At 34.6% G+C, this 129,716-nt stretch overlaps 8 protein-coding genes across 20 annotated transcripts; 4 read left to right on the top strand and 4 right to left on the bottom strand.

Annotated features, from left to right (window-relative positions):
* Positions 1 to 575: 575 nt before the first annotated feature.
* Ringer (tubulin polymerization-promoting protein ringmaker) lies at positions 576 to 14,366 on the bottom strand. Of its 2 annotated transcripts, none has more exons than XM_076386120.1 (4): positions 14,225 to 14,366; positions 5,452 to 5,836; positions 5,097 to 5,232; positions 576 to 2,606 (listed from the first exon to the last, which is right to left on the bottom strand). In XM_076386120.1, the coding sequence occupies exons 2-4, from the start codon at positions 5,826 to 5,828 to the stop codon at positions 2,424 to 2,426; spliced, it is 696 nt and encodes a 231-aa protein (XP_076242235.1). In that variant the 5' UTR covers positions 5,829 to 5,836; positions 14,225 to 14,366; the 3' UTR covers positions 576 to 2,423. The 2 variants fall into 2 exon arrangements, with proteins under 2 accessions (XP_076242235.1, XP_076242236.1); XM_076386121.1 differs by lacking the exon at positions 14,225 to 14,366 and adding an exon at positions 11,970 to 12,516.
* Positions 14,367 to 19,947: 5,581 nt separating this feature from the next.
* LOC143182853 (vesicular integral-membrane protein VIP36) lies at positions 19,948 to 23,451 on the top strand. Its single transcript, XM_076384142.1, has 7 exons — positions 19,948 to 20,187; positions 20,498 to 20,613; positions 20,708 to 20,905; positions 20,986 to 21,148; positions 21,804 to 21,970; positions 22,071 to 22,134; positions 22,213 to 23,451. The coding sequence occupies exons 1-7, from the start codon at positions 20,076 to 20,078 to the stop codon at positions 22,362 to 22,364; spliced, it is 972 nt and encodes a 323-aa protein (XP_076240257.1). The 5' UTR covers positions 19,948 to 20,075; the 3' UTR covers positions 22,365 to 23,451.
* Wfs1 (wolframin ER transmembrane glycoprotein wfs1) lies at positions 23,438 to 28,171 on the bottom strand. Of its 2 annotated transcripts, XM_076384124.1 has the most exons (6): positions 27,868 to 28,171; positions 27,407 to 27,511; positions 27,083 to 27,299; positions 26,779 to 27,002; positions 25,498 to 26,702; positions 23,438 to 25,410 (listed from the first exon to the last, which is right to left on the bottom strand). In XM_076384124.1, exons 1-6 carry the CDS (start codon positions 27,923 to 27,925, stop codon positions 24,625 to 24,627), a joined length of 2,595 nt encoding a protein of 864 aa, XP_076240239.1. In that variant the 5' UTR covers positions 27,926 to 28,171; the 3' UTR covers positions 23,438 to 24,624. The 2 variants fall into 2 exon arrangements, with proteins under 2 accessions (XP_076240239.1, XP_076240240.1); XM_076384125.1 differs by lacking the exons at positions 27,407 to 27,511; positions 27,868 to 28,171 and having other exon boundaries at positions 27,083 to 27,117; positions 27,180 to 27,272.
* Positions 28,172 to 28,473: 302 nt separating this feature from the next.
* Scgalpha (sarcoglycan alpha) lies at positions 28,474 to 59,651 on the bottom strand. Of its 4 annotated transcripts, XR_013002523.1 has the most exons (13): positions 59,456 to 59,651; positions 52,737 to 52,873; positions 52,068 to 52,207; positions 45,514 to 45,689; positions 45,321 to 45,422; positions 36,442 to 36,616; positions 35,774 to 36,021; positions 30,505 to 30,582; positions 29,980 to 30,123; positions 29,832 to 29,900; positions 29,493 to 29,765; positions 29,135 to 29,233; positions 28,474 to 28,902 (listed from the first exon to the last, which is right to left on the bottom strand). XR_013002523.1 is itself a non-coding variant. In XM_076384137.1 (11 exons), the coding sequence occupies exons 1-11, from the start codon at positions 59,464 to 59,466 to the stop codon at positions 29,741 to 29,743; spliced, it is 1,305 nt and encodes a 434-aa protein (XP_076240252.1). In that variant the 5' UTR covers positions 59,467 to 59,651; the 3' UTR covers positions 29,325 to 29,740. The 4 variants fall into 4 exon arrangements, 3 of the variants coding, with proteins under 3 accessions (XP_076240252.1, XP_076240253.1, XP_076240254.1); XM_076384137.1 differs by lacking the exons at positions 28,474 to 28,902; positions 29,135 to 29,233 and having other exon boundaries at positions 29,325 to 29,765; XM_076384138.1 differs by lacking the exons at positions 28,474 to 28,902; positions 29,135 to 29,233; positions 59,456 to 59,651 and adding an exon at positions 55,412 to 57,885 and having other exon boundaries at positions 29,325 to 29,765.
* An 81-nt stretch (positions 59,652 to 59,732) lies between these two features.
* Positions 59,733 to 72,470, top strand: LOC143182849 (inositol polyphosphate-5-phosphatase A-like). Of its 8 annotated transcripts, none has more exons than XR_013002522.1 (13): positions 60,285 to 60,548; positions 61,199 to 61,240; positions 61,321 to 61,421; positions 62,049 to 62,136; positions 62,205 to 62,268; positions 62,343 to 62,563; positions 62,635 to 62,775; positions 62,865 to 63,026; positions 63,127 to 63,312; positions 63,400 to 63,465; positions 63,596 to 63,636; positions 64,157 to 64,240; positions 68,234 to 68,254. XR_013002522.1 is itself a non-coding variant. In XM_076384132.1 (13 exons), the coding sequence occupies exons 1-11, from the start codon at positions 60,486 to 60,488 to the stop codon at positions 63,626 to 63,628; spliced, it is 1,167 nt and encodes a 388-aa protein (XP_076240247.1). In that variant the 5' UTR covers positions 60,285 to 60,485; the 3' UTR covers positions 63,629 to 63,636; positions 64,204 to 64,240; positions 68,234 to 68,336. The 8 variants fall into 8 exon arrangements, 7 of the variants coding, with proteins under 7 accessions (XP_076240245.1, XP_076240247.1, XP_076240246.1 ...); XM_076384132.1 differs by having other exon boundaries at positions 64,204 to 64,240; positions 68,234 to 68,336; XM_076384130.1 differs by lacking the exon at positions 63,596 to 63,636 and having other exon boundaries at positions 59,733 to 60,548; positions 64,204 to 64,240; positions 68,234 to 72,470.
* LOC143182848 (uncharacterized) lies at positions 64,251 to 67,156 on the top strand. Its single transcript, XM_076384129.1, has one exon. It carries the CDS (start codon positions 64,321 to 64,323, stop codon positions 65,680 to 65,682), a length of 1,362 nt encoding a protein of 453 aa, XP_076240244.1. The 5' UTR covers positions 64,251 to 64,320; the 3' UTR covers positions 65,683 to 67,156.
* Positions 72,471 to 74,653: 2,183 nt separating the features above from the next.
* On the top strand, positions 74,654 to 79,667 carry LOC143183698 (uncharacterized). Its single transcript, XM_076385374.1, has 3 exons — positions 74,654 to 75,489; positions 76,035 to 76,098; positions 76,360 to 79,667. Exons 1-3 carry the CDS (start codon positions 75,344 to 75,346, stop codon positions 77,620 to 77,622), a joined length of 1,473 nt encoding a protein of 490 aa, XP_076241489.1. The 5' UTR covers positions 74,654 to 75,343; the 3' UTR covers positions 77,623 to 79,667.
* Positions 79,668 to 84,233: 4,566 nt separating this feature from the next.
* Positions 84,234 to 124,366, bottom strand: LOC143183101 (uncharacterized). The gene is made up of 5 exons (XM_076384526.1): positions 124,194 to 124,366; positions 122,566 to 123,110; positions 119,192 to 119,508; positions 105,350 to 105,658; positions 84,234 to 87,676 (listed from the first exon to the last, which is right to left on the bottom strand). Exons 1-5 carry the CDS (start codon positions 124,364 to 124,366, stop codon positions 87,215 to 87,217), a joined length of 1,806 nt encoding a protein of 601 aa, XP_076240641.1. The 3' UTR covers positions 84,234 to 87,214.
* Positions 124,367 to 129,716: the final 5,350 nt, after the last annotated feature.

Here is a 129,716-nt window from a genome sequence, read left to right as displayed (position 1 = left end):
TATGTCTAGCATGTTTGTGAACAATGTTTTACGATTACTGGTATGCTATTCGAATCGTCCGTTTATCGTGAACACTTAGTTTTCATTAATTTGCTACCACAATGGCTTGCACGAATCGGGTATACGTTGACATGATTCGAGTTTCGGGAGTCTGTAATGGAAATTCGTCTGCTACCATTCGTTATTATAGAGAGCAAAATAGTTAACAAAATCCTTTTTTTCTGGAATGCAGTAACTTATAAATATCCTATAAATATTATTTACAAACATTGTAGACATTATATATCTCTGAGTGAATCGTATCTTAGTCGTAAATACGTATAATACAGAGCGAATCTTCAAACTCGATTATCTCGAAAAGTAAGTCGAAAACAAAAAATGTTATTCTTTATATTTTTATTTTTTCATAAGGAATCACCTCCTGTCCGCTTGTACATGTTATTCAGAAATACCCTGTATGAAGAGAATTTTAGTCTCCTTTTATAATCACTTGACAAAATAGGCGTCGCATCGACTGCACAAATCTACAGCTCTGAAGAATCGATAGCATTGATCGCATAATTAGTATACATTAATTAGAGAGAATTTGTAAAGTGCGTTTATTAACATTGAAATATTGAATATTGAAAACGTACGTTTAAATGTGAAAAGTTTCGTTACAAAGAAAAGTTCATAAACGAAAACAACGTAAATTGATCATCCTTCAGCAACAGAACGAGAATTCTTTCGCCGCTGTCGCAGTCGTATCTTCTTGGTTGCAAAACGATAAATAGTACGGTTTCCCAAATACAGTTATCATCTCTAATAATAAATACTCGTAAAGATTAGTACCGACTTACAGATTTTGGTCTCGAACCCGCCACTATTTTACCTGGCAGCCACAATTAAGTACACTTTCATCGATTACGTACAGAGATGTAAATATCGTAAGAATAATCACAAATATCCTCGAGCTTCGAGCAGTTATAAATTTCAGGAAAACAATTTCAGTACTATTCAACGATATCATCGATTATGCATTTCCACGAAAATCCTTGAAGCTATATATTATATTACGATGGACCTAGATTGCTAAATTTCATAATAGAAGATATTTAGTACAAAGATGTTATCGAATGTGTAAACTTATCTTGTCGAGGATCAACTGCGTAAAAAGATATAACACAAAATTCTGTTTTATTCGCTCATCACAATTTTCTTCTTCCCGTATACCATTCGAAACATAAATTCGCGGAATATGATGTCTACAAGAATATCAAAGTTTATCTTTTAATGCTTTAAATATTATCCATTTCAGATATTCCAAAAGACTCTAACTAGCATGTATTACGTTTCATAATAGGATAGAACTGAATAGAAAACGCAATACATACATATCACACACGCAATCAGTTAGAGTCACAAATGCAGTGTTTACAAAGAGATAAGTGGCTTTGAAATATACTCTTGTTTGTACTTGTAAACCTGTTCAATTGCTTATAGAACAAATAAAAAGTAAATTAACCAATCTTGTACTCGCTTCACGTGACACATATCGAGGAAGAGGAAGCAGGAGGTTGCAATCTAACGAAGACAGTACAACACATTTATCATTGGCCAACCGTCCACGGAATTGCATTCACCTATTCCCTGTTCTCGTGCCACACTTTCAACACAACAAAATCAATAATGCCACGCCATCTTTTCTTCACATACAGACAACAGATGCAACAAGTGCAGCTTGACCTCGTTCAAACTGCGCCACGCACGAAATCGATCGCTCAACGAGAAGCTTCGCGTGCTCCATCATCGAGCTTCTGTCGACAATTCAGGTGTTGAACAGTACATAAAAAAGAAGCTGACCCGAAAGTTTTAGAAACTGATTGCGTCGAATTGAACTAGAAAACATATTCAAAGTGTTAGGAACCGAGGGAGACGATCGTACTCGAGCGAAACAATCTCAATTCTTGGTTAACGCTCTCCTGAAACAAGATTAATCGCGACAGAACAATCTCCGCCATTCGAACGCACCAATTATTGAATACAAGATCTCACGACGATACACAAATATTTTGTGAGTAGAGATTGACGCGCTTGCGAAGTAGCAACAACCGTCCAAAGAATGTCGGACCCACGAATCGCGTCCTGGAGCCATCGCAAGCCTTCAAGTAACTGTTTATAGAGAATCAGCTTTGAACCAAGCTCTCAGCATCCACCTCGCGTCTTCGTCTCGAGCGGGACAAATGATCGAGGTGTCCAGACAATCTCGTCATTCCTCGTCGTCCTGTCTTGATTGTCAGCGGTACGATTCAGCGAGCTGCGACGCCAGGAAGAACGCCAGCGGCGGAGATGAGGCAAGGGCGCGACGACGCTTTCGTTTCGCGTGAAGCGCATGGACGGGACAACAGAGTGTCGAAGGCATCGCAGGAGCACGCGATTTCAGGCTAATGAGCTTTGTTGTAGGTGTCCTTGTTCTGGTAACCCTGCACGTAACCAGACTGGTCGGGCAGATCCTTTCGGCCAGCGATTCCCTTGCCTTTTCCAGTCTCATCGAAGCGCTGCTTGTGGGAACCGGTGTACTTGCTGACGTCTGTCAGTCTGTCCACGGTGGAGGCCGCTTTTCCTGCCTGTAAGTTAGAGAATATTGTTAGATAAACAGTTAGAGAAGACTAATGCTTGTAAACACGCCTTGAACGTGCAAGGAAAATTTATATGCCAGAGTATACCACCTTAAAAAGTAGGAAAGTAGGTGAATTTTAAGTTGTTCTATGGTAATTATTGGGATTTATTTTTGTACATATTTGATGGCTTAAAGTTACAAAATGATGAAGTGATATAAGATTATCTGCCATCATGTTTGGCATGATTTTGTCAACTGACATTCAATAGATCTTTGAAATTATTTATCCGATTAACTTCAAATTTAAATATACTAGTTCTTATAAATATTGTAAATGTTAAATTTAAAATTAAAGTGATTTCTTAATCGTTTCGAAAGACAAAGAGACAACAACTTTTTAAAGAAAAGATTTTGTTTTATCACTGAGAGATATCAACTTTGGTAGTCCATAATATTTGAAGTAGGTAATTATAAGATATCAAAAATATAATTTCAGAAGGAATCATAAAATAGCAAAAAAAAATTATTCATATTTTTAAACCGACAGAGTGACATAACCCATCGATTCTACCAAACCTCTCTATCTGTGTAATGTATAAACACCTATTATTTTGTTGTACCTACTATCATTTTAACACATGCACTGTGACACAATTTTGTCTAAAAATAATTTTCTAAATACTTTCTTTATAATTATAATATTCATATGTACCTTTTAACTTGGAAACAAATTTTCGTATGATATAATTTTCATTTTATACCAGATATTTGATAACGGGTGTCAAAAATTCTAAGAGGTGATTCTATAATTTAAAATTGGATAAAAATTGAGAAGCTTTGGAGCTTTATTTCAGCTTTTGAAACTTTATTTTAGAAATAGCAATTGTTACAAAAATGTCTAAAGTTCGTGTGAAATGTGTCTGACTTATGACTTATTCTACTGCGAGCGTGCATTAATCAGCTCAGACACAGGGAATTTAATAGAATAAGTTCCGAGTCAGACGCAATTCACATGTATTTTAGCTGTTTTGTTGGCAATTAATAACTCGATAACGAAGCTTGACATACGATTTCGTCTATCTTCATTTTCATTTTACATTAATGTGTAGAATCACCTGTCATCGAACATTCTGTATATTTTACATTAATGTTGTAATGTAACTTCAATAAGATGTTTTTTGTTATAAACTCATCACTATTTACTCATCTTTTCGTAGCGATTACCCCATTAATTATGTTCATACATATTTGATAAGATAATAATGGAGTAGTGACACATAAGTTAACTTCAAAAATGTTTTTTTAATTTTTGTGAGTTCATTGCTTGTTTCGAATATTTATCATACTATTCTGAAAAGAAAATAGCTACTGTTCTAAAATTTATATATTATTAATTATTTATTTTCTACTTCCATTACTTATTTATTTATACACTCATGCTTGCGAAAGAACTATTATAAATCGAGAATACGACAGAAAAAAATGTTTGGAAAATTAATTACGGCTACAATTTTCTCACAAAACGAAATGTACATTAACAATTACTTGTGACAGTTTTCTTAGGTGTAATATATTATACTTCTTTATTTTGCATTTTCTATTGATGTTTAGTTTTTAGATTTTCATGTTCCTACCACTATGTGTTTATCTTACAGGGCTTTCTGCAAATATCCCCTTGAACATGTTCTTGAATTATTTATTGTAACCTACTTATTAGAGAAAAAAATTTCGCGAATAAAATTTGTATAACGTGAAAGGGATTCCTCATAAAGTGTATACTACCATAAGATAGTTCCACGGCCACGTTTAAATATCGAGGAGAAGGTACTTAAATGATGGAAAGAAAAAAAGGAATCTTGCAACCTTCCAGAGAATTTATAGCTTAATTGATATGAAAATCTCAATGTTTATTACGTGTGGGCGACATTAATCGACAATTTAAGATCTATCGCGGTCAAATATCTTTATAAGGTGAGGTTTAACGCCATCGTAAATCTTCTGAATCGATATGCTCTAGCAAACAAGGTCAGTACTAAATGGGCAGTCTACTTGCTTGGATTAATTTATAAAATTGTAGGACAGCCTCATGGATATCGATTGGCATTTATATAAAACAAAGTTAGCCACAATGCCATATGTACATTGAAACTTTGTTGCTTGTAAATTACTTATTATAATACATGACAGAGGCTTACTTTATCAGAAATCTTTCTTGTTATTGGAATTATAGTAAAACCTCGAATGTGTAACTTAATACGAGTTATAAATCTGAAGGACTCTCCTGGTGACTAATATCATTATTTTTGATAGACCATTAGTAGATAAATCATAGTTCAAGTCTCAATCTTCAAATATGTTCTCGGTATTACCTCAAAGAGATATGTATACATAATTTCGAATAAAAACTAAGAATAATTGAAATTTGGTCACTTGAGATTCTACTGTATTAATTTCAGCCTATTTAATACAAATTTGAAAGGTAGTTTAAAATACTCACTGCTGAGGAGCCACTCGTAACTCCAGGTGGCCCACAGGACGCCATCTTCTTCTTCATTTCCGCCAAGTCGACCTTCTTGCTCTTAGCCAACTCTTCCAAGAACGCTTTGTATTGATCGATTCCTAGTTTCGTAGATCTATCGATCGAAACAACTCCATAAGAATTCTTCTTTTTAATTTTTCTCTAATATGGAGGAGAACAGATTGAAACGTGTGAAATTTTAGACAGCAGCGAAATACAGGAAATGTAACAAAAGAAAAGAGGGTAAAGAAAGGGGCCCAATTTAAAATGAACAATTTGAGTAAATTTAGTTTGTGATGATTTTCCCCTATCACGAATGAAATATCAAACTTACTTATGTTTTTTAAAGTAAATCCCTGTATCTGTGGTGGTGATCTTCTTTCCGTCGATCACCTTCGCCTGTTTCATCCATTTATCGCTCTGACTCAAGGTGATATGTTTTCCATCACTCTTTGAGTCACCGAATTTTGAGAACGCTTTGAAGCTGGCCAAAAAGCTGCCTGGCTGCGTGGCGCTGGGACTGCTGGGCGTTGAACTTCCGGTATTTTCCTCAAGTTTCAGATTCGCAACCTTATTCGCCACTGTCTCCTCCCCTGATTCTTTAGCATCATTTTTCTCCACCTTGGCCTCGTTCTTCTCCGCCTCGGCGTCATTTTCCTCTACCTTCGTGCCGTTCTTCTCGGTCTCAGTGTCGGTCTTTTCAGCCTGCATCTTTATATCTAAATATTTACATATAAGAGAACAGTGATCATTTGACCTTTTGTATTTTATTAGTTGAACATGAAGAAAACGACTCCTTATACAATTTAAAATTGCTTGTAATAAATGAGCTGTTCACATACCAAGGTCGTTAACTCCACTTGATTTATACTTAGCTTTTTATACTTAAAATAAATGTAAGTAGTTTCGTTTTGTGGAGTTAATTGGTTTGGGAAATGAGCGGTTCAAATATCATAAACGAGACAATGCCATACAATGACTCGCGAATTTATTTACGTATTATAAATTAAATCTACGCGCTCAAATTTGTAGGATAATCTATTTTAAGATATTCTGTATTAAAATTAGGAAAACCAGGGGAAAATTAAATGCAGAAGTTGAAAACGAACCAAACAAAAAAAATACACCACAATAGTCTCTGCAATTAATTATTCAATATTCTTAATGTTTGTATTTGTTTTTTTTCTTTTTTAAATCGATAAAGAAGTTATCTTCGAATAAAACAGAATTTAAACGAAGTTATCTTGCTGTAAAAATACAGTGAAGAACTTGTATGTGAATAGAAAATAGAGTGTACGTATAAGTTTAGGCCAAACTGCGCTAACGATTGAACGGAGTGTCGTGAATGAAATTTCTCGCGTCGAAGATGTTGAAAACGAGCTGGCAAATATAAGGTGACATATCAGGGTCAAGTGTAAACGACGATATTACTATGAGAATCGTGTAAGTATACTGTTCACTACATTAGCGTTCCGCAGACAACGTCGATGACGTTTTGAGGTCAACTAACGTGAGTTATCGATTTAACATAGTTCCTGTAGGCGGTGCCCCGTAATTGACACTAAAGTTGTAATGATCAGTCATTAACGCTCCCCTCTGATCGACACAGATCACATGACGTTAATTAAACGTATAATCGAATCGTAAGATAATTCTATGAGTACGAACTGATTAATGTGTGAGAGGTCAAAACTGAAACGCAGTTCAATATTATTTTTTTAATTACACAAGTCTTTGATTCTGAGAGATAAACACGTAAAACAGATAATCGAATTAGGAGTATATGCAAAAATTGTAGTTCTGTATTAATTCTCTCTAAGTACAACGTTATGTTATAACTAAGTAATCCTTGGCTGGCCAAATCATTACTAAATACGTAGACGACCATGTATACAATTGAACTAGAAGTATAGCATGGTATATTAAAGTATCGAGTGAAAGTGTCACCGAATATAAACAGACACTATCAACAAATCGTGGTCCCGCAAGAAGTTGAATCTCCTCATCTTCCAATATTCATGTCAATTCACCTGTCTTGTGTCCCAACATGTTCATTTTATCCTTTGATTTATTTTACCACTGTGTCATATTTTTAGTACAACTATAGGTAACAATTAATTTATTACTACTTGCCTTTGAAACATTGAACCCTTACTGGTCATTAATAAGAACCTACACAATCTTATTCTATCTGGTATTCGCCTTTGTCAAGACTAATTTAAATTGCTAATTAATAAGTAAACTCCTAACTGATTCCAAGTCATAAGCTTGCATGGAAACAGTACGATAGCTTCAAGGAAAAATGAGTGTTCTACCGAGCTTTTATCGAGACAACATTGTAATTACATTGCATTAATAATTAGTTCTAACTTAATTTCCAGGTGTTATGAATATGTTGATCTTTCGATCGCTTTAATTAGTTTTATTATAATTCTCACATATTAGAGATACCCATAATTTATCAGTTATTTTAAAATTAAATACATACCTACATAATATCGATTTCCATTAATCAAGACTAATACAATTATAAATTACAATGTTGCATAATGTAAAAATATTTTTTAATTTATTCAAATGGAATTCATTAAATATTTCGAAACAAGAAATATATGACAGACAACTTTCATAATTATGGGCACATATACGAGTCCGAATTTTTTTATTATTTATCTAATCAATTATATCATCCCCATCGTTATGCACAGCCTCTTTGATCAATTTTCAATTCTTCCTTTATAAAAATATGCTGATTTTATTTACTTATCAAAAAAAGATTGATGACTTATGAGTATACCTAATAAATTGAGGTGAACATGAGTGACAGTATTACAATTTTCACAGAATTTAACTAAAGTACTTTTCTCATTGGCATTAATATTGTGTTGCGCGTGTTACAACTTCTGTTATAAAAAGGTTCAAATACTCAAAAATTAATAGTGAGAAATATAAGCCCAATATATAATGCCCAAATAAACAAAAGGCATACTTTGCTATCTTTGTCGAAAATGGCAGAAATTATTAATGCGAATCGTCAATTGTATAAAAAAGAATGTTTCATAAAACATTCTGTATTATTTCCGCAACTGTATTATTTCCCCAGAGGATAGCAACTAAATTTTACACATACTGTTTCACTGTTTCAATAATCAAGTCTATTGGTTTCGTGTAGACAGAAATGCTTGAAATACTAAAGCACGCAATAGCCTCCCCTGCTAGTAAAGAAAATTCCATTGTGCCTATGAATTCTCTATCTGGGACAATGGTCCTGAGTGAAACAATGCTCTACACGAGAATGGAGCAACCAGAATAGAAGACCTTTATACTGATAACATCCACTCAATTTCTTTATATTTTTCTATGGATAATAATCGAGCAAATTGCAAAACTTCATAGCATTCCGAGATGCTTCAATTTTAAAACTAGATTACCATGTATGGAAACAATACCCATAAGAAGATAGGAAAGTATTATAAAAATAATTAAGGGATCATAACCGTCTGAACCACCACGCCATAGAATACATGCACTTTCTTCTGCATTGCTATTACAGTTAAACAATTTGATGTATTTTTTCTCTTTTTACTTCGTTTTGAATGTGTGAAGAAACTTCTTCTGGAGGGTGGCATTGAAAACTCTTGTACATCATATACGTATAATTATACACTTTAAATGAAAAAATTAAACGGTGCAGTATCAAACATATTAATAGTTATCTGATACCCAAGGAGATTTTTAGAATTTTAAAAAATAAATGAGTGGTAGCATATTAAAGAAAAAATTGGGTTGTTTTAGAAGAAGAATTAACTTTCTTCTTCATCACTAAAAACGAAGAATTACATCGAGAGAAGCCTTCGTTCCCAAATTCTGTTTATCCATTTTTTGAATGTTTTCACGGAACCTATTTCGAAATACTTCTAAAATATCAATCTATGTAAATATGTAAGAAAAAACTTTCCAATGAGCTAATCGCAACTTTAATAATTTCACTTCAACTACCGCTACAAATTTTTCAAATCAACTAGTATACTTCTCTTTCTCCATTCAATCGAAGCAAAAAGCGTCAAAAATTCTCATAAACAGTAAAATAAATCTCATTCGATACAACTCGATTCATATCTACCTGAAAACTAAATAAAAAGTAACAATAAATCCTCTCTTTATTCCTCGCCTATCATTAATGATAGTTCCTCCACGCGTATCAATGACTTCCGTGACTCATAACTCGCGCGATTTCCCGAACAAAGAAGAGGAACACGCGATAATGCCATCAAATCAATCTCGTTTGTTTTTCGCTCGTCGAAGGACGTCAACCAATGATATAATTTCACGAACGGTGAATACGATACGTCTGGAAGGGACCAGCTTCCGATCTGACTCGCGGTCGAGGTTACAGGTGTTATCTTACACACGTGGTGACATTGAAATTCCGCGAGAGCGCGAATGCATCGATTTACACACATGACAGCCCACAGGAAAATCGACTTGGTGCGATTGCGGCCTCAGGTGAAACTGTACTCCGATCTGAGGCAGTCGGAAACGCGACGATCTGTGGAAGACCGCAGTAGACGTGTTATTTCATGACTATAAATAGAGATTACGACGACAACCTGTTAACGTAATTAGCGAGGAGTCGGAAGAGGCGATTGAGTAATACTAATCAGGTGTATGACTGAGAACCGTGTTTTTACCTTTTTTTCTGCTCTTCAGAATGAAGATGGTTCCTGAAAAAGATGGAGAAAAATAAACTAAGCCAAACACAGCTACCTCTCTCTATGAAGGACCCCCGATTTACATATTTCGTTAAATATATGTTGCACTAATGTGGTGAACCGCGTAACTACTTCAAAATAATGTTATAAAATAATGAAGTCGCGTGCATCCATTTGTTCTTCAGTATTAGTAAATGACACTTTAATTTCAGTTTTTGTGATTCGTGAAATTGTTTCACTATATCTTCTCTTTAAGATAATTTGATTTCTAAATGGGCTTCACACTTTTAATTTGTTTAAGTAGGATAGATGTAACAGTTATGTAAGTTTAGTAAATGATATGTTTGTAAAACAATTTTCATTTCCTATATCGGATCCCTAGGCATCTTTAAATTACTAAATTCCTAATGACCGTCAATAACGTTATCTGCATATTTTGTGAGAGGTTTCGGTAGTCAGATTGTCATGTAAAGCTGATAAGATATCGATTAAGTATCTACGATGCAATGATTGGATTCATGTAGATTGTTCATGACCAGAAAAGAATAAATACATTTGCGATTCTTGTAAACAAATTAGTAAAGAAAGTTTTGATATTTATCGTAAATAAATTATTATACTACACAACCAAAGCCTATTTTTATTTTTTCCAGAAAAAGAATTTATATTTGGTAGTTTTAATATGCGAGAAATAGGTTCGACTTTGGGACACTTTTTTTAACCATTACTTTTCATACTTCTTCATAAATTCGAAAATACTCCACACTATAATTTTTTTACATGAATTTTGTAAAAATAGATTTTTACATAACTAATCAAATAATCTTTTGTCATTAGAATTTTTATTTTAACATCAACATAAAGAAAGTTATATAAGAAAAATATATAACTGGAGTTGGGACTACAACTACAACTATATTGATATATAACTTAAGAAAGTTATATAACTGGAGGTCCTATTTTGGTCATTTTCCTCTACTTAGTGGTTTTAAAAATTAAATCCAAAGATTTGTGAAAACTATGATTCCATATATGTACTGTACAAAGCTGGTAAGATTACATCTGAAAAAATACAAATCTACATGGTTACTGTAGATAGAACCGCCTGATTTCACATGCATTTTTGGACGTAGCATATTATTAGCCAAAGCGGTCATAAACTATTAATTGAATTGACGTATCCCCTATATATGGGGAATTACTACTATGTTAACATGTGTCTTAGTGCAACCATACCAGCTCTGCACAGTGGGTGTTATGTACGATCAGAAGAGCATAAATTTTATATTAAGGAGTGCCATGGGGTAAAGTGTCAAGGAGCAGGTGAAGGAGTGTCACTCCCCATAGCTTTAATTATAGAAGGTTTCTGTTTAGATAACAGAGTGATCGATAGACAAGACTGTTTCTGAGATTTTACAGTTTCGCTAGTCAAAACTAGGTGACCTCAAATATCCCGAAATACAGTAACTCACGGATTCATCTACAAAGAACTATTAAACTGATATGTCCAAACTCGAAATATATTTTATTTTTTAAATCAAAAACGAAAATGAAAATGACATCATTAGGAAATATATGTATTTTAAATTAAATTATACATTTGTATTTTATAATTATTGAAAAATTGTTTAGAAAAATTCTCCTAGATGAAATTATTATCGAAAATGTTCTATTTCTTAAAATATAGAAGCATAGATCGGAGTTAGATCTAGAATGCAATTACAATTGTATAGCATGTATGTATGTCTCTCCGTAGCCTGAATGATATCGAGTTTAATTAATACTTTAAAAGACAGCTTTAATATTTGTTATTCATCCATAATATTTTTAGATTTACAGTAAACCCATTTACCCACATTATGAAATCAATTTGTGTCTATAGATTTACTCACCATGTGATATCATTACGAGTTGACAGATATAGAACTCATCTAGAGCACGTTTACCAATTACACCCTACGTCATTTCTATATTTTCTCCTCAATCGATCGATAGTTGTATCGTTTTTGTAACGTCTTGATAAAACGTTTTTAATTTTCTACTATTGTATATCTTCAAATACTTTTAAATTAAAAAATACTTTTATAACAACAAGAAACTAATTTTCTGTATCAACAAATATTGCACAATTATCACTTACCAAATTAAAAATCAAGATGAAGAATCCTAATTACGTTTAATGACGTCGATTTATGACAACGCAACGAGCAAAGAATCACTAAAAAATTCTAAAAACCAAATAAATTCACCACGATCGATTTGATTTCTCTCAGCGCGGCAATTGTTAATAATTTTAGGTAATTTGTCGCCAAGAAAAGAGAACCGAGCGCCGTAGTCCGTCACGAGAGAAGGATGAAGAGAACACTGCACCGCGTTTTGTGTACAAGCCGGAAAGCTGTTGAACGTGCGTTTCAGGAAGGAATCTGCGCCATGGCGCATGTGTTATATCGATCTCCTCGTTCGGGGGAGCACGCAGTTACCCCTTCAATATATCTTTAGGACTGCGTTTCACCCTTGGCTGCAGCCGAAATGAGAGCTGCGGGGGTTCTCTCAACCGTCTGCTTCCTCGTCAATGAAAATATTCAAATTCATCGATCAAAACCCCCCTGTACCTTCCTGCAAGGAGTTTACCCTTATAAACTTTCTCTGCTACTGACTCTGAAAGTAGATTCGAAGAGACACTAATGAAATCCTAGCAGCCTTAATTATAATCGGTTTAGTAAAGTGATCCGAACTCTGAAAGGAACCTTGTTAATGATCCTCGCTAAAAGTTTAATTAGAAATTCGCTCGATTTACCGGAAGCAGTGGTGGCATACAAAATTATTCGTTTTAATTAGGAAATGTTTTAATGCAGTTCTTACTGTTGTTACTTTCAGGTATAAGCCGTGTCCTTTTGGAAGAATTTTCTCAACGTTTAACAAGCGTTATAGGTCACCAGGAGGTTAAGTGACACACTGACGTTCTACAAACTATAATAATTGCGTAACAATGGATATTTCTTACAAAGGGACACAGCTTATACCAGAACCACAGTAGTGGGAACTGTATATCGTTAAGCCATAAAATCCTCAAATCTCTGACTAGAACATTTTTTAATGGTTCATCGCCACAAGCTCATTAAAAAGGAATTTACACTAGGAGGTCAAGCTATCCACCTATTGATGGCTCGCTTTTGTCTTACTACATAAACGTGTTAAAGAAAAATATACTTAAAAGCAAAATTCAAAATTGTAGACGACAAAAAGAGAAGGGGAAATATTGATTGCAGCCACGAGTTTATAACGAAGGAGCACCTAATAATATATTTACGTGGAAATTATTTCTTGACTCTGCTTGCAACTTACAGTATCCAAACCAGTAGGTATCAGAAAAAACTGATTCTGTTTATCATACAGTGTCTGTCGTATCTGATAAAACAAGACTACTACAGTACACGATTTGACCTCAAGAACAAGTTCTTCGCTATTAAGTCGTCAGAAAACCAGCCTATAATGAGGAAGCACAGTCTTCTATTAATCTCTATGACAGTTCAAGATTAACTGGAGTAATAACTTTTTATTGGCAACTAATTATCGTATTAGTAACTAATTAGTAATTACAAAAAGTGGAAAAATCCTAGACGCCATTACGAAATTCAGTAAATCACCTTTAAACAGTTCCTTAAAACTCGCAAATCTGTTCAGCCTACTCAATTTTTCAAGTTACAAATAAATTCAAGATGAGAAAGCTGGAGAGGTGCAAGAAGGTACAAAATGAGAAGATTGTACATTATTAGCAAAGGCGGAGCCTGAAATTGCAGCAGAGAGTATCGGTAGGGACACATTTCATCCTGATCGATAGAAGGGAAACTCGTGCAAATCCCAGGACTCGTTTACACGGCTCATTTAGCGCAGTCCCGATTCCAGGCACGGCATTTTCGCGTGCGGCTGCATCGTTAGATTTGATAACGTACGCAGCACGCGAGCCTGGTTTCTCCCTTATCTCCGACCAAAGACCTCTCGTCCACAAATCCTCGGCTGCTGGAAATTTACGCGACTCGTGACACTCGTTGCCTCGATCGCGATGCTTCTATTCAGTTTTATTTGGATATTACGTCAACGGCGTTACGACGTGGTTCGAAATAGCTACGTTTCATCACGAGTCGGCGGAATCGACTGAATGAAGACTGCCACGATATTAATGCTGCAGGACGTTGACATTTAGCCAAGCTGTATATCGAAACGAGAGAGAAAAAGCCTAGGCACGCCTTAAAATAAATATTAACTGCGGCTGAAATCGTGGAAATATCTCCACCTTCGATTGTTTCAACATTTTTTATAATTAAGCGACACGGTAAGATTTATTTGAGAGTTGGGAGTAAGAATTTAACGTATTTTGTTATTATGAATGATCACCTTTTAATTAATTTTTGCTCGTCGTACGAAATGAGTCCCGCCTCGTGTTTCCACTCACTCTATCGATTTTTTGGAGTTTTTGACGTCAAACACGGATTTCAATGTATTTCGAACGCGTTCATCACCGCGATTCCAGCCTGGATGAGAGCGAGAGCGAAACTGAGCTTCCTCTGCTCCACCACCGCCATCATCATCCCCACCTACGCTGGCAACACCTTCAACTATGTTCGTCCTAGTTATCACCTACTTTCTTCCTTCGCTAGAAAAATCGTTACTTTTCTCATTTAGCTCACCCGCCAACTATTTCCTTCGATGATTGCATTTATTTTTTCCAGTTGACGTAACGAACTCGTTTGATTCTAATCTCTACACTTTGACCTTGAATGACGCGCGAATGATAAGTTTCTTGATTTATCTGGGAATCGGAATGTTGATATCAAAGTGTATGATTTTAGTAGAAACGTTTCGCTACTATACAGAGTATCTCGTAATATGGATTAATTCAAAATTCAGCATCTAAAAACAGTGAGAAAATTCATATAAATGTATTTCGTATCTGCCCTTGTTTACAAGATATGTGTGGATTGTGAATATTTGAAATCTCTGTATAGTGTACTCAAGGCTCGCTGAAAGTGTTGAAATGCTCTCATACAAAATTGAACAAGAGTTTCAACAAATTCGAGGAACATTGAAAGTGTAATAACATCAATGACAAGATGTATCTAGGCATGCTTTGAAGTGCAAAGTATTCGTTTTGATTATCTCCTGTGAAGATAATCAAACACGAAATTCGTTATACACATAAATACGACATATGTCTACCTACAAGGTGTTCCATTTGAAGTTTTGCGTTTTTCTCGACAATCTTCTAAAATCTTGGAAGCACGTCCACCTAGAGAAAATTGATGACCATCATAAAATATTCTCCTTCTCTCTCCCTAAAATAAAGTAAGTTTTATTTGAAACATTTCTTAAAATGATCTACTTTAGAAAATAATTACGTACGAAACCTCAAATGGAACACCCCGTATATGAACTATTTCTAATTGTTTTTAAAGAACACTATACATCACACGCTCGTAAGTAAGCTGTTACCAATTGAAACCATACGATTCTTGAAAAGTTCACACAATCACAGCATTATGAAATATATGTTAGGTAAAATTTACTCAAAAATCTATTGTTTAAAATGAAAAATAACAATAAGTCCATGTATTAGAGAATATCGTGTATAATTAAATAAAAATAGAAAATTATTTACATGTGACAGTTTTCTCACGAGCATGTAGTGTGTACAAAGATATATTAAAGATAGTGAGCTGCAATTAGTCTGATAAAAATTGGGTGTTAATTGTAACAAATGTTTGAAACGTAATTATGTATTCTTATTTCATAGAAAGTTTTATGCCCTTACTGTCATTTCATCCAATATTCTCCGTTATCTTGAGTCATTCTATACAGTCGTAAAACTTTTCTAACAAATGATGAATGCTCGTAAATTTTGAATGTATGTTTGAATTTACACTGAATCTAAATTTTTAATTAATTTCTGTACACAATTTGTATTATCATAATTTATACCATTACTAAAAGGAAGCCGAAAAGAAGTTCGATTTAGGACCGTTGATGTACAAACAGAATCGGTCTCTACGGACACCCTTGACCCCGTTTCCAAAGAGGAGTCTAAAGTTGACTTTTCTACGAGCAAGTAGTATGACTTGACAATACGTCGTACGAGCCAAGTGGTTACCTTCACCACTGCCGCAACCCGTTAAGTTGGACTCGAAAGTAAGGTACACGCGTATCAATATTTGATCACGTAATAACAGACCAGTGGTTATTCCGCGTCGACAACCTATAAAGTCCTGTAAAAGTTACAGTAACCTATATATCTCTAATTACCTATATACCTACTTATCATCGTTGACATATTAATAAACCATGGCAATGCTGGTAAAAAAGATACACGTGCAATTACGCTAATACTTTTCACAACATAATTTATTAAATGCATCTCTATTAATAGCGCATGATGAATGACATCAGAATCCTAAAATAAATGTTACGTAAGTTCACGATAAATAATATGAAGATTTTGTTAATAGAATTCATGATAAACTCTTATCGATAGTGGAGAACTTGTTGCACAATACTTATAAATGATACAGCTTGTTGTTCGTCATGCAATATTTACAATTGATTGAAATATTTATTGGAGCGCGAAAGGTAATTAATGCCAAGTACTGTATCAAGTAATTTGCTTTAGCCGAGTAATAACGAAATACTTTGCAATTACATTAACCAAATGTAATTGATGAAGTAAAGTAGATGACCACAGTTTCTTTTTTTTTTTATTTATTTATTTATCGTCGCATCGACTAATGTCATTAGCGACCACTATAAATTTACATATTGTTACATATTATTTGTACTTGAAGTATTATATGTGTATGTGTGTGTATGTATTGTAAAAAAAATATTATATATTATCTAAAACATTGTATATTATCTATTTTACTCGAATGAATTTATATGTTATTCCTAAGTTTCTATTCCTGAGTCGCTAGGCAGATTTTAATGTCATTGGTTAGTCTGTTTTTACCTCAGGGCTTGGTATTTTTCACATTCTACGAGTATATGTCTAATTGTTATTTGTGCATTGCATGTCGAACATTTTGGTGGGTCAGTTTTCTCGAATATGTGTTTGTGTGTTGCTGTTGTGTGTCCTATTCGTAATCTGTTAATGATGATTTGTTGGATCACAATTTCAGTTAAAGCGTTATACAATGTTTCTGGATATACACTTACAGAAATTATCAAATATCTCATAAAATCCAGCGTCTTATCTGACACCTAGAACACAAATGTCATTTTGTGATATCAATTATTAGTTTATAAATTTTTTATGAAAACGATTTTGAAAACACTGCGTAATTGTAATTCCCTATCTTTAGCCTAAGCACACGCCGACTAATAATAATAATCGGTGACCAAAAATTTTGTCGGTCTAAAAAACGATTACAGACTGAACAATCTTCTTTTTCCTGTCTAATGAATAAGAAGACGATGTTGCATGTCGGTCGTGTTCACCCAGGCTATATCAGAAAAATAAAAGATTGAATAAGTGTCACTTGGTAAATTAAGATGAATGTAATTATACAAATTAGATATCTGAATAGAAATCACAGATAACATTTTGAAATTTAGAAGGCAGATAGAATTTTGAAAATTTTCAAAGCCCTTCTTTCAGCCGCGAATATTATCACAAATCGAAATTTTCGATTTGCATTTAATTGTGTGGACTATGGTCTAATAGACTACCTTTTTGCAGAATTTTATAAAGAATAATTGTTTTTAATCCTTAGTCTAAAATAAACTGAATTTTGTATAAAATGTTTTAAATTAAACATGCCTTTTGAAAGAAAACACGAATAAATCGAAAATAATTCTTTTCTTAAATATTTTAACGAAAATTTATTTTAGTAGATAGATATATAACAAATGTGACCCTTTATAGGTTCATTTATATAACCGATGAGCCGAGCAAATATTATATACACTAGCGAAAAATCACAAATACACCATTACAACTGATAAAACTATCAATACGTGATTCGTCGATGTAATCGTTCGACTCGCTTCGTACTTGTCTCGTTAGTAGTATAAATTGGACTTAAAGCGTGAGACCCACTCGCGATTAAAGAGTTACCCCCTTAATCCTGGCCTGAATTTTAGTTAATGTTTTTTTCGCACTATTATAATTAAGTAATTTTGCAAATAGAGATTTTCTTTTCGCTCTTTTCAAGAATTTTATATTTTCGACTTGTAACACTTTTCTTATGCGGGTGGGGCATATGTATTTACCTTACTGAATTATTGCAAGCTCCAATATGTTACTATTATTGGTCTATCAGTCAGAAAATAAAATGTCTTGACTTTAAAAAATTTTTCATTGTGCAACAAATAAACATACGCAAAATTAATTATAAATTTGCAATTTATACAAGTATAAATAGTTTTTTTCATTTATATCCTATTTTTCTATCTAAAAAGTGGCTATGAAATGAGCGCAAGATGACTCAGGGCACGATTAACATACTGAAGTTATGCGTGATTAGGATAACAAGAAAAGCGCAAAACTAGCTGGCGTTTATGTCACGTCAATATGCAGTGTCATATCGCTCATTTGGTGCACATAACTAAAAAATCATCATTTTTTGAGAAGTAACGATATAACTTCGTTTTTATATACTAATAACTTAAAAATAGTTATTTGTTGAATTATGTAATTATTACAGCTTGTAAGCAGCATTGTTTTACATTATTCACAACAAAAATTGCGCTGCGCTACGTCACTTTACACTCAATTCGCGCCTAGCTTCAACATTTGTTTATAATAACTTATCTAACCACACCAAACAAACAAATTATTTATTTGTTATAAAATATACATGAAGATTTCATGTTCCATGAAGCCTAAAAAATATATTCTAGACTAATATTCTTTAATGTGTATTATAATTTATACATTCATTATTAATAAATATGTTTTAATATATATTAATTTATTATTAAGTTCTTTCTTGCAGTTTAATAGACTAGAGTTGCTATAAATTTACGACGCAGTTTAGTATGCAACTATGAATCCGTTACTTGTCTTTAAATGAGCGTTTTAAAAATTATATTAAATGATTGAAAAATAGAATATTATAAACATTTATTTCTATCTTATGTTACTTAAAATTCAGAAACCTGAAAGTTTTTTAAGATCAGTAGTATTCATTATGTAATGCTAGCATGTAATAAAATTGTTTATTTGTTGTAATTGTATATTTATTGTAAATAAACTGATGTATATTAAAAAAAATTATTTATTTGTTAATACATTCGCCATTTGTGGGCATTACATTATTATAGGGACTCCAGAATTTAATATGCATCGTTATCGTGCACCAAAATTGTTTATCTATTGCTACAAACTTCTTTAAACGCTTATTTAATAAATAATCACAAATCTTGTTTATTAATTTATTTATAATCTGAGAATTCAGAACGCTTGTCAAAGTATTATAATTCATTATGTAATATGCTCCTCATCCGCAAGAGCAAAAAATAGTTTTTATTTTGTAATCTGCATGCCGAATAATGATGTAGGCGCGCAGATTCAAACTCTTCGAACATCCTCAAAATGTTAGTTCCAAATGAAATGTTTCACTTTTATGGTGAAATTAATCTTGAAATCATAGATACAAGTATGCATTAAACATGCAAAGTTTCACTTCAACATGTATATTTTAGTCTTACAATCGGTCTTAATAAAATCAAAGATAACTATTTTTTAGTCTACACAGACTCGCTCATGCACAACCTTGCTTTTTTGGCGCGTCTGTTAATTGCTCTCGCCTTCACTGATGGCGCTGACATCACTTCACATGTGAATTCGCCACACTTTCGTAGAAATTTTACGTAAGAAATTAATCATTGAAATTAATTACATTTTTCAATTAATTTATACAATTTTAATTACTTTAATTAATTTAATTAACTTAATATATGTATGATGAATTCTAAATCTTTAATGAAAATTTATACTAAAAATACATAGATGTCTTTCAATTAAATTTCTAGATACGCTTTCAAGGAACATTTTGCTTTTGCTGCTGGCTAAATTGTTCAATTTTAGTAACTAGCTAAGTTCGATGTCGAGAGTCGAGAGTCGAGAGTCGAGAGCGATGTCATGATCGTGATGATTCCGACAGTGCGTTTTGTGAATTACGCGTTGTAATGATCTAGGTGCAAACCAAGATATTTAGTGTTGTTAGTCGTATTCTAGTAATTGAAGGACATAAAAATGAAGGCATTTATATATCTGGTAATTGTTAGTGTACTAGAATTAGTGTGCGCAGAATGGAACACAAAAGATTATATGAAACGAGAACATTCTTTGATCAGACCATATCAAGGTAAGTGAATTTTCGAAGGTTTCTTAGATATTACATTGGATAACGTGGAATGTCGTGACGTGTAATCTTTCGGGGTTCAAATTAAACACCTACAACTTAAATTTTTCTGCTAAAATACAAAACTCTATTATAATGAAAAGATTATAAGGTTACTTTGTTATCTTGCCTCCCTTTTTTGTAATAATAAGGCAATTTAACGATAATAAAGTTCGAACCTGGTCTTAGGATATCAATGAATTCTTTAACATAAATTTACTATAAAAATAACTGACTCTTGCATTTAATAAAAGTAATATATACATATATTTAGGATCTGGAATGACAATACCCAATTGGGATTTTTTGGGCAGTACAATGGTAACAAATAACTACATAAGATTAACACCAGATCAGCAAAGTAAACAAGGTGCCATATGGAATGCAGTTGTAAGTTTCATCTTGTTATTGCATCGTCAAAATATATTATGCACATAAATACAATTTAGCGACATTTTTCTTTTTTATTATTTTATTAACTCAGCCCTGCCATGTAAGAAATTGGGAACTACAAATTCACTTTAAAGTCCATGGAAAAGGAAGAGATTTGTTTGGCGATGGTCTTGCTATTTGGTATGCAAAAGAGAGAATGAAACCAGGTCCTGTATTTGGAAATCAAGATTATTTCCAAGGATTGGCTGTAATTTTAGATACCTATAGTAACCATAATGGTCCTCATAATGTATGTACAATATTAAAAAATCTGTTGTTTGAATCCTAAGGTGATACAGTTCAATTATATTATTTGTTTAAATTTAACAGCATCAACATCCTTACATTTCTGCTATGGTCAATAACGGTTCTTTGCATTATGATCATGATCGTGATGGAACACATACACAATTAGCAGGCTGTGAAGCAAAATTTAGGAATTTAGAACATGATACACACATTGCTATACTATATCAAAAAGATACATTAACTGGTAAGCAAATGTAAATGTGAAGCACAAAAAGTTACGAGCATGACAAACAGCATTATATAACTGCATACAGTATTAATAAAAACCAAGCCTGTTAACCAATAACTATTTTAATTTTGTTTGTTTTAATACTTGTTGTTTCACATTACCATAAAAATTATATATTCAACATGTTACTAGATATGTATTCAACTTATCTGTATGTAATACTTTAAAGTAGATAACAAATATTTATAGTTGTGATGTTCATGCATCTATACTATTCTGTGTGGTGTCGTATACATTAACATTACAGTGAGGTCTTACCCTGAGGCCTCCTGGCTTACATCATGGAGTACTTCTACTTCAACAAGTGGTATTTTTTCATCTCTTCATGCACTATTCACTATCAATCTCATTTTGTTTTATTTTCATATCATTATAGATTGCTTTTTTTTTCTTCATAACTTATATTATCTGTGTTTCCAAATTATCTGCCAAATTTGCATGAAAATTAATAAAAAAAAAGATATTTGTTCTTAGTTGTGAAAATTACTCTACAGCTTCTTATTTAAAGCAAGCATGGGATAAAACTGTATGACAGATATTAATCTAATTTATAATATAAAGAACTGAGTTTATTATAAGCTTTTTTTCAACAATATTCTCTTTAATATAGTATCAATAGATGTCGCAAATAAAGCTGCATGGACGGAATGCTTCTCTGTCAAGAATGTAAAACTACCTACGGGTTATTACTTTGGAGTCTCTGCAACAACAGGAGACTTATCTGACAATCATGATATATTGTCAATTCGTTTGTTTGAATTGGACTTACCAGATGATGTAAGTATTCATATTAGTATTCATATAGTATTTCATGTGTCATGAAAATTAATGATAGTACATAGTAATATCCTTAATAATACATTATATTCAATTTTAGCCTAAAGATCAAGAAGATAGATCCAATATTCTACCATCAGCTGCATATTTTGAAGCTCCACGAGGTACGATAACAGAAAATATACATATTTGACTTACTTGGAACTTAATTTCATGAAATGTTTCTTTTTTTTTTTTTGCAGAACACATAGATGATCCAAAGCAATCTGCGTTAAGCAGAATAATGTTCTTCCTGTTAATGTTGGTGGGTGCGCTTGCAATAATCGCCTGTATTGTAATAGCAATTATGTGGTACCAAAAGCATCAAGAAAATAGTAGGAAACGTTTTTATTAAAATCCCGATATATCAAATGCTGTTCTGCTTTAAACTTCTCGTTTACATCGGATGTTCTTTCTGTAAAATACGAACTAGTTGTAAAGTGTTCATAAGACTGTTTCTTTGGATATTAATATAACAAGCGATTGTTAACGTATCAGCCATTATTTCCGTTTCAGGAAAAATAACACTGGAAAAATATTTTAACAGGAGAAATATATATACGATTAAACGATAATAATAATGTAGAAATTGTTGCAGCAGTTATGAAGCATGTCGGGTTAGGCTAATTATTGCTCTGGTCCTAAAAAGATAATCGTGCGTAGTACAGAGTTCCTTTACCAAAGTTTTCATGCTCTTAATTTGCTGCAATGACTCTTTCTAGACTTAAGTTCAGTAAATGTTTATTATTGGATTATTGTAAGAGATAAATTTTACACAGTCGGGTGTCCATATTTTTGCAATAGATAGGTCATATAAATGAGAATTACATTACACATGCAGCTTGAATTTTAACATTTTTCTATGAATTTGTTGCGAGCAATAATGATGAATGTGTTCCAAAAGTGAAGGATAGAAGACTAAGTAATTTATAGTAAGTCTGGAACTTGCAGTATTTTAATGAAGCATCATATACGCGGGTGGGACATCCGATTAGAGAAACCAATTTCCAATTTCCAATTTCCAATTTGGAATGACAATGGATTTCGATAAAAGCGTTTTTCTCACCTTGACTTATCTTTAATATACATGGATTATAATCGAAAAGACTTTATGAATGCAAATTTTATATTTGTATATAAATGAACGGAACATTATCGATATATGGAATAGTTGTAGAGTGATTTCGTACTGTACAACTCTTTTTTATACAATAACTAAAATAAAGGGAACCAAAATCTCTAAATAAACGATTGTCTTGTTAAAAAGTGTAATGTTATCATTCATTGAAATAATGTATGTACGTGGTTTGTTGCCAAATACGAAATAAATATGTACTAAATTGTATAAAAAAGGATTCATTATTTTAAGGAAACATAAACAATTGTAAAAAAAAAAATAAATTTGTGTATATCCTGTAAATTTGTAAGATATCTCAACAAAACATTTAGTGTAACAATATATTTACTTTAAAATATATTTTATTATAAATAAGAAAATCATTTACTCGAACAGAAAACATCAAGGCACATCTATATTTGTCTTTTGTCTCATAGAACTTTTTTCTATTGTCCTGATATGACGTGTAAAATAACTATCGTCAATACTTTAGATACTTATGAGATATTTTATACTTTAATTGTTTATGCTTTCAAACTCTAAACACATAACATGGATTTTCCTTAACAATGATCTTTAACGCCTAAACATATATATCAATTTTACTAGTTCTTCAAATACATATAATACTTATGACATTCACAAGAGCAAAGATATTTCAATACTATATTATAGTTTTGAGATTCCATCGTAATTCGTATAGGTGTCAATGTCAAAATATTTTGAAAATATAATGACTCCTAACTAAGAAACTGATATAATATTAGGTACACACATCACATTCGTTGTAGATAGTAGATACGTCGTTCTTAAACGTGTAAATTAAGTTTTTTATATTTAGATGCGAATGATGTTCCTCGATAAAATTTAATATACAAAAACTGATGTAATATTTGTTCACTATTGCATTAAAATAAGACCAAGGAGATTATGCCCCTTTTTCTTACGAGTTTCCGTAAACGGAATAGAAAAATATTAAGCGCATTTGTCTCTATTACTGGCAGTAATACGAAAATATGTCAATCTTAAAATATACATATGTATATCATATAAGTGTACTCTTTGACGTAGGTACATTTTATGAGTTTCTACTGAATTTCTAATGCCTGAGGCGTTGGTAACATCAAAATATGCTTGTACATTCCTATTAAACTTACATACACGTATGCAACGATTAAAAAAACTACGTTTTCTTTTTACATGGTCTAAATTCTAAATAATAATTCTCAATTTAATAAACAAACTAAACAACAAGTTTGTTTTGAAAGACATTAATATCTAAAAATCCAGAAGAATTCAAGAATACTGAGCTGACATTTAATAATCTCTTTCCCTAATTTTTCTTTTGTTCTGTTGTATACTGAGTTCTCTCCTTTCCTGCATTCCAACTCTTACAAAGATCTAAAGAATCTCAATGCAATATATATCTTAATTTTCACAAAAGAAATAACGCCATGATTCAATATACATTTTACATTTTTTATATCGCCGGAGGTAATTATTTGAACATCACGATGGGATTAAACAAAAAATTCAAGACAGTCTTTAGACCTAGCCAAAGGTCGCTGAAGATTGAACTCAGCGTTATGTGATATTTATAGCGTTTACAAGATTTTAAGTCGATGGAATGACAGGCGAGACAACCAATTTCTTCCAACTCAATTTGCGGTTTGGCACCACCGAGCAATGATTCTCCCGTCAAATCATCGTTCAAAAGCATGCCAGAAAACCAAATTTTATCCCCTGGATATATGTTCAAACTAAAGTTAGTGAATGAATGATCTGCTACAAGTGAAATTTCCGCGTTATTCCCCCACATACCACTCTTCATCTTAACCGAAATTTCAAACTCGTGTCGATTCCAAGAGGGAAAATGGCATTTGTTTCTTCGTCTTTGAATGCTTGCAAAATGTTTGCAATTCTTTTGCCGTAATTCATCGCCTAAATCGCAGTTATTTACATATGGTTCGCCGTACATACAACTAATTGCATTTCTCATACTGTCAGGTAACTTATTGAATATCGAGGCGATGCTATTTTTTATTGATTTCACTTTGACATTAGTTACGTATCCCTCCCATGAGACCAATATTCCTTCCAAATCGGCGCACTGAATTTGTACTTGAGCTTTGGATGACAATTCTTCCCACGCAGGCTGATGACAATGATTTTGGTATTGCTCCCAAGATAACGTGGAAATACCTTCGTATGTTTCTGCTTCTTGTTTGTATTCCATGATGATTGGCCAAGACAAGAACATGCCAGCACCGATACCCATAATCAACTGCAAGTTCATGTAACAATTAAAATTCTATAAATGCAAGTTTGGAAATACGGATTTACTGAATTAATGTAGTAGTAATAGATTTACCTGGATAACTGTAATGATCCAGTTAAATCTGGGGGTTCTCGTTTTTCTCAAATACCACGAAGCAAGGAATGGCATTCCTCCAAGTAAAGCGGTGATAGCTATCCTCATGGCTAGGTCGCTTTCTGATAAGTATTTAGCAGTAGCCACGATGGGTAAAATGATAGAAGCTAGGCCAGCAAGTGGTAAAAAGAGAACCATGCCGACTAATGCTAGAGCACCTCTGATTAGACCGTACCAAGTCGCACCCTGTGAGCTGAAGATTGCTATTTGCCACCAGCTCAGAGTGACACAATGGGGTATTAAAGTTTGATAAGTGCCTCGCCAATTATCTCTAGCAGCCATTTTTGCGAATACCGCTGGGATCAAGAGATAGAAAACAGCTCGAAAATTTAAACAAAATTCGATGCCATTCCCAACTACATAGGAGGCGAAAGTTGGCACCTTCATGTCCAGAAACCTCCATCCTTGTGCTACTACAATGTCCGTTTCGTACGGATATTTAGCAAGAACGTGAACACCAAAACTAAAGAGTGCTAAGAAGTCTGGAAATCTGGACGAATCTTTCCACATAAAATTTAACAAAGTTATTAACGTTAAAGCGATTGCTATAATGGTGAATTCAGACTGAGGTGTCCACTGATGAGCTATGACAGGATAGATCATCAGATTCATTAATAAAGCTAGAAAAAAGTGACCATAAGGTTTGAGATTGTTGCAGCAAAACTGATATTCTGCTTCTTCTGGATTTAAGTTACCGCCTGAATAACTTAGAAATAACCCCGACCAAACACGGAAGTTGTTGAATTCGCGTTTTCGTTGTAGCATTTGAAAAGTAGCAATAACCATCACCACAAAAGATAAATAATACAGAGCCATTGGTATGAAGAGTATGAGACTTTCTGTTCCAAGCAATGAATACAGTAGAAGCAACAATAATATATGAATATTCGATGTAAAAAGTACTTTTTTAATTGACATTGCCCTTTGGCCTAATGTTTCTATCAACCAAATATAGAGCCGTTTCAAAGAAGCTAAAGGATGAATGAGAGGTCTTTGAAACAATGGTATGGTATCCAGTGCTATCTGCGATGGATCTACCATACATAAAGCATGAGAAACAATTGGAAGCATCCCACGAGCATAACTGGCTGCGGCAGAAACCAGTGCCGCTTCTGTGATCTTTTCTCCTTGATGATCTGACCAGTCTATAATTTAAAAGATAACAACAGATAAATGGATATTTTTACGTACAAAAAAGCTAAATTGTAAATACTGATTTACCATGTACATCATTTTCTTTTTCTTCATCTTTTTTTGGTACTGATTCTTCAGGAAGCCCATTTTTTGGAAAGTTATCGGTTGATATATCATTTAGATTCTTCTGCAAGTTATTGTGCAAGACATTATTTGTATAAGAACAACTTGCTTTATTAGAAGATTTTGTTAAATCTCTCATACATCTTTGTAGCTGCTCTGTTGTGATAAAATCTTCACCATTTGAGAGACTATGAAATATATAATAATTATAGATATGCATGTATTCAAATATTGCACTATTAATTCTTTGTTATCTAAATTCTTGTACCTAGTAAACATTTCTCTTGCAGCTCTTCTAGCCAACTTTTCATCTTGAGTCATATCAAGACAACTTTTTACATCATAATAATTGTGCTCCGTAATACCTCTGCCAGTTGCTAAGCACTTCCTAAGAATATTTGTTGCTTCTAAATTTCCTTGCTCTGAAGCTTTCGTAAGCCAATACACACCTAATTTTGCATTCTCCTCCTTATCCACATCCAGATCTAAATTCATATTTTGTACACAGACGGAGTAAAATATTAGATAAATAAATTAAACTGCTATTACAATATTATGTTTATGTATAATTATATAAAAATTGTTATTGTACCACATCTTTCTTCCAAAAGTTGTTTAGCTAAAACCACTTGAGATTCTGGACAACCATCCTCAGCTAGCTGAGATCGCAATCTTCTGAGAGATCCTCTTGGTCCATCTAAAATTATGTAAACTTTAATCTTTTGAAAATTGATTGATACTCTTAACTATCATTATTAATCATTTCAATTACAAATTCTCTTTCAAATATGTAACTCAGAATTCACTTCTTTTTAAATACAAATCAACACTTTAATGTGAAGTTACGTCAAAATGATATTATTAAGCATTCTTTATATCGATTTGCCAACTGTCAAACACTTGTTTCTTCACGGAACAGAACAACGGTTGACTGACACTTCTCAATATCCGCGATATTCGTGCGAAAATAACACGAATCGTTCGTAGTTGTTTCTCGCGATACGTAATTGAAAGTTTTTAGACAAAGCTGACAGCGAAATTGTTTTACGTTACCGTGCAGTGTCCATTGTTTTCTACCAGATCTGCCAGACAGTGGTACAATGCCAGCCATAACTTGAAAAATCTTGAAGAGGATTGATCAAGTGATCACACTTTAGGTATTAGCCCTGTCCCCGGTAACGAATTATCCGCTGTCGAAAAATTTCGCCCCAATACACATTCGAGATCGTTTGACAAGGCAACTGTTAAAAAATTGGCGTGCAAAGCATGGTTCTTTGAGACGCACGCGCGACCGCCGTGAAGGTTAGGTTTTCGAATAAACATCAGGTTACGGTGAGTGACAAGATTATAAGCAGAGGTAGACATTTAAAGGTAAAAAAAATTAGGTCGCTTCTGTTTGGAAGAAGAAAGTGAAAAGAATTGAAATTATAATTGGAGAATGTTAGGATAAACAAAAGGTGGCATAGAAATTTGCTGTTCCGCAAATTCCTCAAATTTAAAATCATTTTTTCTGAGTTTCACGAATTAAGACATCGCATCTTTCATAGTTTCTTTATATGGTAGCAGGACTTTTAAAATGTCCTTGCTTTTATTTACAGTCTTCATTCGTTATAATCTTAGGATAGGTTATCAGTACTGGTCATTGTGAGTTTGAGCAGTGTGCTTCTGAAGTTAAGTTTTTAATTCGTATTTGTATTATCAGAGATTGAAAAGTAAAAAAAAAAAAAACGTAAAAGAAAAGATGGAAGTGTGGAGTTAATCATATTCTCGAAACTCGGAATAAGGGGAGATTCCCGCGTAGAAGGCTACAAATAAGGTCATTTTTAGAATTTTTTCTATAACAAATTGAATAAAATGATAATCTGTGATGTCTGACATTTCATTGTGTATTTTTTGAACATATAAAAAGTTGTATACTTTTTATTTTATGCGAGTATTAAGAGCGTCCGTGTCATGTTTCATAGCCTAGTCTAAGTCTTCGAAAAATTCTCTTTGAACGGTGGCACGGGAAGTATTTCGACCGTAAATTTGAATAATAAAAACATGGAATATTTTTATAAACCACATGAAATTTTCGAGACAATGAACCTACGAAAGAGAAAAAAAATTATTTTATCATTTTCTGACACTTTAAAGTCAAACATCATTTTTTACCAATTTCTTCACAATTCTATACTCCTTAAAGATGGGGAGTAAATTTATAAAAAAAAAGAATACATTTAGATTGATCGATTAATTTCTGAAATATTTGTCTTACCAGTTTGAAAAATGATGTTTGAAAAAAACGTGTTTAAAGTTGAGCCGCTAATATCAAACTTACGTGGGAGCTATTACTTAAAGCTTATGACTTTAGTCATTTTTAGAATTTTGAAATTTCCTTGTAACTGCGTATTCTCGAAAAATCGTAGAAAAGGAATGTCTAAAAAAAATCAAATTTTTTAAAGCTTTAAACCGGAAACTCCCTATAAGGTAATAATGAGAAAATAAAAACTTCGTTTCAGTGATTTAAGTGGAAGAATATTTTTCACATCTTTTGTATTGAAACTGTAATACAGTAGTGGTAAGTATTATACTAGTAGTAGTAAATACTTTTTAGACATAATTTATTGCTACATTTTCAATAGATTTCTAAGTGATATGTACACTGATTTGTAATAAATAAGCTACACAATACTAACTCACTGCATCTATATATCATGAGATCCTTTCAGTGATGCACGACACGGGAAAAAAAGATGGTTTATGCACGTTCCATGCAACGTCAAGCGTCACATTCCTGCCATCAAAATATGACGTTGATCCTGAAGCACTGAGTAGAAGTAATAATGGAGCCAGTCTTGACGAGTTTGCGATTTGTCTCACTATCGTGATAGCAAAGCAGCCTATTTGTTTAGCAAAACCACGTCTTCGCTGGCTCCTCGTGTAGTCAGAAATCGGCTCGAATCCCAGGTCTGAGAAATGAATGATTAATACTAAGAATAATCACCATTTAAGGATAACAAGAGTATCAGACTTACAGATTGGTTGGTCCCATGTACGGTGGAGGATTTGGTCGAACGTATGGATTACAACGTTCATTGGCGATTCTGAGGAAACATTATTCGCTTAAAATTTGTGTTCATCTATAACAAATATTGCTAGTATTGAATATTTGAAATAAAGTACCTGGGACTTCGGAGTAAGGAATCGCTGGGACTGGAAGGCTGAGCCGACAGTGACTTCAAAGTGCCTCTTTCAGTGGCGGCATATTGAACCATTTGTATGTTATTGTTGCTAACTCCTTCCCTCGGTGAAAGTTCTCTTTTCTCCCTGTCAGCACAGGAACAGAAACGCTTAATTAGAAAACTATACACTCCAATCTTCTAATACGTTCAACCCAAGAAAGTAAGCGTTCAATAAAACTGTTAGAGAAGTCACGCTGGACTTAAACGTCAAGTTGTGTTGCTGCAGATTTTTGAATACCTCTTAAGCGCGTTAGTGAAAAACTGTCGGGACGATTAGTACATACGAGTTAACACATTGGAGACCGATGACCCATTCTTTGGGTTAGTGGATAACTCTTCTCGTCAGCCGTGGGCACAGCATTTGAATGATATTTTATACTTAGAAACTGTTGTCGGCTACTGACAACAGTTTTGACAATACACTAGTCTCGAATGTGTTAATCTAGCTTTCATGTCGCTAGTATACCTGACTGCTGGTCTTCCCGGCTTATCGAGGAAGACGTTAAACAATTGATCGAAGTACACGTCGGATTCGGGATCGTTCCTATGAAGACAAAGAAACTGTGTAAAGTCGAAGTAATGGAAGGGAGAACAAAAGAAGCATTGTGAAGTAGAAAAGTAGCGAGGGAAGAGGCGGAAGGACGCTGAAAAAAACGTTTTCACGGAGACTGCGGTTGATCATTCAAATGAATTCCACGCGCACTATCAGCTATCAATTTTTCCTTATTTTTTTGTCCCTTTTACGAGTCATATCGCCCGATGACGTGAGTCTCCTGTTCCTGTTTTCGCGTTTACCCGCATTATCTGCGGTCTGATGGCGATTACCTTGATCGTGCGCACAGATCGCGAGCCCCAACACCCTTGAATGACAAGGTAACCATGTACATTTCAGACATGGAAGTATTTTTGTAGGCCAAGATCTGACAAAAGATATCCTCGCTTCAGATAATTTACATTCCTTGCCCGAAAAAATGATTTAGAGATGAAACGTATTTACGATTTTGAGCTTGAACAGTCCAGAATTTCGGCACAAATATCACAAAGAGAGCTTAGAGCAACTATATGCATGGGGAAAATCCTTGCTGGCAGTGGATTAAAGCGGCTGATGGTAACCTCGGGTAGTATTTCAATAGCCGTTTTGTGAAGAGGAAAACACGGCTATTAGGTGTTCTGTTCGCAGAATAGAGGCAACATTTACGGATCATATTGCAACTGGTTCCGCGAAGAACATAATCACCTTCTCCGACGCAATCATGCGGATAATTGTGAATCGAATTATCGTATTACGTAGCCGCGGGTGCCAGGTACGAGGCAAAAAGTCCTGACGATGACCGTTTGACAATTATGCGCAACAACTTGTCAGCTAATCGCACCTACGCGTCAGATTCATCCTTCTTTTTACATCGAAACGCATTTGCATTCGAAGTGGGAGCAGAATCTGTTACAAATAGCACTGGTTCTCAAACCGTTTCTCTTGATACTCCATCTTTCTGACTTCTAAGAATATTATGACTCGCAGCAGTTGTTAAATAAATTACTCCTCTTTCATATCTTGAAAATTTAAGATGTGAAATTCAATTTAATTTATATCTTTAAATTTTCTAATTTAAGAACTAGGGATTTATAATAATAACTGTTTCGCTAATGTCCATTAAAGCTGTCACTAAATGTTACAGAATTTATTGTACTATACTAAACTCTTAAGTATAGAGAATAGGTTAATAACACTATCTTGACTTTACAAAGTACAGAAATGTAAAGTATTAAATTACAGTTACACATTTTACTCTGAATCACTGTTGCGTAGAAGATCCTACTGCCTTTGTATTCCCTCGCAATCGCAATCAATGAAAGCGAAAACCACTGTTCTATTTCACTTGTCTTCGACACAATCTGTTCACTCCCACTTTCATCCAATTCCTGGAACAAAATTGCTTCGTACTATTATAATAGAATAGTTTAGTGCGCCGAAGTTGTATTTTTCTTCGTATTTCTTCCAGTATACATTGCTATAATTGTGATTCGCTTTCAGAGAAGGATAATACAGAAAATTCTATTTAGAAGCTATGCATCGAAGAGTTGGACGACAATAAAGATTCGCATAACTTATCTTTTTTGACAACCGCCATTGTAGGTAAAGGCGAAGTCAATATTTTGGACTTCATCCGTGATTTCTTGTGAGTAGAAAATCCGGACCAGCGCTGATACACTTCGACATTAAGTGGACTGTGCATTAATCAATGCCACCGGAGAACGGGTCGCGAAATGCCGAAGCTCCTCTTCTATTTATACCTGCGACTGGACTACACGTGTACGCCTGAAGGAAAAATCGCTTACTTGTTTCTGTTTATAAATATCATTACGTTCGCTTACGTAGCTCGTATTTACCGTGTCAGTTGTACAAACATCTTCCCGTAATGCCATTAAAACCGGTCGTTCCTTCCTCTACCTATACATGGTGTTTCAGAATTGTTGGTTAAGGTTTAATTTGCTTAACTTGACCGTACAAAAACGGAGAGAAAAAGTCTTGGTAGAGTAAAACATAAATCTACAAACTAATCATTTCTTATATTCAATTTTTTTATATTGTAAAGCAAGTTCTTTGCCTGCTTGCACATAAGGCAATAGGTTGATGTCGTGATAGATCAATGTAACGAAATTAAAAAGTGAATATTTAAAATTAGGTATATAAGATGATTTGAATTGAGAATCTACTTAGTTCAAAGGTGAACAATACTATCAATTTTTAACCATACAGTGTTGATCAAAAGAAAAATTCAATTTACAAGAGGAACATGTATCGCCCATTTGCTATCAGAGTTAGAAGATTTCACAAGAAAAACCAGTGAATCAACTTGACGAATAAAATATAAAATGAGAATTATTGTATGTGAATAAAACAATAATCAGTGGTTTAAATCCTTTTTCGACATCCCCATATGCGTACTCAAACTTGCATTTATTTTTAAACAATATCCTACTGTCTAAACCCAATATATTCACGTGTACAATCCTCCAACTCGATTACTCCAAAATAGTATTCATCTTGTAAAATGTAAACTATGACAAAACGTTTGACTCAAAAGCTCTCCTTTTAGATTTATGAACTTTATTGTACCTACCGAAATATAACAAGTTAATGGAGTTTGCAAGGGTCTCTAATTGCGAGTCACGTTTCATTGTTAACTATAGACGAAGCGTGATTACGTGTTACATATCGCCTTTTAACCGATCCAATCGACTCTGGTCGTTTCAAGTGCCAAGACTACGTCCCCCTAATTAACCAAGCGTGCGTTGATTGCGCTTATCCAGCCAGCACGGTTCGCTACGATCGTATTTTCGTTTCGACCGTGCCATTCGGCGTGTCGGCATTGCTACTTGACCAGATATCGTTTGCTATTTATGAATGAAACCAGCCGTGCGTAGTAGTCCCCTCTATCTCGTGTCTTAGCGCCCCTACTACTCGCATGTAGGTTGGTTGCCTGACTGTACGCACAAGCCGCATGTTGGAATTCATTCCTCGAACACGTGGTTCGTGTAGAATGACAAATATTTCGGTCGCCGTTCTACGCTGCACGTATCAAGAGAAATTTATGTTGGCTAGCCATGCACCTGGCACTCTTTTCGCGCGAAACACGTCGCCTCTCTTGTCACCGCTTTACGGAGGGACCCAACTACATCGCTTTAATTACGGTACGTTTTCGCGTGACTGTAAATCGTGATTTTTATTGTCATGACATTGCACGATAATGCAATTCATGCGATTTTCTCATATCCTAGGAAGACTTAAAAGTGTCCTCTAGTTTAGGCTGCTTAGAAACAATGTTGTTTAATAATTTTTTTTCTCAAAACTATGAAGTCTTACGTTTGTAAAGTTTATATTTTTATTTGTATAAGTTTGAGAAAATCATGCAAATCTTTTTGTGATAACAATGAAGTTATTATGTTATAAAAGTTCTATAATAAGTTAAAAAAGACGATAAAAGAAAGTATTGGCACTTCAGATTTGTGCTAATCAGTTGAAAGTATCGATATGATGGTGATTATACAGAAAAAATATATTGAAAATTGGTAAAACGAAGACACTTTAACGAAAAAGTAGTAAAATGGAAGTTAAAAAATAAGTGACTGTAAATATTGCTTTAATTTTAGTTCCAACTATTATGGAATATTTAAGGTACATTTTTACGTGACATTAAATGTCATGACTTTTGCCGTCATGACACGGTACAACAATGTAATAGCATTAAGTTTCACTGTTTCTTCTAGTTTTCACGAGGAGAGAAGTCACGACACCCGCTGTTACGACCGTAAAAGTCACGATTTAGTGTCACGTGAAAATGTTCTTTTAGTATTTGAAAGGAATGGTTTGAAGGCCTAATGTTACGAAAAGTTGAACAATTTTTTTAAATAGTTGAGATAACACGTTCATTAATGTCAGTAACTTTGAATTTCAAACTGGAAATATAAATGTAGGACCTCAAAATAAAAAAAATTCTGAACAAAGGATGTTTGAAAATTGACTTCGAAAGTTATAAGATTGTAGGAGCGCAAAATATCGCAATAACTGAAGTTTATCCCCTCTATTGCTCTACAAAAATAAAAATGGAATTTTTATATATTTCGTTCAAAATAATGGCTTCCAACTAGGTGACAAGCCACTCAGAGAACGAGTGGCTGGCTGACATTGTGTGTTAAATGTTATTAACAGACACTTTATTTATTTTTTTCCTCAACAATACTCTAAGTAAGAAAATTGAATGATGATTAGTACTATTTTCAAAATAAACAATATATTTTGAAGTTGTTCGAAATTCCTATAGTCTTATGAGTTCAGAAGCTGACATCTCTTGAATGATGCATTTGTGAAGATATTATCAGAGGAAAATTTTGTTTGTTTTAAAGTTATTGTTTGTTTTAAAATTTGCCAAATTTGATAATTTTACTCGGAAGCAACCTTGGAAATTTATCAAAGATGAAATGTCGATATTCAAAATTGAGCGAATTTAGCAAAAAAGGCTGAGAAGAAGAAAAAGGACATTTTCATAAAGAAGCTCGGCGTATAAAAACATGTTGATTTGCATGATCTCTCAAAATCACAATTATAATTTAAAAAGTTGTTATACATAAAGTATTTAAAGAAAACTGTATGTGAATATAGTGTTACGTGAAAGTTCTGTTTTATTTAAATTTCAACTTAGTATCTATTTCTTTTGTTAATCTTCTGACTGTATAAGAGAAAACAGAGAAAGTACCTATGTATTGCACAAATTGTCTAAGTCCATTAACTTAGATGCGATAAAGAGGTTAAAGTATTCTATTATCTTTCGTTGAGATAACCAAATTATAAGCATAATTAATAGACACTTAAAACGTGTTATCTAAAATTCTCTAATATCCAATTTTTTTATAGAATCTCCAGCATTAAAAACGACGTTTATCAAATGCGGTAATTTAGTAGTTGACCGCGTTATAGCATGACCTTTGCGTTTCATAACACAATAATTATGTAGCGTTCTTTTTATTCTGTTTTCCTCGCTGAAAGAATGCTGTTATAATAGATATGTATAATTGGCTATTGGACGCTATGGTAATCATAGTTCACCGATTTTTATTAAAAAGAAAAAATGATTATTCTTAAAAATGGTTGCGATTATCACCACAGTACTATATATAAGTGTTCGAATAGCCTTCGAAGGCACTTAAAACAGATCCTGTGTAATACACATACTCACATTTTCTCGTGATTTAAGCACAGTATGGTACTGAGTAAGGCAGCCAAAATGAGAAACAACGTGGTTGGCACGAAGATCGTGGCCGCGATTTCTTTGAAGTAACTCCTCGTGGGAATACTAGCTTTCGTTGACCTGGCCCATCGCCATTCCGTGTGCTCCGAAATGCCGGAAGCAGGCAAACCGACCACGTTCATGCTCGATCCCCGCCTTGCGCTTTCTTGTTGTAGACTCTGCTGTTCTTGTTCTACCTACTCAAACAAGTAATAAATATACAATGTGTCTTGCAAAGTGCAATAAAAGTCAAGCAGGGACTGATTCTCCGTGGACAAATCGAAAATTCATTAAATTCTTTCAACTAATTTATGGTTGACAAAAGTGCAAAAACTTTTTATTTATAATATAAGTACAGACGGATGAATAAATAATAAAACGAAAGAATAGCTCGATTTTGTTACAAAAATATTTGGATATTTTATAAACATATACGTAAATAAATCTAATGTTAAAACTGTAAAATAGGTAAATATCATACATGAGACAATAGTAATTATTTTAAAAATACGTTCCTTGCGATCTCTTTTGCAGAGATCAATTTATATAAAATATACATTGAATAAATCTATAACAAAAAGACAAATAAAACGACTGAAACGATGAAAAATACATACCAATCGGAAGGAACACCAATCTAAAATAAATTCCGCCATCCTGAATAATCTCTCCACGCTAGTACGCTTGAAATCCCGCGGGCAAGATTTCAATTTCGACAGCGACTTCACTTCCTCTTGTAGTTTATTCAGTTCTTGCGAAAACGGTACAGAACTGCCCAGCCTCATGACGACTCTGTCGCAAAAAAGGTTTACACAGCTTGAATCTTTTCATACATAATATGTAATATGTAATATCGTAACAAAACGATTTGCTCGACACGATCGACAATGACAAATATTTGTATCAAATCACAGTTCTCTGTGACCTACGTTTGTAGGCGTTCACGGTCGTGTACCTACAGAACTGATCTACGTGCGATACGTCACGTTGATGAATTCCACTTTCGAATTGCGTCACCGCTTTCCTGCCCATGCATCATTTTCCGTTATCTCGGATGAAGGTTACGGATAGTCCCACACATGTTTTCCGCATTTTCTTTTTCCTGAACGTTTAAAGTCCCCTCATGATATGTATATGTAAGTACATATATACAGGGTGGAAATTATAAAGCGTTACAGGCGAATATCTCCAAAAATATTGATTATATGCAAAAATGTTCCAGATGAAAGTTGTTCAGCACTAAATTCGTCTTAAAATAAACTATAATATCAGCAAAAAATAAAATGGTTCCATTTGAAAAAATGGTCGTGATCTTCACCTCACCTTTGCGCGTCCACTGGGAAAAATAAACTGTCTCCCACCACACAATATTCCTCTCGGTGCTGAATAACTTTCATTTGAAACACATTTTTGCGTATAATCAATATTTTTGGAGATATTCGTCTGTAACGCTTTATAATTTCCACCCTATATATATTCTTAATGCTTTGCCTGCGATAATGTGTTACTCACATATGGTTGATAATTTTTAGAGGTGGGCGGGTACCAGAGATTCTGGGTTCGAGTCGGGTTGGATATTTTTCTCGATTTAGGGTGGGCACCCGAAAGTTTGTAATACTCGGGTACCCGAAAACTTCGGGTCAATTAAGCTTAGGGAAAATACTTCTTAAATATTTAGATAAACTATTTAAGTTTAGGTAAAAATGATTAACAACAATTCCAAAGATTGAATTCGGGTCAAGTAATGCTTAATTGTATAAGTAAATGTTTACATATTCTGTGTACGTGAAATCAGATTGTAAAAATCCGCAAACAAAGAAAAAAATTCATAATATGTTAGATGAAAACTATTTTATTTTAAATTACTGTGAAGAAAACATAATTGCTCAATTTTTTCAGGTATTAATTTTGTTTGCGGGACTGTTACAACATGATAAGAACAGTAAGGTATTTTCTAACTATTGCTGCCAGTATTGGGAAACACTTGCAATTATGTTTTCCCAATCAGTTATAGATAACGCAAGATTCGGGTACTTGAATGTTACAAATTTTCAAATACCAGCCCCGACTTCGATTTCGGGTACCCACCCACCCTAACAATTTTTACATCATTGTGTATAACACTAACGTACCCAATTATGAATAGTGTTAACAAAAAAAACAACGATAGATAACTAAAAGAAGGAGGGCATTGTAGAATATATATAAAAATGGTTTAAACTTTTTTTTTCTTCAAATTGGAATCACTGCCAAAGTAATAACATTTTTGGTGAATTTAGTCATTATTATCGATATTTTATTGATATTCAACGAAGCATCAATAATAATCATTTAATTAGAAATGCCTGAGGTGGAATGCAACGCATTAACTCTGAATAGCTGACCTTTCGTAAAGATGACGATTATAACATTAAAATCTCAGATATCTTACAATTAGTTACCTAAAATTAAGAACCATTTATGTATCAACGTGTTGGGCTCGGTACGATTACACAGTCGAAGCACAAGTCAGTAGAATTTTGTCTTATATTCGATAGTAAAACATAAAATAAATAAAATCATTTGTTTTACATAATAGTCCTCATTTCCTTTAATTTATAAAGTGACTCAAAACTTTTCAATAGTAGTAGGTAGAATGTTTATAAAAACGGTTAAGCTTCAAATTATCCGTAAAAATTCTTCTTAATATTCTAAGTAATAAGATTGTCGCTCTCATTGATTCAGTTTACGATTGCTTAGAAAATCATAGATGCGTCAATGAGAACAGAAAATACCTCGACGAGTCGATTCTTCCTTCGTTGGGATGACTATCTACTTAAATCATCAGGAGATTCATTACTTTGTCTCTGCGTCATACACGACGAAGATTCGCTCATAAATTTTACAGGAACGTTGACGCGTGTCTACACAATCATCGATAATGTATTTTCTTGATATTGGTCGGCACGTGTCCAAAAAAGCTAATATACACTAGAAAATATATGTAACACGAATATCTATAGACGATAGCTCGCAATATTATGAATAAGAGCACAAGAGAACTCCCTCGAGCGCTACTCTCAGTTACTCGAATCGTGACGTTTAAGTTACCGTATTACTGCATTTTTTATTTACACGAACGAGAACTCCTTTAGGACTGACACACACAAGTGATTTTTCAGAGTAAAAGAAGTTGTATCATGTACGTATTCATGTTTCACGAGAAGTCCCATGGAAAGCATTATGGGCAATGCTTTTCAGAGAACTTCCTGTGGGACGCGAATAGTACTGCTCACGCATAAAGATTAATTTGATTTCATTTATCTCGTTTGATGTGATAACAATCATGAAAGAAATGCAGCTAGTTGTTTTTTTAGCTACTCTAGTACTATAACTACATCATTGGTTGCTTGGACGAGTGCAAGTTTTGTAAGGCTCCATAGTAAGCTGTACAGTAAATCAAAAATTGTGTTTGAAAATATTACAATAGTTTTGAAAGGATTTACTGTAGTTGTAGAGAAAAATCTATCTTACTACTGCTTATAAAAATTCTTTGAAATTATGTTTCATAGATAATATAAGGAACAATCGCAATGATTGTAGATATCGACTAGCGGATATCGACTATTATAATTTTAGAGGTACTACAATTCTCAAAAAACTTCATACTAAATAATTTATTATCTTCATTGATACCTTGTTTTTAAAACAATAAATATACCTACTGTGCCTGTAAACTGATTTATACATATAGTTCAACACACTTCTGAAGTTAGCTACTGTACTGGTAGCACGTGGAATGTGATCTTGCCAAACATGTGCACGATAATGCACAATCAACAAAATTTCTATCCTTGGAATAACTTTCGAAACAATGAATTCATTAATGAACTTCTAATGAGAGAATATTCTACATACTCAAATATGTTTCTGTCTCTCTACAGGCTCTATACCTCTACTCCATTTACACGATAACAAAATAAGATGAAGTTAAGCCAACTAATAATATCCAATCAATAGATATTAACTATATTTTAATCAATAATTAATTCCTTACTTTATAATAACGATTCACTGTCATAATACAAAGTATACGGTATTCGACAAGAGGTATCAGAAATTTTAAGGAATGATTTTACATATCAAAATAGGGTGAAAATCAAGAATGACGAAATTGTGTTTGGCGTTTTAGAGTTATTACCTTTTGCAAAAAAGGCTAAAATTCGTGTAAAACCTGTTTCACTTGGGGCTTATTTTGTACATATACTGTCAGCGTGCATTAATCAGGTTAACTGCAGCGATATCAGTAGAATGGATCTTCAAAACAGACACATTTCTCGCATATTTTAAATATTTTCTCAGAAAACTCAAACGCGTTTCGTCTATCTTGATTTTCTTTTTAATTTAGCATATAGAATCATCATTTAAAACTTCTGATACCTGTTGTCAAACATCCTATATACAGGGTGTCCCATATTTAGTGCTACAAGCTGAAAGAGGGTAATTCTACACGATAAAATAAGATAAAAATATCGAATAAAAAATTTTGATATCAAGCTTCATTTTTGGGAAAATTGACTTTGAATTTGGACCAAGTGTAAGTGTACCGAACTACAGTTTTAGGTATTTGAGGGGTAAACGGGAAAGGGGGAATGCTTTTAGCATACTGTGAAAACAGTCAGTGGTCAGTGTTCCTTTATGCTGTGCACTTTTCAAGCATCCAAAGCTGTACTTCCGTGTGCTTGCTCTCGATCATAATTCAAACTCCATTTCCTCGAAAACGAAGCACAATATCAAAAAAATGTATTCTATATTTTTACGACTATTTTTTAAGTAGAATTACTGACTTTCCGCTTATATCACCAGGTTTGAGATATCTTGTATTTATATTTCAAATTTTTCAGCAGGCTCTGTTAAAGCATCGAATTTAGCAAAAAAGAAGAAATTGAAAAAAGAAGAAAATACTTTCTTCGTTTATTTGTAATGATCATTTAGTAATAATCAACCAATTGATTAATTTAATCCATTCGAGCAGAATAACGACCTAAATTCATAGTATATGATTAAAACCAAAATGCCTGTCTACAAGTAAATGTTAACCTTTATTAATCTTTCACGTTTAACCCTGTTTCCTAACTGGACGTACGACATGCGACAAATCCGAACGACCGACAAACACCGACAGTACGCAAACAAATAACATTTATACGTGTTACATTCTAAATACCACTGCTTTCACATAGGTCATTATTCATCGACATCGGTAGGATTTGTCGTAACTAGTTCATCGTTGTCCGATATTTCATTAGGACAAAGCCTTGTTGAAGACTGTTCAATGACAAGTGTCAGAAATTTTAAGACATAATTCTACATGCTAAAATAAGACAAACATAAAGGCAGACGAAATTGCATGTGAGGCTTCGTTTCCATATTACTAATTGTTGAGGAAATGCCTAACATACGCGTGAAATTTGTCCGACTCAGAACTTATTCTATTGATTTCGCTGTGTCTGATCTAATGCACGCCGACAGGGAAATAAGTCCCAAACAGAGATATTTCACACGATCTTTAGACGCTTTTGCAACAATTAATAACTCTAAAATGAAACTGCAAGCGCAATTTCGTCATTCTTGATTTCCGTTCTATTTTTATATGTAGAATCATTCCTTATAATTACTGACACCTGTTGTCGAACGCCCTGTATATAATTTATAGCTTGGTTGAAGTTTTATTCGGTAAAGTTTCCGTGTCATTTTAGATGCGACATACGACCGATACGGTAAAGTTACAATATTCCGTTGTAGATGACATACAACCGATTAGAGAACAGAACAGTTTCCAATTTGTTCTTTAATATTATATTTCTTAATAAAAGTCTTTATTAATTTATTTCCACGTTGCATTAGTATGGCGAAAAATGACCTATACATGTATAACGCATTTTGTTTAAAGTGGACACGAAATAAGTACTATACAACTAAATAAACCATAACGTATGCAACTTTAAAAAATTTCTATGACAATGGATTAAGTATAATTCTTCTAATAAGATGAGTCCTGACAACAATATAGATCTATTGGTTTTAAGCCTCATCTCGTTAGCGGAGAACGGTACATTTTGACAAATCTAGTTTTGCAGGTGATTAATGTCAATTATTAATACCTTATCAATTGTTTTAATTCTATACCCTCGCAGATATTCAACTGTGCGGCGGATACTTCATCTTTGAGAATGTAGAAATAAAACAGTTAGTTGTCAGAACAATTAACAACAATTGACAAAGATGACGAGTAAAACGATTTGTCAAACTGTAGTCATAGACATGTTCCTCATAAAGGTCTCCCAAAGCACCCCATCGCGATTCATGGTCACTAAACTCGCAATGTATATCGTGCACCAAATAATAGTTCTCTAGTGACGCGTCTACAGTGAACGATGTCACAACGAACTTTCACCGCGGTGCATCGTCGCGTGATGCGTTGGGACGCGGTGACGTCTAAGGCCGAGAGTGCGAGATATGCGAGCAGCGACAGACCAGCCGGAAGCCATTCAGTCGTTTAACTGGTACGAGCACGCCGACAATGTCGCACTTACGTTGCCAGTCGACTTATATGTATACACGCAGTTAATACGTTAAGCTCGCGCGATTGATCTACGCCGTGGTTCCTCCACGCGTTCATTCTCGTTCGTTCCCTGGTCGTTAAGCTCAAGCGTTGACACTGCAGATAGAACAGTGTGCGACAGTGGATCACGAGAGGATTCGCACGTGTCCAGCCAACGTTGGACCCTTCGCGTGACTCCATATCGGCGAGCCAGTTTCTTTTTCGTCGACGACGTAGCTCGCGTTTGCTGTCGCGGTCTCGGTTTCCGGATTCTAGCGTGCTAGAGCAGCGGTTTCGTAACGCGCGATGAATAGAGTGCTCTTCCTGCGGTCGATTCGCAGGACGGAAGCCTTCCTACGCGTGGCTGCGTTCCAATGACGCCTCGCGATCCCGGCCCGAAGGTTGCCTATGCTCGGAGCTTCGAGAGGGAACGACTGTCCCAGAGTAAACTGAAAAAACGTCGACGCTCGTGTACGAACAGCGGAGCATTGTGCATCGAGATCGGGTGATAGGAAGCGCGTGCGAATTCTTTCACAGCTAGAAATACTTTCTTGCCGATGGCGAGTGTGTTGGCATTACTCATGGGTGGACCCTGGTGCCAGTGATAGTGCATGAAATGAACCCGACCTGACGGGGCTAATCGCTGACGCGAAACTTCGTGAAATTGGAATCTTCGTGCTGTAACGACACGTGCTTCGTGAGAATTAAGCTTCGAGGCTTTGTTAGTGCGTCAATCGGGCGATAGATTGGCAGCCTCTGCGGACACGAGCTGGGTAAGTGTAGCGAAGGTCCAAACTCGAAGGGACTGGGCCTCGGTCTCGAGTCACTGGGAAACGGCAGAGCGAAACGAAACTTGCTGCGATTTGAAGGAGTTACATAATAAACTACTGAAAATGCGAATAACTGCTCGGGACGACGGTCTTTTTAGCGTTACCGCAGATAGCTATCTCTAATGACGTACACGCATACGTACATTCTTTGACGCGGAGCAAGAATGTCTACTGGCAGAGTGGAGCTAGAGCGTCTATAGCGGTTAGCGGTTGCGTTTGCACGATGTGACGCGCCGACTAATCGTTTTTGCGCTGTCGTGTGATCTGTCGGGAATGTAATTTTGGCGCCTTGGGCAATTAGACGGTTTGAACGTTTCGACTAATCCAGACAGACAGCTTAAGACTAGGCGCGTATTAGAAACATTGGCTGGCTAACTTTTTAGTGATTCAAGAAACAGATACATTACATGGTTTCCTATGAAAGATGCCCCTGTAAAAGTTGATAACACACGCTTCTCTAAAACAGACAATGTAATCGGTTCCAGGTAAATCGTCTAACCGAAGTTGTTAGTAGGCGCCTAATTTAAAAGAATCTAGTCTAAAATCTCCATGAAATCAATTCTCACATTTTCTTAAAATTTAGGGCAAATACTGAAGTTTTAAAAACTAAAACATTCGAAAGCTTATGTTAGGAAGCTCGTTATCATTTCGTTAGAATGCCTCGACTTTGTTCATTTTCAATTTGTCTCCTGTAAGGCCCTGGCTATACTTATACTCGTACGTAACAAGAATAATCTTCATAATGTCAGTAACAATGATCTTCTTCTATTATCTCCTTCTCTTTGCCATTAATGATTATTTCAATTTGGTTACATATTAAAAAATTTGCACGATTTCTTCAAATACATGTATGTATATAAATGAATATGTAAACCTTGAGAAAACTGTACCTAATAGTTGCTGAGATAAACATTCCTAAATATCAGTTCTTTGGCAGCCTTGGGTAGAAGACATTTCTCGAAATTTATTTAAAAGCGATTAAAAACAATTGACAAATTTTGACTACAGCATTACTGTGTTTTGGTATAAGCTTATTGGTTCCTTTTGTTTCTTGAAATTCTTTGCTTTTCTTTCACTGTCGCATGTAACAAATAAAAAACGAGTCACCAACTCACTGACCTCAGAAATTATTCCCTAGAATTTATAGTTGTGTTATTTCTATCGACTTGTAAAATAACAGCGAGTATACTCTATGCTCAATTAAGAGTGTATACGCAATTGGCATGAACTACTTGTGTAACTACATATGTAGTAATTATTTTTCTAAATATAACGATGCATCCTGATGCATTCTCTAGAAAAGTTGCTTTACTTTCTATTTAATTACAACTATTTGTTAAAAAACCAACTGTATAAAAGACATGTGATTGTACATAATCATCGTATGTGAAAAAATGATCAAATTCCTAGAAAATAAACATTATAAAACCTATTACCTCTTCTTCTACTTACGAATACAGTGTTAACTCAATAAAAGCTTGCTGGTACTCACATAGATGTGAAGACTCTTGGAACTATTCTTTCATTTGACCTGGTCTTCACCTTTGAAAAGGCACATTGAAGTTACTAGTGTGTAAACTGATCTTAAAAACTCGTTTCTTAGATTCTTCAAGCTTCTAACTGCATCTAATTTGTAAGCTTCTAACAAGACAAAACTGCATCACTAGAATAACAAATATCAAAATTATAAATCTCTAACTAATTACCGTGAAATACTCTGTCTCCTCTTAATCTCCACAAATTATGTTATCAAATGTTCACAACCAAAACCATTTTCCTAATACAAAGTTTGCTAATTTTTTTCACCGAAGTTGTAACGACCATGCTTGCCCACGATCCTATGTCGCGCGACGCTCATAGGAAGTGGCAATTATCGATCCGATGAAAAAGTCAGAAGATGCGTGGGACTCGCGTCACTACGTTGTTTTCCGTCGATCGGGCGATCGATGCGTCAGCGATACCGAAGGAAACGAGTCTGGGCCGAGGCGTTAGATTACCATAACAAAGAGACGCGCTAACGGAACCACACACGCGATCGTTTTCCGCGGCAATTTCTTCCCCTATCGGATCAGGGACGACTCACCCTTCGCCCTCGCTCGGTTTCAGGGGTAGACGTGCGCCCAGCTCGACGGCGGAGGCGAGGAAAGTCACGTAGAGGTCCGATGCGTCCTTCCACAGGTTCGTCCTATAAATAAAGAGGGTAAATCGAACCGTGGCGCATCGGCGATCGTTATTGATCAAGGCTGTTACTTTCGTCGGTCTCTTTGTCCACAGACCTAAATATATCGAGAAGCTTCTCGGTTCTGTTACGGTCGAACATGTCCTCTACGTTCAGATTATCGATCTTTAGGTGGACCTCGTACTTGGTCAGGTTCTCTTTCTCCAGGACGTTCATGTCGAGGACCTTGTAACGCGTCTCGTAGGTGTGCTTGTTCAAGCCCACGATCTCCAGCTGAAACTCCCCCATCATGATAGCGTTATGACGTACATAAAAGAATAATATGAAAGATTGAAATTATTTACTAATTCTTATTCACCCTTAGCTACTGACATCTAGTTTTTAGACATGCTTATGGGTAGTTACAGTCTGTCAGATTCCAATTAAAACATATTATTGTTATCTACAAATTTGTAAAATAATATCGTTTCAATGTGGAATTGAAACGTAAGAAGTATTACTGGTTAGAAAATATTTAACCATAGTGCAAAGAAAACAATTTGTGGTGAAGTCAAATACGTTATACGCAGAGGAAGTGTAGCATATTTGGAATATCAGTTTGTTTAAGATGAATGAACAGTTAACGCGGTGAAAAAGCACAAATAAGATTGCATGATATCATAAGAAGGAAAGTAATAAACCTTTATATTACAAATTCTTAGTATCGATAAAAAAGAAAAAATATCTGAAATTTTAGTCTAATTGAAAAATGACACAAAGTAATGATTTGCCTAAGGTGCAGATAATTTGGAATAGCGGTATCATAATCCTTTGAATCTGAGGATTCACTATCTGAGACATTTTTCCTTTCTCTTTTTCTTGTTACATTTTTGCCTTTCCTTGCTCCTTTAGGAGTTCGCTTTTTTGAGATCGGTAAAGGAAAAATATTACAAGTAGTAACAATAACAGTAAGCTACACTAAATGACATTCATCTTCAGTATTCCAAGTTACTAAATAACATGATATTAAAACTTAAAATTTTATGTCATATTTCCAGTACTCAAAATAATCGTAAAATTGAACTGAAACTGTAAAGTTAACATACCAATGAGTAGATTTAATAATTTATTTTAAAAGTTTTGACATATTTTAACCCTGCTTGCAACGATTGAATACTTGCTGAAAAAGTTTCAGAATGTAATGTTTCTTTACTCCTCTGTAAATTAGGTCGGAAATGTCAAAAATGATTCGCCCACAAATGTCAATCGTTAGCAGATCGTTTGCGCCTATTATTTGCAGTATTACAAAGTATATAACATTAGTAGATTCTTAGATACTGTTGGTATTGCATATTATCAACAGTATTCGAAATACACTGCATTTTCTCTGTATACAGTCAATCATAAAAGTCTACGTACTTACATGATTTATATCATAAGGAAGTTCACCTAATCCGATAATTCTGATTTTAATGAACATGACGCAATTTTTCTTTTTTAATGGTGTATTACTTTTAGAAGGTAAACTTAACGGTTAAAGTATCACTGCTATTCCGTTTTTTTAAATATAACTTTGTAATGATGCAAAACACAGCAAAACCTTGCATGTAAAAAATGTTTAATTTTTGTTGAAACTATGTTGAAACTTTGAGGATTGATTTCATCATTTCATCTCATCAAAGAGGTTTCCCATTAGCAAAAAATTGTTCTATTGAATAACTAATTATGCTCTACATGCACACAAATTTTCATTAAAATCAAAATTTTCGGGCCAAATAAATATCTTTGCAATACAGTACATGTAGACTTTAGTGGCTAAATGTACATATAAAAATATAGTACACTAACAATTTAAATGAAGTTAAAATTCACAATTAAAATTATAAGTGCACCACATAGTAAAGTACTTTTGACTTGAAATAAATATTTTCAGTAGTAGTTAATACGTTTAAATTGATATAATCATTTATAAATTATTATGTCAATTTTGCAACATAGCGATATAATTTTGATTTTTTTTTTAATTTAGAAAATGATTTCAAAATTTTGACCATTAATGTACAATATTTATATTTTAATAGGATTGATATAAGCCAGAGTGGATGAGTCTCGTTAATAGTTCGCCTTATTACATAGTCTTATTTACATAACTGTAAATAGTATTCATCTGCATGACTATGAATGACGTTAACAAGGATTTTAATTGGAAATTACATGAAGGGAAGTACTATAGAATGAAAAGAAAATGGAAGCTCTATTTGAAATTAGAATCACTCTGTGAATCACTGTCTATATTCCGATAGACGGTTAATGAATATACATAGTAATATAGCAGTCATTGTATTGAAATGGTAGAATTTGAGCCTTCCTGCAATATGTAATCAAAGAAGCAAGGGATATAGTCATAGCTGTATTAAATTCTTGATTTAAACTGTTTTTTTTTTTATTTCAAAATTATAATTAAAAACATGAAATTAGAGCATATTTATTCATTAAACAGTTACGAAAGAATTAATTGTAAACATTTCTAATTCTTTCAAATCAAAGAAGAAATTAACTTAAAAGATTTCGCTTTAACCGTTTTTGATAAAAGGCAGTCTCCTTCCACAAAACACTTTTTCTTTCAATTTGATCTGGAATAGTACTGGATCAAGTTAAACTCTGACATTTAACATCCCCTCTCATTCCGTTTTCGTTACCATAAAACAAGGACGTTAACTGATGTTACACTATATGTGCGCTTTAATATATGTACATATTGTTCGTTATCTTAAATGCGGGATATGTAGAAAAAAAAATAAGATACAAGAATCTATTCACCTTTATCTGAATGTCCTGCATCGTATACCAATGACACATAGAGAGAGGCAAAACCACGTAGAGTTGTACTTGTGAATACAACAGTCTAAGGAATTACTTTACTGGCATTCATTAGATTAGACAAATCAGATTTGTTAAGAGACAATACTTAATTACAAGCATGTACAAATTATTATTAGATTCAACCTGAACAAAACAAATTCACTATAAATACACTAATTAAAGTGAACATCTTATTTAATATTTTGAATGCTACACTATATTCAATGAAAATTTTATCGTATACGCAGTGTTTCTGACTTTTAATAAAATTCTTTTAATCTATTTTTATTGATATATTAGCCCAACAAATTTTTGATTTTCTATATGTCATGGGTAGTGTTTAAATTCTTCGAAACAAATTGAAATCATTAAATGCACATGGTGCTTACATATTATATTGCAATAAGTTGTTTTTATAAAAGCCTTCATTTGCTTAAAAATCGACATGAATTTTCCAGATAATTTAACATCTTCATTCTATAGAGCTTCCCTCCTAAAATCTTTACTATAGTTTTTTATTAGCATTCATATCATTCATAATGGTGTAAAAATGATCACCAACATACACTAAGGTGCACAAATTATTGTCACAAAATGAAAATTAAATAAAATTTTAAAAGTAAAGATCCCTAAAAATATATTATTTAGGTTCTGATCTAATAAATATATAAAGTAGTCGACAAAATTGTTCATAATTACGAAAAAACGAAGTGTAATAATTCTTGGTACTAATTTCGGTTATAATATTATTACACATAACGTATTCTATGAAAAAGAATTGATCTATCCAATATCGAACTATTGTTTTCCTCCACAGTTTACACTCTTTGTCAGTATAAAGCGTTATAATTTTATTTAAGGCAAAAAAGAATATTTTAGTATGATGAAAATATGTACCGATTTGTCACTGGAAAAGTGGAAAGTCATATCAAGAAATTGGAAATACGGTAAACAGAATTTACTCAACCATCTGAAATATTAAAAGATTTGGAAATAAAGACAGAATTTAAAACAAATATAGTCGTGGGAGAAAGGAACTGTTGAGCTCATCTACAGAACGATTGATTGTTCGAAAAGTAAACGAGAATAAGACTGTTTCTAATGAAACAGACTGAAGATTGTATAAGTTATAAGTATATGAGACTGCATAAGTTACTGTGGCGTAGAAAATTTAGAATTTATTGCACACATTGTGGACAAAATAATGCATTTAAATATACCAAAAAATAATCTAAAACAAAATACTCTAAAAATGGTTATTTTTAACAAATTCAAATTATACCAAGATAACGACCCCAAATATAATATACAATTATAGTTAATATACAATATATGAGAATTATTGTTATGTAGATCATAAGTAGATACACTTCCTCAGTCACCAGATTTTAAGCTAATTTAAATTGAGTATAACAGATTTACTAATAAAATGTGGAAACATTCAATTACTAATAAAACAACATTGCAAAAGAAATTGGTGATAAAATGGCATAATATTAAATAAAATTATTTAAAATAGTAATCAAATCAATGCCAAAAAAATGTTTCAACCTAATAAAACAAAAAGCATATCCCATAAAATATTAAAAATACGAAAATTATTATGTTGTACAATATGCGCCAATAATAATAATGATATTGTTACTTGTTTTCATAATTTCATAACTTCATAGTCTAAATATTATATTTTTACAATAAAAAGTGTAGAAAGATTTGATTATTTTTTATCTTTCATATCTGTCTTACTTCTCGAATGTGGCAATAATTTTGTGATTCATTGTATGTACGGATGACATGGCATTCAAACTTAAATTTTACATGTTTCTGTAGGGGACGTTCAACAGCAGATATCAAAAATTTTAAGGAGCGACTCTAGATGTTAAAATACGACGAAAATAAAAAATAACGAAATTGCATTTGGATCTTTGATTCAGAGTTATTAATTAATGCAAAAAACTGTAAAAGTGTGAATATGACTGATTTAGGAGTTATTTTACTGCCGCCGTGCATTAATCAGGTCAAGTACAGCGAAGTAAGTAGAATAAACCACCAGCCAGACACATTTTACGCGTTTTCTCAATAATTAATAACTTGAAAACGAAACCCCAAACGCTACCAGCCTTAGCTTTTTAACTTAAACATTTCATATATTTTTGCAGCTATAAGTTGCAAAAGAGAAGAGATTTTTTGTTTTAAGTTGAAGCGTCCGCCATTTTCTTAAGCTTGGACATAAATGGCTAATTCTGGTACCGATCAGAGCCAGTGTAATACACATTATTAAAAATATGCCATAAAGGCACACTAATATAATACAAAAGTTGTACAAAGCAATACTATTAAGATAAAAAAAAATTCTGTACAGTACTTTAGTCGATGCACCAGAATGCCTCCTTAAAATCTTTGACACCTGTCATCGAACACCTCGCATATACCTTGTACGTACACGAGTTTCATTTGTATTTTGAATTCAATTTTCACATTCATGCATAAGTTTTAAAAACAAATTCATGCTTATTCTATTTTTAGACTATGGAAGTAACTTGAACTAATTTCAACTCAAACTGTACGTTTAATAAATATTCAAGATCACAATTTAGTATTATTCGACTTCTCACACCTCATAGTTATTGCATGTATCTAATCCTGTACTAAACGTTTGATTCAAAGCCAGACCAACCCAAACCAGTTTTTTTTAATTTAGTTAAATATTTTTTATTCCATTAGAATATTAGATAACTATCTACGCTACTTTTTCTGCAGTAACAATGCTTCCAATCATTCTAGTTCTCTTCGTGTAAGTAAAGTAGCATTGCTATAACAATTTTGAATAGTCATTCTTGAAAATATAGCAAGATTTATATGTATTACAAGATAAGCTATACTAACTACTTAATTTATAAGTAATTTCAAGAAATGCCTAATTTTGAATATTTGGATCTAAATTGTAACTAGTATTTTTGTATGGAAAAGCAGTATACAAACGGTAATGAAAATTGCACCATTAGAAAGCTTATGTTTTCTACATTAGATCAATCGTATATATTTTACAATCAATGAAGAATTTACAAGAATTTTTTTAAGTGGACTTGTAATATGGTGCATATAATATAGGGTATTCAACAATAAGTATCAGAAATTTTAAACGGTGATTTTACATATCAGAATAGGACGACAATAAAAAATCATTGAGAATTCTTGAAAGAACACCTAAACGTGCTAAATGTGTCTAACTTAGCACTTATTCTACTGACTTCATGGTGTCTGGCCCGATTAATGCACGCTGGCAGTAAAATAAAAATAAGTCTCAAGTTAGATATATTTTCTCAACAATTAATAATTATAAAATGAAACCTTAAATGTATTTTCGTTATTCTCGATTTTCGTTTTCTTTTAACGTGTAAAATCACGTTTTAATATTTCTAACATCTGTCGTCGAACACCCTCTAAGTATTTGAAAATGATGTAGGAAAAAATGGGAATTCGTACGATATAACTACTTTAAGTAGGTATATTGTTAAAAAATATTTAGTTACAATCATTTTTCTCTCCTTCTGAAAAATAACAACAAACGACTTGTGTTAGTCTGTCTCTGAGGTGCAGAATTGATTTTTTCAAAAACTATTCTTCATATTTTTGAAAGAGATTACACTGAAGTAGAAGTCAAATGGTCCGTGCGATTAGTGTTAAAACACACATAAGTCTCAAAAATTGAAGCTTAATTTCTCGAATCGTTCTTTACGAAAAGACCCCCCTGATCAAAGCTATGACACAGATCTATAACACATATCCCATGTGAATACAATAGTTCACCTGGAAGTACTTCTGGTCCTTAGGAGCGACACCATACAGAAAACCATGATGATCCCTAATGCTATAGGTGTAGTGGATCCACGATGGGAGATCAGGGGCGTTCAAAAGCGAAGGCTGATACGAGAACTGGTCAGCTCGTCCTGGAAACGAGTGCAATCAAAACTACCCATTATTCATCGCTGAATATCCACAGGTCGAAGTCTTCTTGTCATCGCAAAAAGTGATTAATGCAATTTCTGAGTAATCAAAAGCGCGTGGTTTAGCTTTTTCTCTCGGAAAGATTTCACCCGTTTCAGGGAAATGGTAAGTCACGCTTGGACTCGTCACCGTCGTAAACAAGAGGATCGTAGCGTCGCGTTTGTGCCGTTTACGATTCACGGGTGACGTCGCGCTAGAAAGTACCGATACGCATACACACGCACGTGACAACGTCAGCTGTAAGCCGACGACGATTCTCGAGGGGAACGATCCTCTGTTGATTGCTATTCGCGGCGTGTCGCGAATGACGCGCGTGAAGCTGTCCACCTCGAAGCGAAGCAAGAGTCCAGTTAGCGGGTGATGACCGAAAACGGCCATTATTCGGCCACGATTATTCCTTGTCACGGTCCCACTCAAACCACGGAAATGCAATAGGAACACCAGGGCAAGGGACTCGCTTTTCCTCCTTACCATCGCCGCTGCTCCAGTCGAACGTCTCTGGCCTGATGGGAATGACGAACACCTCTGTCATTAGGATGCTCTCGGCGCTCGCGAAGGCCACAGTCAATGACAATACCACCGCGACCGGAAACATGATCGCGGCGTGTCTGAAAACCGTCAACAAATTACGCTCGCTGTTAACACTTACGGCGACTACAGGTGCTCGCGAGCTGTCCAGTTTATGCACGATTGTGTACTATTCACTCGTTATAAAGTTGGAACACGATGCAAGGAATTTGCTTTTAGAGAGAATTGAAAGCGTCCCCTAATGGCTTATTCCCCTAATTATCATATGATGGAGCTACAGCATTTATACTAATATTTAATTTTTAATATTTGATACGAAAAATATTCATGTATAATGTATACAAATTGGTAAATTGAGTTGTACATTTTTTGAAGGGTATTATAAGTTAAATTTTTTTAATGAAATATCTAATAAATATAATATTGACACCGCGTTCCAAGAAATTAAAAGAGTAATACGAGTTTATAACAAGAAATTCGTGTACTGTCAACCCTTTGACTGCGGAATAGTATTTCAAGTGAAAACTCACTAGTACTCAGTTTTCCTCAATTTCGCGACGATTATAGTCAGAGAAACCAAAAGGTAGTGCATACATATGAAAAATCATTGACAGCTGAGATTGTATACACAGAACGTTACAAAATAAATGTAAAAACTTTAACAAATCTTATAGAAGGCCATTTCAAGCAAAAAATGTTATATTCATGGGGTGTCTTAGAACTACTGGTATAAGTGCAAAGACAGTGACTCTACATGAAAAAATTAGTCAAAAATTTAAGATAAAACTTTTTAGTATCATGCTTCAGTTTTAAGAAAATTAACTTCGAATTTTAGTTGAATACGAAAGTACTTAAGTATAATTTTAAGCGCTTGAAGGATAAAAGGAAAGAGGGGAATGTTTCTAGTCTTTAGCAGAGAAAATTAGTGGTCAGACCTAGAGTGTTCCTCTTACCTTCCTCGTGCACTTTGCAAGAACCAGAACTAAACCAGAACAAGAACTAAAACTCTACTTTCGTGTATTTGTACTCGATCATAATTCTAAATTAATTTTCTCAAAAATGAAGTACGATATCAAACAATTTTATTCTATGTTTTAGACTTATTTTTTTATGTAAAATTAATATCTCTCCGCTTGTAAGTCCAGTTCTGAAACACCTTTTATAAATGTAGATCCTAATAATCAATACTTATGTACATAATACATTTAAAAATGTATTGTTGTTATAGAAAAATTATAGACTGAAGTTATAAACTTAAATCTTAAACTTTAAGTTATAAACTTAATGTGAATTAATATGACGTAATTTTTACGAAGTCAAACTCCATTACCACGTGACTTGTAATGAGGAGAAGATACTTCATTATGTCAGTACTACACTTGTTGGATGTGAAGTAGAGTATTAACCTCTCGATATAGAATTAAATTAAATTTCCCATATCTATAGATATTATTCAGTATCATTCGAGTCTCTATATATACTGTGGTCGAAAAGAAAACAATTTATATCATTTCAAAAATTTAATATTTATGTAAAATGAATACATTGTATGTAAGTCATACATTGCATATATTTTTAGTTAAAGACCAAAAGCTAGAGATTTTATTATAACGCGCCAGAAATTTGATTTAACGCCAAGGAATCAAATTCGATCCTGTAATGACACAGCAGTAATCGTTGACATTGTTAGAACAATATACAATATTTGCTGATAATAGAATCAACAAATATGACATTTTTTACTCAGAATGATCCCTTACAAAAATCAAAAGTTAGTCTAAGAAATGGCACTAATGTTTTATATTTCATAGAATGCACTTTCTAGAAAATAACAAATGCAATATTAACAAAATTAACATTCATTTATAACCTTTCAAGTCGAAAATCAGTTTTGGACATAAAGTCCTAATTACTTTCAGTGTACATACAATTATTTGCATTCGAGACATACTGTCTAGTCAGCGTTTGCGAATAAATTTCTACCACCTTACGCCATATACATACATACATATGTATGTATGTAAGTTTTAAACAAACAGATAATACTTTCTGTTCTTCGCAGCAAAAGAGTTAACAATCTCTAACTTACGATTCCCGCGCACAGAGGATTCAAAGCATCGAAAAGTTTATCCCCTAGCACGTTGATTAATTTAGTTTATATCTCTGCGCGTAGGATTCGTTCGTTAAAGGACTGTACCGCGCATCTGTGTCATCGATCCCCGCGATTAGAGAATTTCCAAGCATCATTCGCAAGAGTTGCCAGGTCAATTTGACAGAGAACGTTAAAAAGGAGCGCCCTTCGTGAATATTAGCCGCAGTTAACGCGCAAACGGAATCCTTTTGTGTCAGCTATACGTAATAAAATGAAATTAACGCAAAAGTACGATCAGTCGAAACCTATCTCCTGCCCCTTCTAAGTCCTAACAGTTCGCGTTCAGACACGCAGAGTGTAAACTAAATAGTAATACGCCCGTAGTGTGCAAAATACTTGTTGACTCGTGAACCAAAAATTCAGGCAAGAAAATAACATTGGGGATCGCTGTTTTTAAGATACGTGACGCACGCATTACACTCATTCCACTCGCTTTTGAGAAACGGAAACATAAATCGAAACCCACACGATGCCAGCTCCACGCTTGCTCAGACCCTTTCCTTTTTATCGGACACGTATATAATTTATTAAGCAAGAGCCGATGATTCGAAGTTATACAAATTTCCACGAACAGTCAATTTTCGACACCGCGTCCTCCTCGACTTCCGCGTACACTGCTGGTCAGCGAGTACACGGAAGAGCAAGGGAGGCGAGTAAGCTCGCGACGCAAAAATAGACTAGCGTGGTTTCGCGCGGCGAAACGAATCGTAGGGAAAGTCGCGAGCACGCGGAACGTGCTTGCTTGCGGAACGCGAACAGAGCAAGGATGCTTCGACGATGGACGATGGTCAACGCGCGTGGTGCACGCCGGCTACGAAAACTGCACGCGAGCTTCTCGTCACGACCACGCTGAATTGGGGAGGTTAATTGGCCCGCGAGCGCGATTACTCGCGATGGCATCGACCAAGACGCGTTTCGTCCGCGCGGTCTCGCCTGACTCTCGGGATGTCGGCGCTTTCTTCGCGCAAGCCGTCGAACCCAAACCCGATTCGAGCCTCGCCGAAAAAACGAAGGCGAGGTGAAGCGTAAACGGAGCGTAAGAGCGCGTGCGTTTCACCCTTCTCATGCGCAGCTAAAACATCGTTCTCGATGGTCGTTGCCAGGAGCGTACGAGTCCCTGATATGAGGGCCAATTGGAGCCACTGTTCTTGACTTTTGGAGCTATGAACCTACCTTTAGTTCTATTTTGTGAGATTATTCCGTAACATAGTGCTTTGACTCGATATGTGCTCGATAGTGTACAGGAGTACCTACTGGTTTCTTGAAAGTATTCTTTGATTTTATTTGATTCTCATTTTTGCAGGTACATTCAAATTCTTAGCGCTTAATGTGATTTTTGAAATGTTTCTTACGTTCTTTATTGTTAGAGATTTTATTACTATGATTCAGAACAGGTATTGTACTTGTATATACAAGATGTTTCTAAATAAATGGTACGTTTTTGGAAGGTAGATTGTAGACACGAGGACAATGAAAAAAGTTCATGTGCACATATGTCTAGAAATGCTTAGTCTTTTAGTAATACGCTATTTTATATTGCGTATGGTGTGATACATTCTGTAAGGCTTATCACTGTGTGTCACTCATTGCAGGGGCCGAAATATCCCTGGGCCTATAGGACTTAAAGAGGATAGCACACTATGCAGGCAAGAAATGGGCCAGCATTTTAAGAAATATAAAGCACCATGTAATTAAAGGACTATGCATTTTCTGGTATATGTGCATTTGAACTTTTCTCATTCTCCTTTTTCTTCCAAAAGTGTCTCATGTTTTTCTTACTTTTTACGAGATTTAAGCCAGCACTTTACGTAGCATTAAATAGCTCATAACTAAAAAACCAAGCATTTCCGGACATATATTCATATGAACTTCTTTCGTTGTCTATCTATGTAGAACCTATTCTCGAAAAGTGTCCATAATACGTCCAAATAAGTGTCCAAATAGAAATTCATTTTTTAATCACTGTTTTGACACAGTATTTAAATTGGAGCTAAAACTGCGAGCGTATGTTTGCCGAAAATTTGGGAAATACTCCACTTTATTCGACTATAATTTCCTGGATTTGTATTTAACTGCTTGTACTTAGCGTAAGCTTGTAATTAGACAAAACTGTACAAATTTCTCTCGTCCTACTCTTCATGAAACAAAAACGAGTTGTTAGAATAAATTGGATTAATTGAGTTCAGAAATGTGCATCTCATATTGTCTATGTTACGTATACATTAGATTCTCCCACAAGTCCTTTTTGCTTTCTTATTAAGCCAAGCTTGCAAATTACGAAAAAAACTTGTAGAATGACCTAATACAATGACTTAGATTTGTTCATACGTATTCGGCATATTAACTATGTTTTTTTCATCTACGTCATATCCAACCTTTACGTTTAATTCTTATACAGCTTGCATACTTTTGTTATAAAATGTAAAATACCTTGAGGATCTAAATACTAGGGAACTGACATAAAAAATTTAATCATGTTTCATAAACAAATTCGAGAATCATTGTATTTAGTTGTTTCTACTGTGTCATAAGCGTCTGATAAATAAATGACATTCTGACTTTATTAAAGTTACTATTTACTACATGGTACTAATTATAATTATGCATTTTAGAACTTTTGCATGTCAAATATAGTGCCCTTTCAAATCCTTCGTATTATTTTGCTAAGGAAACAAATACTTTTAAGTATACGCTGTATAATTGGATTTATGTATCATATACATATAGACTAAAATATTGTCAGTGTCAATAAATACTGATAATACAAATCATGTACGTATGGGCAGAATTCGTGGGTTGATATTGATATTAATACTGAATTTATTTTTTACATTAAAAATGTTCTCTATGGAAAAATTGCGTCATTTTTCAAATAACGCAATATTATAATTAATTTACGAAAAATTTAATAAGATATCAAAACATTAAACTAAAATAATGAAATGAACTGTATCTTATTTTTATACCTTTGTATGCAACGTTATTTTCTATGCAACATTAAATCAATTTAACTCAGTTTGTCTAAACTGTGGTAGGTTTACACATTTCATAAAGGATTAAAGAATAAATAGTTTGCAGTAAATAAATGGGTGAACACTTTCTCAGTAAACAAGTAGCACATAGATACCAAGTTCACATGTTGACAGTAATTATGATAGTGTAAGGTTGTGGCAATAATGATATGTACCGCCAGTACATATAATTGATCGTGTAAGATCGGCTAAAGAGTTAATGATGTATGGAAATCTCAAGATTATTGACTTCTTAGATTCTCAAGTATTACATAAGTCTTTATAACAAAGGCACTAATCTCTTCAAGAATTTTGCATTATTGAATTACAGGTTTCAATGTCTATACGTATACAGCATCGCGTCGCGTGCACGTATGCTTATCTGAACGAAACTTCCGTCCCGTTTATTATCGTGACGCTTTTAGCAATTCCCGATAACTCGCTTCATGTTTCGAAGAGCAAAAGTACCGTAGCAGAACACCAAGTTATCGGTTGCGCAAAATCGTAGTTAATAGAGCGAATGAACTATAGCAATCGTTTCGAGGTGGAAGTACAAGAAGGAAGTAAGACCAAATGAACTCTGGGAAAGTCGATTAATTCATTCGTTTCTCTGAACTGTATCTAATAGCTGACAAAATTCGAACACTATGTAAGTGCACTTTTTTATGACAGATTTACTAAAAAAAGATCCAAGGATATCGCGTTTCTCTCAAATAGCGAAGTCGTAGAATACAGAATTCTTAATAAACAGAATCATGGTAAATTCCAAGGGAGGAATATTTCAAGGAATCGATCAAGGGGATGCACCTCTGATTGAGGAAAAACATTCTGTGAAAGTATCAAAACGTACATATAAATTTCCCCGCAGTCTATGACTCTGGCGGGATATCCGGTACAGTGACGTTCGACCGGGTTTCGAAACGTCACGAGTCTCGTACTCCGATCGTGGTTTGACCGGTACAGTCCTTATTCGCTATGCTGTTACGATTCCTTATTAGAGCAATACGTTTATCTAGTACAAGAATCATGTCTTTGAAGTCAATTCCTCTTTTTGTGACTCAATGAGATTAATTCCAAGAAAGAAAGAAGATATGGTGGACATAGCAATAAGTCTATAACGAGTATATAGTATATTGTTATAGACCTCACTATAGGCTCACTGTTTACTGACAAATTTATAGCGAGAAACTTGTTCTTCAAGTTTATTTATGCTTATGGTTACTTGCTACTTATTTGTACTTAAATAAAGCTCTTTTACTTTATATAATTTTAAGCTGTAGCGAATATAGCAACGAGATTGTGATGAGAGACTGCTACCTTGAAAACTCTACAAGAATTCGAGAACAAGTGCCTCACCCAATTGTCGCGCGCTCTTTCAAGTGATGACACCATCAGATACAGTCATGAAATCGTGTAACCAGTAAACAATAGTTACAAATTATAGTAAGAACCGAGGATCTTTACTGTTCATCAGTGAAGGCAAGAAAGACCCTAAGTACCTAATTTCCATGATATGTAGAGCGTTGCTTCAATAATACGCTCGTCTTCTTAGGTCTATTCTTCCGTTTTACCCAGTCACCTTTAACAAGACAAATTCAAGTTACCAGTACGCCATATGATCGTAAAAACTCGTTTCTTAAGATCTCTAAGCTCCCAACTGCTTCCAACTCTGAAGCTTGTAATAAAACAAAGTACATATAACGATGCAATGTTGTGTCGATAGAACGTCTTCTAGGTCCTCAACTCTGAAAAAACAAATTCAAATCGCTAATATATAAATTGATCTCAGGATTAAATTTCTTCAATCCTTAAGCTCCTGATTGCTTCCAACTTTCCAGTTTGCAACGAGATAAAACCGTAACAATCTTACGATCGCCGAGGAGTCGGTGGACGTTAGTCTCTGTGTGGGTCGTGTGCGCGCATGTCAGTCGGCGCTCGGGGCCCAGTATATAATCTCCGTGGCGTTTACGGTTTCCGACGTGCACGGCACTGCCTATTGACGTCTGCAGTAGGCGTGGTTTCGCTCTGCCCGATAGAGGGATATATTTACCGCGCCGCACAACTTTTCTCTCTGGTGCGCGAACGGGCCTCGCGTTATTCGATTAATAATGTGTCGTATTCGCAGTGCGAGGTTTGATGAGACCGGTACACGCCGCGGCACCGTGCTGGCCACTCCTCGCCGCAGGGGTTGACTCCTCCGAGAACGACACGCGATCAACGCCGTTCCAGACCCGGGGGTGACGTTCTCGCCCTGCGGACGTATATATATACATATATATATATATACGTGTGAACGCGCGCAGTGCTCTCCCGTGTTGTCCACGGTGAAAACAAGTATAATTTTCCCTGGGTGGTCGGTGCGCGGGCAGCTCGCGACGCACAGTGCGCTCTCGTGACCGCAGGCCTTCCGTGCATCGGCCCGCGAGCGAGCCTCTTCTACGTCGTCCGCCGTGGGACCGATTACCTGGCGTCCTCCTTTCGCGCTACGCTTTCGAACCTCTTCTCCCTTCTCGACGCATCCCGAGGAGAATGGCGGGCAACGGCGTTCCGGTCTTACTGGTCACCGCGAACGTCGGCAGTATCTTCGAGGAGGTACGTATACACACACGCACGCTGTCTTTTTCTGTTTTCCTCCGCACACCGACCACGACCCTGAGCGATCGATCGATCGCGCTTCGCGGATTTACACCGTTCTCTGACTTCGTCACACACGCACACTCGCGACCTACTTCTCCTTTCTCTCCCTCTTTCTTCCTCTTTCTTTCCCTCGGCCTCGCCGTTTGGCGCGACTTTCGTACAATGCCACCCGTGTGGATCATACTCCGCCTCGGGCTTCTCTGTGCCTTCATTCAGCTTCTTCCTCTTATCTTCTTCTCGCAATGTGCTTCGCAATGCTTTGCAACGCGTGCGACGATCACGGACACGAGGAAAGCTGTGTCACGTCGACTGACGGCTTTCCACGATTACGCGGTTCTTATCGGTCGCGTGAATTTACATGGGGCCGAATTATGGGTTCCTCATTGAACCGAGCGATAAGGCTGATGACTTAAAGCTGGCGCGACGCGCGCTCGATCGCTCGCGTTCGCGGCGAAAACGAGAGTAGAAGTTACGCGATGACGGGCTTTTAGTTTTATAGTGCATTGTATTTTAATGTACTGGCCAAGAATGAAATTTCTACACGTTCGCGAGAAACTTTTTGTTGGACGTTATTCAATGTGTATCGTTTGCTTTCGTCTTTTCAGCCTAGCGTAATGTTGAAAATTTGGACGGAAGAATTTTTATCTGTAAGTATTACAGATAAGATGCATTGTCATTACGTAAATATTACGTGGTATTTACATTCACGGGAAATCACTTTTCGCAGACTATACTGAGGCTGGATCCAAAGTTTATTGCACTACACTGCCAAGAAGTGGGTGGAAAAAATTATGAGAAAAGTATGAGACATGTGGAAGATTTTGTTAGGTAATTTTTTTCAAATACTGTTTCTTATATTTCAAGGATCATATAAGCATAGTTTTCTGCAATGAATAGAAGTGGTTACTTAGAAAATCTTATTAAAGTAAAGGGTTTTGAAAGGTTTCCAGTGTCAGAGTTAATTATATTTAACTGAATTAACACAATATAAATGGACTTTTAATGTTTCAATCATATAATGGAAATAAAAATATTTAAAAGTTCTATAAGTATTGAATTAGAACATGAAAATACTTATTTAATATATTTTATTAGCTTTATTTTTGAAATTCTATTCAAAATAGTAATTAACTTGGTTCTCACCTACAATTTTTAATGAACATTTTATACAGTACATTTTATAACCAATCTGGAACAAATATGTTTCCCTAGTTACAATATTGAATATAATTTAACGCATAAGTGGCAGAAAGGGATAAAAATAGATGATCACGCGTGGTTCTACACTTGAGTGAGCCACTTCAAAAGATGAGCTTATTGAATGATATTCATAGGGGAGCAATGTAAAAGAAAGAGTTTGAAAATATAACAGATCTTTAATCTGCTATGAAACCTTTCAAGTCTATAGTGTTCTTACAAAGCTGAATTTGATCTAATGAAAACAATTTTCTGCAGGTTACTTATGTCCTCGGAAGAATTAAGGCTGTTCGACAAAATCAGAGTATTCTTAGATGAAGATTATTCATCTGCTGAACATTATACAGTATGTAAATGGAAATATATTTTTCATTTAATAATGGTGTGAAATTGCACTGATATGCAATCTTTTAGGCTCTTGGAAATTTTTACTTTGTGCACGAATCTTTGAAAGAAGTTTTATTATGGGATTTCCAAGGTACAATGTATTATAAATATGGAAATATTTGTTCTTCAAATTAGCACATACTTATTTTTTTCTTACAATTTTAGAGTGTACTTTTGTACCAGTGGATGGAAAAGAAGTTCATTCTGGTAATATAGAAGCAGTCACAACCAAAGAAAAAGCAAAGTTCCCTCAAGAATTTTTTCCAGAATGTAAATGGTCTAGAAAAGGATTTCTAAGAACCAGATGGAGTATTAGTGGAACAGTTTTTGATCTCATAAACATACACTTATTTCATGATGCCAGTAATTTTATTGCTATGGAAACTGTAAGTAACTGCAACTTATTAATTTAAACACCTTTGTAACTAAATTACTTATTTTGATAATCTATTTTCAGTTTCCATCCGTGTATAGCAAAACGCGCAGAAGAGCGCTTGAGCATACATTAGATAGGTTTCATAATGATAAATATTCAAATGTACCATACTTTTTATTCGGAGACTTTAATTTTAGAACTGACACAGCTAGCGTAATCAAAGTAAGTTTGAAATAATATTTTAAACTCATTATGTTCCTGTTTAAAAATTACAGAATAAAAAAGAATTATTATTACTTTCTTTTTAATAGAAACTTACAGAAGATACTCAAGAGAGAAGGTTATCAAATAAAGGAAATATCTCAAAATTGCAATTTCATAACAAAGAAGATGATCTCATACTAACATTAGGAAAGAAAGAGTTTTCTTATTGTGAGCATCAAAATGTTTTTATGCAAAATAGTGGACAATGGGTAAGTAACTCATCGTTTAAATTTCATGTCGTATAATGTTACTTATAAAAATGCATTGACAATTAGGAAGACCATAATGAAATTACCAATATTTATATAGCTACGTGAATATGACAGAGAGCTGGAAGACTTTGAAGGGAGATTATTTGAATTTCCAATTAAATTTGTGCCCAGTTACCCGTTTGAGGAAGATATCAATGAAGGTTCAAATTACATGCAAACAAGAGTTCCAGCTTGGTGCGATCGAGTTCTACTGAGCCCTACGGCTAAAATGCTAGTCCAAGATGTACGAAACATATGAAACCGATTTTTCTTTTAATTCGTGTGTTACAAATTGACAATTTTACTTAATAAAATTCTTGTTTTCATTTAGATATCATCGGCCGATGGTGTGGAATACGGAATAATAGGGCCGACAACATGTATGGGTGATCACAAGGTAAGACAATTTTCTTTTGTAACTTAAGACAGAGATAGTGGTTTGTTTTACTTATTATGCTGGGTACATATACTCACACAATTCCTAGTTCTTATTCTGATGATTCGTTCTTTTAATCATTATGGTGCAGCCTGTTTTTCTGGAGTTTCGAATGAATCTCTAAGCACTAAGGTACCTATCTATGAACTGTCTCTGCCTGTTCTTATCTTGATTTCCCCATACATCCAATCTTTCTGTACTTGTATTCCACTATATTTATGACCATATAGGGGCTTGATCAGTGTAGTTGGTTCAATACAATATTACTTCCAAATTCACATTCTTAATCATTTGAATTTCTCAATTCTAGTCAGTTTTTTGCTATTGCTATCATCGAATAATTGAATATAATTTGTTTGATCATCGCAGGTATGCACTTGATCGCTTGTTTAATGCAAATCCCACAGAATCCATAAACTTAAGATTATATTCATTTTTATAAACATCCCTAAAATGCTGCGATATATCTATTATCAAAATACTGTATATTATATTCAAAAGTAATTAGTATTCTACCGACGTTCAGTACTGTATTGTCATATTACCGTGCTAAAACTTCCACTCTTGTATCATTTTCCTGAATTATATTAATGTTAGTTAGACTTTTTATAGAGCCCTACCATATGAGGAATGTTCCTCCATTTCTTCATAGCGATGCACGATAATACATAAGGATCGTCCATTTTTTCCCGTTTGCAGCCAGTCTACTTGAGGGCTAATCTCGCCTTGGACGAAGGTATGATAAACTGCTGCAGCTTGCCAAACGCACCTGAATTTTGCTTTCGAGTGCCAGACAATTACGTGGAGTTGTTGTCCATGTTGCCTGATTACAGTAGTTGCGTTAGCGGCCGAATCAACACGGATCGTTCAACTAATCTGTTGCACGCAGCACCCATTAAGCATGATCCTTACACTCCGGATAGCATGGACAGTCCAAGTCCAAATGCTATGATAATAGCATCGAACGAAGCCCCGGACGTAGATGTAGATAATCTAAACGAATGTGGTGACAACACGTCCACATTGCACTTTGCACATTCATCAAGCGTAGTAAGACGTATAGACCGAGCTGTATCGCCAGCTTTGTTGAAGTCAAAGTTAGAACTCATTGTACGGAGTAAAAAGCAAGACACAGTAGACATGGATCAAGATCTGACGGATATCAAGCGAAGTCCTAGTGATTATTGTTTACACTCGTGGTCTAACAACGAAGAACGCCAATGGCCTACAAGAAGAGACAGATGTAACAGCGATGTGTCGTGGCAAAGATCGCATCTTCTAACTCAAGCGTGGATCCAAGGCAAAGGGCAACAAGGGTATCATTCCTTTGGTGACTTCATTCATAAGTCGTCCATGCATTCAACTCCTCCAGATGGTGAAGGATTAATGTCTGACTTGATCATACCGAGGATATCGATCATAAATGCAAGTAACTTTGAATCAAACGAAAGCTCTGTGTACTTACTCGATGAGAAGTATAGCAATTATTCAGAGAATAAATTGAGCACTTACTCAGATGGAAGAACGAAAAGTTTAAGTGGCGAAGCGTTTAGTTCGGAAAAGTCGGATGAACTTTGTGAGAAAATGGATAATGAGAGCAACAGACTGAACTCAAAGACGATAGAAGTCAAAGAAGGTGTATATTTACAGGACATAAATGAGCTTATTACGAAAGAGAATACTTGTACAATGATGGTTAGTACAAATCTCTTCCAAACGAAGAGCAAAGTGGACGAGAACAAAACATCTGATATTAAAGAACAACATTTAAACGAAATTATGGATAAAGCTCGTAGGTCTAGTATTAAAAGTAAAAGTCTGAATTTGGAGGAGCAAAATGAACAGACTTCGCAAGTATTACAAACAGAGGCCCATCTCGAAAGAATCAGAATAGAAACGGACTCCTTAAGGGCGGAAGAAGGAAGCATAAAGACAGAACAGGCAATTTGCAGTGACACAAATGTATGTAACGAAACAGAAATTCTGAGATACGATAGCAAAAATGAAATAGTAACATCAAAAGAAACTACCAGAAGTAATTCTGTACAGAGTCAGGATACCAGCGACAATACAGGAAGTGTTAAATTAAAACTGAAAGCTAAAGTCACAGAAAGATGCAAGAACAATATCGTTGACAAGAAAAGCAGATGTCAAAAATGTTGTTGCATTGTATCGTGAAAAGACACGTCGACATTTATTTCATTATGTTCCTTATTTATTATTTATAAAGCTATATTCATTGTTCACGCATCTACTTACAAAGTGTTTCATGGAAACTTTTCTCTTAGTATTGAGTTATCATATTTCGAATATTGAAAACATATTTATTTGTTAGGAAACAGTGAAAAGGCAATACGCTATGTACTTTTCTACATAACTGAAATCGAATACATAAACAAATCGTCAATGAATTTGCGAAGGTCAAATGTGATGATATATTTGTAATAAGTAAACTAGGAAAAAGCAGTACTCCTTTAGACACTTTTAAAATCCTGCTTCTATCAAATAACACAAATTTCGTGTTACATGTGCATGTAGCAAATGTTTTTATTTTCAAAGTGCCTTCCGCATGTGCATGATACTCTAATGTTACTATAATTTTGTTAGCAAATATTTGAGTGATACAAATTATATACACACGCCGTTGAATAAGCAGTATGTGTTGTATAGTGTTGTGTTATATGTATGTATAAAATTTAGAAATCAAAGTACCCCAATGACTGTGTCATAGTATAGTATGAAATGATACGTATGATATATATGTGTTACCAGTATGCGTAAGGGACTCGAGAAAAACCGTGTGATCGTATTTTCCTATTTTGTTATTTTACCGGATACATTGTGCAATTATCTAGATTATTCGAGCATGTATATCATGCTCGAAAGTTGTTACCTCGCATTTTTTTATGATATTTCATTTATTTCAGTGTACTCTCAAATATTATTGGTAATTATCACGATTTTATTTTTATGGCTGAAAGTTTTATTCACTCTGCATTTTCAATGAAATCACATGTACAAAAAAATGTACCTTTCTGTGGGTCGTATCCTTGCTATATTAAACTGAGTTTATTATAGCATGTCAGAAACTTGTGTGCAATGTGTACGTGTAATGCACATGTAGTCCAATACTTGGACTTGACTGCCAAAGTTAGTTTCGTTCTAGTAATAAGGAAAGAGATATTAATTTTATTTACAGAGTTAATGTTAGATTACATTTCTTTATGTTACGTCTAATTATTGATGTTTAGTTGAAAGATTTCCTAATTATTTGATTATGTTGTAATCCTTAAGCAAAGTAAATAAGAACGATATTAATTAATAATATCCTAACAGATAATTCACGTTGACTCAAATCTATTTGGAGCATTCTTGTCAGTCATAGTCAATGCCTAATAAGCGGTAGAGTAATTAACGAACGTGTTTGTTCAAGCCTTGCCGAAACAATGGACAATATACACAGTACAAGAGATAGTATCGTGATAATGGCAATGTTTAAGTTAATGTTTTTGTTTTTTAAGCAAATCGAGTAATTAAGAACCTTACATTTGTAGGTACTTAGCAAAGGAATAATTTGTAATTTTTATTTTGCCAGACCGGTTTTTAATCTTTAAAACTGGACGTAATAAACATCGTAAATTTGAGCAATCGATTTTTTATGCTTTTGTTTTTGATCCTGTGACCTGTGACCTGTGCCCTGTGACATTGACCACTCCTGAGATACTAGTTTTTTTTCGTTTGTAGATGCAAACTTACTTTCCGTATAAGTGTAAGTTACTTTTTTTAATTGTACCCTTTCATGCGTGAATATTAACGATTATTAATCCTTTGTTGATTGTTTTTTATAAATTATTTTATGAATTTTTGGTTTTACGTGTGACCTTTATTTTGCACGTTGCATCAGAGTACACGTCCAAAATTCTGTACTGTTCTTTATATTTACTTGGATTTAGTAGGGCAGATTGAAGTAAATTGTTAAAAAAAAATTTTATATTTAAAACTAAAACAGAACAAATAACCTAAATCGAAAATACGTATGACAGTTTGCTCGTTTGAATCGTTACAGTTTCGCGCCTCTTGAGATTCGCGTGGCTAAATTCTACATTATGGAGTAACTTTCAAACCAATAATGTTCAGTTAATTACACAAAATCGTATCAAATATTATTTCTATCGTTTTTCAATGAAAAGAAAATATTAAAACGATTAATTTCTAAGTTATGCGTTGATTGAAAAGTTGTAATTTAGGTGATTTGAATTACCACTTTATAATGAATATTATACAAAAACAATTGTCAACAAATAGAATATTTAGTTATGTGTTGAATTTAAGGTTAATAATTATTAATACAATTTTGATGACTGTAGGACTTGTTTAACATCTCACAAAACGCAGTATTATTTTTTAATAAATTTAAATTGCTAAAACATTTGCACTTATGAAGATAGTAAAATTAACAGTAGAGAAACTTCAAACTTGTAAAACTGATAGGCCCGTAGGTGAAAAACAGGCAATTATTCAATCAACACTTGCATAGTTCAGAATTCAGAAGTTAACTAAGATATGAAGGTTAACGCTATAACACCCCATATATTTGATTAATGATATCTGTATGTTTAACGATACAAATATCATCTTCAAAATCGTGTATAATAGCAAAAAGTTCCTACCTTGATCTGCTCTGCTACGACTGCGACATAGTTAGTCAATGATTACTTTCTGACTGCAGACACGATGAACGAGGAGCCGGAATCAGGTACAATATCCGGTTTAACCAGTCGCGAAATACTCAACAACAATATCAACAATCGCGGCAACAACAACAACAACAATGGCGCGACAACGATCACAAGATATATTCACATTAAGCACGCAGATTCGTCGGTTAAGATCTTTCGGGAAACGACCGTCTGATATCGAATTCAGCATTCGGTCGACTTAAATCGCCGGTTTTCGGAATTTCAAGGCTGCAGCGCGCCTTTGGTATTTTAACGGTTTCTCGATGCTCGAGAATAAATTACGTCACATTATTTTCGAAATGATGTAAGCACACGAATTGTGACGATCGATTTATTGTCAGTTGGGGTTAGTCTAGACAACGATCGGTCGATCGTATTCACTGATTGACGGACGAACGACGACTGTCACGAATAATCCAACTCTACCCGCCGCGAATTGTTTTTGCGCGCGCATAGGTACGCAAAAAAAGTGGGCCTCGCTTACTTTGGGCATCTTTACTCGATACGCTATTGGTGCATCGCTAAAGAAGATCCTTCCTAAAGTAACATGACCAGACTTACAAATGTTTGGTGCGAAAATTAGTGATTACTATTGTATACGAGTTATGAATTGAAGTAATTGATATTTCAAAAAAGCTATTGTAAAGATGAGAATGTGTTATTTCTGTGAGTATAAAATAGAACGACACAAGTTGCGTTTTCGAGAAATTTGAGTTTCCATCTTAACTGAAGTCTACGAAATAGAAATTGTATTTTTAAGAAAAGGAGATTGAATTAAAGGTACTTTTTCCTTTAAAAGCTAAGGTATAATAAAATGCAAGTTTATAATGCAGAATTAAGGTTCAAAACTTTAAACATCATATAAAAATATGCGACTTGTGCTGTTTTGTTTTAAGCTGCGGCTACGCTACACAAAAACGTTATATAACAAATTTTTTCGTAATTTTGACGTACACGTAATAAATTTTTCACTTCGTTATTAATCAAGCGTAAAAATTGTAATTATTATAGCAGCAGCTTGTTACATTGGATTGATTGACATGTTATATGATAATGTTTTTCAATCATTTTTTATGTTTATTAATAGTTGATAGATAACGTGTAAGTTTGCTATATAACGTGTTATGTTGTATAGTGTAGATGTAGTTCTTCAACCACAGATTTAAATTATCTGGTCATGTTGTTCTTCGTAATTGAAAGACATCGTAACTTTTGATGTCATATATTGTATGTATAAGTACTATTGTTACTAGAGGGAAACGAAGGGATATTATTAAGAAATCACTGAGGTAACGAAACGTATCTATCGGTACAATCGCGTCTGAGATTACTGTATTTTATTTTGTAAGTGTTCGGTGTTTCTACACTGCATCCTCTCAAACTGTTCTTCCCATAAAGACTCATGGTCTTGCGATTAGTGTAATTAGGCGATAGGAAGTGTTTCCATGGAAGATCGTTTGATGTGATATTACCGTGGTACCTAAGCTTGTCGATCTTCGTTGTTGAAGCTGATAAAAGAGAATTGTGGCTATGACTGCTACTAATACTGTCCGATTCTAATTTTTTGCAGCAGTTTATATCAATGTTTTGAGAGAACTTGATTACTAAGAACTAACGAAAACTCCTTCCAAAGTACTACATACATATATAACTTTGTCGCACAGGTGTCGATATACTCTGCTTTCTAATTTCATCTCGAAAAGCGTTGGCTATCTTTGATAGAATTGTAGACTGAAAGTGTGGTGGTGGATAAAAGAAAGTTTAAGGAAAACTACCAAGCCAAAATTTGTCAGTTTTCATTATCGTCGAGTATAGTTTTATTGCATAGATTTACTATCATTTAAAATTTTAAATTTGCAGATCTTTGAGTAAATTCTAAGTGACGCATTTTACAATGCTGTAATTAAATTATTTTTTGAGAATTATGTTTTCGACTTGTAACAGTTTCTTTTCGGGGATGCTATATAAGCATTGGTAACTTCCATACTCGATAATTTTATTTTATATTAAGCACATAGTTTGAGATGCCTCTTGATTTCGTATGATATAAATATTCTATAATTCCTTCTTATAAAACTGCGCTGTTTTTTTATTTCGTGTACTTTTAAAATGTTTTATCATTTGTCACTATAATTGAAGTTCTACGTGTCAAAACAGACTTTCAAAAATGAATATACAGTTAATAATTGTTCAAGTTTTGTATTTGACATTTTAATCTCATGTATATGTATACGTATGTGTTCATAAAAAACTTTTGACGAAAAAAAAATCAGCAACACTTGTATTGTTTGAGCAGTTTTTGATTATTATCACGATTCCTTTTAAATAAGCAATTAAAGATGTTAATTACTTTCAGTCTACAACTTCCTTGAGGCATTCGATCCACGATAGTATCTGAATCCGATCCAATTTGGACTAAAATATTAATGAGTACATTCCACTAGCGTAACCACTAGCGAGTGACTCGAAGTCAGTAAAAAGGAAACGTCACAGGTTACTCGAGATCGTAATAATATAGAAACTAAAAGTAATCTATATAGACGTTGTAGAACATACGTGTTTGCACGCAACATATCCTGTATTCCCTATCGACGTATGTACGTACGGTGAATGTTACTACTTAAGAGTCCTTATAGACCTTCCACTGCCTCTGGTTACGCCATTGGTGAATTCAAATGTTCGGTGTTGCATGGTAATAACGCGTTAACGAACGAGAATACGGTGGATCATGTTCCCTAGTTTCGAATTCCAAATTCGAGACTAGCAGGACGATAGCTTCCTTCCGCGTTACGCTTTTTTATTATCGTCTTCGATACTATGCGAATTAGTTATTGTGTAAGAGCATTTATTGTAATCGGGTACAGTGATCCCTTGCTATAGAATTGCGACTCACTAACGCCGAGCTTATAGCGAGGGACACGTTTCCAAACTCAACTCACTTGCGCGAGAGTGATTGAGTGAATATAGGAACGAGCTTACATCTATCGAGGGAATACTGTATCTCGGTAACCTCGAAAATTTTGGGATATCTACCCACGACTGCTCCTAAATCCGTTCCATTTTATGCGCTTCGCTCGTTGAATAATGCAAATGCTAAATAAGCGCGAATACCGATGAAGAAACTGAGTCAGTAAATTATAGAATCTGGTCTCTTCGAAGTGTTCGTGCTTACTTGTTAAAAAAAGCCTTCCTGCTAGTTTTGCGGCATACACTCGACTCTCTTCGGGCCATTTTTCTCTCGATATTTGTTTGCTGAACTATTCGATATGTCTTCTGTCGACGTGTATGTCGACGATAATCGTAAGTCATTCCTTGAGAGTTAGCCATAGGATGGTTACAGCCAAAGCGTATAACTCACGAGACAGAAATTTTATGAAGTACCTGATCAGTTCGAACAGTGCAAAATACTCTATGATTGTTTTCCTCTTGCGTCTTGATCTGTAGAATCTCTGGGCACGTTTCGTAAACTAATTAATACTCGATTGATTATTTGATACTTATATAGTACTCAGAAATCCTACAGGTCCGTGAATTATACGCCTTTCCTGCGACAAGATAATTTAACTCGATGTTACGCATTGATATATTCATAGGACTAAGAATTCGACGCTTTTACCAGACTGGTTTTAGAATTTTTCATGCGAGCAAGTTTTTCGAGATTCCTTTTAGCGAGATAGCCATTGGGCCGCTTTGAGATTCTTATTGAAGGATATTGATGCTCTTTGACTATTAGCATCTTTACCTTATTAGAGACAGGTTGAAAGAAACAAAACCTTTCATTGGTGTAACAGTTAGTGTGTAGAAGCAAAGCAAAGGGTTAAATCTGTTAGTTATGAAAGTTTACAAGTTTAATTTTAATGAGACCGAAATGCAAAGCGCGCTATCGAAATCCTTGCTTGCTCGTTTTAAGAGAAACATTACTATTTCTTCCGTCTTCTGGCGGCAGGTGAACGTTGTACTTTTATAAATATGAATGTACTTATATTTTGTACCGGCAGAACCTTGCAACAATTCAATAAGTTAAATGATGAGATATGTACGTGTCTAATGTCGATGTTGTGCGAATAGACGGTTTATGGTAGGGTTACTTTCAAGAGAAATTACCAAGTTTAATCAACCGAGGAAATTGAACAATGTTTCTGTTAAGTTTTTAAATTATGATGCACTTATTTCATGTATTAGCTTATACAAAGAAAAATAAAGTTATCGTTCTATAATGTCTGTCAATACGTGCTTTTCTTTCTCATTTAATTTGGCAGATTTTTTACGAAACCTGAAATTTTTGGAAACCTTTCAAACTCTTAATATTCTAAAGGAGTTACGAGACCAATTAATTAAACAATTACCATTATTTAAATATCGGCAGCATACATGCCTGCACTTTTAAGGCATCAACTTGGAATATTTCAATAGAACGTCGGGATAAATGAAGTACATAGACAATTTGTGGAATACCTTCAGTTGTTGCAATTCTATCAAATATTCTACATTTTCATCACTGACACTGAACCTCTCGTACTGTTTGCAATGAGTGAGAGACGTTGCGAGTATTCATTAGCGATGTTATTATTTACACATTTAATTGACAATAAACAACATATATCATAATGCAATGACGAAACCATTATAAGAATATGTTTTTCATAAGGCCATTCGCTTCAGTGCCCGATTTCGCACAAAATGTAGTCTAACTGGAATGTTATTATTTTGTTTATAACATAAAAATTCAAAATTATATTTCATCCGTATTTTGTGTTTTGGTCCATAGTATTTATATACAAATTTGCGAAACGATTGATCAACATATAGGCAGTAAAAACAACGAAAATATACTATTTTTTAATATATTTTTTAAACAAATTGATATTTTCAAAAACTGTTTACATAGGTGGATTCGACGTTCAAAAATACATAATTGCCCCATTTATACCATTTTATTACACGCAATAGTTTTCGAGATATTAGGCGAAATATACTTTCCACCCCTAACTTTGGAGGTAACTTTCGCGGAAGGGACGTTGCAGCCTTCTTAAAAGTTGTGTGTTTCCTGGCACGTGTTCACTCTGGGCTTGTTTGTTTTACATGAAAACGCGACCAAACCTTTTCGCAACTCTAATTTAAAAAAAAAACAAAACGACTACAAAGTTACAATTGAATTTAAAAATAAAGTCAAGTGAAATAATAAAAAAAGAATAATTTATTCAAAGGAACGCGCTCAGCATCGCAACACTATCTTAAAAAAATTGGCAGAAATAAATTGACAATATTTACTGCTACTAGGCACAAAAATTTAATAATATAAGAACTCTAAATGACTTTAAAAATTGCAATGTTATAACAAAGTGACTGTAATTCAAAATGCAAATACTATTAGTAGTTAATCGCAATACTAATTCAAACCGTAACTATTTTTCCATAACTCTAACATAAACTGTGATCACATTCTCGTAACTTTAATTCACATTATGATCTTCCCTTTGCAATACTACTTCAAAAACTAATTTCAATTGTGAATAGCCGCCATTACTGGGTTCCCTCGTTGAGCCTGGTTATAGCGGTCAAGACAAATGAATATTAACAATTTAAGCATGAGCATATTGACAAAGTAGTAACGAAAATGACTCCTCATCCAAGGATGGTGAGCCATTAGTAGTTTCACTATTCTTGCAGGGACTCTTCATATTCTTTCTTCAGGTATTCTACTCTGATGTAGGCTCTCTGTCCTTAACCCTAGGTCCGAAATTCCCCATTCCCTCTAGTTTATTAGGATCCACTTGGTTTATTCGAATTGTTGTTTCTTTCGAAATGTTTGATTTATTTCGAACCATTCGATTGTTTCGAACTGTTCAGTTTCTGTCGAATCGTTCAGTTTATTCCGAACTGTTCGGATTTTTCGAGTACTCGGTTCGGTTCGATTATTCGAACGGAATATTTGCTTGTCTAGTCTATCCTGTGTACTCATTCTGCTTGAATTAACACATTGACTGCCATTTTAATTTCATTAAAAATTCTATCACTTTGGCAGTGATTCTACCTTTAAGGAAAATTGTCTTTAATTAATTTTCATGATTATTTTAAAGTGTTTTTCCTTTTTTACTAACTATCGCTAAAATTCTGTACATTACTATTATTCATGATTGTGTAACTTATCGTTATTCACAATCATGTAAAAATTGTCACCCCAATATGGGTGAAATGGCAGCAGCGTGTTAATAAAGTCCACATTTTCTTCGCCTCAATATTACCAATTTCTTCCTATCCATCTGTCGGTAACCAAACGAATCACTACTGACATCTACACTCTACTGTTCGACGTCAGCGCCCCACTGCAATCTCGTTCGCATTGTTTGTCAACGGAATTTACCGCTAGCCAGAGCGAAGTGAACTTCAGTGAACGGAAAAAGGCCGGCCGTGCGCGTGAAATACATCGTACGCCATCGTACGGCGCGTGACATTTTCCACGAATGTGTACCGCCATCGACTCGGTTACGTAAAGTTTCAATCCTATTAAGAGGGCTTAGTCGTCCCTAAAAGTGAAAACAGATATTCCCCCCCAGTGTTGTCAGTAGCCTACTCGAAAGGGGTTTCGGCGCGTGCGTTCACGAATCTACAAAATCAAGAGAAGCGTCACGTTGCATGGCGTCCTGAACGGTGCATGCACGCTACACGCCTGTGTCGTACGAGAACACATACATATACACGTACACACGGAACCGTGATTCCTCGCGCTGTCTCGTCTGGCATGTTTTACCGTTAATTACCAACTCGGATAATGTCGTGAGTGATTTTCTGGGGGAACACAGAAGCGGAGGAAAAGGAGAAAGACGGAAAAAGAGACAGAGAGAGACTGAACATATCTCGATATACGTGTAGGTAAAGGCGGAAACAAAGTATAACGCAGATAAAATTACTCATCTTTGGCCGTAACGTAAACGACGCGCGGGGTCTTTGTCGCGCGTTCGCACGGGGGCGAGTGTAAGCGGTTGTAAGCGGCCAAAGAGAAGGAAAGGGCGTGGAGAGATCTTGATATAGGAGAATCGTGGTAGAGGCAGGGCAGACAGGACGTGCATAACGTAAAACGTACGCTCGAACATACGACCATGGGTAAGACGCCAAAGAAGGCGGCCCCTGGGGGCGATGAGAGGAATTTGTACAATCGGAGACCGCTCAAGGCAACGGCCGCGGCGTCGAAAGCTTCTGAAACGAACTTGCACAAGAGACAGCGCGAATCCGAGAGTTCGAACAGGTTTGTAAAACCAATCAGCCCAGACGAACCAGCGAGTTCATCCATAGTTGCTCTGCTGACGAGATCTAGCGGCTTGTACGGCTTCACCTCGCCTCGACTATGTTACACATTTTGCTTAGTTCGAAATTAATTAATCTCCGCGATGCCACTCGATCGTACACGATTTCTTTTTCCTTTTGAATATCCGAGGATAAAGCGGGGCAAATGTCAGCCGATTTTGACCGAAGATAACCACCGATATTTTCGGATGTTTCATGGCTCTGAACGTTTCATTATTTTCAGTCATGGTTTCTTCAGATTTCGCTTTGACTTTCTGTGAATTGGAAATGAGAAGTATTAGTGAAACAAATAGTTCTGAGTGATTGGGCAGATGAAAAATAATTGTTAGAATCTTATGGTGTAGATGAGAAACTTTGATTTGATCAGTTTTTTTTTTCAATTACCTCTCATCACCTCCGGTACTTCTTACTCGGTTTAAATTAGGTGCAAATACATTGAAGATATTACTTCTGCAACTTTTGAATCCTCGTGTATTCTTATTGCAGGTCTAAGTTGAGTACTAGTTCTGTACAGAAGAATATACCACCAGGTCAGAGAAAGAATTTTAAAGTAAGTGCAATTGTCAGTTATTAAAGATATTTTTTTAGTGTTTTTATTCTTGTACCTTGAAACAATAGTGCAATTTAATTATGCGTAATGCAACACAATTTTATCTTAAGATGTGACTCTCATTTTTTTGGTTTATTGGTTGAGCGTCACTCTTGAACTATATTATTTTTATGCAATATTAATGTGTTATGAGTATATTTGAAATCTTTCATCCTTACTTAAAAAGTAGGATTGTATTAAGAATTAATGTGTCTTTTACAGAGTAAACCGTGTGTACCGGCAAAATTTGAACTCGATCATACCAAGAAGTCAGTTGGAAGGTCTGTTGGTAGTGGTATCAAAAAGTTAGCTATTGCTGATAAAGCTGTGGAATTGAAACCCACAAACATGCAGCCAGAATCTGAGGAGGCAGAGGTTAAAGCAAATGTATCTAAACAGGATGAAAATGATAAAGACGTTTCCAAAGATGAGCAACAACCAATCAAGGAGTGTGTGGATCATGCGCCCCCTGAATCTAGTTCAAATGAAGAAAAGGATTCTATGGATAAAAACATGATAATTGAACAAGAGCAAACCAAAGAACAGGAAACACCAAATGATTCCATAGAATCTAAGGAAGCAGATGAACAGGAAGACAACGATCTGAATTTAAGCTTGCAGGTAGAAGATAGTCCTACAAAGCCACAAGAGGAAAAACAAAGCTGTGAAAATTCAAAAGACGAAAGTAAAGAGGAAACAGTACAAACAAAGGATAATGCATCCGAGAAGGAAGATTTGCATAGCGCATCCCAAACCGACACAGAGAGTTACTCGGTGGATGCTTTGGAATCCACCACCTCGGAGGTATCCGAGGTGTCAGAGACTCTGTCACAAAACGACCCTATGAAGGAAAAGACGAAACCTGAAGAAACGGTGAACAAGGCAGATACATCATGTGTTTCGTACGATCCTGCAATAACGCTGAAAGATGTGCAGATTAAGTTGAACGATTGTATGAAAGATAATTCTAAATTATTTGACGCGAGTACCTCTGAGCAAAGTACACTGATTCAGCCACCAAAGGACATGTCTTTTGGAAAAACGCTGAGAAGTATCACTGGTAGGCGTTCGCTCAGTAGAATGCGTCACGTAACTTTACGTGAACAAAGGTACTCGCCGAATAACTCGATGTTCGTTAACACATCCAGTGCATCATTGCAACCGGATGATACAGAAGATTTTAAGATCCTGCGGTACAGTACTGGCTTATCTGATATGGTATCTACCAGCAACGGTAGTCCGACCGAGAGAAAACGAAAGCACGAAACTGAAGAGTGGAGTTCTTCCATGAAAAAACAGAAGACAGAATCTGAGAACAGTCTGTTGAATACTTCGATCAGTCTTCTGAAAGGACTACGCAGGCCTATACAGATTTCCACTCCTGTCTCGGAACTGAAGTTTCAGACGGGCAAATTGGACCTTGGGGATGAGGAGAGTAATAAATCGGCCAATGAAGGCACCAAGAAGTGGTGTGCTATCATGTAAATTATGAGAGTTTTATATATACATATATTTGCACTTAAGGCGGTCTCTCCGTGCCATGCTGTGGGTACAAGCGTTATCGTATTGTTGACTTGAACTGTTAAACGACATTCTTTGATATAGTTCGCATTTTCGTTTAATTGACAGTCGCATTATCGTTCATATCTGTTTATATCATTGATGTCTGAATGGTATGGAAAAGTTTCTATTTTCTTCCATAAAATACGTACAGGGTGAGCAAAAATTTACGATTACAGTAACGGAGAGAGTTGCAAAATTTAACGTGATCTTTAAATTTAAAGTCAAAGCCATTTTATTTCTATACAATTTATTTGTTAAGACGGTTAAAGGCTTAACAGTAATTTTATGTCATGAATGGGTTCTTTTTTGCAAAAAAGTAGTTGAAGTTTTGGTTAAAAGCTATTATATTAGCGTATTTTTCTCTGTGAATTATAATGCGCGACAATGTGAGGACTACTTTGATTTCACAGGTAATTCCGCACGATATGATTGGCTGAAACTTTAATTCTTGTTTGCAAAATTATGATTCATTTCTGACGGTTCATTCTGTACTTTTATCTGTTTGGTCAGTGGAATGCGCAGAAATAGAAGTGGACTGAAGATTTCAAGATCATGTTTCGTTTTGTTATGGAATGTAGTAATTACTGTTTCTTCTCCATTTTCTGCACTGTAAAACGTGCAATCTCAAAAGACAGAGGTACATAGTAAGAAACATCCGAGTTCTAAGTATTCAGTTTTTAAAATATGATTATATATCATAAAACGTCTTATAGTCGTCATTGATACTCAACCACGTTTCATACGAAATGAATGTAATATTAGGATCTCTCCACGTCTTTTCATGATCGTTTCACCGATTAGAATGTTTGTATTGTAAAATATTTAATTGTTCGATCGATAGACTATATTTTTTAAAACGCGCTATATATAAACATTTCCTTCGTGCACTATATTTCTTTAAGTAGATCAACCGATTCGATATATACTGCAGATATAAATGTATATCGTTCAAGTTTATAGTACCACCAGAAGAACAAATTATTACCCTTCAGTTCGTTTTACATTTAATCAAATCATTTTACTTTTTTGACGTTATAAAAGTATATTTTTTGTAGTTTTGATAAGTAAATGCATTGTAGAATATAGTTCTGTAATGCATAGATAGATCTATGCTGTGTTAAGCAAGCCGATGAGAGGAATCTTCCAGGGTATTGCATGAACATCATATTTACCCTACAATTAACGTGTCGTGTTTGCCAAGGCGTTTTGTAGAATGTTGCTTATCGTCAACAGAAGTTTGGAATAACTTCTATTCAGCAAATTTCTCGAATGTAATGACACTTTTTATTAATTATTTATACAAGGCAAATCGTTCTGTATTAAATTGCATCTTGCCATCGAAACTTGCGATGTTGTCGAATGACGAAATAACAGATCTTCAATCTTTTTTAAAATAACTTTGCATTTAAATAAGACTTGAATGGAATTATATATTTTAGACTGGTTGTTACAGTTTACGGACTTTAAATGAAATTTCGTCGTTCGAAGGTCGTAAAAGAAAAGCTTGAAGCGAAGGAAATCGCATGATTTCCAACTGCTTTGTCGAACAATTCATTATTTTAGTTCTTTAATATAAGAATGAACACACAGTGATAGTGTGAGAAATCAAAATTGCGATGAATTAGACTGGTAAAGTACTCGACAGAGAGGAAATAAGGAGTTTGTCGAGAGGATCGACCAAAGCCCTTCTATATAGAAGTAGTTTTGTTAAGTTTCCTTTTGTTCTCTTTTATCGGTACACACATACTTTTATGCTCTCCATGACGGTCACACTCCTCTTATATGAGGAGACAAGCACTCGATCCATCTCATTATTTTTCATTAAAATTGATCAGAGCCAGGAGTATCACAGCTCATGACGTACTTTTATACTTGTTGCGACTAAATGTAAGAAGAGAGTTGATACGACGTATGAATAATGTATATAGAAAAAGAGATTTATAATAAATCTTGGAAATATAAGCCTAGTTATGTCATTGCTGTACCTTAATCTCACTATCTTATGAGATATCGTCAAACGTGCTTTTTACTTAGAATATACCTTGAGTATATTTGCGTTAATGATCTACAGAAGAATATGAAAGAATTACAATCCAATTAGCCATTGCGATGCTATCTCCTAGAGGGATAAGTCCATTTTGAGTCCTTAATTTAGTTACATACCTTGCAGTTTACTTAGGATAATTTTGAAACGTTTGGAACGTCATTATTTGTATTTGACTAATGATATTTCATGACCTCATTAGGTTCTTACAAATAGTGCTTAAGTATTATTTAATGCTGTTCCGACATAAGCTTGATGGTACAGTCATATTTTCTTGAAACTATTCTATCTTACTACTAGTCTTAAAAATTCGTTTCTTATATTCTCTAAACTCTCAATTAATTTTACTCGAAACCATGTAACGAGACAGTATTATATGCTTCGAAAGATACCGCAGAAATTAGAACGACGAGATTGGCATTTCTTAATTGCTTTATGTTTGAATACGTGTTCGAAATACGTTTAAAATCATTCCAAAGTATTCCACAAAACCATTCTGCAAAAGGGATGATTTATTGTCGAATTTAGAGCGTGTAAACGGTTCCCGCTGCTTTCGCGAAAATAAATGAAGTTCCCTTGTCGAAGGGGACCGCAAGGGAGATTATTTTTCCGGTATAGGATCGACGACAAGGGGAGGATCGTTTGAGTCAGGAATGCCAGGGGGTTGAAGGGACAAGTTTCATCCATCTACCTCCCTGATCTTGATGTATCGATACTGCTGGAGCATCTGCGGCCTTACTGGAATACAAATTCACGCGATTCCGACCCGGAAATTTCTTGAAGAACGTATCCAGGCATCTGTCGCGCGATATCTTCCACAGACAATTTTCAGGTTCTTTTTAGGAACTTCTTGGCGCGGAATGCAGAAAATGATGCAGTGGAACGTGGGTTGTCCCCAGTAATGGCAAAATAATAGCGTTACGTGAATGCGTCATACGGACAGTGTTGGAGTGAATTATCGTTCAATGACTTTCTCCTTTGGGGACGTTGCGGGTCAAAGCTGGTTGTGAGGAAACTGATGACAGGCAAACAAAGCTGATGATGGGATCTATTTCAGGCGAGATATATTATTTACTCATTATGAGCTTATAGCTGTTAGATAAATGTTCCAATATCCGGCTGCTTGAGATGTAAAATGTCTTTATAAGTGAATGACTTAAAAATCTACATGTCCAAACACTTGAATTGCGTCTCAATAGCTGAATAATACTATTTTATGGTACTAATTTTTGTTTCTTATTAAGTATATTAGAATAGGTAAGCTTAAAATTGAATTAAATTAATGTTAGCGTTGAGATACCAAGACATGGTCGGGGGTACTGGGACATTTACGTTAGTACAGTGGCTGATGAACCTAGTCACGAAGGATTATTACATTCATTCGTTCAAATTCTAAGGGTATTTTTCCTTTTGTATTAAAATTGAAAGAACTGGATAAGAATTAAAGATAATAATCGTAAATGAATTGGATGAATGAAGAAAATACGCTACAGTGGTTTTAATAATTAATGTTTTGAATGCTGCGAGTCATTGTATGTTCATTCATGTGTTTGTGAGTTGCTAAACAAAAGTAAGTTGCTAACATATGTTTATACGTTGACTTTAGAAATTTGTTCGTTGTGAATATTTAAATAGTATTTCACAGAGAATTTAATTTTAATTTTAATTTCTATCTTTCTGTCGTTACGACATGTTAATCGTGTCATTTCTTGATCAAAGCTGCATCCCCTATTTTTAGAAATTGAAGAATATGACAATGTAATTAATAACATAGGTAATTTTTCTTCAATGTTGTTCTTGGTAGTATTTCTATAGTAGCTGTAATAAATGATTTGAATACTATATTTGTAACATTATCAACGTTGGCTTCCAAGTGTTAATATCTTATATTTATTGTTAGTTTCGTACGAGTATTAGAAATTTAATTCTAACAGGAATTCGAACTACAGTAGAACCTTGACCAAACAACTTCGAATATTCCAAATGTCTGTCATAATAAGAGTACAGTAGAATATCAATTGTAACTTATATAGTGAAGTAATAGTAATTTACCGAAGAAAATAAAGCTAGCTATGAAAGGAATGCTTCAGGCTTGAATCTCCTGGTATTTTGAATAATCGAGCTTCCACTATCCTCCAAAAATTCCTGGCGCGACTCAAACGTCGCGCCATCTTAATCTTCGCGTTACCCTAGTCCTCAAGACTCCTCGCTCACCGAATCTCGAAAACAATATCCTAAAATAGGTTGAAAATGCTCGGATATGTGGCACATAGCATCGCAAGAGACAAAAGCGTCTCGTCTGAAATAGGCCTGAACGGTGCATACCGTGGCTCTTTACGCACACATTGCCTTCTATTTCTCGTTCCTCTTCGCCTGCGGAGGTAATCCTGCCTCCCAAGGTTCCCGTGTCTCCCGCAACACAACTTGGATTTCGTCCGAGCAGTTTTAAAGAATCTCATCACGCCGAGGACGCTAAAACCCTATCTCGCGACGGTAAAGAGTGCGACGCGTTTCTGTTACATAAGGCGGTATATAAATGTAATTCCGGTTCCCCTTGGGAAATTCAAGACTGCGACAAGGCACGCGTGGAAATTGGAACAGCCAATGGCGTAGACGTTCTCATACGTCGCGTGCACTTCGCACACACGATCCTCGTATCCACGGTTTCTAAACGGCGCCAGCCCATCAATCCCTTCGATTGCTTCGCTCGGTTCGCTGAACGAGTTTCTTTAAAACTATTTTCAAGGGCTTAATTCCGCTTCGATTCCACTAGAATCCTTTATTCAGCGGTAATATCTCCCTCGATACTTCGGACGGACTCCTTTCTTCCACCTTTTGACCTCATTTTTATGAATTTCTCTTCAACATCGTTAGGCTGCTGTTCAAGCTCTGCCATTCGAGTTTTGTGCATTCTCGGTGGTTCAAGTTATTCTTAATTATGGGTAAAAGAACCCTAGAGCCTTTTCACATTGTCCGGCTTGTCCTTTTATTTTCTCATATAAGATATACCATTATTAAACACAAAAGATTTGATTTCAATGAAAACAACATAAATACTTTTAGTTTACTAGTGCCACATCTTGTTATATGTAATAAGAAACGGCGGAGGGAGCGCAGTAATAATTAGCACACAGTAATTAGTACCCTTATTCTACAGTCAATCAAAAAAGTTTCCATACACTGTATTAAAATTTACATAACGTTACATAATTTCAATACAGAAGGTAAGAAATAAATTAATTTTATGTCGTTATATTTAGAAATATAGTAATTATGATTATAGTAAAGAAGAGAATTCTACGTTTAGTTGTTAACAATTAAATTATGAAAAAAGAACATCATAACAGAGAACAGAGAAAAATTCAACAGCTGAATTTTAAGAATTCAGAATTTCACAAATAAGACTGGAACAGAAGTTTAAAGTCAAGTAGAAATGAGTTCCTTGCAGGATGAACAAGAAAGATATTACTGGATATATTATCTCCAAAATAGAAATACCACTTGCAATATGTGATTTAAATATGAAATTAAGAAAAAAAAGATTTATCACTTAAAAAAATTGAGGAAATTTCACTCTTCTGTGCAGTAAGTTCTTAAAAAATACAGTTAAACAGGGTTTATTGAAAATTGACAACATACAGGGCGACCATAAAAATTAGACCATAAACTTGTTATTCTAGGATCAATTAGGTGTGATCTGTAAAGAAATGTTGAAAAATTGGCAGAAATTACTGAAATTGATTATAATATACCTAAAATGGTTTGCAATATTAATCAGAAAAGCAGGTGACTAGTGCAGTAATAAACGAAAGCGTCTCGAATTTACAGAGTCATATGTTAACATAAATCAGAACTTCTAAAATATTGTTATAGTTAGTGACGAATATAAATGTAGAACTTTTAATTCAGATAGAAGTACTAAAGTTTCGAGAAAACTGAATATATAAATGGAATGCTAAAAATGTCCAACATTTAAGCATGGAGGCGGCTGCATGATTATTTGGAGGTGCATGAGTGCAGCGGGAGTGGGACATTTAATATTTATTGACATTATGGAGAGAAATATTTATCTTCACATTTTGAGTGAAAATTTGGCGTCCCAAATTCTGACGTAGTATAATGAAATTAAATCTTGAAGAGTCGTTTATTATTTTTTAGCGATCACAATCCAATTAAACATTAATGGATTTCTGTGGCCATATAGACCGAATACGGTCTGGAGTCATCCAACAGAGACAGAAGAAAAGAAAAAGGACATCAATGGAGTAAACTCAAAAGAAAATTGGAAAAATAACATCGCTGGAAATAAATAAGATTTGAAATTTAAAATATTATTTGAGTGGAACAATATTCAATCAAGTATAACGAAAAAATTAGTCGTGGCGATGTAAAGAATGAGTTGGGAGCGACTGACTATTATCTTAAAACATTATAGTTAATAAATTTATATAGGTATACGGAGACTTTTCACCTCATTTTACTTCTCATCTTACTTCTTCCTTCTTCCGCTATTTTAATTGTTCACACAATGAACGTAACATTTTTGTTTTGGACTAATAATAAAAGAATATAATAACGAAATTAATAATGTTTTTGAATATAGGCATAATAATAACAAAAAATGATTTATTTGTTAACATTCCTATTGAAAATATAATGCTAAATAAATTTTATTACTCTATACAGGATTTTTTTGACTGACCATATGTATGTGTTAAAAATCTCTTTAACGAGTTTTCTAGTTGGCCTATCTTATAACACGTTAGTTGTTGCCAATGTAGTTCTACGTCATTTTAATGTTTTTAGCTATAGATTTTTGGAAATTGTATGCGACATCCTACTAAGACTATCGCGTTGAAATCACCGACTGTGAATAGGTTAAAATTAGAATGCCATGTACTGACATTCTTTGCATAAGGAAGTTTTGTTATTTTCCCTGTATTGTTTTACACAGGAATAGTAATTACCTACATACGTTGCAGTTTCTAAGAATGCTTTCATAATGCAAATCATTTCTCTTCCGGATAGATTCTTGGATATCCATTCCACGTGCATAAACATATACTTTAGGGCATATAGTATCTTACTATTTCTTCCTTTTTTTGTCTGTTTTTAGAATGTTCAGTAACAGGTGCCAGAAATGTTAAGAAGTGGTTTTATATGCCGAAAGAAGAGGAACGTTAAGAATGTCGAAACTGCGTTAGAGATTTTTCATTTGCAAGTTATTAGTTGGTAAGAAAATGGCTAAAATTCATGTGAAATGTGTTTAAATTGAGAATCCATTTTACTGGTGTCGCTATGGCTGACTTGGCTAATGTATGCCGCCAGTAGAATAAGTCCAGCATCAGACACAATCTCGCGAATTTTAGGTGCATTTTTCAGAATTAATAATTCAGAAACGAAGTCCTGAATGAAATTTTCTCATTCTCAATTTTCGTTTTATTTTGATATGTAGAATCACGTCTGAAAATTTCTGTTATCTGCTGTCGAACACTCTGTATGTGCAGTTAATCATAATGATACCCGGCTGTATTATGCATATGTGAGACTTTTATGTGAAAGTATATCAGTGCAGGAAAAAATACCACCAAATCTATTTTCAACAAATATTTTATAAATATTTTAATAGAATTATAAAATATTATCCTAAACAAGTTTTCCAAGTTTAATATACGTGTATATTATACCTATGTTCACATGAATACATATGTATGTATATTCATATATTTACTTCTTCGTGTATGCATATATTTAGTTATTTTGTAATATTAGTATATTTTGTACATAATTCATCCTTCATACCCATATATGTATAATGGTTTTAATTATCATTATACAGCATCAGTTTTTTAAAAGTTAAATATCTAGGATGTTCGGCTACAGATGAGGGAAAATTTAAGAGGTGATTCTGGATGTCGAAACAAAATGAAAATTAAGAATAACGAAATTGCGATTGAGCCTACATTTCAAACATTTAAAAATTGGTAAAATACGCCTATAACGACAAACTGAATGGCACCATTGTTAAGGCGAACCTCGTGGTAGGAGTCAGACCATGGGAAACAGTGTCGCCAGGTTGTGTGAAGCGAGTGTTCGCGTACATAAGTAACGATGATAGTCACTACTTTCTTTAAAAAATTATAATTAATAAAAATTTAAGTACAATTTCGTTATCCTCGGTTTGCATCTTATTTTGATATCCAGTATCATTTCTTCAATTATCCTCCATCTAGTGTCAAGTACTCTGAATTATAACATAAACGAACAAGTGGATGGTTTTCTTGCATTGTCTTCGGCTGTAATTCCAGTGGACGCGGTTTGGTCTACAATGTACTTACAAAGTACTTCACAATGAGGAAATAAGTTCGTATACATGTATGTGAATATACCTGATAATACTTAGTTTTTTAATTATATGTTATTTTGTATCATGTAATATACTGGGTGTTCGATGACTAGTGTCAGAAATCATGCCTAGAAGTAAGTCTACAAGTTAAAATAAGACGAAATTGAAGATGGATGAAATTGTGTTTTAGGCTTCATTTTCGAGTTATTAATTATTGAAAAAATGCCTAAAATGTGCAATTCAGAACTCATTCTATTAACTTTGCTGCACTTGCTCTGATTAATATATGACACCAGGAGAATATGCGTCAAATGGGCGTCTCAGAACTCATTCTACTGCACTGCATTCTACAAAGGCGCGAGTTTTATTGCATATTAAATGCAATTTCGTCATTCTTTATTTTCGTCCTATATTAACATGTAAAATCACCTTTTAAAATTTCTGACACCTGATGTATTACATTCTGTAATACTATCTCAGGATACATACAAAATAACAAAAGTATAAAAATATTTTGAGGGCAGGTTCTAGACACGGAAACAATAAAAAGCATTTCATGTACATGTGCCTGGAAACGGATAGTTTTTCAGTTATACACTATTTTATTTATTTCACTGCAATACCCTGAAAGGGGATATGTCCTAACGAACGATTGCGAAATACAAAATAGTGTTTAATTAAAAAACTTTCGATTACGAGTACATATCTGTATGAACTCTTTTTCTATACATTTTCACCCGTAGAGAACCTACCTTTAACTGTTATTTTATACGTGCCCTGCAGTAGTATTTCACACGACATAAAATAGTACATAACCAAAACACTATTGGATAACTTTTTCTATTATTTTCATCCTTGGCAATCTATTATATCAAACTGTTTTATTTTTGTTAACACTTCCCACACACTTACACGTATTAATAGTTTTAAAGCTGTGAAGTAGTAGGAGCTCGCGCGAAATCGAATCCACTGTAACCATGACCTTAAGCTGTCGTATAACTAGACAAATTACTAACAAAAGATGTTTCTGAACCAGTCAAGCTATAATTATTCACTAAAATCCTCCCAAATTTCAATAATAATTCAGAGGAACATCGTCCTCCACCCAGAAACAAAACACTCAGTTAAATCGTCAGAACAACCGCTCGATGAAGATATGGTCCTTGGCAGCCCTCCCTCAACCCAGGCCAAAGGACCGTCTTGATCTTGGTACCATTAGGGTTAGGGGATGCGTGGTGCCTCGCGTGGACTTCCCTTCTGAACTCCAAAAACTGTGCCACGTCGAGGACTAGAGGTGTCGCGCGCGCCAGGCAGGCCCAGGCCAAACTGGAGCAGGCAATGGCATAGTTCTTGACCTCTGAGCATTCCCGTAGACACGGAAAGTCGTACAGCGTTCTCTCTAGCTGGCTGACCACCTGTTCCGCGACCTCCTGGGAACCGGTTCGGGCACCGGAAGTTGCCAGCTGCCGTTTCACGCATTCCTCCAGGCCCGGTGTCACCTGTGTCGTGGCCGTGGTACCGTTCAGGACTTTCAGCGCTTCCAGGTACCTGGATGTTTGAACCGTAGCCGCCAGTTGCCAAGAGAGCTGCAAAAAGACGTTCGAGAGCTGTGAATATCAGAGATTCGATGTGTTTTAAGATTTAACGCGTTTTCGGTATATTATATGTATATCATATTTTGGTATATTATATCAAAATTTGTATTCAAGACAATCCATATTTTGGTTACTGAAATGTTGGTATCTCTTTGGCTCGCAAAAATTATGAAATTGATCGTTTCCACGCGTTAACTCCTTGACGCACAGTTAAATTAAAAGAAGATTTAGATGTAAAAGGTATATACAAGGTGTCCCACATAAGGTGGCGGAGCCGAAAAGGGGAGATTCCTGGGGTGATTCTAAACAACCTTTTCCTTTACAAAAGTGTTCTCTGAAGTTTTGTTAACGAGTTATTAACGAAAAACATCGATCAATCAGAAAGCGCGAATAGCGAGCGCTCGGTCGTTCAGTGACAGGGCACAAGCTACGCGTAGTGTTTCCTACTCGCTGTGCTCGAATCTTGTACAAGAAACTCAAGATCTCTACGTTATTGCCCAATTTCTCTTAAACTATTAGATGGAAAATTATGAAAAAAATCAGAGACACGTCAGCTATTCCGACACATATTATGGAATTTTTTCAAATTTTTAAATTAATTATACAAGTTGTAAAAAATAAAAAACGAGGAAAAAGAATATAAAAATGCCGATTTAGTAAAGTAATGCTATAGTAAGATAATAAAAAACAATGTTTAAAAAACAATTGTATAAAATTTGAGAGGCAGTTAGTCAATTTACATATTCAGAAGAATGTTGTTTCAAATTGAAATGTTTCTGAAAAATAAGATGATTGTTAACATACCTACACGCGTTATTGGCAAAGAGTATGAGATCGCTCTTTAGTAAAAGTATGAAACATTGTTCACTGACATTCCAACATAGTATAAATTCAGGCTACTCTGCGGTACTTACTTTTTCATTTGGTTATAACTCAAAGTTGCCAAGCCCAGTAAATATGATTTAAAAAAAGCAACAAATAGTTGCTTGATATTCTAATTTATGTTGTAATAAAAAGGCTACTGAAGTTAAATTAATTTGGTGGAACTAGAGAGCAATTTTGTTCGAGGAGAGCAGTTTTTATTTAATTTTTCATATTAATTTTTAATGATAAAGGCAAATAGAAGACTGAAAATGTAAGTAAGTGATCTTAGAATAAAATTATCACGTATAACAGCATAAGTATTATATTTGTTTATTATAAGTAAATTCTTATTTTTTTTAGTATACTTTAGTATGAGTATATCTTTTACTGAAGTATTCGAGGAAGCTGAAAATGTGTATCAGAGATATGTTTCTATTTATTTCAAACATTTACCTATCGTAAAATATTCTCCTATCGACGGTGACGCCTCTTTCTTCCTGAGAAACAGTAAGTTTTTAGTTGAGAAGTTTAAACAATGGAGTTCTTCATATTAGCATTGAATTAGTTCTGTTACATCGCACATGTACTTCAAAAGTGGCACAACTCAAAAAACATGATTTTTGAATTACAGTTATAAATCAGTTTAGTAAATGCACTTCTATTCATTATAAAAAGTTGCTTAATTAAAGATCAAGATTATAGGATTCACACAAATTGACAAATTATTTAAATGATAACAAGAAAATCATTTAATGCAAGTGACATAACTATTTTTTAGATTAATTATTCACTGCGATAACTAACTTTTATTAAGTAAAATTGCTCTTTATGTCAATATTATGTATTCAATAAATAATTTTCTACATAACTTATAAATAGGTTTTTGTTTCTCCTTAAAAACATGCATTTTTGATTTGTATTACTTTTGTAATACATGTACGATATGTGTGTATTACTATTTAGAGTTATGAATTAATTTGTATCTATAACCGTTGTCAATTGAGGGATTCAATTCTTTTGCTACTTCTTTTATTAAAATTCTAAATAATTATATTGAAACCAAGATTGTAGGTATTAAAGTCATATTTCAGCGTTTTAATTTCAAAACGAAAGAAATATTTTCATAGCACATGATTTTAATAGGCATTGACAAGTGATTCTATCTACCAGCAGAATACTACATGCATATCCAGAAGAGATCATTTTTCCGACAAACAGAAAGCGGACGAACTTTCTGTAACTGACAGTTCGAAAAATAAAAATTCATCACGAAGCTCCACCGTGACCAGTTAAAAATCATGATCTCCATTGTCCCATATTTTCCAAACAAACTCGAAACCAGCAGAACGATGACGAAACCCTCACTTCAATTAGAACTATAAACACGTTACGTGAAATCCCAGAAACGAAGCGAGGGAAGTAATCCATTTACCCTGGCCAAATATTTATTACGAAAATTTGCGAGCAACATCCCAACGTTTATTCTTTCAATAGACGACAGAGGGCCTGTTGTTTAGGAAAATCGGAAGATTTTTCTCCCGCCTCAGGATTAAGCAGTCTCTTTAAGCACTAACGTCAACTGGAAATCCAGCGAGCTTCAGGTTTACGAGAGCTGCGGAGAAACTGGCTTTCGATCCTCCCTGAGACACTTGATCTTTTTTCTTTCGAGCGATACGAAAGTCACCCCTGAGGAGGACCTGAGGGGCGCCCGCACGGGATCCGCTTTGATAATCCTATGATTTATTCACGGTGGAAAGTGGATTTCGCTTCGGCGCGTGCTTTTTACGGCGTCGTTTACGCTCAGATTTTCTACTTTGAGGCGGCACGAGACGCTTACCTCTCGCAGTTTCCGGCCAATTCGCCGCACACTTCGAACGAAAAATCGAGCTTCCATTTGCCGGATGAAAAATCAATTTTCCCCGAGCCAATTAAAACGGGGACCCCTGGCGAGATCGTTCGAGCTTTTTAACGAACTTTTTAACGAACTTTATTGCTCGATTATCGCCAGTGCGGATATATTTTTCCCCCAGAGGTTGAATCAATCGATTGAGGATGTGTGTGACCGCTTGTGATGTGGATGCCATTCGCGACGCGTCAACACCTTCCAGCGTTAAATTATTTCCAAACAAAGCGACGAGCATGGGAAACTCGTTTTGGAATAATCCAGCCCGCAAGGGGATGTGTTTGTTAACGTTTCCCGTTTTTTTGACGGGAATACTCTCTTCGCGAGAAAAAGACGAAAAAAGCAGCCTTGCTTCTGATGGTGGAGTTGACGCTGCTGACCGGAAATACGTAGGATGTATTTCCTCGTCGTTGAATTGACCACTTACGACTAGCGTTCCTATTCGCATTTCGCTTCGATAACAAATGGTTAAATATACGAAGTATTGGAAATGTTAAAGTTCAAAATAATGTTATGTTGAAAATGAATTTATTATTTATAAAATAATTGTTGGAGATCAAAAGATTATACTTGTGTATAATCTCTGCCAGAAAATGATTATAAATGAAAAACGTAAAATTAAAGAGAGTAAAAATAAAATTTGTGTGCGTGTAATAATTTAATTGCAGTATAAATAGAAGATGTATAGGTATTATGTATATAGAAAGTAAGTAGAATATTAAAACTAAAAATAATAGCTAATTTATACACCTGTCATTCAGTTACCATATTCCATGTAAATAAATAAAAATTGAAAAATTTTATCGTGTTAGAGTTCTCTCACCGGAGTGTGATATGTATATTACAGTTGGTGAAATAGTTAAATTAAAGTTATTTTATGTGAGTAATGAAGTATTATCTCTAGACTACGGAAACAAGTTGATAAAAAACGTCCCATGATTGAGTTCTATCAATACGGAAAATTGCTAAAATTCTTAATATACTTTCTGTTATATTACTGAAGCAATTTTAATTAAATTTTAACTGAGTACTCTGTGAATACTGCTAAATAAATTGAATAGATGGTTCCTTGATAAAGCTTTTAGAAAAATGTAATACAGATTTTAATAAATCGATCAAAAATTGATAAATGATCATTTTCCTGAGTCAAAGTGGATGAAAAATATGTGTGATTTATTTGACATTTTTGGATACAGGGTTATTTTTAAAATCTTTACTAGTAGGATATAGTTAAATATTACCTACTACAAAGATTTTCATTAGTACTATGATACCAAAATAGTAGTATTCAAATAATTCTGTTCCAAAAATATCATTCAATTTATTCAAATAGTACTAACAAGAAATTTATTTTTATGTTTTGTGAAAGTTTGTGATATTTATAAAGAAAAGTTTCTAATACTTAGATATAAGCGTAACATTGAGTAAATTAAGTGGAAAAGAGTATGTATGTAATGACACGGAAAATCACATTCTATAATAGGTCACAAAGAAATTTTAATTATAATAAATGTAATTTTTCAATAATAAAAATAATTAATTCTTTTGTGGTCTCCTAATTAAATTTCATGGAAATATAATTTAATTTTAGTTTCAGCTGATAGTAGAAAAAGTTTAAACTGAAGCATATCATGAAAACGAAATGCTTTCATGATGTTAGCCAAGATGCTACTGTTCTTTAGTTTAAATAACAAATTGTTAACATTGTTTCCCAAATTTCGTATTTAAATAAGCAGAACTAGGTCTAAAGTTAACTGCATGTAACCACATGTATGTATGTATATCTACCACATCCGTGTGCGTAATAAATCGCGAAAATGTAGGTTATTCTATTTCCGAAACCTGATAAAGTGTATATAACTAAAAATACATTGTTATTTTTTTGGAGTCCCAGTTACAAGGGAAAACTAAAAAATTTGTTGAGAAAACTATAGTTACTATATTTTGAAATTTTGTACATTGCCTTATTCATATTTATCAATCTAAATTATATGTATCAATCTAATTTTCTTCAAACTCAATTCTTTATCTTAATTCTTATACAGAAAGCTACATTTGTGATCGAATATGTTGGTTCCAATTATTTCTAAGATTTCTAATTATTACAAAACATTACTAATCTAATAAATTTCCAGAACACTCTCCAAATATAAATAAATTTATAATAGAAGATTTCAAGATACAATGTGTTCTAATGTTTTTCACAGCAATTTCAACAACGTTGTTGATAATCAGATCTTCAAATGGGAATATCCTTAAAAAAATCTCGAATACATACATAGCTGTCGTAGCTTATTGAAGAATCCGCGTGGAAAGCAAGGGAAATTGCTAAATGACGGTTACTGACAGGTCGTGTGCAGAGGAAAATATCGATAACGTTATTTACAAACAACCTGCCAGAAAGATCTACATACGAGAGGGGTTCAAAGGTCGAAAGTTGCGTAGCGGATTTTATGATTGGTCAGGGAGAGTTAACGCAACTGGCCTTCCACTTTAGCAAGAACATAATATGACAATTTCTATATATACTATTAAAAAGAGCAAGCTCAGTCATTACGTTATAGTGTGGTTAGTTTTAACATTACAATCCTTGATTATTGAATTACAATATGCAAAAGTGTATTTTTTTAAATACATCATTGTGTTATGTATGTATTATAATATACAATATAAGTATATAGTAATATAATACATACAATATGTATTGTATATATATACAATTTTAATTATATGTTAAATAGTCTATGACTGCCTGCCATTGAGAAATTTTATCATTACTGTCATTAATTGCTCCAAAGATACCTACGAGGTATTATGACAATAGTTTCATCACTTCAATTAATTTCACTGAACACAAAAATATTACAAGGTATACAGAAGTTAACTGTAATGAATTTTTTTCTGTTGTTCCTTAAATATTTTATTGTGTGTATTAGAACTTCTGTTACGAAAAGCCTTAATTAATACAAGGGCTGTGCTCCTTTCTCAGGAAATGATTATTAAAAATAATATGGTGAGTATCTATCCCCAACAGTCACTGCTATCAGGTAATGGAACAAAGACGAATTAATCCTTATCCAAAAGGAAATAGTCGGGATGGATCTTGAGGATTTCACTTGACTTCCTGACTGCAAGGAATTTTATTCTACATTGGATTTAAAGGGAATAGACCATATATAATCTACCTTTCGGGATCCAATATAGAGAAGCGACAAGTAAATCTTAATGAGAAAAAGGGTTATTTTGTTATGTTTAAACTTATTTCAGCGTTAAATTGCGAAAAATTAATAATACAAATAAATTAATTTGAAAATTTTGAGTTTCCCTGTTTCGTTGACCAAGAATTGTAGGACTGAAGTTTCTGTCTACTTAAAACGATCAGTTGAGACATTGTGACAGAATCATTTATTCGCTTTACTTACCACTTGCTAAAAATTTTTGTAAGTTCTATTATTATCTATAATTCTATTTTATTTTCCTCTACCTTTAGTTTATTGTTATTATAGTATATTGCTTGTCCAAGATTCAGCTATGCACTGCACTATCTTTGCTTTCTGAAACTTTCAATTCCACCTTTATGTCACTTTTGAAGAGTTACACATCATACCTATTAGTATGTCATATTATAAATGCATACTAAATAATAGAACGAAGTGGGAATAATGCAAGTGATTTTACTGAAGAAATTAATACAGGGTGTTTAACGACAGGTGTCAGAAATTCTAAAGGGTGATTTAATATGCTAAAATAAGACAAAAATGACGGTAAATATAATTACGTTTCAGACTTCGTCTCCGAGTTATGAATTGTTGAGAAAATGGCTGAAATGCATATAGAATGTGTTTGACTCAACATTTATTCTATTGACGTTGCTGTTTCAGTCTTGACTAACGCACGCTGACAGTAGAATGAGTTCCAAGTCAGACACATTTTACACGAATTTCACAAGTTTTCACAAGAATTAATAACTCTGGAACGAAGCCTCATACGCAGTTTCGTCATTCTTGATTTTCGTCCTATTTTGACAGGTACAGTCACTCTAAAATTTCTGACACCTGTTGTCAAATACCCTGTGTACATATACATATACAGAAATTCACAGATTTGTTCACATATATTCAGAACATTAGATAATTACGAAACTGCGGTAGCGTATTTCTTATCATGACTCAAACTCTTTTGTATAACTCAGTTCTACATAAAATAGTCACTTCATTTACCTTTGCCTACTTTTCTCAATTTTAATACTAAAAGTAAACTGTCCTCAGAGTGTAGGAATCTAACACTCCTTCGTGAACAAAATCACAGTATAATGTAACACACAATACTCGACAACATTTATCTTGTGTCTATGCAACCATAAGCCCACATGCAGGGAAAGGTAATAAAAAACAATAGAATATAATATTCAAGCTGATCACAGGCCAAAGTGATCAACTCCACTCTTGGAATTTTTCCAAATTTTACTGTCACAGCGTTTGACTAATACTTGACTAATAAAATCTTTCTCATTTAAAAGAAATATAAATACTTTTGTTTCGTGGAATTAATCGATTTGGCAAATGAACGGTTCATTTATGGGCATTGAAAATGTAGCTTCAAAAAATGGCGAACGAGTTACCTACTCTGACTTTCTAGTATTAAGAGGGCCCTGCTTTCACCCGGAAAATTCGAAATTCCTCCAGACAGCGATGGCGTTTCGACGCTACTTGTATCGTACTTGATCCTATCGTTAATACACACGTACAGCCGAAGATTATTTTTGCCTGCATCACCACAACCACGCACCTATCTGTCGACCGATCGATCGACCATTAACGTCAAAGCCGTCGCGAGAGGGGCGGCGAGGGTGCACTTTTGCGATCGAGTGTAGTCGTCAAGTGGCGGAGGCGCTAGTCCGTCAGCCTGGGGCTATTACTTTGCATACATACAGGTGCCTCTCCGTACACCCTGTACCCGGGAAATCGATGAACTAAAATAAATACCGACGACGAAAGCGACTTAGTCTCTCTTCTTTCATCCACCGTCCTCGTTTCTCCTCCTTGCCTAATGCCCGGAAACAATCGAATCTTTTGTCAGTCAGAACGCTGGCTCGTGGCTCGCATTGTCCCCTTTGCTCACGCTCTCAGCCCCTCTCGAAACTCTGTTGTTTCCCTGTGTAAATCTGACCGCCGCTGTTCACCTGCCCCGGCCAACTGCTTTTAATCCTACTGTAGCCTCCAGCGCGAGAGGAAAGAACAATAGAGCGAGTAGAGCGTGAAACAGGTCCCATATGCGTGAACTTTTCAACTTGTAACGGTACCATGACAACAGTTACGTGCAAGTCAGTCGGAAAGGAACCGCTGACGAACACGTTCCTGGCGCAATTCCCTTGCTGCCTATTGTGTTCGCTGGCGATTATTAGATTGGTGCATACGAAACGGTTTTTTGAAGTTTGATATGCATGAAGTTTTGTCCGATTGCCAATTGTTTTGAATCACTTTAATCCTTAACTACTCTGGTGAAATATTTTTCTGAACTTTGTTATCAATACACTTTACGAATAATAATTGATGACATTGGTTGCAAAGTGACATACGAAACAATGTGACTTGATTAAGGATTACTGGGATTCTAAAAGAGCTATCTGTCAGTAGATAAGAAAACTATCAAAAAATATATTTTTTGACATAACTCTAGAAACGTGATTTTTTAATTACAGCTATAAATCAGTTTCTTAAATGCACTTCTCTTCATCATAAAAAATTTATAATTTGAAAATCAAAATTATAGAATTTATTTAAGGAATTCTTGAGATGTAAATTATAAATTATTTAGATAATAACAAGAATATTATTTAATGTAACACATAATTTTTTTTGGGACTAATTATTCACGTAAGATAGCTTCCATTAAATAAAACTCTTTGTGTCAGTGTTATGTATTTAATAAATAATTTTTTTCCAAACTCCTAAATAGTTTTTTGCATTCCCTAAAAAACATACCTTTTTGAGTGATATCACTTTTGTAATTCATGTGTGATATACATAAAGTATAATGCCTGGAGTTTTACAGAACCCCGCAAGAGTAGTTAAGGATTAAGAAAGGAGACATTTTTTGATGTGCGTTGAGTGTTAACAAAATTTAGAATGAGATTTCATTAGGAAGTTTAAGAATACGACATTTCACACGGCAATGTGGGATGGGGGAATGATTAGATAGTAAATGGAGTAAAGGCACGTCTCGATTCAATGGTGGCTTTGTATTGACGCTTTAGTAATTTTTAGGTGGAAGATTCGTGGCAGCAGGGCAGTGGCGCGAGTATAATACCAGCACCGTGGTAATTCCAGTTTGGCCAATTCTCTTTGTCATCGTTTGGATTTAATTTACGCGACTGTTGTACAATTGTGTTGGTTCGTTTCTGTTCCTTGAAAAGGCTGGCGAAATTGGCCTTTCTTTTGGGAGAAGATTTTCACTCTGATAGAATATTCAGAGCGACTTGAAGATTACTTTGTACAGGTTACTTTGAAGGCGAAGTAAAAATTGAGTGTGCTTCCTTCGCATTCGAAATAAGGCACATGGAAAAGGTATTGCTTGATTAGATATTCAATTTGTATTAACACGTTCGCTGCCATTGTTGAAGTATTGTCCACGTAGCAATCGTAGCATGTAATGTTCATCAATTCCTACCTTTAACCCTCGTACGACAAATGCAGGGTCGCTTTGACTTTACATTTTGACAGGACAAGATGTGAACAATATAATTTTATTTGGAAGAATCATACCAAGAAAAAAAACCACTTATTTCATCTATCAGGTGTATAGAGAACTAAGAAGAAGTAAATTATATATTATTCAAAAGGGGGTTTTCTATATATGTATGTAATTCTTTCCTAAAACTAGTTTGCAATAGAAATTCCATTATGAAAAAAAAATTCGTCTTCCGAGGGTTAAGAGACTAACTGATACTTTGTCCACGCACTGTCTACGCATTGTCGACGCCTGGCACAAGGAACATTACATGCTACTTCGACACTGCTTTGACAGTGGCAGTGGTATCTATATGAATTAAGAAATTTAGTTCTATAGGACTGATTAGAATTAAAAGTGTAATCATTATTATAGTTATTATAGATTATTAAAATATTTCAATTTCATGTTATGATTTGCTAGACTTAAAAAGATTGCATACTTAACATTTCAAATGCGTTTCTCGTAAATAGTATTTCTAAAAATAATGCCCGTAAGAAACATCTCAAGAAGTGAAAATTTAAAGTACAGATAATATCATTCTTCCGAGATATGAATATTTTTAGATCGGACTATTAATCGATACATTAAAGATAAAATTAAGTACAATTATTAAATTAGATATATTCGGATATTTTAATCATAATAACATTACACAAGGAAGCAAATGGTAATAAAAGTGACTGACCGTGTGTTGCTTGGAAATTTATAGTTATAATTAATACCAGAATCTATAAAAAGAGAAGAATGAAATTCTGGTCGACATTGTGGAAAGACCGAAAATCTACTTAAAATTTTTCTCATTTGACATATTTATACAAGCACATGATGCCCGACCCAGTAATATTTCTTTGATATACATTGGGTGACTTTAAAAGTGAATAACTTAGGCGTCGCTTATATAAAATACATGCGTTGGTTTTCTTTTAAAAACGCGTACGATGCCAGCTACAAGAATATGGAGTAAAAAGTACAGGATTTTGCATAATAACGATCTTCACAAAAATCTTGAAAAATATAACAAAATCAAATAATTACCATCTTGATATACTCTCTTGATAGTAATAAAATTTGGACGAAACATTTTTGTGTATTCTTAACATTTTAAGAAATAATCAACTGTATACGTTTAAACTGAACATACTGTATTATATGTATGTATACTTATGCATGTGTTGCAGCATCTTAGTCTACTGGTTACGGTGGCTATAGTCACTCATAGGTGCCGGAAGTAGCGTAAGTTTTGACGTCAGACACATTTCACGTGGTTTTATGTATACTGTTAAAAATTGAAGGGTTTCCTTTTTACTTTGGCACATAGAATCATTTCTTTAAATTGTTAAAAATTATAGAGAAAAATTGGGGGAAAATTAAAAGGGTGACTCTAGATAACTAAGACATTCAAACAAAATGAAAATCAAGAATAACGAAGTTGTGTTTGAGTCATGATTTGTTAATTATAAGCGTTTAAAAAAAGATGTAGCTATTATACATTATCACTGATGTATGATGAAGTTTGCTTCATACAATTGCAATGATTGTACGGGCTTCGATCTGAACAATGGTTTTAATAATCACTGCTCTCTATGGTCTGACGTCTGCAATGAGCTTCGCGCTTACAATGCATCTCTATCCAATTTGCTGACTTTCAGGCAGTTTCTACTTATTTTCAAACGCTTATAATTAAGAAACTTACGTTCAACCTTAATTTCGTTATTTCTAATTTTCATCGTGATATCTAAAATCACTCTTTAAATTTTCCTCCTTTTAACTGGACACCTACGTGTACATACAACTCTGTAATTGAGAAAACAAAGGAAACATACATATCGCACAAGTATTTCAAAAGTACCACAACTGAAAAAAATATATCTTTCGAGGAAAGGTAAAAACTATTTATGAACATAGAAGAAAATTATTTATTAAATGGATAATATTGACCTAAAGACTAGTTTTATCTGCTGAAAATTATCTTGGCTCAATAATTCTTTTGAGAAATAGTTATATGTTATTTGTAATAGGTTATTTTCTTGTCATTGTTTAAATAACTTGTAATTTATATTAAAGCACTTCTTTCAATAGACTCTAGAATTTTGAACTTTAGTTAGCAAAATATTTATAATGAGAAGTGATATATTTACTAAAGTGGTTCGTATTAGTAAATCGAAAATCACATTTTTTGAGTTCTGTCACTTTTGAAATAGATGTGTGATATGTGTATTAAGCTGGGTCTACATTATACATACATATAACATACGATGTTATACAGCGTGTTCAACATCAGGCGCTGGGAATTGTAAAGGGCGATTCTACATACTAAAATGAGACTAATATGAAGATGAATGTAATTGTATTTCAAGCTTCGTTTTTGAGTTGTTAATTATTGAGGAAACGTCTAAAATATACTTGAAGTATGTCTGACTTGAAACTTATTCTATTGACATCGTTGTACCTGAACTAATGCACGCCGCCAGTAGAATAAGTTTCAAGTCGAAGACATTTTACACGAATTTTAGACGTTTTCCCAACAATTAATTACTTTAAAATACAGCTCCAAGCGCAATTTCGTAATTCCTGATTTTTGTCCTATTTTATCAAATAGAATCACCTCTCAAAATTGTTGACACTTGTTGTCGAACATCCTGTACATAAAAATGTTATAAAACCTATCGAAGTAACTTGTTGGTTATAACATCATTCGTGTTGTATAACAAAATAACAATTTTATAATTTTATTATCTAGCGTGTTATGTTATATGAAGTGTTTCGTTTATCTTACACGTTCTAATATCTTTGTTATTTTTGCTGATAGGAAAAGATGTGTCAAGATAAATTTGTTTGGTTTAAAGCTAAAAATATTATGATCCATGCTTCTTTCTCTCAAGGTTATTTTTTTTCGAGTTTTGAAGGTCATCGTCATTTTTTTGCACATAATATGTATTTTTTATGATGCACCTATGAACTATGGCACTATGACCTTTAAATGAACTTAAATGAAAAAAAATCAGGCCAGATTCAAAAGACTCAAAAATTCTACACTTCTGTTTTTATGTAAGTAAGAAATTTTATTATTTTATTAATTATTTTAAATTTATTCTACTACAAATGCTCAAAATGGCGTTCATCGTCTTCGGGACATTTTTGGACACGGAGAAACTTGCTTGCACGGTCAATCAAGTATGTAAAATTCCTGCCTCCATGTTTTCTAATGTTATAGCGTGACTTTTTCTTTCAAAATCATTTAAAGGTCGTAATGACATAGTTCATTGAATTCGTCTTGATGTACACTATAATGTTGCATCATATAAAATACATGTTAATGTACAAAAAAAATGGCGATGACCTACAAAGAGAAAACGTAGATTATAATATATTTAACTTTAAACCTAACGAATTTGTTTTGAGACATTTTTTCGTACCAGCAGAAATAACGAAGATATTACGATGTGTAAGATAGACACATTTAGTAACAAGGTATAGAAACATGTTACACACAGGGTATTCCAGAACTGATGGTACAAGCGGAAAGGAGGCGATTTTACGTGAAAAAATAAGTTGAAAATATACAATAAATTTTTCTGATATCGTGATTCATTTTCGAGAAAATTGAATTTGAATTATGGTCGAGTGCAAGCGTGCAGAAATTCTGCTTAGGGTGCTCGAAGGGTATACGATCTAAGGGCAACACTTGGTCTGACCACTGACTGTCCCTACCCAACGCTAGAAGCATTCCCCTTTCCCCGTTTACCCCTCAAATGCCAAAAACTATAGTTCGGTACACTTGTATTCGGTCAAAATACAAAGTCAGTTTTCTCGAAAACAAAGCGTGATATCAAAAATTGCGACTCTACATTTTCATCTTATTTTTTTACGTAGTCACCCCTTTTCCGCGTGTATCATGAATTCTGGGACACCCTGTATATAATATAGTTAGAAACAAATTTTTTATACAGGATGTCCCAGCATCGGTGGTACAACTGGAGAGGGGATAATTCTGCATGAAAAAACAAATTGAAAATAAAGATAAAATTTTTTCATTTGACACTTTATTGTCGATAAAGTCCATTTTGAATATTCACCGAGTATGTGTACACTGAACTATGGGTTAGATGGGTAGGTCTTGATGTGGGGTCATGTTAAAACAAAAGTGTACGAGAAGAATATTTTAAATCTTCCTCAATTAAAAGCAAAGATGGCTTTAACATTTGAAGAACTAAAGATACAGAATACATTAGAATGCGTTTATACAAATCTAATTCACAGAGTACAGTTGCGTATGCAGCACAATGGGCAACACTTTCAACAATTTTTGCATTAATAAAGTAAGTTTATTAAAAAAATTACATGCCTTAGCTTTATTTAAATTCACTCTAAATCCAAAAACAGAGACGAGTAGCACAGCAAATCATGTTAATATTAATAACATGGGTGTAATTTACAAATGACATATGACTTGTATCAAGACTCATTCATCTAAGCCATAGTTAAATGCACGCTTACTCAGTAAATATTCAAAGTTAATTTTCTCGACGACAAAACCGCAAATGAAAAGCTTTTGTTCTTTATTATCTATTTGCGTTTTCACATAAAATCACCCCCTCCCTCGTTGTACCACCGATGCTGGGACACCCTGTATAATAATGTTTTGTTACATAGTGTAGACTCTGCACGTGCTCCTATCACAAAAGAAATGCACACAATTCTATGTACAGACACAATTCTGCGCCCTTCATCTTCAATCCGAACATTAATCGGGGTTTTCTAAAGTTTTAGAAAATTCCGTTCGCCCGAGCAATAAAAGCCACGTGAAGCAATATCCCCAGCTGTGGTTCCGGGTTTCTTTGACGAGAGAGCGTGATGCAGCGCGTGCAACTTTGGAGATCGAAAGGGGAGGGTCGCTCGTGGGCTCTCTTCCATTATTACACCTACCACGAGTTTCCCTTTGCCTACGACTATTTTCCGGTCGAATAATTGAACTGTGAGCCGGCTGATTTTGCTGCGTCGCGACGCGAGAGTAGATCCGTTTTTGGAACACAGGCGAGCTCGTTGGTGACACGACGCTTCGCTCGGTGCCTCGATAGCTAATGAGGATCTTCTTCTGTGACGGATTACCGAGGTGAAATTCTGCAAATTTCGAGGCTGATTGCGAGAGAGAGAGTTTCGCCTGGAGGAAAATGAGTTTCGTTCTGTCAAGCTCCTAGATTGCCTTTGTTTTTCACGCTTCGACAGCTGCGATTCGGAAACTGTTTCTCCTACGCGCCGCGAGACCTCTATTGGACAAAGAGAAATTTTAACGAGACGCATCCGTGAATTTCTATTCCATTCGCTGGAAACGAGGAGAAAAAGTGTGGCTGTGTTTCGATAACAGTCGCGGTTCGTCGAGGTGAAATTGACAGGGAAAAAGGCGACCGATGATTGACAGCGTAGTCGCATGTACAGTCCCCCGTTGCGTTTTTCACATTCCCAATTCTAACGATACGATGCTCGAACTTGATGATCGAGCGCAAAGAGAAGGGAGAAGCGTTTCGATTGCTGGCTGACGTGCGACCTTTTTAATTTGAACAATGCGGCGGTGTAAACGAAGTTAACGAGGAACTCGAGTCAGAGAGCTGTTTTCACAACTCGATTGCTGTCGGTGCACTTTTCATGGTGGTTGAACACAAAAGGATAAGAGATGGGTATGTTCTGTTCTGAAACTTGACTCTTTCATCGTTTCCACATCGTACAAATGGACGACAAAATGAAGTGTAGTTACGATTGATGTTGTAAAAGAAATGCAAAGATGGAATTTTTTTGTTTTTACATTTCTTAGAAGATTATGGTTTCAAACAAGTTTCGCCGGATGTTAATTGCAATTTTAAAAGTTTCGTTAATTTCTATCAAAACAATTTTTAAGGTAAAGCAATGGCTCTGAAGTTTAATTTTTTGTTTCAGGAAAAATTTATTAAATTTTATATCCAGTGGAACAGCTTTTGTTAATACCCTTAATTTTTATTGCCCATCAATTTTTAATATTCTTAAAGTAAAAAATGACCCTCCGTGTTTTCTTTGAAAATGGAATTAGTATTGAAGACATGAAATAAAAATATTTTGAGTACTTACATTGTTTAAAATTTTGCATTGTTTTCCATAACTGTTAACATTAATCGAGCAACCTTGGAAGTTAGTCAATACAATTTTATACAATTAGAGAAATAATAAAAGATGATCATTCAGCCAAGAAAAAGGATAATTTTTGAATAGTTCACAACATCTCAGTAAATTAATTTAATTGAGTTTAATACTATAAATACTTTAATACTATAAATACCATTATAAAATGAAATTTTTGTTCATTATTAGAAGCCATGAATAATCAAAAATTCTTCCTTTATATTTTGTTTCACTCTAGTTCATATTTATTATATGCTTGTACGAAAAAGGAAATTAAGTCATTAATAATAAGTAAATAAATATTGGATTGATATATGTGAAATCACTCTGTTGAATGTGAGATTTTAAATAATAGAGTATTTAAATTCTCAGTACTTTACTTTAATCAAAATTAATGGTCATATTGTGGATACGCTGCTGGTCAAAAGATTGGTATTATTTGCAAATTTTAATTAAATTTGTTGTGCTTTATAAATTCTATTTTGTTCAGAATTAATATTTTTCGGGACAATTGTAATGTTTCTTGCTTAAACGCAAAATTAATACTTTCCATAACAATTACAATAATACTTCTTGCTTAAACGCAATTTCAGAAATACAAGTTTTTGTCGTATTTCGTATTTTGCAATTTCAAGAAATACAATTTTCTGTCGTTTCTTACTAGGTTCCCTGCTGCAGGGAAATTTCTGGTCTCCAACAGGTAGGTATAGTATTCAGCTAGAAAAGTAGAAGCTCTATTGAAATTTTCAAAGTTTCCTTCCATTCAATTAAAATTGATTAAAAATTATAGAATGCGTTTATTCATCTGAAAAATTTAGTTCATTAGCAGTAACAAATTTCCATATTCCAATTAAAAATTTTTAAATATTAGCATTTGGAAGATATTATGTGATGTGTGTGATCTACAGTAGGAACGTTACCATTACACTATTACACTAATTGTGCCTGTGTATAGAATGTTGGAAACAGGTGTCAGAAATTTTACAGAATGATTCTAAATGTCAAAACAGGACGAAAATCAAGAATGACAAAATTGTATTTAGGAGTTTGTTTTAGAATTATTCATTGCTGCAAAAACATCTAAAATTCGTGTGAAATATGTCTGACTTACAACTTATTCCACTGCTGGCGTGCATTACGTCAAACACAAGGAAGTCTGTCAAGTTCCGAGTCAGCCACATTTCACATAAATTTGAGGCGCTTTTTCAACGATTCGTTTTCGATACCTCGAAAACGAAGCCTAAAACGCAATTTTGTCCATTTTCACGTAGAATGTAGAATTGCCCTTTAGAATTTCTGACACCTGTTGTCGAACACTTAGCACATCATTTCATTCCGTTAAAAACTACGTTAATATTCTAATTTTGAATTCTATTCGAGCAAAACAAATTTTACTTTTTTAATATTTTCACCCTCTTATCATTACCTACCCATGACCCTTACTCGTTTATCAGATAAGTTGAACTGACTTGTATGTCACTAGCCACGTTATTTAATTTACAAAGGAGTCATCAAACTTTGGAATTTATTTTCTAAAAAATATTTAGATTCAACTTAAAAAAAATTACAAGCAAATTTTCACCAATTAAAAATTTAATTGTTTTCGTCCACTTAAATTTACTTAATGACCAAGTGATTCTAAATTTCTGACGAGTAAATGGTTACCAGCAGTAGCCAAAAATCATTAACACTAAACAGTAACAAATCCCCACCAAAAAATCGCTATACCTATACCATTAATATCAAAGAAACAATCCCCAAAACATCCCCCCATTTCGAGTCTCCTAAATAGAATGCCCATCCGACAATTCGCTTACAGCCATCTCTCCGCGATAACGCTCGAGGACCCCTCGACTCTCGTGTCGTTGTTCATTCATCCTCCAAGCAGAGACACTCTCGGTAACGACTACGTACTTAACCAACGACCGAGTCCCTCTTTGACATCCGGGGGATGATGCAAGCGCATTAAGGGGCGGGCGCGCGGTCGTTTCTACTTTGCATAAAGTGCCACTTACCACGACCACCGAGTAGAGAATCATCGCTTTCAAGTCGGCCGCGTTCTTCAAGGGCTCCAGAGCGTCCAGGGCGTCCAGCGTATGCAAATGTGCTTGACCGTATAGAGCCGCGTACCTTTCGGCGAGTCGTTCCGCGGTCACCTCACCGGAAGTTAATGTGGAAAAATTCTCCTCGAGCCTGAGAAGGCCGCAGCTGTTCCGTGCCAGTGGCTCCGGGGTTGGGCTGCAGCTCTCGTCCGTGTGGTAGCCAGCGCTGCTGCTGGATTTCTCTTCGTAGTCGTCCCCCAGATTTTCCTCCAATTGGAATACCTGCGCGGAAATGTTCGCATGCCTTCAAATTCTGCTTTCGAGGACTCTCGGCATTCCTTAGCATTGCAATCTGTCGCATGTTCGGCCTGGAGGACACCGAATCCCCCACGACCGCGTCTCTGAAGTCGATGTCTCAGAGTTATTAAATGGGGTTTAATAGGCCCCCAGTGACGACTTAGAAATTTTCTGAGCTATTTGGAATTACGGAGGTTTCAAATTTCATTTCGAAGTCCAAAACTGTTGAAAGAAGAAACGACTTGAATTTTTCGAGTTCTCTTTATGACTTTATGTTTGTAATACCGCTTAGACGAAAGTATACAGGCTGTTTCAGATCTCAATCGACAAAAACTTTGTCAATATGATTCGTAGGTTATTTTGAACAAAATATATTATATATCCTATGGATAGACTCGTTTCTGTTTTCGAGGTAGAGGCAAAAATATTGAGAGTGCTTTTGCCATTAATAAAGCACACATACTTGCGTGTATAGAAGCAAGAAGTGATCATTTTGAATAATTTGTTTAAACCAATTCGAACCAGTTCAAATCGATGTAAAACATAATTCCAAATAAATAATTATCATTAAAAGTTAAGTAACTTGAATGTGTTCGATTACTTGTAGTTTATACTACTTTCCCTTCTATATCTCGAAAACGAAGAGAAATCGATTCATTGTGTATATAACATTTTTTGCTCAGAATCACCTCCCAGATACGTTTGCAAAGTTTGTCGATTGAGATCTGAAACAGCCTGTATATTGGAAAATGTTTCTACAATATTGAATTATTACCTAACTCTCAAGACCTATTACCTACATTTCCCAAAACTTTCAAAATTATCAAGACTTTCAAGACTTAAGACCTATCGAAATTCAAGATTCAAGATTTAGTAAAACTTTCAGGAGTCCTGTGCTTCGAAACATGTACAAAAGAATTCAAATTTTTCAACATATAGTATGTAGGTATACATATCTACCGATTCGAAGAGATTCAAAGTGTTTCAGTTGCCATCACTAGGTATCTGACCGTTATGGAGAATAGGGGATTGTATCAGTTATTTATACAGAGGAATAAGCTATTTCTGACTGGGTTTATGATACAGACGTGATTTCTTTGCTATTTTCGAGATTATGCTTTTCCTACTTGTTTAGCAATTCATGGTAATTCTGCAGTTTGGTGATTTCTTTTAATTTTATCTATTCGTCCCAGGTACTTTTCTATTACACTTATTTCATCGCTAAAAGAAAAAAAGTCAATGGGGGGGAAAAAAATACTGCATTTGGTAACCTTGAAACAAATTGAAGTGGTTAACACTGGGTGGTCTGTATGAGATGCTGGATGCGTGGTTAATACTAGAGTGAATGTGGAGACATTTGGAGTGCATGGAATACGGAAATGAAGTATAAAATATTCCTACAGCGTCCGAAATTGCGATAATAGAAATAAACTTGGACCATTGAAATGACGAGAAGCATTAACACCACTGAGCGTTAACCACGCACCCAACTTTTCACACACACCACCCAGAGTTAACTATGCGCTCAACATCCCGCCACAGGCCACCTAGAGTTAACCACATATCCAATAAAGTTTTCTACGGACGTCTCGGAAACAAAAACGAAGTGACGGTTATACACGTATACAGGAAAAGTTGTTCTGAATGTGGACTTTGACAAGATGTTTCAACACCCAAATCGATAATATATCCTCAGCCATATAATTACTGATAAATTTTAACCCTTAACGGTTGACACATTTCATATCAATAGTTATAATCGTTAAAGGTTAAAACTTGACGTTTTTTAAATAAAATAACCAAAAAGTATATTTATTTCTTGAGCTCTTGCGATAGATATCTCGTTTGGTAAAATAAAGCTTTTGAAATAGAAGTCGAATAGTTAACAGTAGAAAAAGTCACTACGCTGCAGAATTATTATATTCGTTTACGTCCTGAAAGTTTCAAACCCTCTTATTAGCGACAGAGAATTCCCAGTTTCTTATGGTTTCTTGATAGCAAGTGACGTATCGTAAACCCGCACCAACTCGAGTCACATAACTGCGAGCCATCAGCCATCCTTATCCTGGGTTTTCCTTAGATATGAAAATACGCGCATCACGCCAGTTTATTTGATCTTTAAAGCACCGAATTTGTGTTGAGCGTCACCTACTTGTAGAAATTACGCAACCGTTTTTTTTCAATTCCTTGTTCATCTTAAAAAGTTAAGAAATATAAAACTTTGGTCGTTAATCTTTGAAAGGGGGAAATGAAGCAAGAAGAGACGAAGAAACATTTTAGAATTTAAAGACACCTTTCGACGTGAAAAGACAAAATTGTAATCAAAGTCTGAGGTGATTGACTTGAATTTGTTATTTTTAAGTGAGGAAAAGTCGGACAAAATCGTATACTAATGTTTTTTTTATAACTAATTGAAAAAAGTTAGTGGCCGATTAGTGATTGTTAGACTGGATTTTTATGTATTTATGAAAATTTGAAATATCTAGAAAGTTACAGAACGTATATAATTATCAAAATGACAGAAAATATGAAAAATACAGTACAACATATATTATTTGAAAGATGAAACAGATTTTTATGTAGATTGCATTTCTTTAACTGTGTTTATAAAAATATTAAATTCCATAAAACTCCGCAGTCTAGTGATTGTCTTCCGTGATATTCGTCTGCTTGTTAACAATATTTTATCACGAAACAAGTATACATGCTCCAATAAATTGTTCAATTGAGTTTATTCTTAAGCATTTTCATTTTATTTTTATCTTATTTTAAAAGTGTACTATAGTGTGTTGATCACTTCTAGGTAATTAACGCGAAGAGAAATATGTTTTAACAGCATCTACTTACAACTTGCAATGTATTTCGAAGACAGCTGACAGTCATTTTCGTTTTAATATTTAATTTGGAAGTAAAGTTTATTTACACACGTGTTGGAGTAAAACCATGCATTTTAGTTAGAGCAGCTATGCGTAAACTGTTTAATTAAAATCCTAACAATTTTAAATCTAGAATATATATCATACGGAACAAAATTGGCAAATAAAAAACGAAATTAATTGAATCTAGAAAAAATAATAATAAGAGTAACTTTTGTGTATATCGTCGCGAAAATTGACTTGGATGAAGATTGGATACAATATTCAAAGTGTGATGGATGGGTTTTTCAGCTATTCCATTTTTAGTTAAGATCAGAGACAATATATTGTATACTGAATACAGTTTTATTTACTTTATGGAGTAAAATTGGAAAAGATTGAAGTTTCGTTTCAGTGTTAAAATATAAAATAAGTATTCTATTTAAACTTTTCAAATATATTGGTGCTTCATATTGATCATGAATGCTTTTGATAAATACAATTTAGGTTATATAATTTGTTCTAGAAATTAAAAAGTTATAGCTCTAAGCAGTAAAGTTCATGGTATTACTCGGCTTTCGCCTAATATTATCAATAAAAGCAAACACAAAATACAGTTGCTAAATTACTTCAGCTCTATACATATGTATTGTTCAAGTTAACACCTATGTTTCAAGTGGGATTTTCTATAAACTAAATTGTGTATATTGCTAATAACCCTGTAAAGGGTTCTATAGCTTAATAAATAAAAACAAAGTAGGATTTTCTTTACATAATTATCTGCAGCATATATCGTAAACACAATGACAAAACAAACTCAGTAGATCACGTGCACATTAAAAGACCTTGTATACGGTTGGATATTGCGTCCAGTCTCAATGTTAGTTGCTTATAGGAAATCCCATTTTTGAAAGAGTGTAAGTTATTGAGAAGAAGCAGGATTATTAGACTCAAGATTATCAGAAACACGGTAAAAGAGTAACGATCATCTAGATTCTTTTATACGAAAATATCTTTGGAAATAATGTGGTTGAGCTTGCAGCAAAATTCATGTTCACTAAAGACCCAAGAGACTATCCTATACGTATACACTCGTGGATGTCAGTAAATACATGAAATTATTATGAAAATAAAAATGGAATTTGATGTGGGAAGTAGGTATATCTATAAAGCAAATCCTCTGTACAAATTTCCTACTCAGGCAATTTTGATAATATCAAAATACAAATTTGTATAGTAAACAAATTATAACGAAAAGACTAAATAAATAATAAGAATTAGATGTACTAAACTGATTCATTTGCATATCCTAAATAATAATCATAATTAGTAGTTTGATTGATTCTTATCAATTCATGAAATTATATTTATGAAATATACAATGCAATACTGACTATATTTAAGTACATCTACCCTGAAATATCATCAAATTTTCTTGATCTTTCTGTGACCAAAAACTAATGTATGTACCCTTTTAAAATTTTCGACACAAAATAATACAATGTTAATATTACTTTTTATAAGAAGAAGAAAGATCAACCGCTACATATTTTTGGAAATAATAAAGGTCACAGATTTCTACGTTCATAGGTATAAATATTTTTCTTTTTTTTATCTCCATGGTACTTTACAATTTGTCCAGTAAGGACATTCGATAAATTGTTGTAGCAGTTTGAGTCAGTAGCACATAGATGTTTCCTCACTAATAAGCATTTGTACAGTGATTACAACGTATGTTGTCGTGGAAGTAGGTCCTTTGACCTACTTTTTTATGTTTCCTGTGTAATCTTCTAAGAAAATTTGTTGCGTATAAATACCTGGCTAGATAATTAGGCTGATTTTCCAATCGTGTTTTGTATCTGCTACTTAGTCGTTCTATTTCTTCTGATACTGACTTAATGTTCAGATCTTTGCGTAATTCGTTGCTATGTACATACCATGGTGCATTGACAACAGTTCTAAGAATAATGAATTGTAATGCTTCTAATTTAGCTATGTGGCTTTTGGCTGCCATATCCCATAATTTAATATCGTATGTTCAAATTGGCTTGATAATTATGTTCTAGATTAGTAATTTGCTATCTGCACAAAGCTTCGAGTTCTTGCTGGTGAGCCAATACATATCCTTTCCTTTAATGCAAATTTGATTGAGCTTAGCTCGTATGTGATGCTTCCACGCGAGTCTTGAATCTAGGTGCATGTCCAGGTACTTAATTATCTTACTCTGGGGAACAATTGCGTTGTTTAAAATGATAGGCGGGATAATTCCTGTCCTTAAAGTGAACGTAGTGTGCTTGCATTTATCTGAATTAACTTTTATTTTCCACGTGTTTAGCTATTCTTCAATTTGAAGTTGCTATAGCATGGAATGAGCTGTTTTAGGGTCTTCGTGAGTGGCTAGGATGACCGTGTCATCAGCAGAAGTGTATAATATTGTTTCTTGCGTGGTGGGAATATCTGCGACACACAATGTATAGAATATGGGCCCTAGAACACTGCCTTATAGTACTCCAGTTTCAATTTTATAAATTTTTGAGCAGATATTCTGTATCTTTACGAAGAATGTTCTATCTTTGAGATATCAGTTGGATTTTGTGTAGAAGGCTCTCATAGAGAAGGCTGCCATACTTTATCAAAAGTTTTTTCGATGTCAAGAAAGAGAGCAGTGCAATATTTCTTTTGTTTTAGGGTTAGAGTAATTTCGTTCGTCAATTTGTGAATTTGTTCGATCATGGCAAATTTATTTCTAAAACCGAATTGGTCTGAAGGGATTAGATTTTTTTATTAATTATTTTCCTGATTCTGTCTAGGATAATTTTTTCTAATAATTTCGACATTGCAAGAAGTAGCGAAATTATAGCCTGTATGATGACGGTAAATGGAAATCTTTATTGGGTTTATGTTGCATCACCACTTGAGAAATTTTCTAATTTACAGGAAAATGTTTGATTGTTAAGACAGTATTGAAGATAATAGTGAGAAGTCTTCTTTCCTTAAGTGGCAAATGTTTTAAGATTAAGTCATTGATTAGATCAACATCAAGAACTTTGTTTCTTCAAGTTTCAGCAATGAGTTTTTCATGTTCTTTTATCGTACATCTTGGTATGTCTTGAGCGTTGGCATTGGCTGAATTTTCCGAAAGTTCGTTTAGGATATCTGTAGAAGTGCACATGTTGGTGGACTTGAAGGTATTTACTAGATCTTCACCAAAGGCAGACTTTTTCGAGGGTACTTTTTGCCCAGCTCGAGTCTGCTTTCTTTATTGCAGGTAAAGAAGCAACTGGTCTTTTTAGTTTTTTAGTGGCTTTTCAGAGTGGATAATTAGTATCCTCGTCAGGCAAAAGGTTAGATAGACAACAGTTAAATTCTTCGTTGATTTCTGATGAGTTGCTTTACCTCCTTGGTTACTGCATTTAATTTTTTGTATTGATTTCTGTTTTTTGCTTCTGCCACGTATACTTCAATTTATGTTTCAACTTAATCTTTTGTAAGATCTGTTCAGGATAAGAATAAGAATATCTTTTTGTTTCGATATATTTGGTGGCTGTCCTCCTTGCATTTTGAGTTACGTTGGTAAGGTTTATTACTGCTGTTTCAATCTGTTCTGGTGTCTTTAGGAGGATGTTACAATTTATGTTTTCCTTTAAGTACTTTTTAAATTTATTCCAATTTGTACTATTGTTGCACAAAAAACGAGTTGCTTTATTAAGTATTGGTTTGTACAGGTAGTGGATCAGTATCGGAGAGTGATCAGAGCTGAGATCGTAGTAAGATTGTGTATTAAAATCGGTTTCGTATAGTCCTTTGATTATCGCGAAGTCCAATAGATCGAGTGTTTTCTCTTCTGCTAACGGCAGAAATTCAAACAAAGGCAAGAAAATTCATAAATATTTTTAGATACATAAAACTTTAAAGAAACTCAATATTAAGTACGAAAAAAGGATCAAAATTGCAGGTTGCTCAGCCAGATGGTTCTTCTTCAAACTTTTGATCATATTAATTCAGAGCACGTGGATAAGTCTACGGAGTGGAGCATAGTAATGCGATTTAAAAGTGTAGGTGTTGAAGAACTGTTCCAGAAGCTTCTGAACTCAAGTTTAGAAAAGTTTTTAATTTTAAGAACCTTACGTTTTTGGAATTAAAATGTGCTCTAAAATCGATGGTATAAGTGGAAAAATGTAAGAGTTCTACAAGAAATAACTAACTAAAAAATAACTTATAACGAAATCGTGTTTCGTTTTCGAAAAAATTAAGGTTGAATTTTAAACTAAATTAAACTTTGACAGAATTTCTAAACTCGCAAATTGTTCTCATCACGAAATCATTACAGCGACAAATTGCATAGAGTTGTTACGATGTTAAGTAATATAATTCTCTTCTCACGGTAGGGCATATCGTACAATGGAAATGATGCAATGTGGAATTTTCAAGCTGAGACAATTTTTGCACGCAACCGGATCGGTGAGAATAATTAGGTCGGCGGGATAGTTCCGTTCTCACTACTTTCGAAATTCGAGCGTGAAATCGGGGACGATCGTCCGAACTTGAATGTCTTCTTCAAATCCGACGATTTACGAGTAACGGAAAAGGAAGAAAACGCCTCGACGATTCCCCATCGATCACCACTCCCTGCGTCCTCGTTGCTAGTAAAAGTAAATCCACGCGAAATCTGATTAATTAGCAGCTCAAACGATCCACGGTGACGTTATTGGATTCACGTGCATTTGTCGGTTGGTGGTTTTTAATTAACAGTTCTGGAGTCAGATGGTGAAACCTGATTTATCACGATTCGACTGCGGATTTATATGCAATTTTATATTTCTATAAACGCAGTTAAAGAAGTGGAATCTTAAACAGAATTTTCTTCAGCTTCCAGATACTATAATTTGCAGTATGTTTTTCATATTTTCAATGTTTTCGAATATTATATGCATTTTCTAATTTTTTACACATTTCAGATTTTCATAAATGTATAAATATTCACAGTCTACTCACGATTCTCTAATTTTTCAGTACAGTGATTTTAAAATTAGGTAAACCAGTAGGTGAATAAGTAATAATAAGTAATAAAATAACGTTACTTGAACTTTTTCAGACTGATCATACAATAAGTAATTAGACATCTGATTATATCATACAATAAATAAATAAATACATAAGTACTTTAGAATTATTATTTATTGAAGTGATTGACTACTAGGTATTGATCGAGTATCGAGTCAACTACCTTATATATAGCTATTAAATTCTTCTGTGTTAGTAAATATCATTAATTTGAACGATGTGAATTGGCTATTAAAAAAAGGTCCTTCCTTTTTCTTCATTTTAAACATATTTTTCATTAAATGAATCGACATCTCTTATTAACAAGGAAAGTTCGGTGAGTGTTAATCGCTGATTTTAATGAAACTTTGTACAATTACTTTAAGGCCCTACCTAAGAATTTTGCCATACAAAGTAGCTGCCCATACGCACCTTTAAGGGAGAAACTACCCCTTTAATCCAAGTCGTCCCTTTCATTTCGGTGCTTATAGCTCACAAAGTATAAGCGCTATAAAAAAATATTGCATATGAAAGTTTTACTATTTTTTAAGAACTATAAGATGGCTTTAAAAAAATTTCGAGAAAACGGGGGTAAAATTGAATTTTTATAAACAATTCGTTTTTTCGAAATTTTTTTAAAGCCATCTTATAGGTCTTGAAAAACAGTAAAACTTTTGTACGCAACATTTTTTTATAGCGCTTATACTTTGTGAGCTATACGCACCGAAATAAAAAGGGCGACTTTGATTAAAGGGGTAGCTTTTCCCTTAAAGATTCGTATGGGCAGCTACTTTGTACGGTAAAATTCTTAGGTAGGGCCATAGAATAATTGTACAAAGTTTCATTAAAATCGGCGATTAACACTCACCGAACTACCCTTGTAAGTGATCGATTACTGTGTCAACTACCTTATATAGGTACCATTGTTTGCAAGAGATCTCATTTAAATACACATGGAAGAGTACATATCTCAATTTAACAAAAAATTGACATGACAGATTTTGCCATCTGACCACAGAGTTATGTCGGTTCCGTTTTCTCTATCGAAAAATTTCTCTTAATGTTTCCCTCACTTTCGTGGCAAGTGAATCACTTTTTCCCTATCAAAGAGATGATGAAGTCGATCGTATGATACGATTGCTCAAAGGTACGAATGAAATTTCCTGGACACCATCGATAACCGCAGAATAATTCGCCTGCTGGGCACGCAATTTTACAGGCAGATGGAAACCGAGCATCCAAGTTTGCGGCCAAATATGTATTAATCGAGAACGCAGGGTGAGACCGATTGTCGCTTGCGTCAGGCAATTTTGTCCGTTACGAAGGGGACGCATCGTTATTGGACTAAACGTTCGCAAATTGTGCATTAAAATTTGATTCGACCTCATTCGTAGTCGCTCTGACAAAGGCACAGGTTTGCACGCAATTTATATGCTACTAATAATCGCGTTTTCAAAACTCGTTCGGTGTGGTAATTCAATTCCGCGGCTTAATTGTTTTAAACGGACGCTGAAATTAATTCGAGCTGAGGGCGAAGACAACGTTCTAGGTCGGTGTTTATTGTGCACTTGAAAATCTATTTCATTTGTGATTTAATCAAAGTAATTTTAAAAAATTATTTTTATTTGTGGTGATTCTATATACCAAAATAAGGCTTTCGAATGATGAATTATTAAAAATACACTTAAATTAGACCAAAAGAATTTCTGACTTGGGAACTTATTTTCCTGTCAATGAGCATTAGTCAAGTCAGACACAGTAAAATCAATTGAGTAGGCCTCTGATAACACAGACAAATTTTATAGATATTTTAAACGTATTTTTAAGAGTCTATAATTCGAAAACGAAGGCTTAAATGCATTTTCATGTTCTAAAATTTCGGTCATTTGTTATCAAACACGCTCTGAAGTAAGTTTCCAAGTAAAGCTCCAAATTAATATTTTCAACAATAATTACAACGTTCTTTTTATCAAGGTAACAACATTAATTAATGTTTACAATTATTTATTGGTACCTAAGTTAATAAAGTAACCTCTAAGGGTGGAATTTCTTTCTCTCATACTAAAAAATTAATTACCTTAAACTGTTTTATTAATGAAACTACATCCATTATCAAAGTAAATTACTTCCAGTCTCCTTAATGCCTGTATGTTTTTATTATACGGCCAAGTAATTACAATGTTTTTTAGAGAAAATTTTATTTTGTATTCCGCCTATACTTCTCTTAAACCACTATGCCTTTTTTTGTTAATTGCATAATATCTTTCCTCCAGATTATGTAACACAGTGAAGTAACATGGCTTTTTACTTTATATTTATGTAGTTGTCGTTTAACGAAAAATAATAAAAAAACAATAGTGACTTTTTAAATTTGAATAGTCAATTTTACTCTGAAAAATGGTCCAATTCTTTTGCAATAAGAAAAAGAATGTACGTATAACGTATCACGTTTCCTCTTCGTCAAACGATAGGAGGATATTTTCTCAACATACAGTAGACGTTTTAAAACAATCAATCGAATATTTTTTTTAGATTCATACTAACCCACGAAAAAAACGACGTGGCGGTTGAGAAGAAATATAGGTGTTATCTGCAATAGAATTTTCTTTAAAAAAATCTTATAACTACTTGGACGTATAACAAAAATGTACAGAAAGACTGAAAATATTTTACTACATAATTTCATTAATAAATAAAAGTTACGGTAATCGATTTTCTACTAAGAGAAAAATAAATTCCTCCCATAATTTTCTCAATTTACAAAATGGTTCTAAATTTCTGGCTGATAGTATATTAAGTAGTTCCCGCTCTATAAATTTCTTATTTGACGATGCGTTCCACTGTACAAAGCCCTCGATCGATCGATAAGTCGACGCAGTGATTCCGTGTGTTTCGAAAGACGCTAGCTACGTTGCAGGAAGCAAGTATACGATGCCTCTGTACACGTATACTCGTGTAATTTAAGATCAAGAAAGGGTCCTTAAGGGATTACACGTGGTTAGAGACTCCGAGCTTGCGAATTCAGCTTTGTTCATCAGCTGGCTCGATGCTGAGCCACCATCTCGTGGGACTACCAGCGGTTACGACCGTCCTTCTTCTTTGCTACGCTATTTTATGTTACGAACAGTCTTTTTCGTGTTTCAACTGCAAATATGGGACCGAGATTCGTACAGCCTTAAATACCCAACGATGGCACTGCTCGAAATTATGTCCAGGAGATGGTTTCACTTCAGAAGGAACGGTAAATATGGTGCTCAGACTGATACAACCTTCTACTAATGATACTGCGCGGAAGTACCTCCGGGAATAGTTTCATTTCAAGAACGATGAGAAAATCGGGTTAACTCGATTTTCATCGAATACTAATTTTGACTTAGATTCACATGAGTCATAGGAAGAATTCGATGGGCTGTTATCAGTTATTCCATGTATGTTCGTAAACCGTGAAATAACGGATGCGAGTTATGTGGTGATCACTGTAATTTGTAGTAGTGGCCAATGAATTGCAGCACTGACTAAACATATTTACTGTTTGTTGAATATGAAAGTAATTATAAAGGGGATACCTAAATATATCTAATTTACTTGTGACGGTTGAACCAGAAGCATTGATATCTGTAATTTAGTGCAATTTTAATGATCACTGCACTAGAATTTTGATCAATCAAGTTTCGAATATTCAAAATTTTGATTTTGGATTGCAAATATAATATTTAGTGTAATAATACTGAGAGTACAGTAGAATATCAATTAAGATTTATATAGTAAAATAATAGTTGTTTGCTGAACAAAATAAAGCTAGCTATCAAAAGAATACTTCAGAGTTGAATCTTGTGGTATTTCGAATAATCGAAGTTCTACTGTAGTGGTCATTGAAATTTGACCACTTTAAAATTGGTTTTTTCTACATAGTTATTTCCCCTTTGACGGTGCAACTACATCTTCATCATCAATCGAACTGATTGTACGGAAGAAATATCTAAGATCGATCCTAAAATACCTTTATCTGCATGAATTCAAGATTATATGAGAAAAAATCGGGTCAACTTCATTTTCTTAGAATTTCAATTACGAATTAAATTTAAACTAATCGTACAAGAGTTGAATATGCTGGTATTAGATATTCGTGACATTAAACTGCGATATAAAAGATAGGGGCGATAAAGTATTCGTTGCATTTTATTCCAAAATTTATTTCTTCTAGATAACTCTTTCGATACTGACGATCCAACTATAACTTCATCGCTAGTCTAACTAAATGCACATGTTAGCATCAGTAATTTCAGACACGTAATTTATATTAAAATTTGTTAAAGATGAATTGCTACTGTTCACAATCGAGCAGACGCTAGCAAAGAAAAGGAAAAACCGAGAATAAAAGAACAGAAGGCCATTATCAACAAGGACTTCAGAGCAAACAGACGTATCATTAGTTACAATTTCAAAAATCATTATACAGTATGTCCCACGAAATCCTGGACAGTCGATTATTTGGTAACCTATTAAAGATACGAAAAAAGTTTTTATATGAAATTGAATGGCAAGAGGGGACTGATTTATTGGCCGTAACAATTTTTTTTATGATTATTATTTACAGAGGTATGAAAGTTAAGTTTGCTTTTTTAAATGGGATTATATATTTTTTGTTTGATGAGTAGATAGTACGTTTCAAGACGAATTCAGCAAACATTAATGTATACACCTTTTTTCAAATAGTTTTTAAGATATTACGAATAAAAGTTTACTGATTTTCGGTAGAAGAAAATCTGCGAGACCAGGAAGCACAGTAGGATGTCTCGACTCTCGACCACACTTGAAATGCTACGGGTTAAACCGTGTCTCTTGAAACCGATACGAAGAGACTGGGGTAGGCAGTCCTTTAGCTTTATCCGTTAGCCTTATTTCTTTATTAAAACATGGGCGATATTTTTTCATATGCCGTAAAGGTAACGGTTGTGAAAAAAACTATTGTGTAGAATTTAGGCCTGCCGTTCCTACCGCAGTCTCTTCGTATCAGTGTCAAGAGGCACGGTTTAACCCGTAGCATTTTAAGTGTAGTCGAGAGTACTGAAGATCAGTAAACTTTTACGCGTAATATCTTAAAAACTATTTGAAAAAAGGTGTATACATTAATATTTGCTGAATTCGTCTTGAAATGTACTATCTACTAATCAAACAAAAAATATATAATCCCATTTAAAAAACCAAACTTAACTTTCATATCTCTGTAAATAATAATGATAAAAAAAAATTGTTACAGCCAATAAATCAGCCCCCTCTTGCCATTTAATTTCATATAAAAACTTTTTTCGTATCTTTAATAGGTTACCAAATAATCGACTGTCCAGGATTTCGTGGGACATACTGTATATCGATTCTTATCGTCATCTTAGAATATATAATTCAGTTTAAGTCCAATTTACTACAGATTTCATATAGCTATAGTTTTAGTTTTAATCAAAAATCTCTTTAGCGTTTCTCAATTTTTCTATCACACACAAAAAATTATGCGAAATCGATTTCAAATATTTTCATTATCACGAGCTCCGACAAAATTAAATAAGCAGCAAAGTCCTGATTAAATGAGTAACATTTTGTCGAGGAAGCTCGGCCAACTCACCTGCGCGTTGTCCTGGCTCATAAGCTGCAAGGCGAGTTCGCAACCCCTCGAGAATTGCAACAGCTTGGTAGCCAGCGGTGGGTTTTTCGTGTTCCCGGCAGTAGTCGAGTTCCTCAAGGCCGTCCATTGCCGAAGAGCCTCTTTGTCCTGCTCGACCCTTCGTTTCAGCTCAGATAGGAGACTTTCTAAGCTGTTCGGGTCGCCGGCTTTCTCCAACGTGTTCAGCAGACTCTGATTATCGATCAGCCGCTGCTGGATCTCGCTGTACTTGAGCGAAAGTTGCCGCTGGTGCGAGGCCGCCTGTACACCTTGGTCCGCTGAAAATCACGATGCCACGGTTACTTTCTTCCGAAGGCCGTGATTCACTTGAGAAACCTATGATTTCACTTATTCTAACCGATCCCCGCGATAATTCACTTAACTAGACACTTGTTCTCGCGGGTATCTTCACTCTTGTAACTTATTTTTACGCGGCGTCTAATAGAAAGGAAAGGAGAATTAATGAGCTTAGAGCATGGAAAGCACATCCTATTATTGATAATTTTACGATAATGGTGTAACAATTTAAAAAAGGCATACGTGGTGCTAGAATTAGCAAAAATAGGTACTAGACGTGTCCCACAAGAAGGCCCCTGGAAAGCATTATGGGCAATGCTTTTCAGGAGACTCTTTCTGGGACATGAATCGTACGTGTTATCGGAAATTATACGCAACATGATAATTTCTCGAATGAAGAATATGATTCTACATAGTTAGTTACAATAACTTACAGTGTTATTTATGAAGGATTATCATATTCCCACGTTCAACTTCTGGAAACTTTTACTTTTCGAGAAAATTGAGAATAGTGGACAAAAGTAAACGTAAGAACTAAGAATGAGACAAACAAATAAAGAAAGCACGTTATGGTAGTTTTCACAATTAACACAATTCATACAAGAATGACACCAATATTCGCTGTGCAGCCACGTCATTCAATAGGTAAAAGCAAGTTACTTTCAACAAAATTGTTTTGGCTCTGGGAGAAACTTTTGGAAAATTCTCTTGGCATTGAATGCGTTAACTAATGTTCTGAATATGTATGAGCAAATCTGTGAGTCACTGCATGTTGAAAAATGTATGTAATTTAGAAAGCAAAAGAATATAATTCATGCATATTTAAAAGAAATGTTACTTTCCTTGATCTTCATTCTAGAAAATGAAGTTTAGTATCAAAAAAGTAACTGTTCTGTTATTCGAAAATTCCTTTCTCCAAACACTTGGGTATATCTTCCTATTAGTCTCGATACATAAAGATTTATTGTATATATCGAAAATGCAAATTTTATGTCGAATGTGAATGACTATATTCGCACAATCGTAAGGAACCTTGGATTTGATCATACTTTGTAAACAGAGTGCTTCTTTTAGCATTCTGTCGCTCATTTCATAATTACAAACTCTATTAATTTTCCTCAAAATCAGTATTACTACAGGTGCATATGACCCGATAGTATAATTTAATGAATTCATGCTTACATGATGAAGTACCTAAGTTATGTTCTCCATTTTAGGTTATCACTTAATTATTATTGGAGTGAACCTTAAGTAAAAAGACCTTGTTACGAGCCAACCATGTATTTGATTTGAAGATACTAAAGCAAGTTATGTTAAAGCTATTCAAAGTCATTTACTGTCATGTGCAGATCCAATTCCAAGTGTTCGAAGGTCATTTTCTGATAGAGAGCCTTCCTCATTTGGAAATGTTGCAAACGCTACGGCGCAGCGAGCAGATACGAAGAGGCGAAACTGACGATGCGTTGACACCCACAACGATGTCAAAGCAAATTTGGTTGCATGTAAACGCATTAGCGTCTGATGCATCATACACAGTGCTCGTATCTCGGATATGTAACGTGTCCATCGCAGCCACGTTAAAATCCAATACTTCACGGTTCCACGAGCCTCTCTGTGCGATCGGACATCGACTCTAGTAACGGGACACGCTATTCTTTTTACACTGCCAGAGTTAATGAGCCGTATATTATGTTTGTACACTGGTGTGCAGGAATAGAGTCGTAATTTATGCTAAAACTAAAGGGAAAAATAAGAATGGTATAACGAGTCACCGTACGGTCTTCGAGAAAAAGTTTGATTTTTAATTAACATGATGTAAAATACTGTAATCTTATCAACTTAATTTTTAATAATTAATAAGAAAAATATTCGTACATACATGAAATTCACGAATGGATTCAAAATTATTGTAACTTTTCTATTTGTTAATTTTTTCATTTTTTATTTTTCAAATTGCATAAAAATATTTATAAGCTCATGTTAGGGGAAATGAGAAGAAATTAGAAAATGCTGTATACAAAAAAGATAGTCTTGAGAAAACCGCATTATAATACTTATTTCTCTTAACCAAACAACTTTTCCCTCTGACATTTTTTTTTATTATGAAAAATAAGAGAAATATTTAAGGTCGTGATGTTAAGTGGAACACACTATAAAGAAACACAAATTATATTCTACACTTAAGGATTATCTAGTAAATTACGTCTGGTCGACATGGAATGTTATACAAGTTGTAAACTTTAAATGACCTAAGAGGCTAAGAAACTGGTTTCCTTCTACTAATGCATTCAGAATAGTGTTCATGAAGTCAAATTTCATTTAACATGAACATAACATATCTCTTTTTACTCTCTATTAAAGTAATTGTAACGAAAATAGTAGGTACTATGCAAATGCACTATGCAAATAAAAATGACAATATGTAATACCATTCGAAAGGTTTAGTTTTCTATTGCAAGTTAAGTGATACATACTAGATAGAGATATTCTTTTAAACATAGCACAGAAACATAGCACAGAACATACTATAATTCATACACTGTATTGGTAACATGTATATGAAAAAAATAGCTGAAGATAAATGGCTGAAGATTCTCTTTTACTAGTTCATCTTCAAGATGTACGGTTCACCGACACAAGGACTACAGACACAGCCCTCGATTAATTTGTCAAGATTCCAAAGGTCAGTTGAGAACCTGTCTCCAGCACGTTTCATTGAAAACGTTTCTCTCGAAATCGGATCGAAGTCAGTCTCCGTAACTGCCATAAGCGGTACTCGTTGTAGGTAACGCGATCGAGTTCGGTGTGTCATTTCAGATTTAAGATGACAGTAATCGGATCGGATACGACGCGACGCATCCTGCAAACCTTCAGACTTTCTCTCACAAGTTTGACCGTGTTCCCACCTCTATTCACGCGTAGCCTATCATCCTATCGATGCCACGAATCAGATGCTCCTCGTTCGCCATGAGAATCTCTCACCCCTGATTAGCTCCGATCGCAGTACATATACATTCAATAGTCGCTTATTTGCTCACCTTTGTGCGATCTAGCGTGCTTCCCGAAGCTCTCGATCTTATGAACAGCCAGCTTGTACGCGTCGATCCTGCCCTCGAGCTCCTCTTTCAGTGCCACGGGTAAAGGGACCAAATTCGACGCGCCTCCGTTCTCTGAGCTGTTCGTCTGAGAGGATGCCACTAGTCCGTGTTTGCCCAGCCCCTCTACAGCCCGTTCCAAAGCTCTTTTCCTCGCTATTAGTGTGCTTTTCGCATTGGGAGCCAATCTGCCCAACGATACAAGCAGCTTGCACCAGATCCGCAGACGAAAATCGTCCTGGCTGGTCGAGATCAAGTGCACGATCCTCCAGAGGACCTGCTCCACTCGCAATATCTTCGTGTCACTGACATTCAAGTCGGCGAGCCTCGAATAGAGGGCTTCCAGCAAGGACAGACTATGAGGCAGCGTTTCGATCAGCAAGTCCACTGGAATGTCTGGTAGTGTCGCTTTCAGTGTATAGTGTGGTAATTTCAGAAGGAAACCAGCTGCTTCGCGATACTGCCTGCCTTCGTAGAGTCTCAGGAGCCTGTTCAAAAAACCACTTATGTTCAACATGCTTTCCTCATAGAAGCACTGGTTAAAAGGGAATTTTGGAGGGCATTTGGGTGATATTACGGGAATGAGAGTTGCGTGTGAATGTTGGTAATAAATATAGGATGGGATTATGAAGATTCTATGTTTCTTAACATACGTGTTCATTTAAGAACACAAGCATTGCAAATTGCTCTCGAGAGGGAAATTCACCAGTGTATAAGGTATTAAAGGAGCTAAAGGAAGCTACCAGTAAAACTTACAGAGAGCGAGTAGAAAGACGAAAGTTGCAATTGGACGTGCTCAAATATATCTCTTTCACAACAATCATCAATTATATCAATGCAGTTGACATAACTGCGGCTACATACATATTTACGAAAAATTACAAGTTTGAAAATCTGAATATCTCAGTATTCAAAAACCCGAAGCTTAAAATAAAAATTATGATAGTATAAGTATATGAAAAATGGAATATTTGAAGATTTCTAAATTTTCACATCTTGGAACGTAAGCATTACACTTGTAGATCCCTCCTCATAACTCAACACAACACAAACTATCGAACCTACAAAGATCTATAGATGTAACAAGTCTGCTCTCCTAACTCCTCTGTGTTTCCTCCTACATAATGGAATGATATACAAGTATTTTCATCTGAACCATATCGTTGCAGTAACACGGTAATCCGTTCGAAATCAGCTTCCCCGACTCGTATCACATTGCACTCGAGGGACCTAGTTGTACAGAGTTCGACATTGATCAATCGATCAATGCGATCATAATCGTAACGGGTTCCGACAGGTGCAATAACCAGTTTCGTCGATGTCGAGCGAATCACCGCGACACGTTTCACCCGACAAATTCTACGCGCAATATCATCCCTGCGATTTCTCTCGGTTCGACGGGTAGCGGCTTCGCAGCGTCACGTAAACACGGGATCGTCCCGTGTCGACTATATGCATACATTAACAGAAATCGAATCGACGTGTACACACGTCGCAATTCATTCTACGCGATACACGCTGATAGAAATGCAAATAGAACGACTACCCAACGTGATCGATGGTAAACATACCTCCTGAGAGCCATTCGTGGATTGGAGCCCTCATCCTCAGGCAAGCCGATTTGACTGACTTGGAACTGGGCGCCTGGACCCCATACGAGCCTCTGGATGGGGTTTCTGGTGCGCTCGGGTCGAATCCTCTCGCAGGAGTTCAGTACAGTTGTCGGTGCTGTGCGTCTGCTCATTTTGGACTGTTCTACTTAGCCCTTGATATGTCTGTCTATCTTCTAGTCCTTCAAGATAGGAACTCTTCCTTTGAAAGTTAGTCTTGCACGGAAGTTAATTTTTAAGAAGTTACTTTCGATAGAGCTTCATTTATCTAAAGTGAAAGAGTTTTTCATGCACTGTCACTCAGAGCTTCGGAAAAACTAAAGTGGATCGTGGATATGAGTTGATCTTAGAAACGTGTCCCCCTTAAACTTGTCAGGGAGAGTTGAGTCTAGGTTGAGGAAACACTATGTTCAATTCATTCACGTTTTCTAATCAATGATTTCCTATTTTCTTTTTCGTTTGAAGTAGTTTCACATCCTTCACGTGGGACAGTGACCCCTGCTCGATTTGGCCCCGTTCCAGCATCCGATTTTTACCCAGCCCTGATCCCGATTCAATTCCCGTCCGAATGTGTAACTATACTGTAGATACAGTCCAAGTGGCACTTCATTCACCGGCAGAACGCGTGACTCATTTCGAGAAGGCACCGATCCCTGGCTTTCATCTCTGACAATCTCCCTCGCTGTTTCTCTTTGATCAACACGGTTTTCTCTAACGGTCGGCCCACCGAAACTCGGGCTGGCCTACAGCCCCAGGCCAGATCGGCCCACTTCGCGACACCGAGATGGACCTGCGAACAGAATAATTCGGCTGAGCCGCTTCTTTCTTCGCTGGGTGGTCCCGTCAAAACAGTTCTCGCCACCTCGATGGACGATTTTCGCGGATACAGACTGTCCCGTTTCGTGATTTCTCGGGCCACAAAATCGCGTGAAAGCTCCTCGGAGAAAAGATTTATTGGTGGATGTAGCTGTTACTGGGCAAGGCGTTCGGGCTTGAGTTGTATCTTTTAAAACTGTCCCTACGTTTTACGACGGTTTTAGAAAACAGAACTTTTATTGGATCCATGAAGATATATTATTGGCCAAAGTAATGTGATTTGAAATCGCTTTCTAATTTTTATTGAAGTTATTATTAGATGTATGACAAAATATTTTTGATAAAGTATAATGTAATATACTAATTATATAATGTTATTTCGTTCCTAAAATATTCCTCACTCTCTAATGAACTCTGTCATATTATTTCTACCTACAATAGTCGTCGCTAATAACCAAGATACAGTTGATGTGAAATTAATTAAAAATAGAAATGTACTAGTATTATTTTTTATTTCAGCAAACTTATGTGTTCAAGAAGATAATTTTTATTTTCCTTAATTTAGGAAATTACTTCCTTTCATTCTGATTTTAAACATTTATCCAACTTTCAAATTATTTTAATTTTAGTTGTCACAGACAAATGCAAATTTTGTTATACGTGAATTGATCTCATAAGTGATAATCTTACGTAATATAAGCTCATTGTTTTGTAATTTTAAATTCAAGTTCACGTTGTAATTTTAAATTAAAGGTAGATGACAGAAAAACTAAATTACGGAAAATCTAATACAATCCTCAATTCTTTATAATTGAATACTCTAATTTCGTTTTTAAGTATTTCTTAGAATTCTATTGAAAACTAAAATTTTTGTGGAAGATGGCATGTTAATACCTTAAATTTTTTATTAGACAAGTTAAAGAAAGTAACTTGAAATTTTCTATGAAAATGATTTAATTTCATGATAGTTTATTTTCTGAGAGTTTTTCTAATTTCTGTGATCATAATATGCTTTTTAAGATGAGTAGATTATGTATTTAGAGTGTGAGGACTTGTTCCGTAGTGTAAATGGCTAACTAGGAAGAATCGTATATTATGTGCATTAAATATTTGTTTTTATTTAAAGAAATATGTTAATTTTATCATGATATAAATTGTTTTTGTTAGCCACTACATGCATGGAGATTCGAATAAAAACAAATTGTATTGACGGAATGTATTTCAATTTACGTATATCTATGTCAAGAGTGTAATTTATGTATTTCCACTTTTTCTGAAAAGATTAGGAAATGGTAGTTAATTTATAGATTCTTAACTACTTTTCATATTATAAATAAACTGTTATTTTTTATGCATTTATTTGAAATTTGAATATCCTAACAATTTATAAAATATATATGGTATGTAAAGATATACAAAATATTAAAGCAAACCACGTACGATACAGTCTTCAGGTCGTGAAACGAATCTCTATTTAGATCCTACATATTTATAAAAATATGAATATGCATAAACGTCCAAAGTCCAGTTATGAAATAGCCAATAAAATTTTTTAAATATTTAAATTTTTCTACACCCTATAACTATGAATATATTAAGCATTGCTCTAAATATGTATTTCTAGTATTCCAAAGTTCTAATGCAATTCCTGCCACGATTCTCCTTCAATATTCGACGAGTACGAGACAAACACCAGTACTTTGTCACTCAAACCCTAACACATTTTGTCACACTGACAGAACACGTCGTGATACTTTTTCCAAAGGACAGAACTTACACCTAAAAGCCTCGAATCTCAGATTCTTTCACCGAAGATTTTCTGGTCACGATCCCTCGCGATACCTACGCCAAATCAGCCAGCAATTCTGCCTCACACCCGCACCCAAACTACTACGACGAGATTTACACAAGTTTCGCGACTCGAGAACTCGCTGTCACGTCGAGCGTAAAATAAACACCGGCATGAAGGCGGATCGCGTTGGAATTCCTGCTGTTTCTCGCGAGTCGCGAACTCGTGTCTTCTACAACGGTTCTTGGGAACCTAGTTGAGCGAAAGAAACACGATAGATTAGATCGACAGGATATTCGATCTTAAGTGCACGCCTTGGCCATGAACGTCGTGATTGTTATTCATGAATTAGACTTTACTTTTGTGCACTGTTTGAATAACTATTGTACGTATACACGTAGAGTTAAATTAATTATTGATGAATGCAATAGTGCAAATTGGATTTTCATAGAAGAACGTAAGTATGTCATAAATGTTATTAAAAGTCAACGAGTTTGATGTAAATTAAATTCTTATTAAAGAAGTAATAGAGATTATGAATGTGAAATTAACCTGAACAGTGCACAAGAATTAAGGGAGTCTTCTACTGTAAGATTGTCCTTTTAAAGCTTCTTTGTGTGTATGTGTGTGTGTGTGTGTGTTTTAACATAATAGCTACTCTCTTTTGCTACTAGCGTCTAAGTGTACAAGGTGTATTTAGTAACTGGGACAGGCTATAACTCTAGAAAAAAAAGAATAGCTGAAAATTTTGCATTGCTTTACATATTCTATTATACTAGTGCAATGCTTTTTCACAGGTGTACCGACGCAATCGCGATATGAAATTGCATTTTATTAAGTGGAATTCTATGATTTTTTTGCATAAATTGACTCTTGTCATTTTGCCTATAGAAAATGTAAGTGAAGATCACTTCTTTTCTTATCCTTTCTTAAATGTTTTTCGTTACACCATTTAATTTTTCACCACTAATACTTGAGTAATTTACCATAATTCTTTAATTTAATGTATCTATATGAGCTACAGATTACCAATGCTTATACATTACTTTTAAGGAAACTTCTACAAAGAAAAGTTTAATGGATTTAAATTGAATGATGAGGTTACCAGCCTGTAGGATTTTGGGTGTTAAACTATTTTTTTTTCCATACGATTTCGTTGAATACTTAGTTTCTTAATACTCGTATTTTATGAGCTGGTGTACGGTCTTGTTGATTTGCATTTCGTATTCGCAATGTTTAGTTTTCATAGATGAATTTAAAATGAGAATTACGGTTAATCGCTTAAATACTAGCGCTAAATAATTAAATAATGCGATGAAAACTATTAAGAAATGTATAAATTGTTCTTTGTGAGATAGGTGAATTGTGTTGTTTTGTTTATTGCCAAAATGTCTTTCATTGAAAAGTAAAGGAAAGAATATCAAACGTTTTTTGAAAAATAATATCTTCGATTTCAGTCAATATCTTTTAACTGTAACGTACCAATATGCACAAGAAGGCCTAAAAAATACGTGACTTTTAGTTTCGATGTTTTCTACAATTTTTGGAAAGGAACTACAGAAATTGAAAAAGACAAATTATCTTTCTAATACCTAATTTTCTAAAGTTTCTCAGACTATCATTAAACCATGATTCCAGTTTTACTTTCACAGGCCTAGTGTGCTTTTAAATATCGTTAACACGCAGTATAATCAAAACCCCAAACAACAGGGGGTGCATAATCAAAATCAACAAATTCTACATAAATTGAATTTTTATTAAAAAAATATTAAAAAAGGAAAACTCAATTTCAAATCATTTTGACCTGAACAGTGTACAAAGATTAACACATATAAGACATGTCTTTCCGTTTCCCTTTAAGAACGTCAGACGTTTCGAAGTAACGCGTCTTTAACTTCAACTCATTGACCGTGAAACATATCGACAAACAGTCTTTACCGTCGAGGGTCGGATGTTCAGTCGCGCGAGGGGAACGCGTCTTCAGTAGCAACCAAGTCGATCTTCCGCGAAGGGCTCGGAGAATAAACTAGAACAGAGTCAGCGTGCTCGATGCAGAAGCAATCAGCGTAAAATCGCTTCCAAACGTAGCCAGCGATAAGATCCAGATCGAACGTAGGGCGCACACTGAACACAAAATGTCACAGAGAGTCCACGAGGGCTTAGCGCGCGCGTAGGGCACTTGGATTCTTCAGAGAGTCGCGTGGAAGCTCGTAGCGCGCGAAGGCTCAAGGAAGCGAGAGAATTTTCGGCGGTGCAGACGTCGGCTGACCCGACATGTCTGCGAGAAGCGCGAACAACGAAATCCTTAGTCGACTCCTCTCACGGAGGATACATGCGGCCCCTCTGAGCTCTCCGCGGATGGAGGTGGAACGAAAGATCGGTAGGTGGTAGTGATGGGTATCCGACTCACTGTAGCGTGGTTTCACACTGTTTGATAGAGTGTAGAAAACCACCTGTGCTCTTTTGCACGCTGGAGGATGTCATGCGGAACTTACAGACTTGGGAATATTTCTAGAATAGTGAGAGGATGTGAACTTGAATGTATTATAGATCTATTCGTTTCGATGAGTATATTACGGTAATACAAGACTTTTTTTAGCGGAAATGTATTTTAACTGAAAAATTTTATTGCAGTCTCCATATCATACTCTGGGAATACTGTTGGTACTACTTGTAAAGGAAGCAGTTGGGGTAATATTGACTTCAGAAGCTCTGTTATTTTATGTACTGATAAAGCAAGCAATTTAATAATATTTGCTGTATCAGTTAGACACAAAGGTCCACAGATTTTACAAGTTTATAGTGGAGTGATAGAACATTCCACTCGAAAATATTGAATTCAGTGTGTAAGAAAAACGGCTATCTTGCTGGAATATTGA

Source organism: Calliopsis andreniformis, chromosome 9 (genome assembly GCF_051401765.1).
Source record: "Calliopsis andreniformis isolate RMS-2024a chromosome 9, iyCalAndr_principal, whole genome shotgun sequence".
Classification (NCBI taxonomy): domain Eukaryota; kingdom Metazoa; phylum Arthropoda; class Insecta; order Hymenoptera; family Andrenidae; genus Calliopsis; species Calliopsis andreniformis.
This window is presented reverse-complemented; position numbering and strand designations above follow the sequence as displayed.

Excerpts from the sequence above, each read along its gene's own strand:
- Ringer (XM_076386120.1), bottom strand. The coding sequence starts at position 5,828 with ATGCAGGCTGAAAAGACCGACACTGAGACCGAGAAGAACGGCACGAAG. Across the intron at positions 5,233-5,451 it reads ATTTACTTTAAAAAACATAA|ATCTACGAAACTAGGAATCG; the intron begins GTAAGTTTGATA and ends TTCGATCGATAG. Across the intron at positions 2,607-5,096 it reads TTACGAGTGGCTCCTCAGCA|GCAGGAAAAGCGGCCTCCAC; the intron begins GTGAGTATTTTA and ends TCTAACTTACAG.
- LOC143182853 (XM_076384142.1), top strand. The coding sequence starts at position 20,076 with ATGAAGGCATTTATATATCTGGTAATTGTTAGTGTACTAGAATTAGTG. Across the intron at positions 20,188-20,497 it reads TTTGATCAGACCATATCAAG|GATCTGGAATGACAATACCC; the intron begins GTAAGTGAATTT and ends ACATATATTTAG. Across the intron at positions 20,614-20,707 it reads GTGCCATATGGAATGCAGTT|CCCTGCCATGTAAGAAATTG; the intron begins GTAAGTTTCATC and ends TTATTAACTCAG.
- Wfs1 (XM_076384124.1), bottom strand. The coding sequence starts at position 27,925 with ATGGCTGGCATTGTACCACTGTCTGGCAGATCTGGTAGAAAACAATGG. Across the intron at positions 27,512-27,867 it reads AAAACAATGGACACTGCACG|ATGGACCAAGAGGATCTCTC; the intron begins GTAACGTAAAAC and ends ACATAATTTTAG. Across the intron at positions 26,703-26,778 it reads AAAAGAAAATGATGTACATG|ACTGGTCAGATCATCAAGGA; the intron begins GTAAATCAGTAT and ends TTTAAATTATAG.
- Scgalpha (XM_076384137.1), bottom strand. Across the intron at positions 45,423-45,513 it reads AAGCTTCTCGATATATTTAG|GACGAACCTGTGGAAGGACG; the intron begins GTCTGTGGACAA and ends CTTTATTTATAG. Across the intron at positions 36,617-45,320 it reads AAACCGAGCGAGGGCGAAGG|AGTCGTCATGAGGCTGGGCA; the intron begins GTGAGTCGTCCC and ends TTTTTGCGACAG.
- LOC143182849 (XM_076384130.1), top strand. The coding sequence starts at position 60,486 with ATGGCGGGCAACGGCGTTCCGGTCTTACTGGTCACCGCGAACGTCGGC. Across the intron at positions 63,466-64,203 it reads CATGTATGGGTGATCACAAG|CCAGTCTACTTGAGGGCTAA; the intron begins GTAAGACAATTT and ends TCCCGTTTGCAG. Across the intron at positions 64,241-68,233 it reads TAATCTCGCCTTGGACGAAG|ACACGATGAACGAGGAGCCG; the intron begins GTATGATAAACT and ends TTCTGACTGCAG.
- LOC143182848 (XM_076384129.1), top strand. The coding sequence starts at position 64,321 with ATGTTGCCTGATTACAGTAGTTGCGTTAGCGGCCGAATCAACACGGAT.
- LOC143183698 (XM_076385374.1), top strand. The coding sequence starts at position 75,344 with ATGGGTAAGACGCCAAAGAAGGCGGCCCCTGGGGGCGATGAGAGGAAT. Across the intron at positions 75,490-76,034 it reads GAATCCGAGAGTTCGAACAG|GTCTAAGTTGAGTACTAGTT; the intron begins GTTTGTAAAACC and ends TTCTTATTGCAG. Across the intron at positions 76,099-76,359 it reads GTCAGAGAAAGAATTTTAAA|AGTAAACCGTGTGTACCGGC; the intron begins GTAAGTGCAATT and ends TGTCTTTTACAG.
- LOC143183101 (XM_076384526.1), bottom strand. The coding sequence starts at position 124,366 with ATGAGCAGACGCACAGCACCGACAACTGTACTGAACTCCTGCGAGAGG. Across the intron at positions 105,659-119,191 it reads TGAGCCAGGACAACGCGCAG|GTATTCCAATTGGAGGAAAA; the intron begins GTGAGTTGGCCG and ends ATTTCCGCGCAG. Across the intron at positions 87,677-105,349 it reads TTCTCTACTCGGTGGTCGTG|CTCTCTTGGCAACTGGCGGC; the intron begins GTAAGTGGCACT and ends GTCTTTTTGCAG.